General features: G+C 43.4%; 1 protein-coding gene across 1 annotated transcript; it reads right to left on the reverse strand.

The window, feature by feature from the left end:
- Positions 1-21,295: 21,295 nt before the first annotated feature.
- On the reverse strand, positions 21,296-92,468 carry NDRG3 (NDRG family member 3). The gene is made up of 16 exons (XM_063455803.1): positions 92,243-92,468; positions 83,299-83,409; positions 76,513-76,548; positions 49,916-50,021; positions 47,692-47,812; positions 45,967-46,029; positions 44,608-44,668; positions 42,937-43,023; positions 41,420-41,476; positions 40,467-40,570; positions 39,487-39,549; positions 37,417-37,468; positions 30,740-30,787; positions 27,530-27,565; positions 27,025-27,076; positions 21,296-21,986 (listed from the first exon to the last, which is right to left on the reverse strand). Exons 2-16 carry the CDS (start codon positions 83,353-83,355, stop codon positions 21,814-21,816), a joined length of 1,116 nt encoding a protein of 371 aa, XP_063311873.1. The 5' UTR covers positions 83,356-83,409; positions 92,243-92,468; the 3' UTR covers positions 21,296-21,813.
- Positions 92,469-144,179: the final 51,711 nt, after the last annotated feature.

Consider the following 144,179-nt stretch of genomic DNA (forward strand, 5'->3'; position numbering starts at 1 on the left):
TTATATTGTGAGAATCACAAGACCCAGACCTACATTTTGACGCATAGTATGTCTCTGAAATATTAACAATGAAGGCACAGTCGCAGTTTAGAAATTGCCCTTCAAATTTGAGCTGGCTAGAGTGGAGTTTCAATGAATGTCAATGGAAGGCATGAGTTGCAAACAAATGGTCATATTGTGAAAACTATCAGGACTATGGCTTAGCAGTGGCAGCAGGGATAGCTGAACGTTTTGATATAAGATTTGTGTAGGTGGGCTTGAAAATGAGGGAGTGGTGGCAGTTTAGAAATCATGTCCTGATTTTTCAGCTTTTGCCAGCTCCCACTCTAGCTTTGCCATTCATTCCTATGGGACCAATTTTGCCTCGAGAACGACGATATTCCGTGAACCATTCGGCGAAACGTTCCACAAAGTAATAGCACACCAATAGGGAACAATCTGCACGTTTTGGTATATTTTTGTCTATGTAGTGTAAAAACTGTGGGAGGAGTTAGGGTGGTAAAATTGGCTATAATAAGAATAATAATATATATGTGAGATAACAATAAGTGGTCTTGCTATGCAAGAACACTTAATAATATATATGTGAGATAACAATAAGTGGTCTTGCTATGCAAGAACACTTAATAATATATATGTGAGATAATAGTAAGTTGTCTTGCCATGCAAGAACACTTAACTAGTGAGAAGAGGGAAGAAAAATCAATCAGCAAGCCCCCAACATTTCGGCAAAAATGCCTTTATGAAGGGAGCCTGCTTTTCACACTGTCAGAGAGCACTGAGAGAGTGGCGACACTGTGCTATCCTGATTTTCAATTTTATTCTATCTATCCCAACATTTAACACATCCTCTGCACATCCCATTGGCGTCCTCCAAGGCTCTGCTCTTCGCCCTCTCTTGCCCCCTATTTACAGCACCTCTGTTAGTAACTTTACTAACAATGCCACCTAGCTGTCTCTCCTACCTGCCCCCCCCCCCCCAGAATGTGTTACTAATTGCCTCTCTTACATCACTAATTGGAGACCTTTCTGATTTCTAGAACTAACAGTTATTAACTAAAGTGAGACTTGTTGGGAATTTACTGTGAATTTCAAATTCAAGACTTAAACAGCTGAAATAGAAACGTAGCTGATTTAAATTATTTTTATTTCAGTTATTTTGAGCTATAATTTACGGTTAATGTAGATATTGCATTTGATGTTAACGTTATTTATTGAGGTGATAGCTGTCTAAAGTGATAAACATGTTACGTAACAGAAATAATCCTTGTCGGTAGCAAGGTACGTGTTTAGCATATTGACCCTAGTGATACATGTCGCCAAACATGGCTGTAGTATTGACTGAACGTGTAGTAGACTCAAGATAATTGTGCCAAGGCCACCATATTTTTGTGTATCTTGTTTACTTTTTGATATTATTTTTCTTTTATGTTTTAGTTTATCTTCTACTTAATTTTTTTCTGTTATATCCCTTTCGTTCCTTATTCTAATTTGGAGACAGACTGGATTTGGGGAATAATAGGAGACCTGAATTGAAAGTAATTCCAAGTTTATGATTTTGGGGGTAATGGGGTGTTGGGTTACAGTGACCCCATGTAAATGGAGGTGGAATATTTTAATAAGGAAAGTTAATTTAAGAAAATGTAGAATTTTTATTTTTTTAAATGAGAATTGTCTAAATTCAAAGTGATTTTCAAATTGTACTATAATCTGTTCTCTACCGTCTGTTCTCACTGTAACTGAAATTCGTAATATTGGTTATAGACATTTACTTAAATGTAACTTGATGCAATCTAATGAAACCAATACAAATTAATAGTACAAAATAAATAAAAATAAAAATGTTTTACGATTTTACCAAAAAAAAAAGGAAAAATAATGAGGAAGGATAAAGAGTTTATATATTTAAAAAAAAAATACACAAGTTCTGATTTTATTTTTTAAGTGACTAGACGTGCCTCCTCTCACTATGTATCACAATCATTTTTGCCCAACTCTGACTACACCTGGTTGCAAAACTTGCAATTTGTATCATACCCCCCACCTTCCATTATGTAATAATACACAATAATATGTTTTTATTTTTAAAAGATAAGGGAAAACATATTTGAGTAAGGACAACTTACAAAGGCAGATTACTTGTACATTTCCTTTTTCTCGTCTAGTTTTTAAATGGAACAGCTGTGGCTAGAAAAATATATATATATATATTTTTTAAATAAGAAAGGGGAAAAAAAGCTTACATTTGCCCCATGACGCAATATATGTGCTTGCCATTTACCGCCTACTGTAACTCAATACTTATATGCCTTCCAAGTACAAACATTGATCAGCGTAAATCTGTAACGAACGCTGCCGCCAGTTTTACCATCCCGATTCACCGCAACTTACGCCTCACTCCTTCGCCAGTTGTTACACTGTTTTAACATGCCCTTCAGAAACCAATTCAAACTGCTCACAGTTACTTCTCTGCAAATATCCCCATTCTATAATTGTAAGCATTAGGGGGAAACATTAACAGGATAGAAACACCATAAAAATGCTAATAATAATAGCCTAAAATAGTATCTTCTGCTACATTGTAGACCATTTGCAGATGGAGTGAAAAAAATAAATGGATTTTGTGCTCCCTCTAGTGGCAAAAATTTGGTCACGACTGCCATTAAAGACAAACCAAAATGATCGAAGATGTTTTTTCTATGGTTAAAGTGGCACTATCCCTTTTTAGTTTTTTGGGGAGAAAAAATAAAATTGTTGGAATTTCACTGTACCCAATCCAAAAAAGTTATGGCTAAACAAGGTCTACTTGCATTAAAGTGAATCTGTCACCACTTTTTTTTTAAATTATTATTTGTGAGTTACACATAAGAAAAATAGTCCCCTTTCTCCTTTTGTTTAGCCTTCAGGTTACCAATCCTCTGTGATGATATAAACGTGATCCCAAGAGTCAAAGTAAGTAAGCTGCACTGGTCATGCGGTCACTAAATGGTGTGCTGTTTGTGTTGGGGCGGGTAGGTGTTCATACTAGGCTGGGTGGGAGAGTTTAGTGACAGCGCTGCTTAATGTACATGCCATTGCCGCGCATGACCATTAGGTCTCCCCCGCGGAACGTGGGCGAAACTGAGCCAGCGCCGAGAGACATCACATCGGAGCTGGACCCAGGTAAGTGACTGAAATGGTATTAATCCTTTCAGCTCCGCGGGAGGGGGCCTTGACAGAGAGGGAAGCTATAGTGCCAGGAAAACGAGTTTGTTTTCCTAGTACTATAGGTTCCCTTTAATTGGAACTAGGGATGTGCATGGGCAAAAAATTTGGTTCGGTTCGGAAATTCGGGTAAGTAAAAAGATTTTGTCTGGTTCGGCAATTCGGACCAATGGCATTCGGTTTGGCACTTTCAGACCCTAACCCTAAACCCTAACCCCTAACCCTAGCCACTTGTTTTGCCACTTTTCAGAAATCCAAAGCACTTTGGAACTTCAGCAATTTGGAAATTCGCACATTCGTAAGCATCCAAAACTCCAAATTGCATGACATTAGTCCGAATGTACATTCAGAACGAAACGAATTACACATGTCTAATTGGAACCAAAAGATAGAACACAAAGGAGAACTTCAGATACATATCTAAACTTTTCCCCTCATTCTTCAGGCACTACCATGCAAGTGGACATGTCACCTATCCTTAGTGGGGAGTGAGGGGGGAGGGGATTGTCCCACAAGGGCTAATGCCACTTTATTACAACAAAGATAAACGTGACATTCTAAATTGTTCTTTAGTCCATAGAACTGCAATGATGGAGAGTGATCCTTCACTCTCATTGATAGGACAAGTTGTTAGGTGAACATAACTAATATAGAGAGATCCCTGGTGCAAATAGTTTATTGCTGAAAAGCATGGGTGGGTAAAAAGTAGATCCACAACTGCCACAATACTTTGCCTGCTTTGGATCTACCATGTGCCCATCCTTGCAGAGATCTATTTGTGAACAATGCCTCTGTGAGTATTTGCATGCAGATGTGCATTTGTGTATAGTATTGGTATTTGAATCAAAGGGTATGTTTGTGTGGAGTGGTTGGTATGCACAAAGTGTTTGCGTACTGTGTTAATGATTGAATGCAATGGTGTGCTATTTGCAGTGTTGGCATTTGAATGCAGTTGTGTTTGTGTGCAGTGTTTGTTTGTTTTTCCCAATTTGTGTTTGTACACAGAATACTAGACATGTGCAATTCATGTCGGTCCGAATATGAATTTGGACGAATTTCGGGCAATTTGGACATTCGGGTACTTCCGAATGTCCGAATTGCTGAAGTGCCGAATTGCCGAAGTGGCGAATTGCCGAGGTCCCGAAGTTCCGAAATTACCGAATTTCCGAAGTGCCGAAGTTCCGAAGTTGCCGAAGTTCCGAAGTGTCAAAGTTCCGAAGTGTCAAAGTCCCGAAGTGTCAAAGTCCCGAAGTGTCAAAGTCCCGAAGTGTCAAAGTCCCGAAGTGTCAAAGTCCCGAAGTGCCGAAGTTCCGAAGCACAGTATTGCCTAAGTACTAATATACTTACCCAGTGAAAGAAGAAAAATGTTACATTGTATACAATTTTAAATAAAAAGTATACAAACATAGCCAGGATTCACCTGTAAGCATTTGCAACACTTACAACAATCAAGTAACATACATTCATATAAAATGTAAGTTACTTGGCCAGTCAATGTAAAGACAGGAATTAATAAGTAGATAACTCCCTAATTCCCACGGTATTAGGGAGCTATCTACTAAAAGGCTGAAAGACCTAAATTGGTCTTTCAGCCAAATTTACTAGTACTAAGTAAGGATTACTTAGTATTAGTAAATTATGCCCCTACTCGCTATACCGCTAGTAGGGGCATGTCTATTAAACAGTGAGCAGCCTGTGGCACCCCTTCCCGAGCCCCCACCCCTGAGCGGTGGGTGGGGGCCCTAAATTATAATAAGTGGGGACCTAATGTCCTCCCCCTGGCCCCTACCCCTGAGCAGTGGGTGGGGGCCCTAAATTATAATAAGGGGGGACCTAATGTCCTCCCCCCTGGCCCCCACCCCTGAGTGGTGGGTGGGGGCCCTAAATACAAAAAAGGGGGGACGACCTAAGGCCCTCCCCCCTGGCCCCCAACCCTGAGTGGCTGGTGGGGGCCCTAAATACTAATAAGGGGGGGACCTAATGTCCTCCCCCCTCGCCCCCACCCCTGAGCGGTGGGTGGGAGCCCTAAATAGTAAAAGGGGGGGACCTAATGTCCTCCCCCCTGGCCCCCACCCCTGAGCGGCGGGTGGGGGCCCTAAAAAAAATGTCCCACCCAGGTGACTAGGGGTCCCCAAACCCCTAGTCACCCCCTCCCCCCCAAAAAAATGATCCCCCTACCTACCCCCCGCACCCTAAAAATAATGAAGGGAGGACCTTTAACCAAGAACCTGTAAAAAATAACTTACCATTTGATGCTTTCTTTCTTCTAAAATCTTCTTTTTTCAGCCCCAAAAAAGGGCAAATAAAAAACATAATAACCGACGCAAATAAAAAACAAAACAAAAAAAAAACGAGCGCAAAAAAAAATAATCCATCTTATCCCATGGAGGGCTCCGCGCAGACTGAGCTCTGCAGGGCGGGGGAAGGCTTATAAAGCCTTGCCCCGCCCTGCATTTAGGCCCAGAGCACTCTGATTGGTGGGTAGAGATGTCGCGAACATAAAATTTTCCGTTCGCAAACGAGAATTTCCGCAAATGTTCGCGAACGGGCGAACCGCCATAGACTTCAATAGGCAGGTGAATTTTAAAGCCCACAGGGACTCTTTCTGGCCACAATAGTGATGGAAAAGTTGTTTCAAGGGGACTAACACCTGGACTGTGGCATGCCGGAGGGGGATCCATGGCAAAACTCCCATGGAAAATTACATAGTTGATGCAGAGTCTGGTTTTAATCCATAAAGGGCATAAATCACCTTTCCTCACGTGCTTTAAAACATCAGGTATGATGTTGTATCGATCAGGTAGTGTAAGGGTTACGCCCGCTTCACAGTGACAGACCAAACTCCCCGTTTAACGCACCGCAAACAACCACAAACAGTCCATTTGCACAACTGCAAACTCCCCATTTGCACAAGGTTGGATACCAAGCTAGCCATGTCCCGTTCCTTGTCCTCACTGATGTCATTGAAGGTCTCTTCCTCCACCCAGCCACGTACAACACCAAGGGTCCCCGAAAGGTGACAACAAGCCCCCTGGGACGCCTGCTGTGTTTGGTCTTCCACCTCCTCAAAGCCACCTTCCTCCTCTGACTCCTCTTCTTCAGACTCCTCTCTCTGCGTTGCCTCTCTCTGCGTTATTATAAGGTGTGTTAAGTAGTACTATTCTTATCAGTTTAATCCCTGTTACGTCCCCTATCAGGGGACGTGTATATGGCATCGATTTTAGGAACCGGGAGATGGAAAAAGATGCTTGGTTGGTCCTCCTACTTCAAATTTGGGGCACTGCGCGTGCAATCTAATGTGCCACCAGATAGGAGTGGTGTGTTAAGTAGTACTATTCTTATCAGTTTAATCCCTGTTACGTCCCCCTCATCAGGCCTTTTTTAGTCAAATGTATCGCCAACTGTCAGTCCCTTCGGGATCCATCCCTCATTCATCTTAATAAAGGTGAGGTAATCTAGACTTTTTTGACCTAGGCGACTTCTCTTCTCAGTGACAATACCTCCTGCTGCACTGAAGGTCCTTTCTGACAGGACACTTGAAGCGGGGCAGGCCAGAAGTTCTATCGCAAATTGGGATAGCTCAGGCCACAGGTCAAGCCTGCACACCCAGTAGTCAAGGGGTTCATTGCTCCTCAGAGTGTCGATATCTGCAGTTAAGGCGAGGTAGTCTGCTACCTGTCGGTCGAGTCATTCTCTGAGGGTGGACCCCGAAGGGCTGTGGCGATGCGTAGGACTTAAAAAGTTCCGCATGTCCTCCATCAACAACACGTCTGTAAAGCGTCCTGTCCTTGCCGGCGTGGTCGTGGGAGGAGGAGGATTACTTTCACCTCTTCCCCTGTTAGATTCCCATGGTGCTGTGACATCACCCTTATACGCTGTGTAAAGCATACTTTTTAATTTATTTTGGAACTGCTGCATCCTTTCCGACTTGCGGTAATTCGGTAACATTTCAGGCACTTTCTGCTTATACCGGGGGTCTAGTAGCGTGGACACCCAGTACAGGTCGTTCTCCTTCAGCCTTTTTATACAAGGGTCCCTCAACAGGCACGACAGCATGAAAGACCCCATTTGCACAAGGTTGGATGCCGAGCTACTCATGTCCCGTTCCTCATCCTCAGTGATCTCACTGAAGGTATGTTCTTCCCCCCAGCCACGTACAACACCATGGGTACCAGATAGGTGACAACGAGCACCCTGGGATGCCTGTTGTGGTTGGTCTTCCTCCTCCTCCTCAAAGCCACATTCCTCCTCTGACTCCTCTTCCTCACAATCCTCTTCCAGCGTTGCCGCAGGTCCAGCAAGCGATGCTGATAAGGCTGTTTCTGGTGGTGATGGTGACCACAACTCTTCCTCTTCACGCTCATCTACGGCCTGATCCAGCACTCTTCACAGGGCACGCTCCAGGAAGAAAACAAATGGTATGATGTCGCTGATGATGCCTTCGGTGCAACTGACTAGGTTTGTCACCTCCTTAAAAAGTACGCATGAGCCTACAGGCATTGCGCATGAGCATCCAGTAACGTGGCAAAAAAATTCCCACCTCCGCAGAGGCTGTCCTAGCACCCCGGTCATACAAATAGTCGTTAACGGCTTTTCTTGTTGGAGTAGGCGGTCGAACATTAGGAGTGTTGAATTCCAACGTGTCGGGCTGTCGCAAATCAAGCGCCTCACTGGCATGTTGTTTCACCGCTGGATATCTGAAAAGTGTGCCATGGCCATGTAGGAACACCTGAAATGGCCACACACCTTCCTGGCCTGCTTCAGGATGTCCTGTAAGCCTGGGCACTTATGCCCAAAGCGTTGTACGATCAGATTAAACATATGTGCCATGCACGGCACATGTGTCAACTTGCCCAAATTCAATGCCGCCAACAAATTTCTTCAGTTCAAAACCACTCGATCAAATCAAACCACTTTGCCGATCTCCAGTTGGTGCGGAGTCAGCCACTGATCCACCTGTGCGTTCAGGGTGGACAGGAGTGCTGGTCCGGTGTGACTCTCTGCTTTCAGGCAAGTCAAACCCAAGACGGCGTGACACTGCCATATCCGGGATGTGGAATAGTACCTGGGAGCTGGGGGGGTGCCGTTGATGTGGAGCAAGACGCAGCAGCAGAAGAGGACTCAGCCGAGAAGGTTATGGAAGAGGATGGAGAAGGAGGAGTAGAGGAGGTGGCAGCAGGCCTGCCTGCAAGTCGTGGCGGTGTCACCAACTCCTCTGCAGAGCCACGCATTCCATGCTTGGCAGCCGTCAGCAGGATTACCCAATGCGCAGTGTAGGTGATATACCTGCCCTGACCATGCTTTGCAGACCAGGTATCAGTGGTCAGATGGACCCTTGCCCCAACACTGTGTGCCAGACATGCCATTACTTCCTTTTGCACAATCGAGTACAGGTTGGGGATTGCGTTTTGTGCAAAGAAATTTCGGCCGGGTACCTTCCACTGCGGTGTCCCAATAGCTACAAATTTTTGGAACGCCATAGACTCCACCAGCTTGTATGGTAAAAGCTGGTGGGCTAAGAGTTCAGACAAGCCAGCTGTCAGATGCCGGGCAAGGGGGTGACTTTTTGACATTGGCTTCTTATGCTCAATCATGTACTTGACAGACACCTGACTGTGGGCAGATGAGCAGGAACTGCTCAAGGCGAGAGACGGAGTGGTGGATGGTTGAGAGGGGGCCAGGAGGACATCAGTGGTTGACGTGGCTGAAGATGCTGGACCAGGAGGAGGATGGCGGCTTTGAGTTTGTGTGCTGCTTGTACTCATGTGTTGATCCCATAGGTGTTTGTGATGTGCGATCGCAAAGCAGTTGTACCTAGGTGGGTGTTGGACTTCCCACGACTCAGTTTCTTTTGGCACAGGTTGCAAATGGCATCGCTGTTGTGAGAGGCAGACACACCAACAAAATGCCACACTGCTGAGCTCTGCAATGACGGCATTCTGGTGGTGGCAACAGCATGCGTTGATTGGCGTGCTGTCTGGCTGACCCCGGGTGCCGATGCATGCTGTCTGACTTGCCACTAGCTCCTTGCAACGATCTCCCCCTGCTTCCAACTCGTCTCCTCCTCCTCCTCTCTGTCTCCCAATCTGAACATTCCCCCTGTTCTTCTTCTCTTCTAGCGGGCACCCACGTGACATCCACGGACGCATCGTCATCATCAACCGCTTCACTTGTATCTGACAACTCAGCAAAGGAAGCAGCAGCGGGTACAACATCATCATCATCACACCGTGCGTCCATGTGTGTAATGCTGCCTGACATATCCCTGTTATCTACATCCTCTGGCAATAATGGTTGCGCATCACTCATTTCTTCCAACTGATGTGTAAATAACTCCTCTGACAGATCAAGTGAAGCGGCTGTGGTGCTAGTGTTGGTGGTGGCGGCAGGCGGGCGAGTGGTAACTTGAGAGGTGCCCAAAGCTAAGCTGGAGGAGGATGGTGCGTCAAGGTTCCGAGCGGAAGCTGTAGAAGATTGGGTTTCCTGTGCTAGCCAGTCAACTATGTCCTCAGTACGTGGCCTCTGAACACTGGGCAGTATTCAAGGGCCAAAGGGAATCACAGCACCATGACCACGACGGCCCCTGCGGAGTGGCCTGCCTCTGCCTGTAATTTTTTTTTCGATTAGTGGCACTATGCGTGCAAGCTACTGTGACAACAGATATGAGTGGCACTGTGCACTGGCAGAAGTTGGCAGAGTAGACGCTGTAGGCCTTACACACACGCTTGCAGACAACTAACTGCTATTTAATCTATTACAGTCAAAATTGTATTTTTTTTTTAAATGTACACTACAGATACACCAGATATGAGTTGCACTGGTGTGACACTGTGCCTTGGCAGGCCCTGAAACGCACACGTGTGAAGGAAACTGACTGCTATTATTTCACAGTCAAATTTATAGATTTTTTGTTTAATGTACACTACTGTTACGCCAGATATGAGTTGCACTGGTGTGACACTGTGCCCTGGCAGGCTCTGAAACGCACATGTGTGAAGGAAACTGACTGCTATTATATTACAGTCAAAAAAGTTTTTTGTTTTTTTTTTAAATGCAAGCTATTGTGACACCAGATATGAGTGGTGGCACTGGGCAAGTGGGCACAGTATACGCTGTGAGCCTGACACACACGCTGGCAGACAGGCAACTGCAATTAGATTACACAGGAAAAAAAAAAGCAGACTGATGTTCTAGCCCTAAAAAGGGCTTTTTGGGGTGCTGTCCTTACAGCAGAGATCAGATGAGTCCTTCAGGACTGTAGTGGACACTGAATACACTAGCCTAGCTATCGATTTCCCTATTAAATCAGCAGCAGCTACACTGTCCCTCCTCTCACTGAGAATGCAGCTTCCGGGGGGCGGGGCCTAGCTGTCATGGAGGAAAGACGCACTTCGTGTGAGCTCCCTCAATATCTCACTTTAAGCAGCTATCAACAAGCGAATTTCACCCCAGAAGGGGATGACCCAGCAATGTTGCTCCTACCTGACCGACCCGACATGCTTAAAAGCGGTCAGCAACTCGACAGTCTTACTTACCTCCGCGTGGCAAGTGTGGCCTGGTGCTCACCGGGCGGGAGAGGCGTCCGATCTCCCGATCCTGCAATGCCCAGGAGCAGCTACTTCCCGGCAGGAGCTCCGTTACCCCCCCCCCCCCCCTCGGACCGATGGGGGTTATCCCGGTCCACCCCTGAGAGGCTGCCTGGAGCTAATGGACACAGAGCAAAGCCGCCCAGGCTGACATACTCATCTGCGACTCTCTCAATATGGCGGCAAGCCGCGTGTCCTCCTGGTACCAGCAAAGCATGGCAGGATATTGAGTCTAAGCTTTAATAAATTTTGGAAGCAAATAACAAGCAGGAAGCCCCAACAAGTTCCACCACAGCTAAGCAAAGCACATTAGGCCCCCCTTTATTAGTATTTAGGGCCCCCACCCACCGCTCAGGTGTGGGGGCCAGGGGTGAGGACATTAGGTCCTCCCCCCTTTATTAGTATTTAGGGCCCCCCGCCTCCTGAACATAAGCCCCGCCGTTAAGCAGCAGACCTTGCTGCTGCTGGAAAGGCCAGAATATGGCTGTCTGACCCCCAGGAACAGGCTCCAGTGACCGGTAGGCTTGATATGCTCAGGTGTGTGTGTATGGACTCAGCAGTCTGTGTGTGTGTGTGTCTGTGTATGGACTCAGCAGTCTGTGTGTGTGTGTATGTGTGTCTGTGTATGGACTCAGCAGTCTGTGTGTGTGTGTGTCTGTGTATGGACTCAGCAGTCTGTGTGTGTGTGTGTGTGTGTGTGTGTGTATGTGTATGGACTCAGCAGTCTGTGTGTGTGTATGGACTCAGCAGTCTTTGTGTGTGTATGGACTCAGCAGTCTGTGTGTGTGTGTGTGTGTGTGTGTGTGTGTATGGACTCAGCAGTCTGTGTGTGTGTGTGTGTGTGTGTGTGGACTCAGCAGTCTGTGTGTGTGTGTGTGTGTGTATGGACTCAGCAGTCTGTGTGTGTGTGTATGGACTCAGCAGTCTGTCTGTGTGTATGGACTCAGCAGTCTATGTGTCTGTGTTTGTATGGACTCAGCAGTCTGTCTGTGTGTGTGTGTATGGACTCAGCAGTCTGTGTGTGTGTGTGTGTGTGTGTGTGTGTATGTATGGACTCAGCAGTCTGTGTGTGTGTGTGTGTGTGTGTGTATGGACTCAGCAGTCTGTGTGGACTTAGCAGTCTGTGTGTGTGTGTGTGTGTGTGTGTGGACTCAACAGTCTGTGTGTGTGTGTGTGTGTGTGTGTGTGTGTGTATGGACTCCGACGTCTGTGTGTGTGTGTGTATGGACTCAGCAGTCTGTGTGTGTGTGTATGGACGCAGCAGTCTGTGTTTGTGTCTGTGTGCGTGTATGAACACAGCAGTCTGTGTGTGTGTGTGTGTCTGTATGGACTCAGCAGTCTGTGTGTGTGTGTGGACTCAGCAGTCTGTGTGGACTTAGCAGTCTGTGTGTGTGTGTATGAACTCAGCAGTCTGTGTGTGTGTGTGTGTGTGTGTGTGTGTATGGACTCAACAGTCTGTGTGTGTGTGTGTGTGTATGGACACAGCAGTCTGTGTGTGTGTGTGTGTGTGTGTGTGTGTGTGAGTATGGACTCAGCAGTCTGTGTGTGTGTGTGTGTGTGTGTGTGTGTGTATGGACGCAGCAGTCTGTGTTTGTGTCTGTGTGTGTGTATGGACACAGCAGTCTGTGTTTGTGTCTGTGTGTGTGTATGGACACAGCAGTCTGTCTGTGTGTGTGTGTCTGTATGGACTCAGCAGTCTGTGTGTGTGTGTATGGACTCAGCAGTGTGTGTGTGTGTGTGTGTGTGTGTGTGTGTATGGACTCAGGAGTCTGTGTCTATGGACTCAGCAGTGTGTGTGTGTGTGTGTGTGGACTCAGCAGTATGTGTGTGTGTGTGTATGGACTCAGCAGTCTGTGTGTGCGTGTGTGTATGGACTCAGCAGTCTGTGTGTGTGTGTGTGTGTGTGTGCATGGACTCAGCAGTCTGTGTGCGTGTGTGTGTGTGGACTCAGCAGTCTGTGTGTGTGTGTGTGTGTGTGTGTGTATGGACACAGCAGTCTGTGTGTGTGTGTGTGTGTGTGTGTATGGACTCAGCAGTCTGTGTGTGTGTGTATGGACACAGCAGTCTGTGTTTGTGTCTGTGTGTGTGTGTATGGACTCAGCAGTGTGTGTGTGTGTGTGTGTGTGGACTCGGCAGTCTGTGTTTGTGTCTGTTTGTATGGACTCAGCAGTCTGTGTGTATGGTCAGCAGTCTGTGTGTCTGTGTGTGTATGGACTCAGCAGTCTCTGTGTGTGTAAGTCATGCCGGTGATGGGGTCGGGTGATCTCTGCCTGGAGACTGGGGAGCCCCTCCATCTGCCAACATGCAGCCAATCGTGTTTGCTTCTCTTACTCTGATGGGTTTTGTGTTTTTGAGGGCCCAGGGGTCTTCCTCACTATGGCATGCCTTTTCTTATAGTAACGTCCTTACTAATATTTTATGCCGAATGCGATACTGTTACACTTGCTCAAATCTGTCTACCTTACTTTAAAGAAAAAATTTAAATGCATCATTTAAGACATATGTTATCGATTTCGATCATATCCAAGCTACTGTCTCACAAACCCTGTATTCGTATCAATGCGCTACAAAAAAAAAAAAAGAATAAAAAAAGTAAGTATGCATCAAACTGGTGTATGAAGCAGCAAACACAAATATTGAACATATGAAAAGGATTGTGGTTGTACCAGAGCACATCACAGTTCTGCCCATCACAACCTGTGAGTGGGAGTGAGTTACACGTGCCAACAGCCTAATGGTGAGTATTGGCTTCCAAGTAGGGGTCACTGAGGATGGGCAGCGCCCTCTGGTACATCAGCAGATGGCTGTGGGTGACACTCTCTAGAGCTGCCTTCTGTGTGGATTTTCCATTGACTGGAACTTTTACAAGTGGTGAGGCCAACAGGCCAAGTCTCTAAAGGAACATCTCAAGGTTGCTAGAGGATGTCAGTGTAAGCATCGCCTCTCTATGAAGAACCGCAATAGAGCCCTCTACTCCCCACCATCAATACTTGACTGAATGGTCCTTCAAGCTCCTGGCGATCGGAGCTAGCTGCCTCTTTTCTGGCAGTAGTAGAAGCCTTAGCAGATAGAAGAAAGGTCCAGGCACTCCAAGGTACAAAAAGGCAAATTTATTGAACCCACTGCCACTCTTAAGTGAGTGGCAGTGGGTTCAATAAATTTGCCTTTTTGTACCTTGGAGTGCCTGGACCTTTCTTCTATCTGCTACTGAGTACTTGGTCCCTGGGACTGGCTTGGTTGCACCCAGCTACATAACACTTGGGACAGAGTGCAGTTCCACATTTCTACTATAACTACCTCTGAGTAGTAGAAGCCTTGGCAGGAGCTGCAGTGGACTCAGGGACGGCACCCCTTGATACCCATAGAGTCAATCAGCCACTGGCCAAACAAAAGCACCTCTCCTCCCACCTTTTCTGGAATTCCTCGGAGTCGGATGGTCCGGCTTCTCTTTTGGGATTCCAGTGACACCACAGCGCGGTTCAGTTGTTGGGCCTGCTGTGCAAGACCGATCGGGCTCTTTTATTCCTGCAGTTGGCTCTCTCTTCCAGCCTCCCACACAGGAGGATGCTGTGAAACTTTTGTCCAGAGACTGGATTTTTTTTTTTACAGCCAGAGTCACTTTATTTCAAGGTGTCATGAAGCTTTACAGAGGACTGGTTGGGCTCTGATGTCCACACCCTACTTATGTGCAGTGGATGAGTAATGATGGAATATAACTAAGAGTATGTTTACATAAAGGCATACACTTATAAAGATTACCACACCGATGCATACAGATCCACTCCAAGAGTTAGACACACTCCCTCCTGCTGTGCACTCAAAACAAGCATCTGTGCAGCCCTGTATCCCACTATTTTGTGGTGGAAGTTATCAGCAGTGCTGGTGTGTGCCCCATGGCGTCTTGTCATTCCACCTGGCATTGGAAGGCTGCCTGACAATGGTGACCTGGTGCAGCTGTACAGCACAGCTAGTAGTTCTTTGCTTTAGGTGAACATTAACAATACCCTGCTGTGATGTTATTTACCCCTAGCACACTGTTCATACAAAAAGGTAGCGAGCCGGCCCGTCCAGAGACCGCTGTGGAGCCACGGTTCAAGACAGCACACTGACAGGGGTGGACTATTGCCGCCCGTCATCAGCTAAAATAGGAATTCCCAACCGCATGGGTTGGGAACCTGTGTGAAGGTCCATGCCCTTAGGGGCTCCTGATGGACATGTGCAAGGAGTGTGTGCGTGCGCAAGTATCCAGCAGTTTAGTTATCTAGCAATTAGATTAACATGGCAAACAAGAGGTAGAAAACCTGTGGGAAATCCCATGTGGCATCTCATTTTATTTTCACTTTTTTATTTTGGTGGGAAAAATTCTCAGCGTCTGCATGGCACAATTTCAAACACAAGAAGTGTTTTGAATGCACCTTGGTAAACATAATGCATTTATTTAATAAAATCAGTGTTATGAACTGTAGGGACCATGACATCTGTCAGATAGCTGAAACGAGTTATACAGAGATAGTTAATGTGACGGAATGCAGACACTGAGTACCATGCCCACATGGTCCCTCAAAAAGCTACAGCCATACATTTATGAACAGTTTAATTCTACTCACCAATCACCTGTGGGTATGGCTTAAGCAGGTCGCTGGAGACAATGCCAGGTTACGGAGGTGAAGCCTGACCCTACAACCAACCATACGACTTTTCCATTCATTATAGACCCGGTAAGCAAAATGGGAATGCCGAAGGGTTATCACGACAGACAGGACTCGAAAAATGATCTGTGAGTACTTCCCTAGACATCCCCAAGCTGATCCGTTGGGATCTGAATGTATGCCGGCTTGTGGTTAAGGGGGAGTAAGGTGGCAGAACTACTACTCATTTGTAGGTTTTTATTCCCTTTGTTTGAAAATCATGCTTGGGCATGATTAGAAGATTGTGCTGGTCCCATTCGGAATGTAAAAGAAATGAGGCTTAGTTAATAATCTGTGGTTAAGGGTTAGTGCCTCTTTTGGATAAGATACTGGAGCACAGGTTTTCTTGAGGGCTGATGACTATTCATATCAAAGCACACCGTATCTAAGAGGAAAACAGGACATATGGCAAGTGAGAGTTAGTTCATACTGAAGCCAGACTTCCAGGCCACTTGTGTGTGACTTTGCACACCTTGCAGAGTGGATAAATTGGGGTCCCAGCTTTAACCCCTTAAGGACAGGTGACTGATATATTCCGTCATGATTCCCTTTTAGTCCATAAGTTGTGTCATTAAGGGGTTAAAGCGGAATTTGGATTGTAAGCTCTGACCTCCCATGCAATCAAAGTAGGTACTTTTGAAAATGTATTGGAGTGTTTTAGAATATTGTATATTTTTCTGTAGAGGATCCTGGGAGGAAAAGTCCTGTATTTTTGTATGGGAGACCCCAAGTAGGGGTCTGTGCATAAAAGCAGTGTGTGTTTCAATAAACCTCAGTTGACTCCCAGGACTATATTTCATCTGGTTACTGGGAGAATGGGTATTTACTTGTGCTGAGGGTTCTAAAGTGGCTGAAGGAAGGTAATAGCAGAGGGTTACCTGTGGTCCGCTACAGTTAGCAAGCAGACTTAATGTTTGTGCTATTTTTATACAAACCAAAGAGATTAGCTACCACACTGGCCCTTTTTGTCAATAGGAACTTTAATGTCTATAGCAACATTGAAGGTCACCTCTTGCAGCAATACAAATGTGTGCAGAAAACAGAACATACCAAATGCAAAAAATTATGGACATACATACATGTGCAAGAAAATTTATGTGTACCCTTGATCTGATCATCTAAGTCACAACAATAGACAATCACAGTCTGCTTAAACTAATAACACACAAAGAATGAAATGTTGCCATGTTTTTATTAAAAACACACCATGTAAACATTCACAGTGCAGGTGGAAAAAGTATTTGAACCCTTGGATTTAATAACTGGTTCAACCTCCTTTGGCAGCAATAACTTCAACCAAACGTTTCCTGTAGTTGCAGATCAGACGTGCACAACGGTCAGGAGTAATTCAGGACCATTCCTCTTTACAGAACTGTTTCAGTTCAGCAATATTCTTGAGATGTCTGGTGTGAATCGCTTTCTTGAGGTCATGCCACAGCATCTCAATCGGGCTGAGGTCAGGACTGACTGGGCCACTTCAGAAGGCATATTTTCTTATTTTTAAGCCATTCTGTTGTTGATTTACTTCTATGCTTTGGGTCATTGTCCTGTTGCAACACCCATCTTCTGTTGAGCTTCAGCTGGTAGACAGCCTTAAGTTCTCCTGCAAAAGGTCTTGATAAACTTGGGAATCATTTTTCCTTCAATGATGGCAATCTGTCCATGCCCTGACGCAGCAAAGACGTCCCAAACCATGATGCCCCCACCATCTTCACAGTTGGGATGAGGTTTTGATGTTGGTGTGCTGTGCCTCTTTTTCGCCACACAGTGTTGTGTTTCTTCCAAACAACTCAACTTTGGTTTCATCTGTCCACAGAATATTTTGCCAGTACTGCTGTGGAACATCCAGGTGCTCTTGTGCAAACTGTAAACGTGCAGCAAGGTTTTGTTTGGACAGCAGTGGCTTCCTCTGTGGTATCCTCCCATGAAATCCATTCTTCTTTAGTGTTTTACATATTGTAGATTCGTTAACAGGGATGTTAGCATTTGCCAGTGACATTTGTAAGTCTTTAGCTGACACTCTAGGATTCTTCACCTCATTGAGCAGTCTGCGCAGTGCTCTTGCAGTCATCTTTACAGGACAGCCACTCCTAGGGAGAGTAGCAGCAGAGCCGAACTTTCTCCATTTATAGACAATTTGTCTTACCGCGTGGACTGATGAACAGCAAGGCTTTTGGAGATACTTTTATAACCCTTTCCAGCTTTATGCAAGTCAACAATTCTTAATCGTAGGTCTTCTGAGAGCTCTTTTGTGCGAGGCATCATTCAAATCAGGCAATGCTTCTTGTGAAAAGCAAACCCAGAACTTGTGTGTACTTTTTTATAGGGCAGGGCAGCTGTAACCGACACCTCCAATCTCATCTCATTGATTGGACTCCAGTTGGCTGACATCTCACTCCAATTAGCTCTTGGAGATGTCATTAGTCTAGGGGTTCACATACTTTTTCCACCTGCTCTGTGAAGGTTTACATGGTGTGTTCAATAAAAACATGGCAACATTTCATTCTGTGTGTGTTATTAGTTTAAGCAGACTGATGGTCTATTGTTGTGACTTAGATGATGATCAGATCACATTTTATGACCAATTTGTGCAGAAATCCATATCATTCCAAAGGGTTTACACACACACACACACACACACACACACGAATATTAATGGCAGCTGCTTTGGGCAAACCATTTGACATAGAATGGCACATCAATAAGGTCCACAACCTCACCATTTTAAAATTTGACATACTGAAAGTACCATCTTTGGTATGTGCCTATGCAAATTTGCTGGTCCAGATTAAAAATAAAAATTACATACATCCCTCACGCCATTCTTATCCAATTAAATATTTTAAGCCACTCTTATTTTTTTAATCCAATACAAGTAACGAAAGCACTTCAATACTTTTCCAGATACACTTACATTTACCGTATATACTCGAGTATAAGCCGACCCGAATATAAGCCGAGGCCCCTAATTTTATCCAAAAAAACTGGGAAAACTTATTGACTCGAGTATAAGACTAGGGTGGGAAATGCAGCAGCTACTGGTAAATTTCTAAATAAAATTAGATCCTAAAAAAAATATATTAATTGAATATTTATTTACAGTGTGTGTATAATGAATGCAGTGTGTGCGTATGTGTGTGTGTATGAGTGCAGCGTGTGTGTATGAGTGCAGCGTGTGTGTATGAGTGCAGCGTGTGTGTATGAGTGCAGCGTGTGTGTATGAGTGCAGCGTGTGTGTATGAGTGCAGCGTGTGTGTATATGAATGCAGTGTGTGTGTGCATGAATGCAGTGTGTGTGTATGAATGCAGTGTGTGCAGGGCCGGTGCAAGGATATTTGCCGCCGTAGGCAAAAAACATTTTGCCGCCCCCTCCCCCCCCCATATGTCCTGACTTCCCCTCCTTCTCCCTCAGTGGTCCTTACCTCCCCACCCCCGTGTTCCTTCACCCCCCCCCCCCAGTGGTCCTGACTCACCCCTCCCCTAGTGGTCCTTACCCTCCCCTCCCCTAGTGGTCCTTACCCTCCCCTCCCCTAGTGGTCCTTACCCTCCCCTCCCCTAGTGGTCCTTACCCTCCCCTCCCCTAGTGGTCCTTACCCTCCCCTCCCCTAGTGGTCCTTACTTCCCCCTCCCCTCCCATAGTGGTCCTTACTTCCCCCTCCCCTCCCTCTCATAGTGGCCCTTATCCCCCTTCTCCCTCCCATAATGTTCCTTATCCCCCCCATACCTCCCATAGTGGTCCATATACCCCCCCCCCCTCCCTCCCATAGTGGTCCTTATACCCCCCTCCCTCCCATAGTGGTCCTTATACCCCCCTCCCTCCCATAGTGGTCCTTATCCCACTCCCTCCCATAGTGGTCCTTATACCCCCCCTCCCTCCCATAGTGGTCCTTATACCCCCCCTCCCTCCCATAGTGGTCCTTATACCCCCCCTCCCTCCCATAGTGGTCCTTATACCCCCCTCCCTCCCATAGTGGTCCTTATACCCCCCTCCCTCCAATAGTGGTCCTTATACCCCCCCCCCCCTCCCTCCCATAGTGGTCCTTATACCCCCCCCTCCCTCCCATAGTGGTCCTTATCCCCCTTTTTTTTGTTATTATTTTTTTTTATTATTATTATTTTATTTTATTTATATATTTATTTTTTTTCGTCCCCCCTCCCTGCTTGATATATGGCAGGGAGGGGGGCTCCTTCCCTGGTGGTCCAGTGGCAGTTCAGTGGGGGGGAGAGGGGGGCTGGCAGAGCTGTAACTTACCTGTTCTGCAGCTCCTGTCAGCTCTCTCCTCCTCTGCGCCGTCCGTGCAGCTCCTTCTATCAGCTCACACTGTAAGTCTCGCGAGAGCCGCGGCTCTCGCGAGACTTACACTGGGAGCTGACCGAGGTGCTGAACGGACGGCGCAGAGGAGGAGAGAGCTGACAGGAGCTGCAGAACAGGTAAGTTACAGCTCTGCCAGCCCCCCTCTCCCCCGGTCTGTATTATGGCAATGCAAATTGCCATAATACAGACTCTGACTCGAGTATAAGCCGAGTTGGGGTTTTTCAGCCCAAAAAATGGGCTGAAAAACTCGGCTTATACTCGAGTATATACGGTAATCTTTGTTAACCAGGGCACCTGTTGAAGTGATTAAAGTTAAAACATTCTATAATTAGATTTGCAAATTGACACCCTTCAAAAACTTGGTAAATACAGATGAAACAGACTAGTATTTTGCATAGGTTCATACTTCAGGTGGCTCTTTCACTATGAAAATGAAATAAAAAAAAAAAAAAAAAAAAAATGAAGTGCCTCACTTTCATATGTAATGACCCACCAGACTTGTTAAAATCTATCATAGAAATATTCCACTTGTTCAGAGGTCCTAGAATAGTATTACTACTATATTACTATTAAGTAGTTTTTTTTTGTTTTGTTTTTTTAAATAAGATTACAAGATTAATTGAAGACTGATACTTTTTAAATCTGGTACTTAACTAAACCACTTTTCACAAAAGCGGTAGCTAATTCAAGGAGATTAGTAAGTAATCTTTTCAATTAAACGATTAGCTCACAAGAATTTGAATATTTGTGATCTAAGGTATGTATTACATCCATCACACTATTCTTTGCAGTTTACAAAAAAAAAGTTAAAAAATCTTTAACAGTTTTAAGCCTTTATTTGTAAGAACATGACAGCAGAAAACCGTATTACCAAGTCAAAACAATTTTTACCCAATTGAGAAATAAAACAAACAAAAAAAAATACATAACTAATGATAATCTATAAATTCAGAACACAAACCTATTATGGTTCAAGCTCACTATGTTTAAGAACTTTGTCTTAATTCCTACTAACTTTTACACAGGTGACCAATAGTTCACATCAGGACTCATATGTAGATTAACAAGTTTGTAACACAAAGTGTAAAGATCATATTTAGGCAACAAGGATGAAAAAGACAAACCATGTAACCATCACATTAAATATTTTTTGTATTAATAGTATAACCAGTTCTCAAAAATCACTTCCTTATTTAATCTTTATATACGTATTCACAAGAAAATTATGAGCAGCACCTGCCCTTAAAAGCGAGAATGCCCAGCCATCAACTCCCCTTTTTCGCAAAAGCCTTCTAAACCAGAGGGTGCCTACCTGCCATGCACACAGTTCTATGAATTGTTGGCCCAACTATAAACATATTGCTTTCTTACGTGGAAGGCAGTGAACCAGTTAGAGATGTTCTATTTGTTGCTTACGTTTTGAATCCAATAAAAGTCAGAAAGTTTAGCTCAAGCGTACAAATTGAGAAACAAACAAATATTTCATAGAAGCTACGCACCACTATAACAGCTTTATTAAAGTTTAGATTATATATGTATGAATTCATGAGATCTTTAAAATGGTAAATGGCTCAGATTAGTTCTAGTCTGTCCTGGCAGTGAGCATTCATTATAGTACATACAACTTAGGATGGGGGTGGGAAGTATAATATATATTTCAATGAAAAATTTCAGCTCATAATCCACACACACAAAAGAACTAGTTAGTACATTTTCAACTGGGTTTTTCGAGAGTAAAGATTTAGGGAGGAAAACGAGAAAAATGCACATCTGGAAATTGTATCTACTGTACCAAACAGCCGAATGGACATTAGTTTTATTATTTTACATTAGGAATGCTACAAACATGTTAGCTCTTTACAGAAAAATAAGTGCTATGAAACCTCTAGACTAACCAATAAATATATAGCGTGGTCATGCACAAGTTACATGTTCATAAATTTCACGGAATGAACAGGATATTTTCAAAGTTATGAAACTTTAATAACTGGATGGGTCCGTTATTCAAACAAAACGCTGCTTAACAGGATAATTCCACGGTTTGAGGAGTGTCGGCATTCAAAGCAGTGCCAGGGGTGGTTTCAAGTTGGGAATTGCTGGTTTGAGAGCGGCTACGTGGAATCTCTGTTGAGCCGCAACTGGAGGCTGAAGCTGTGCGAGAACGTGCAAGTCTTGTCAAAGCAACGGTGGGCACTGAGAAAGAAATTATGTTTAAATGTTAAATACAACACTGCTAATTGAGCATGAACCTACATCAGGGGTGTCCAAAAGGTAGACCACCATTTTTTTTTTAAACTACAACTTCCATGATGCTTTGTCATTCTAAAGGCAAGCAAAGCATTCAGCGAGTTATAGTTCTACAACATTTGGGGGATCTGCCTTTTGGGTACCCTCGACCTACATCATACAGAGATGAGAAGAGAAAAAAAAAGTGCTTGCTATAAGGTTGCATTATTGGGCACAACTCATACTAGCTGGTATGAGGGGTCTGAAAGCCAATAATGCTTAATTACAAGGAGAATACAGGCAGGGTGAATAAAAAAAAAAAAAAAAACCAAGATCAACTTCACCTAGCAAGGGTAACACCATGATAGCCTACTGAACCAGCAATCTAAAATTAATTCTATTAATCTATTTTTCCATTTAAACTGTCTATGAGCACAATGTGAGAACAAGTAAAAACAGTATGTGAGTTATGGTGATTAAAATAACTACTGTATTTTCCTGGTAATTAGCCAGTATGAGGAGTCTGATATATGGGCTCTTGGAGGTAGTGAAGGGGAGTAGAGGTCACCTCTTTGTGTGTGTTTTAGTGCTGATGTTTAGTTGGCAATCGCCCTCTCCCAGTAAAAAAAAAAACAAAAAAAACGCATTTTCTATTCTCACTAATTTAGAAGTTTCATTTATACATTGACCCCATAGGCATCTTCACAATAAAGCTTAAAGGACCACTCTAGGCACCCAGACCACTTCAGCTTAATGAAGTGGTCTGGATGCCTGGTCCCTCTAGGATTAACCTTTTTTTTTTATTATTAACATAGCAGTTTCAGAGAAACTGCTATGTTTATAATCGGGTTAATCCAGCCTCCAAATCCTCTAGTGGCTGTCTCACTGACAGCCGCTAGAGGCGCTTGCGGGATTCTCACTGTGAAAATCAGTGAGAGCACGCAAGCGTCCATAGGAAAGCATTGTAAATGCTTTCCTATGTGACCGGCTGAATGCGCGCGCAGCTTTTGCCGCGCATGCGCATTCAGCCGAAAGGGAGGATCGGAGGCGGAGAAGAAAGAGGAGAGCTCCCCGCCCGGTGCTGGAATAAAGGTAAGTTTTAACCCTTTACTCTCCCCAGAGCGCGGCGGGAGGGGGTCCCTGAGGGTGGGGGCACCCTCAGGGCACTATAGTGCCAGGAAAACTAGTATGTTTTACTGGCACTATAGTGGTCCTTTAAGCGGGGTGTTCTCACCAAGTAGGGGATTCTGTGACCTTTGTTAATGTTGCTAGTGAGATTTGTATTAAGACAGAATAATTTATCACTTTGGGTGTTGGAGGTCATTCGTACAGGGTTTCATATTTCATTACTTTTGTTTTCTACAAGGGGAAATTTTACCAGTTAGGATTAGCCATTTTATTAGTGGCTATCTTTTTCTTTATATGAAAAGGGTAGAGAGGGGGCAGAGCTAGCGCCCAACAGGATCAGTCACATGCTCGCGGCTCTCCCGGCTTTGGAGCATTAAACGGCAATAAAAACTATTTTTATTGCCGTTTAGACTATAAAGACTATACCAAGCTTCTCACAAACCAACAGACTGTTGGCAAAAGCACCCTCAACGATGGGGAGGAAAACAAAGCAGTCGCGACTGGACCAGCCGCCGTTCACAGCAGACCTGCTGCTGAGACCACATGGCGCGGTGGGACCCAACACAGAGGTAGACTTCCATGACTTCACGGACAGCTTGGAAGACACCCCACTGCACAACCTAGGGTAAAAGGAGGCCACCGGAAGTATGTCAAAGACCTGACTGCTGCCCACATTACTCCAAGCCACCAACTAGCAGCTATGAAGGACAAGAGGTAATGGAAGCATGTGAAAATCAGAAGCCTCTCAAGGAATAGACCCAGCTGTGCCTCACCTCATCCGCAGGCTATTTGTGGCCATCCTAACCCCGAGGCAAGCTAAGGGAATACAACTTGACGGAATGTTCCGCCTGCCCAAGCCAGCAATGCCCTCAGGTACAGCTACCAGTGACCTCTTGGTAAAGTTCCAGAATGGGTAGGATAAAGCAGCCTTCATGAGTGTCACGAAAGAAAAGAATCCATATCGGTTTGAAGACATGGACCTCTCTCGAACGACCCTGCTTTGGAGGGAATCCCTTTGACCACTAACAGCAACACTAACAGCCAAGGGAGGGAAGTATCGCTGGGGACCGTTGCACGTACTCTTCATTCAACATCAAGACACCGAACACAGTGACAGACATCGCTGAGATGGATACTGTCCTAGTGGCCTTGGGCCTCGCAGCCCTACCTACCTCCACAACCTGGGACCCAGCTAAAGTAGTCCCATTCACCCCTGCTGCCCTAAGTGTACCTGGGAAGGAGACCACCTGACACCTGCTAATACAGTATGTTACTAGTATTTTTCAATATGTTAGGATTAGCCCTCCGTTAAACTTAAAATGTTCCATGCATAACAAAAACCGGTTTGGATGCCCCTCATACGGACAAGAATCACTAAACTCAAGGCCAAACAAGGCAGAGACCGGGAAGATCCCAGGCATGCTGGCTCCATTTTTTGTAACAACCAACCACCCCCCAGCTCCCATCATGTACACTCATACTAGGCATGTTATCTTTGAGCGTGTTATTTTTCACTTCAGGTTGCGCATCAGATTATTCTGTTCAATGGTAACACTCACTGTAGAAGTCAGTCACTAAGTACTCACCCCCGCAAAAAAGCTATCCACAGTATCTTCCAACATGAGTTAACATACTGAGGTTACCATAATAGTGCTCTGGGCCCCGCTCCACCGCAATGGTCTATCGACCAACTAGTTCTTGCGCTTTTTTTAGGTATACTCTATAGTATACAACATTGGGCCTAGGAGCCAACTTTACACAAGCCTGTTTTTGCATTTTCTCTCATTTTATAAAAAGTGCAGTTAATTCGAATGACATGACAGTCTAACGATACAATGCTTGTTACTGCTATTGTGGCCGCACAGGCTTGATTGTACCTTTATGCACAACAAAAAAAAGAATTATAAAAAAAAAATTTAAAAGAAGAAAGGGTCTAATGGGGACACTATAGGCACAAGAACACCTACAGCTTAAAGGACCACTTCAGCTTAATGAAGTTGTCTGGGTGCCAGGTCCATCTAGGGTTAACCCTGCTATGTTTACATATGGGTTAATCCAGCCTCTATTGGCCGTCTCATTGACAGCCGCTAGAGGCGCTTCTCACTGATTTTCAGTGAGAAGACGCCAGCGTCCATAGGAAAGCATTGAGAATGCTTTCCTATGTACTGACTGATTGCGCACACGGCTCTTGCCGCGCATTCAGCCGATGACGTCGGAAGGAGGAGGAGAGACCGCCGAAGAAAGGCAAGATTTTAACCCCTTCCTCCCCATTCAGCTCGGCAGGGGGGGGGGGGGGAACCGAATAACACAATATAAAACTAGTTTGTTTTCCTGGCACTATAGTGGTCCTTTAATGAATTTCTGGTGACTACAGCTCGTCACTGCAGGCTTTTTAATGTACACATTGCCTTTTCAGAGAAAAGAGTGTTCACATTACTGCCTAGGAACACCTTTAGTGGCAGTCACTCAAATGCCACAATGTGCATGGAGATGCTGAACTTTCTTCATAGAGATGCATTGAATCTTATAGGACTTTGTTCATACTTTCATAAGCACATGCCTTATCTTTCTCTAACTTACGGAGTTTTAGAAACACATTTGCTACAAAAAAAAAAAAAAGTTTAAAATAAACACCAATTTTAAATAAAAACAGAATTCATGCTGTAACCATGCATATATTTCATGCCCAATCACTGTTCAAGTCTGCTACCATGCAAAATAAAATCAAGACACTACACACAATCCTCACAGTCTTCGGTTTAATGAGAAACTAAATACTTATATAGTTAAATACAATTCATAGTTCAAACTAGACTAGAGGTACCTGATTCAGCACTAAGGTGACTCAGCTGAACATACGGGACTGTGAGCACATTTGAAGGGGAAAAGCACACATATATAAAAACACTGGTTAGCAGGTAAAGAGGAAGGGTTACGGTCAGTCTCCATTCACAAAGATCTTCATTCACAACAGTTAATAAATTCCTTCTTGACAAATGACATGCCAGGATTATCAAAGGCTTCTGACTAACCCCTTTTTCTGAACTAGTTAAAAGTAGACAACTATTGTGGAACACCTCAGAGGAGCATTTACATATGCAAGGACATTAAACAAAAAAAAACACCCCACTACAAATACGTCTTTTTATCATGACACATCACATGAAGGGGATAAGTGGCAGCTTATGTACATCTTAAAATTGAAATAGCTGAAATTACATTTTTATAATGGGTAACTGCCTGGACAGGGGATCTAACAAGTTTCCATCAAAAAGGTTGTCATTGCAACCAAGGTGCATTTTAAGTGTATTATACAAAATTACTTTATACATTCATAGGTCTTCAACATAAACACAATACTATAGAGTAGAGGTGCAGTTGAGCCAGTTGTTTTGATCTTTGTACTATGGTAATGAACGAACTTCAAAACTACAACTTAAAGTGATGCCATAAGAACACCAGTAAAAGTTAGGAGATTCCCTATTCATTTGGATGTTAACTCCCATTGTAAACCAATTCAGGTACAGTTTAGCATCGAAAGGCTAATTTACTCTAAATTTTCTGCTACAGATTTTCATTAGGCATCTGAAGAAAAAAACCTTTACCCTAGCCTTTACTCCAATTCTTCTTGAAAATGATTTTTTCTATGCAACAATATTAAAACATCTTTGTTTGAAACAATGAAGGGAGTCAACCCCTTTATTTCCACAAGATTCTAGAGATCAGTCCATGCACAATTTTTTTTAAAATTACATTTCAACACTGACAACTGTGCAAATGCCATCTCTACTGCTTTCAGTTCAGAATAAATCAATATCAGAAAGATCATTACAATGCAACAAGGGAAGTGAATATAATGTTCTCAGTAAATACTTACTATATCCCAGGCCTTGAATAAAGTACTTGAGTGCTTCGGCCAGCTTTGCAGGCTACAAATATATAAAAATCATAATTTCACTAGGATGTTTACAGCCCAGAATTTTATATTTTCCACATTTCCCCATACTATCCAATAAAGTCATATTACAGGTCACAAAAAGGGTTTTTACTTCAGTTCTTTAATTACTTTTGTTGTGAAGTCACCCTCTTTTGATCAGAGTAAATTTAGTACTAAATAGGAATGTTATATTAAAGGTAATGCTGACATGGGTTATGGCAGGAAACATAGGTTTGAATAAAAGGAGCATCATTTAAATATATACATATTGAACCTACGTCCAGACTGGAAATGTGAAAACTGATCTGATCTAACATGCAATGCAGCGAGTGCTTTAAACATTCTAGATTTACCACACTATATCTGTCATAAAATGAACAAACAGTGCTTCGGAATGAAAGTACTTTACAGTTAAACATTTTATATATAAATTCTATATGTATACCTGGACTGCTTGTGGCAATCCACCGCAATCTGCCATCTGAAAAAAAAAAAAAAAAAAAAATATTTCAGCACAAATTAAAGCAATGTCCTTTTGAAGCTGCACCACAATAATGCTCAAAGTTACGCGCGCCCCCCTCCAAGAAATAAAACCACAACACTTTGTAATTAAATGAATGGAGAATATGCACAGTGCATTGTAGAGAAGGCCAAGTTTAGAGAGGACTAGACTGAGGCATTTATTTCCATTTTAAATACAACCTATGCACACTTAAAACGAGGCAACACAAATACCGGTGTAGAAGGAATTAAGTAATTGGGGATAGTGGTCCTTCATTATCGATCCAGTTTTTAACTGACTACTTTTGTAAACACTAGATGGCACTGTAACAACAATTCATCAATAGTATGGAATGATTCACACATCAATTAACCCTGTAAGGATGAAGGTCTGAACAAGACCTAGACCATGCGCTTGTTCCACGTTAATTCATAGTGTATATGGTTTAAAAAATTGGAGTGGGTAGTTTTTGATACATATAGATTATTAAATAAAAGTCCTTTCTATCTTTTGAACTACCAAAAATGTATTTAGATCAGGGGTGCCCAAAAGGTAGATCCCAGTGGTTTTAAAACGACAGCTTCCATGCTGCTTTGGCATTCTAGAGGCATGCAAAGCTTCATGGGAGTTTTAGTTCAACATCTGGGGATCTATCTTTTAGGAACCCCGAATTTAGATCCTAGACATTAGTCATAAGTCATTGAATGCTGGCCTTACACCAAAAATACCCCTAATCTTAAGCCTACACCAACTACAAATGTATACCTGCCGTAGTCTTACAACTAATCTTAGCAAAACACTATCCCAAACCCTAAAACTGCATAAACTCTCACCTAAAGCTATCCCTAGCACCAACTCCAACCCCAAGGAAACCCTCTGCTTATATCAATTCTGATATCAGAAGATGCATTTCCTAGTTAACCGTAGATTATGGTCTGTGACCGCCATCTGGCGGTTTTCATATAGTCACAATCAACGTAATTTTAGGACTGCTTCCCAGTAAGTTACGTTGTGATTTGTGCTGGGTAGTTGGCAAAGCCCAGGACTAAATTACAGTTGGCTGGGGACAGGCATGAAAAGCCTATCGGGGTCTATTCAGACTCTGGGAAGGAGGGTGGGGAGGGTATCTCCCTTAGCAAGCATGTGGTCCAGAAATACTGTGGCTGAGCAGGATTGCTCAGCTGCGGTGTTCTGAATTAATTTAAAGGGCCCCACCTGACAGGAGCCCCAGGTATTAATTGAAACCAGGGATTCCTGGAGTGAACAGAAATTTAACCCTGTTCCCAACACAATTTATAGACATGTAAATATCTATTTAAAGAGATGCTTGCCACCCTGACTCAGCACAGCATGCGGCTCATCAAGAAGTCTGGGGGCAAAATGTCCCAGCTGACAGAGGGGATTTAGCCCTGCTCACACACACACACACACACACACACAAGGTGACTGCTGGTGAAGAACAAATCAAAGATACACAGGAAAGATACACATACTTAACTGACCATTTAAACCTATATATCTCACCACTGACCTAATGAGCAGCACATAAGGCCATTGTTATATGGCTTCTTTGTAAAGAGAGGATCACATAGAAATAAAACACGCACTGCGAAAAGTAAGCCACCACTGAGACTGATCTCATATCGGCTAAATTAGCCAACTTGCAGGCCATACGACATTCACTTCGAGAAGCGTCTCTGGAGGAGGTGGTTTGCTCTGTTTTATGATTGAGAACCCATTATAGAACCAACCCCAAAGTGATCAGCTTACGCAGACAAGCTTAGAGACCAGCCTACCTCCATGCCCACACAGAGTTCAGGACAGCGTACTTAAATTAATCTATAGCAATGCCCTTAAACAGGGAGGCTGGGGACATGGCACTCATTGAATCTAAATGACATAACTCTCCCAAACGTCCTAGAGCTAATCATACGACACAGATATTTACACACTCTAAAGGCTCCTCTTAATTTCAAGCCCTTCCAGTAATCTTTACAAAAACAAACTGGCCCACCCCCAGGGAACCATTGACAAGTATCTGGCAGAGGTAACTTCCTAGGGTAGCCAGATGCATACTTTACAGACCTTGGGCCAAGGGCAGTATGAGCCTCCTACATCTATACAATTTGGCAGCACAAATTAGGAGGAGCATGATGCTCACTGCATGATGCGTGGGCTTCGAGCCACTCATGTGGTCAAAACTACCTCAGTTTTTCATTTAGTTACTAAGAACAAATAGAACAATTCTACGCACTAAATGGCCAGCCATACTTCATTCCATTCGAATATGGGATGCAGGGTCTACCAAATTGTTATGACAAAGTAGCCTGTTTATTAATTTGAAATAAGTCAGCCCTGGGAAGAGAGCCAGATGCTGAGGAACTTGCAAAACTGATGTCTTCTTTGAGGGAACCCGCAGCAGGAGTCACTTTAAACCCCTTTTCCCAATCCTTCCCCCTCCCATCCCGCTTTTTTATTCTCATTTTTATGTTCTTGGCACAATGCCCAACTTTCAAAATATGCGGAAGACTGAAACGGCTACTAATAAAAAAAATATATATATATATATATATATATATATATACACATTTTGTTCAATAAGTATTTTGATTGGTTTTTGGTCTTCTGCAACAAAATAAATAAAAAAAAAAAAAAAAAAAAAAAAAAAAAAATGAAAGCCCGCTCAGTGTAGGATGGCATGGAACATCTTAATATTGGAAAGGGCTAAAATAGGATTGTAAAACCAAGAGTTAAAATACATATTTTTACTGCGTGGACGACAGCCAAACAACCTAAAAGTTATTTAAAAAGGGGAGGGGCTAGGAACCATTTCATTTGCATACCTTAAATTCATTGTATTGATGAATTGACAAAATTTATCATATTATCTAAGACATAATGAAGCAGGGTTTATGGTTACAGGAGAGGCAGGAATATCAAGTCAGCCTGCACTGTTCTAATGGCTAATAAACCGTGAAGAGTTTGTTTTTTTAACAAAAGTTTAAAATAATAATAGTTATGCCATTTGCCATTAGAAAACTAAAAAAATATACAAATCCTACCAGTATGACCACTGGTTAAATTAAAAAACAAACAAAAAAAAACACAGACAAGATACACACCAACCCAAAACATTGTATTGTTTGAGAGTACCTTAAGCAGTGTTGCCTTTGTTGGATCTAGTCTGGAATTGCATTCAACCTACAAACCGTAAGAAAATAAAAAATTAAGCACTTACAAAGAAAAAAAAAAAAAAAAAAAAACACATAGGTGCTCAAAATGGCAATAATAATAAAAGCATTATTAACCCCTTAACCCCTTAACACCGCAGCCAAATGTACAAGTTGTGAACGAAACAAAACGTAAACAAAACCTGGCATTTGCGCTATATGTCTGTCCAACCGTAATTCACCTCTTTCATATTAAATGCACCCCCCCTTATTATATATCATTTTATTCAGGGGAAACAGGGCTTTCATTTAATATCAAATATTTAGCTATGAAACATAATTTAATATGAAAAAAATGGGAGAAAATAAGATTTTTTTTGATTTTTTTCGTTCTACATGACATTTTAACTGTTAATGTCATAATACTGTTTGCTTTTACTGCAATAAAATACACATATTTGTATTCAGCAAAGTCTCACGTGTAAAACAGTACCCCCTATGTACAGGTTTTATGGTGTTTTGGGAAGTTACAGGGTCAAATATAGCGTGTTACATTTGAATTTGAAATTCGCCAGATTGGTTACGTTGCCTTTGAGACTGTATAGTAGCCCAGGAAATAAATTTACACCCATAATGGCATACCATTTGCAATAGTAGACGACCCAAGGTATTGCAAATAAGCGATGTCCAGTCTTTTTTAGTAGCCATTTGGTCACAAACACTGGCCAAAGTTAGCGTTCGTATTTGTTTGTGTGTGAAAAATGCAAAAAACGCCAATTTTGGCCAGTGTTTGTGACTAAGTGGCTACTAAAAAAGACTGGACATACCCCATTTGCAATACCTTTGGTTGTCTACTATTGCAAATGGTATGCCATCATAGGGGTAATTTTCATTCTTGGGCTACCATAGGGTCATAAAGGCAACGTAAGCAATCTGGCGAATTTTAATGTGAAAAAAATTAAACACAAGCATTATATTTGACGCTGTAATTTTTGAAAACACCATAAAACCTGTACATGAGGGGTACTGTTGTACTCAGGAGACTTCGCTGAACACAAATATTTGTGTTTCAAAACAGTAAAAAGTATTGCAGCAATAATATCGTCCCTGTAAGTGCTGTTTGTGCGTGAAAAATGCAAAAAACGTCACTTTTACTGGCGATATCATGGTTGTAATACATTTTACTGTTTTGAAACACTAATATTTGTGTTCAGCGAAGTCTCCCGAGTAAAACAGTACCCCCCATGTACAGGTTTTATGGTGTCTTGGAAAGTTATAGGGTTAAATATAGTGCTAGCAAATTAAATTCCCTATACTTTCGGCATGGGTGGTCAGGCAGGTCCCGCTAATTGTAATTAATTAGGATACCTAATTATGTAAAATTATTACATAAATATATGTGTAGAATTAATATATGTATATATATACATATGTGTATATATACGTATATATATATATATTTTTTTTTTAATATTTTTATTTATATATAGGTATATATATAGTGATATATACGTATATATTTATGTATATAGATATATATATTATTTCGTTCTACGTGTATTTTGATATAAATATATATATTAATATCACAATACAGTTAGAACGAAATAAAACACATCTATATATTTTTTAATATTTTATTTTTAATTATTTATTTTATTTTATTTTATTACGTATTTACATATTTATTTTTTTTATATTATTTATAAATATATATATAACAATAATTATATATATATTTAATCAGTATCAGTCTACGTGTAATTTGATATTAATATATATATATATATATATATATATATATATATTAATATTTAAATACACGTCGTGTATGTGTAAATGTGTGTGTATGTGTATATATATATATATATATATATACTTAGATCATATATATATAATATATATGATCTAAGTATATTTTATTTGTAACTGTCATTTTTTTTATTTCTTTTTTTAACTAATATTTTATTTTTTTTACAGGACAGGGGGCAGAGACAGTGTCAGCCAGTGATGTCACATCACTGGCTGACACACAGGATCAGTGATCACAGTGACTGTCTGTCACTGTGATCACCTCCTGCAGATTGGGTAATTGACCACAGGGGGGAGTGCCTGGGTGGTACAAGCACTCCCCCCTTCCAATCTGCAGGGGGATCACTGTGCCAGTTACATGTGTCAGCCAATAGGCTGACACATGTAACACTGATCGCAGTGACAGGCTGTCACTGCGATCAGAGCGCTCTGAGATCGCAGTGACAGCCTGTCACTGCGATCTCAGACCTAGCAGATCGCGGTCACTGACCCCAGGGGGACTGCCTGGGGGGCCAGGTAAGTCCCCCGACCGCGATCTGCAGAAGGGGAAAGCCGCCGGCCGCATGTGTCAGCCGATTTGAAATCGGCTGACACATGCTTAATACTGGTCGCAGTGACAGCCTGTCACTGCGATCAGAGACTGCAGATCGCGGTCACCGGCCACAGGGGGGGTTGCCTGGGGGGCCAGGCATCCCCCCCGACCGCGATCTGCAGCGGGCGATTAGCGCCGGCCACGTGGGCGGCCATTATGGCGAGGACGTACTATTACGCCCGCCGGCGTTTAGAGCCGGTTCCTGCAGGGCGTAATAGTACGTCCTCCGGATTTAAGGGGTTAAGGAGTGAGCCAAATGTACACGTTGTGAACAAAAAACGTAAACAAAACCTGGCATTTGCGCTATATGACCATAATCCAACCGTAATTCACCTCTTTCATATTAAATGCACCCCCTTATTATATATCATTTTATTCAGGGGAAACAGGGCTTTCATTTAATTTCAAATATTTAGCTATGAAACATAATTTACTATGAAAAAAATGGGCGAAAATAAGAAATTGTTATTTTTTTAGTTCTACATGACATTTTAACTGTCAATGTCATAATACTGTTTGCTTTTACTGCAATAAAATACACATATTTGTATTCAGCAAAGTCTCACGTGTAAAACAGTACCCCCTATGTACAGGTTTTATGGTGTTTTGGGAAGTTACAGGATCAAATATAGCATGTTACATTTGAAATTTAAATTTGCCAGATTGGTTACGTTGCCTTTGGGACTGTATAGTACCCCAGGAATAAAATTTACACCCATAATGGCATACCATTTGCAATAGTAGACAACCCAAGGTATTGCAAATGGGGTATGTCCAGTCTTTTTTAGTAGCCATTTGGTCACAAACAGGACATGCCCTGTGAGTCCCCCCAACGCGATCACCAGCGACCGGGTAAGTAATAAAAGACCGGAGGGTGTACTATTACGCCCGGTGGCATTTAGAGACGCTTAAAATAGGGCGTAATAGTACGCCCTCCGGTCTTAAAGGGTTAATTATACACCCTTAAAGTACCTATTAGGATGTCCACAGCTGTAAAACTACTATTAAATAGATCATTGTTTCCTCTTGCATTATATAATTTTTTAGAGAATTTAGATGCAATGTTTGCACTATAGATAGCACAGAAAACTGACTGGATGCAAAAGTACACTATCTGCAATATGGACAAACAAATCTTTATTACCTTTTCTCACTTCAGTCAAGCAGTGTTTGGGGCTGCCTTGAGTGGGACTTTAACCCCTTAGTGACCAGACCATTTTTCAGTTTTTCAGTTTTCTTACCGTTAAGGACCAGGGCTGTTTTTACATTTCTGCAGTGTTTGTGTTTAGCCGTTTCCGCTTACTCATTTACTGTACCCACACATATTATATACCACTTTTTGCACCATTAAATGGTCTTTCTAAAGATACCATTATATTCATATCATAATTTACTATTAAAAACACAAATTAATATGATTAATAAAAAAACAAAAAACAAAAAAAAAAAACTCCCTTTTACCCCCAAAATCTGTTACGCATCTACAACCGCCAAAAAACACCTATGCTAAATGGTTTCTACATTTTGTCCTGAGTTTAGAAATACCTATTGTTAACGTGTTCTTAGCTTTTTTGGGAAGTTATAGGGCAATAAGTACGAGTAGCACGTTGCCATTTCCAATCTTTTTTTTCTCTAAATGAATGCAAATTGCATAGTAACACTGATCTGTCAGGAATCCCTGAATAACCCTTTACATGTATATATTTTTTAAAAGAAGACAACCTAAGGCAGGGGTAGGCAACCTTTTAGAAGCACGGTGCCGAAATAAGATTGTGATGTTCCATAGCGCGCCGGCCCTATTTATTTCTTTTTTTTAAATTGAGTTGTGCATGTTGCCATATTCTGCTTGTGTTCTTTATACTGCTGTTGCTTTGCATCATTATATTTGTGCATATGAGCCATTATATTGTATATGTTTTAGGGATCGACCGATTATCGGTCTGGCCGATATTCTGTATTTTCAGCAATATCGGTATCGGCCAATAAAGATGCAGATAATGTAGGTCAGGGCCGCAATCAGGGTCCTGGAGGGCCCAGCACACTCTTACTTACCTTTCTAACGGCTCCCTTGTCTAACTCTCGCGAGTCCCGCAGCTGTAAGAGCGTTGCCACGGGTTACGCGAGAGTTAAGACAGGGTTGCTGCTGGGAAGGGAAGAAAATGTGTTGGGCCCTCCGGGAATCCCATATCCCCCCCTCTCTGGCCAGGTAAGATGCAGGGAGTAGGGACTAAAACAAAATGTAAATATTTTAAAAAGAAAATAAGTTACAAAAATAAAAATCCCCTCCTCCCATTTTACACATTAATTACAGGTCTACACACACACACACACACACACACACACACACTACAAAAAAAATACACTTGTGACGAGACCAATCTCGCCACTGTGCATTGGAGGAGCCTGGTTGCCCGCATGCTGCCTTTAGACTATGGTCCCATGTTGAGACGCTTTATTTTCCCATGCAAAGACACGAAAGCCGGGTCATTCGTTACTTGCCCTATTTGAACAGTGATACCCCAGATAGCAATGCCATGGAGCCCATTTGTATAGCGAAAGACTATGTGAAACTTTGGCTCCATGGAAATTGAACTGTATGTATGTCATCTGAGCGCCATTCAGTAATAAGGTGCGCACAGATCTAAGCTATCTGGGGATATGTTGAATGTACCTGTTTTATGCAATAGCTGCACAGTTATGTATTTTATTGTCTTTTGCTACCATGTGTTCAATGGTGTTTTGCCTCTGTCCTTGGAGATAATTGGATTACTTCCCAATTATCTCCAGGATAGAAGACTCTGTGGAACTGGTTTTGGGCAGAAAAGCCATGCTTCATTTGGTCACAAAGGACTACGATCTATCTTTTGAACCACTGGACCAATTTGTATGATTTTGACGTATGTTTGTATTTGGAGTATGCTGATTCTGAAAATGTAAGTTTTATGTGAATGTGCATACTTTTAAAGTTATGAATAATGTGGAAAAACTATTTCTCTGCCTGTGATAATTACATTAACCCATTGTGAAAGGTAATTGTATCACAGGCAGAGGGGAGGATTTTGTGTGGGAGTGTCTTCTGAGTGTATTGTACGTGTTTATTGGTTGTTTTACAAAACCCTGTGGGTGGTACTAATGTGTATACAAGAACAATAAACTCACAGCTCTGCCTGTTCCTGTTTTGACCCTCAACACTGAGCCTTGTCTCGTTCTTGGGGGGACTTATTGCATGCTGTTCCAGTTCGACTCCTAGGAGTGTAAACCTTTTGTATGGTTTTTCCTATTCAACTGTTTACAGCATTCGTATGTTTGTGAGCATTCATATGCTTCTCCGGTTCAGTGGATTGGTGTCTACAGTAGCTGTGCCTGTGTCTCGGGAAGGGGAAGAACCACTAAACGGCGGTTTAACCCTTTTATGCCTGGGGGTGCCATTACAACACTGATTGTGTAATAAAATACTCTCACTGCATCCTCTACACACATTCTTGAAAACAAAACTCTGGCATGTATATTTTGTGCATTTACCTAAATAAAAAAAAATTAAAAAACTTGCCAAAAAATTAAACATGTTCAGTTAACAGTAGATTTGTGTAGAAATAGTTTATTTTTTTCAAAATGGTAAATGTACAGAATATCGGTAAGTTATCGGCCTGAAAGTTCAGATTATCGGTAGTAAAAAAAATTAATGGGTAACAATTCCCGATCCATTACACAATATATGCAGCAGAAAAACTCTGGACAAAAGTCAGAACATTACAGTCATTGCAAGGTCAGCATTCTTACATTTGATTAATTTGTTGGAATTCAAATTCAATCCTCCTACCCCTGGGCAGCTATCCAAATTAAAGAGTGTTTATAAGGTGCTCTGTAATTGCAGGAGCTATGCGTGTGCATACACAATGTGTTCTCTGACCAGCTCAGAGCATGGTGCTCATGTTGGCTCTGAGCAGTTTGCCATAGTTTCCTAAAAGGATCATAGTTTGATAGGTGAACACATCCAATATTTCTTACGCCAACAGTTGTCTAAAGCAATACATGCAAAGAGTCTCTTAATGAATAATTCATGGGAGAATTAGCATCCATAGAACCGAATACCCATTTGTTTAACTGTAAAAAAAAGTCAAGTTTCATTAGTGTAGAAACAGATTCACACACAGAATACACTAGCTCTTTTTTGATGTCTGTGATAAAACCAAAAATGGGTCAGAAAGAGGGGGAAGGGAGAGTTGCCATGTTTAAGATTTTTAAAGAATACTTACCACAGCATCAACTGCAGGACTATAATCACCAACCACCAATAACACAGGACACCTGCAAAAATATATGCATGTCTATAAATAAAACCAAATATGCAAACCATTTAACGCAACACCAAGTGCAATGTAGTGTTTAGTGAGCAAACCAAAGCTGAAAACAGAGTTACAAAAATTCAGGCTAAAATAGCCAAGAAGTTACAAGCAGAGCTGGGGAGTTTTACCTATATTTTGCAATTATTTCAGTTTAATACAATTTGGTTTAGGGAATAAATACAGTTGAATGCATTTACCAAGGAATTTGAGAACTAAGGAAAATCATTCACTTTAAGACCAATTAAAAAAAAAAAAAAAAGCACACGTGATACTCAAAATTAGACTATCGGGCAAAACGTCATTTATTTCAGTAACGCAATGTAAAAGGGGAAACTAATATAGGAGATAGACGCATTACATGCAAAGCAAGATGGTTCAAGCTGTGATTTGTCATAAGTGCGATGATTATGGCTTACAGCTCATGAAAACACCAAATCCACAATCTCAGTAAATTAGAATATTGTGAAAGGGTGCAATATTCTAGGCTCACAGTGTCCCACTCTAATCAGCTAAGTAAGCCATAACACCTGCAGAGGGTTTCTGAGCCTTTAAATGGTCTCTCAGTCTGGTTCAGTAGGAATCACAATCATGGGGAAGACTGTTGACCTGACAGTTGTGCAGAAAACCCATCATGGACACCCTCCATAAGGAGGGAAAGCCTCAAAAGGTAATTGCAAAGGAAGTTGGATGTTCCCGAAGTGCTGTATCAAAGCACATTAATAGAAAGTTATGTGGAAGGGAAAAGTGTGGAAGAAAAAGGTGCACAAGCAGCAGGGATGATCCAGCCTGGACAGGATTGTTAGGAAAAAGCCATTCAAAAGTGTTGGGGACTTTCACAAGGAGTGGACTGAGGCTGGAGTCAGTGCATCAAGAGCCACCACACACAGACGGATCCTGGACATGGGCTTCAGATGTCGTATTCCTCTTGTCAAGCCGCTCCTGAACAACAATGTCAGAAGCGTCTTACCTGGGCTTAAGAAAAAACAGACCTGCTCAGTGGTCCAAAGTCCTCTTTTCTGATGAGAGCAACTTTTGCATCTCATTTGGAAACCAAGGACCCAGAGTCCGGAGGAAGAATGGAGAGGCACACACTGCAAGATGCTTGAAGTCCAGTGTGAAATTTCCAGTCTGTGTTGATTTGGGGAGCCATGTCATCTGCTGGTGTTGGTCCACTGTGCTTCATTAAGTCCAGGGTCAACGCAGCCGTCTACCAGGAGATTTTGGAGCACCTCATGCCTTCTTCCGCAGACGAGCTTTATGGGGATGCTGACTTCATTTTCCAGCAGGACTTGGCCCACACTGCCAAAAGCACCAAAGCCTGGTTCAATGACGTGGGATTACTGTGCTTGATTGGCCAGCAAACTCGCCTGACCTGAACCCCATAGAGAATCTATGGGGCATTGCCAAGAGAAAGATGAGGGACATGAGACCGAACAATGCAGAAGAGCTGAAGGCTGCTATTGAAGCATCCTTGTCTTCCATAACACAGGCTGATAGCTTCCATGCCACGCCACATTGAGGCAGTAATTGCTGAAAAGGGGGCCCAAACCAAGTACTGAGTCCATATGCATGCTTATACTTTTCAGAGGTCTGGTATTGCTCTATGTACACTCCTTGTTTTATTGATTGCATGTAATATTCTAATTTACGGAGATTGTGGATTTGGGGTTTTCATGAGCTTAAGCCATAATCATCGCACTTATGACAAATCACGGCTTGAACTATCTTGCTTTGCATGTAATGCGTCTATCTCCTATATATTAGTTTTCCCTTTTACATTGCATTACTGCAATAAATTGAGTTTTGCACGATATTCAACATTTTTTGAGTATCGAGTGTGTGTATTTTATATGTAATACACACACACAAAGATACTCAAAAAATTAGAATATTGTGCAAAACCTTAATTTATTTCAGTATATATAATCTCTGCACCAATGTGAAGGTTTGCCAAAAAAATATATATATAATTTCACATACTTTAGTGTTGTTCCTGCATCAGTGGAACCAAAAACTGGTCTCTCAATTTCCAAGTCTTTGCGGCTGTAGAAAAAGGAAACAAATACAAATAAAGCTTATTTAAAATACAATATAATCCTCACATTGCACTTTTACCACATATTAGACCAGAATAGCAGTACACACAGTGTCATTTTGGTCTAATAAGTAGAAGCATGGCAACGAATACACTATAGTGCAAAAGATTAATTGGAAAGAGCAGATAATATACTGTACACGGTATAGTATACTTGCTAAAGTCAAGGTTGGTCTTTGCAAGTTTTCATTTCATGAATTTGTCATGATTATTGTAGAGGCTGTGACCTTTGCGCTTTATTTACTATACAAAACTGAAAAGTCAAACTTAAAAAAACCAAAAACAAAAAAGTATAAAATGAATTTTGCCACCAACAACAAAATCCACTGAGTAGAGGAGTCTATTAAAATGGTCAGTACCTTCTACTGCCATCTGAAATTGGACACACTTCCAAAACCCTCTTACAAGACCCCTTTCTCCACCCAAGCACACAGATACAAATAAGATCCAAATACAGAAGAAAAACTAACAAAATGCATATTTTAGCCACCCTCCCATTAGCAGACTGAACAGTATACAGCCTCCAATCTCTCCTGCATGCTCTGGGAGGAAGGTATATTTAAAAAAAAAAAAAAAGACTATCCCAGCTCCAGAACAGCCACCCAAGGCTGCTTTGCTCTGGTCAAGAGCACAGTCCCAATGCAGCTGGTAAAAGCAGTCCATTTTGTAATTATTTTTCCTATTTCCCTAACTAGATCACAGCACTCCACCAGGCTTCTAGTCAGGGTGCGACCTTTAATGTCCTCAGCATGCTTCCCAATAGACTGTCCTTGCAGTATAGCTATATTAGGGATGGCAAGGTCTTCTTGAAAATCCATAAAAAAGCAAATGTAAAAGTTATATAGTAAAATTTAGTCTTTCATACCCATTATAGGAATTCAAAAATAGCTGCAGGTTCTCTTGGTTAATGTCTTGAGCAATATGCATTCTGTAGGTTTGGATTAAATCCAGGTTGGACTGAAGTTCATCCTAAAATAAAAAGAGAGAATAGGTATTCATAACTAGAGGTTTAAAAAGTTTGGTGTGGAAGTCTAGGTAAGCTCTAAAATGGGACAATCACTACAATGTAAAGCACCAGGTGATTACACACAAACCCAAAAAGGAAGCCTGTAGACCCCACAAGCACTTTAGAAGATTGAAGTTATTCGTGATGTGGGAGCTGGTGTCCATGGACTCAAGGACCATGAATGGTTTACTCACTGTTTAGGAGAGATTCTCGATTACTGGCAGCCTGAAGTACAATATATTGGAGGTAGGCTATGCTCTGCTTTACTGATACTCTCCAACAATTCCTGTCCCAATCAGTGGTATAAACTTGTATGGTAAGAGGCAGAAGCCTCATCACTATTAGACACCAGGTTTCAGGTGCCTAGGGATCGCAATTTATTAAATGGTGATGCGTGACCCAGCATCATAACCACTTCAATCTGTTAAACAGGTTATAGTGCCAACAGTATTCCTTTAACCATTCGTTTCATATGTTCTCTTCAAGTGCAGCTTAACCCCTTAAGGACACATGACATGTCATGATTCCCTTTTATTCCAGAAGTTTGGTCCTTAAGGGGTTAAACAGGTTGTGGAAGCACCATGACTGCTACATCCTGTTGTAGTGGTGATGGTGCAAGTAGGATACAGGAACTCCACGGTTCTAGGTCAAAATTAGTTGACTTGTTGGACTAAAGCTGGGAATACCCAATACACCCATGTCCTGGCTCATGCTCACATGGTTTTCATGGTTGCGCTCCCAGAACGCCACTCAAATGAGAGAAACAAAAATAAAAATTGATTAAAAAATAAAAATAAATAAAAAATACTTGCCGGACCGAAAATGTGAGAAAGGACAATATCCACTACATTTGAGGTCCATCCAGAAAGCTGAAAAACAAAATCAAAATAAATTGTAGCTTTACAATTTAACAGTTAAGAAGGAAAAGTAAAACATTTTGCCTTTATTGGTATGAAATGGTTGTAAAAAATAGAAATAAATCCGTGCACTTAATATACAAAATCTATCCTCACACCAATTCTAGTTGTTCATTTGTGCACTCCTTTATGGGGTTCATGATGTTTGGCACCAGATGCAATAGGCTGATGAAAACTACATAGAGATTATACATAAACTGTGCCAATGGGTTAAAGTGTAAAAAGCAGCATGATATCTAGTGGAGTCATTAAAGTGACTTGAAAACCCAACAAGGTCTTCTCAATTTGACTAAAAACTAATGGGTGGAGCCATGAGGTATTCCTTTAAAGGGACACTATAGTTACCCAGACCACTTCAGCTCAATGAAGTGGTCTGTGTGCCAGGTCCCCCAGGGTTTAACCTGTGTGCCAGGTCCCCCAGGGTTTAACCCAGGGTTTAACCTTTCAGGGAAACTGCTATGTGTACAATGCAGGGTTAATCCAACCTCTAGTGGCTGTTTTCTTGTCTTCAGCGTGCAGAACGAGTATAGGAAAGCATTGATAAATTCTTTCCTATGGACTGTTTGAATGCGCGCGACTTTTGCCACGCATTCTGCTCCTCGGGAGCTGCCGTCGGCGGGGGAGGAGAGGTCACCAGCGCCGAGGGAGCACGGCACTGGATAAAGTTAAGTGGCTGAGGGTTTTTTTTAACCCCTTCAGCCCAGCAGGATTGGGACCCTAAGCGTCAGGAAAGTATGTAGTGTCAGTAAAGTATTTATTTTCCTGACACTATAGTTATCCTTTAAAATGATTTGTATTAACAATTACTTAAAGGACAGTGCCGCTTAGTTTTCTTTGCCAAGCATCCAATCCTGTTGGTGTACCAACTGGTCATAACTTTCTGGAGGAAGGATGGCAACTTGAATAGGACTTGCAAAAGATCTTTTGGCAAACTAGGCATGTATTCACAATCAAGATGTTTGCAACAGTTAATTTTGGCTGGGACAAAACCAGTAGGGACACTCAAGTAGTATAGGGGGATAAGAACTAGCTGGGCATTAAATTAAAGGTTTATGTGGTGCAATAAGATCTTCTATATACAGTTTGAAAAAAGGACTACTCGAAAATAAAATGCGACTCTTGAAGGAGTTCCATAATTCAATTCCTCTTATCCCAATGTCATGTAGGTGTTACTACGGTGGCAGTTACTGAAATTCCACTTGATATCAGAAAATTTCAGAATGACTAAGACATATTAGTCTATGAAGTGGCATACCTCTGCTTGTAGTTTAAATTCTATAATGCAGATTTTCAACAAGGAACCTCGTGTCCTAGTGGTCAGGTGATAACTTGTAATGCTAATAAACAATTACCAATAAATATTGTTAGCGCACCATAAATATGAACTCAGATTGCTTCTGTTCAATACCTACCTTGGAAGCAGCCCAGTCAATCCATCCCTTTGAGCATGGGTCAATGTTAACTAGTACAAGACCCTCAACCAAGTTTGGAAAATTCAGCTAGAAAAGAAAAAAAAAAAAAAAATAGAATTATTTCTGAAATAGACTGCCTAAACCCCACAACTTCTAAAAATCTTATTTAGGCAAGAGACTATTTGCATGCTTAAACCCTTCACTACCAAAAATTTTAATTGGAAAAAAAAAGAGTCACATAACATTTTGTTTAAAGCAAGGGGTCATAGCCGTTATATAAACAGCAGTGTTGTGTATAGATTTTTTTTGCAGACATTTAATAATGTGTAAATATACCCCATTTATTTTTCACTTCTGCATCCATCTTTTAAAAAGGGACACTATTCATCAACAACTTCTTAATGGAATGGTTTTGGTGCATAGTTCATGCCCCTGCCGTATCATTGCTCAATTCTCTATGATTTAGGATCTAAATCATTGTTTAAGCAGCCTCGTCACACCTCCCTGCACACGTCTCACACAGCCTCCCTACATATTTCCTCTAAAGTGAGATCTAATGTTTAAACTTCCTTTACTGCACAGACAGTTTCATTTAGAATTTCTAAACTCCTGCTCAGTTAATAGCCTGCTAGAGTCTGCAGGAGCCCCCTGTGAGGTATTAAAGTTCAGTTTACAAAGCAGGAGATAAAGTCTTCTAAAGTAAATTAACAGATTGGAAAGTAAACCATTTCTTTCATGCAGGCTGTCAGTCACAGCAGGGGAGGTGTGATTAGGGCTGCATGGACATATAAAAAATAAAAGTGTTTAAACTCCAAAAACGGCAGAGAATTGAGCAATATGTCTGCAGAGGCATGATCGATGCACAAACACTGCTTCTTTAATCTAAACTTGTTTTGGCGACTATTAAAGCCTTTCGCGACTCATACTTGGTTTAGTGAATGAGATTATGTGTATGTAATTATCAGCACACTTTTTATTTTATTATATGTGTAGTGTAGTATTTGGTTTCCTCTAGTCAGACACCTGCTTCAACAAAGCATCATGGATTCTTCACTGGCATTAAAATGGATCTGTTACTTTCGAAGGTATTTGCAGATTTTTAAGTTGTTCCTTGCAGCCGCCAGGTTTGCTGTGCATATGCTCTTCAGTTCCTGGCTTCATTTGTCAGGAGCCATGTCGGTGCCACACTCTCGCACATGGGCAAAATTATATAATTGAGTTCTATGGAAGATTCTGCAACAGCTGTCATAGATTGAGGTCTGATTTTTGTGATGGCTGCTGGGAGTGGACAGAAGCCGACGACAGATCTCCACCTTTTGTCAACTTTAGATTTAATACAAGAGATTTTGGTTCCTACTTTGTATTACAGTATCTTTGGATTGCGTTGGAATTTTGTTAAAGTTGCAACAGTCAGGATTGGTATGTCATAAAGATTGTATATTTGAAAATATATATATATATATATATATATATATATATATATATATATATAACTGAAAAATAATAGAGCTGCTCTAAGGAGTCAAGTTGGCCATCTCTGGCCAAGAGGCTTCTGGAGAGGGCAATAAAAATATATATTCCCAGCTGTTGGGGAACCTCAACGTTTTACTGGTGTAAAAACATAAAAATCAAATTAAACACACCAGAAACAAAGAAGTACTTTGTACTTACACCAAACTTGGCTAGTACATAGGCACCTGCTCCAACTCCAATTCCAATAATGCTTTTAAACCTGAAAAATAAAACCGCCACATGTAATAGAAGATAAGCTAGAGAAAAATAGACATTCTGACACTTCCTAAATCTTTAGAGCAAAGAAAGCATTACGCCAACCATGACCACTTCTGTTTTTAGACGTGATCATGGTGGTAGGAATCAGTCTGTTCAGTGTTTCGGCTGGAGACTCTGCACTGCCAGATTGGAAGTTTTGTGCCAGTGGCAGTTGCACCCCCAGCACAGGTGACACTGTTCTGGGCTGCACAATGTCAATTATGTGCATAAAATATGTCCATTACACAACAAAAACAAAACAAATATACACCAAAAAAATAAATGATCTATATTAAAAAAAAAAAAAAAGTAGATCTGTTCAAGCTACATTGCGGTAGATTTTGATAGTGATTTTCTTTTTTAAATAAACTTCATAATTTTCCTTTCCAATAAAAATGTAACAGACACTCATGGAACAGATCAGTTGTGCAATGCCAGTTTTACAGCAAAAGAAAAGAAAGGCTGGGAGGGGATGTAGAGGAGGGAAATGCAAAGTCCAAATTTTATAAAAACACTGCAGAGGTAAGTATAATAGTCAGCTTATCCATAAGCATACTACCCTTAATTTCAAGGATAATTTTAGCCATAGTGGGAGGGTACATGACGGTTTAATAAGTTGTTTTTTTTTGGTAAGTTTCCAAATTTGTATCCTCCATCATTGGAGTGCATAAACCATATTTCATCACGGAGAGGGTAAGCCATAACCGGCTTAAGTCACGTGAAGCTTTATAGGGCTTTTTTCTTTTTTTTTTTTTTTTAAGAAAAAAACGAATTTACAAAAGTTAAACTATAACAATTTCCATAGATTAAAGTAATTCAGTATTAGGCGTTCGGCTTTTCATGTTTTCGGGCCAAGCTTTATCCTAACTTTTAAACTCTTCATACTACAGTTTTTAGATGGTATGTAGAGGGAAAGTGGGACACTAACAGTTTACACAAAGGCAAAGTTTATTTTTCCCCAACAGAGAAATCCTATCAATTCGATTTAATGTAAAATTTGTAAATACAAATAAGTTGCAGCAAAAACACAAAAAAACCCCACAAAGCTTTAAGAAGTTGCAAAGTCAAGATAAGGAGTTCTGTAAACAGACTGCCTTGGGCAGAACTAACCATGTAGAAGAAATTAATTAAGGTTTGATTTACAGCCAACCTTGAATAGCACTAACAGAAGGATACACTAATTTTGAAGTTTATCAGATACATGCAAACAGGGCACAAAACTACCATCGCATGGAAAACATAATAAACATTTGAACTTACTGTAAGTGTGTTAAAACTGCAGATACCATTTCAGCCAATTCATCCATTGTAGGGTACTGGTACCTGGAAAATACATATGACAAATAGAGAAATAAAAATGATATTGAGACCAGTCAAGCTAAGCCAAAATAAAATTATTTTGTGGTAGTTTTAGAGCAAAAGGGACAATATAGGCACCCAGATCACTTCATCACATTTCATGACTGCCAAGGAGCAGGGACAGAGCAATGCAAGTTTCAGAAAAATTGCAATTTTTACAATGCAGAGTTATGGCGGTTTTTAACTCTGCATTGACGCAGGAAGTCCTCACACTTTGCATACTTATAAGTATAGATTCAATGCTTTCCTATGGGGAAAGCCTTGTGTGTATGGTGCATGCATATTAGGATGCTCCCACTGTCAATGTCGAAGGAGGCAGAGAGGGATGTCAATATTGGTAAGCGGTAAGTGGTAAGAGTGGTTAATCTTTTAATCACTGGGTGAGAGGCGACGGCAATATTTTTAGGGTCGAGGGACATAGCGTTTGGCATAGAGATTTTCATTCCTAACACTATATATAGTGTTCCATTAACTTATTACACTTTCACAATTTCATAAATGACATTGTTTGCATTATTTAGCAACTCCTAAAATCCAGAGCAGGGCCCTAAGGGTTGTAGATCCTCCAACGTTGTAGAACTTTACCTTTCTTAAACCTGGTAAAGAATCATGGGAGTTGAAGAATTAGGGCCCTATGCTTTTAGAAAACCTGTGAAAAATCTTATCAATTATCTCCTACAAAATGGGGGAAAGAAAATACAGATAAAGGAAGAAAAAAAAAAAAAAAAAATTACCTCCTTTTTTAAACCTCAAAACAAAGACAACAAGGCTGAATCCCTGAAGGACAGAGGCAAATGTCACCGTTTTGAACCAAAACAATGCCTGGGATTGGATATATAACTTGGTTTTCCTATAATTTAATTGTTTTCTTCAATAGCCCCCCCCCCAGCGTCAGATTTTGCGACTGTGCATTAGGTCTCTCCGGCTGATGTCGGCAGGGAGGAGCCTGAACCAGGGCTGAGGGACATCAGCGCTGGATTAAAGGTAAGTGACAAAAGGTTTTAACCCCTTCACCACGTGGGGGGTAAGAGGAAGGGGTGGAGTGCAGGATTCCATAGTGACGGAAAAACACCAGCATTTTCCTGCCACTATAGAATCCCTTTAACTCATTAAGGACACATGACATGTGTGATATGTCATGATTCCCTTTATTCCAGAAGTTTGGTCCTTAAGGGGTTAAACACATCTACCCACTCCTGGAGACTGCACATACAAAAATGCAGTCACAGGAGAGCTCCAGCAACCCAGAGCCAGCTGCCATGAACAGTGTTTAATAGTTCAGCCTGCTCCGGTTGCCACGAGTGGCTGCAAAGTTTGCAAAGAATTATGGAGTATTATAATAAATAACTAAAGTTTCTAACTTTTAGGCACTTCTGATCTGAAGGGTATGGCAAGTATCCTTGGTTTTTTTTTATGCTATGCAAACAGCTAACAAACCATGTGTGTAAATCTATCAAGCGATTAATTGTATTTGATGCAACAGAAAGCTGGGGTTGCATGCACCGCAGTACTTGTCACCCAACTAGCACTGAAAATTACAGCTGACATTTTAGTTTCAGGCTTTATATGCTACACTGTAGCAAACGTAATATCTGTTCTCAAAAAAAAAAAAGTTTAGACACTTACCCAGTTGGAAAAGCTGGAGCACCTTCCTGCTGACCAGGTGCATCAATGTGGCAGACGGCAAAATGTTGTGTGATATCACTCATATCTTCGAAGTTAAAAAATGAATTGAAGCAGGATTTGTCTGCATGTTGGGGAAGAAAAGTCACCATTTATCAGCAGATTTATAAAAAAAAAAAAAAAAAAAAAAAACTTTAAATTGCATTCTAGAGATTTCGTTATAACCTATACAAAATCTCTGCACACTTGTTCTACAAAGCTCCCCTTTATAAAAATATCAAAATAGAACCATCATGCTCTCCTTCATAACACTATTCTGCATGCTTATGACACCCAGCTAAAACTCTCCTCCCCTGATCTTTATCCTGCTGTACTAAGTCGCATCACTGGTTGCCTCTTCCATCTCAGTTCTAGATAGGTGGATGACATCCAAACAGAGGTTCATTCCTTTTATCTACAGAATACTAATCCTCCGCTTTCACTCTCTGCAAGGTGAGGGTATGCACTTCAGACCGCCCTTGCAAGCTCATTGCCTTGGCTTTAGCTTCGATTCTGGACACAGCTTTACACCTCACATCCACTCCGTTGCCAAATCCTGCCAGTTCCACCATAAAAACCCATTGCCTGCATCTGTCACATTCTTACGCAAAAGTCTAAGGAGCTTGTTCATGCTTTTGTAAATTTTGCACATTATTGCAATTCTCTAATTGGTCTTCCCAGAAACCGTACTGCACCGCTATAGACTAATTCTGCCGCCAGGCAGATTTTTCTCCCCTGTTGCATCTCATTGGCCTACGATACCCTATAGGATTCCATTCAAAATATTAACGTACCTATAAAGCTATGAACCGCTCTTCCCTTGCTACATTTGTACAGTAATTCAGATTCTCCCCTAGCCATTTATGTTATCCTTCAAAATCCATCTCTAAAGAATAGCCTATGGCCACCCGGAGTAATTTATATCACAAACCACACTCCACTCACCTTACAATTCTGCCGCTTTCCCACCAGTCACTTGGTTGCTATCCCCAAGCTGCCCTTCTTATTGTGGTTTTATCTCCTAGATTTATCCCCTCAACCTAGTGTTCCTGTGACAATTTGCAATAGTCTTATTTGTGGTTAAAAATGTGCCCCTTCATAATATTGTAAAGCGCTGCGGAATTTGATGGCACTATATAAAATGAAAACTAGTTTTCACAGCATTATTACATTAAAATCTACTAGCCTAGAACCTTTTAATACTTGGGGCACTATAGACTACGATTATGATGCAAATCCTACCCTGTACCCACTAAACCTGAGAGAGGCTTATAACTACAGTAATGCTCAGATATTTTTACTCCTTAGGGATTATTCCTGATATCTGGCCTAGAGCACATGCAGGCCAATTGGATGCGTCTTATTGTGAAGCAATATCCCAACTCTTCGCTAGGAAGATGCCGAACATGAAGTTTATATTTGAAGTGAGACACTAGAGATGCGTTACAGTTTCTAAGAAACTTACCAGGCCACAGGGTTTTTGCACCAAAACCACCACATTAAGATAATGGTGTTGGTGCTTACAGGTTATTCAGAAAAATGAGAATCCAAAGTAAAATAATCTCAAAATTTAAGGTCAGAGTAGCCGAACTTAAAGAAAACTGCTGGCAAATGTCTTCAGTTTGGCTATTGTGACGTTAAATTTAAAGGACCACTATAGTGCCAGGAAAACACTTGTTTTCCTGGCACTATAGTGCCCTGAGGGTGCCCCCACCCGCCGGGCTCTGGTGTGAGGAAGGGGTTAAACTTACCTCTTTCTCCAGCGCCGGGCGGGGAGCTCTCCTCCTCTCCGCCTCCGATCCTCCCTTTCAGCTGAATGCGCGGCAAGAGTTGCGTGCGCATTCAGCCGGTCTCATAGGAAAGCATTTACAATGCTTTCCTATGGACGCTTGCGTGCTCTCACTGTGATTTTCACAGTGAGAATCACGCAAGCGCCTCTAGCGGCTGTCGGTGAGACAGCCACTAGAGGATTTGGAGGCTGGATTAACCCTATTATAAACATAGCAGTTTCTCTGAAACTGCTATGTTTATAATAAAAAGGCTTAATCCTAGGAGGGACCTGGCACCCAGACCACTTCATTAAGCAAACTTCTATGTAGCTCACAAGAATGGCATATTTTGTAGAACATTTTACATTCAAGACAAGACAAAAAAAAAAAAAAAAAAAAAAAAAAAACAGACTACTTACGATTCAAGCCAATGTCATGGTATGTCACAATAACGGGTCTCTTTGGTTTATGGCTGCCACGCATAGTAACATGTAAGACACCATGTGCAGTTTCAATGTCATGTTCCTGAGAAGTCAAAAGCAATAAAGTTGGATATTAACCAATGCCACTGTATGATGCAGCCTTATAAGACCTATACTAAAATAAAGCTTGTGCATATACACTGAGAATAGATGTACATAAGGTTTGCTATACATCTGGTGATTAAGGTTCTAATTAGGAAGCACAGGCATATTTAGGAAGCTTTTAAAATGAAAAACATCTTGCAGCCGCTGCTCTGTGCTCCCTCTGCAGAGCCAGGGGAGGTGTGACAAGGGCTGCATAAACAAAGTGATTTCCCTCATAAATGGCAGAGAATTGAGCAGTAAAACCCAAGCAGCATGATCTACACACAAAAACTCTAAAGTTTAGGTGACTACAGTGTTCCTTTAAAGCACTGGACCAATTCAGTTTAGTGCTTTTATTATTAACTACTCAATGGTCCTTAAAACTCCACATCACTATAATTTCCAGGTGGTGACCGTTAATTTGCTAAATAAGAACTGTAGAGACTTCAAGGTGCATTAACAAATTTAAAGTCAATGTAAACTTCGAGAAGGATTTACAGTTTGGCTATTTTGGTCTTTAACCGCTTAAGCACCAAGCTTCATTTGTTTTCCCCACTTAAGGACCAAAGCAATGCTTTCTCTGTGTATTCAACCGCAATTTCCACCAACACACATATACACTGTTTTTAAAAGACAAAAAGGGCTTTAACCCCTTAAGGACCAAATGTCTGGAATAAAAGGGAATCATGACATGTCACGTGTCCTTAAGGGGTTAAGATAACTTTTTCCATTATAGAGTATCATCCTGTATACTGCAGTAATATAAATTATGACCAAAACAAGGGTTTTAGATTTAAGGATAAAACTTCATATTGACAACTGCCATCATATTAGTGTACAACCACCGAGGCAGCGGTATTAGCACAGATCAGCCACGAAGAAAAAAAAAAGTAGCACAAGACAATAGAAAAAACATTCAATGTTAACAGTGCAGAGGATGATTAGCAACTTTGTTTTCCTGGCACTAGTTTGCCTTTATTGAAGCCCAGAACCAGATGCATATGGGGGGGGAGGGGGGAACATGGCCGTTAGGACAGATTCCCAGAAGGCTGGTTTACATTTATAGACTAGATCGGCTGCCTCCCACACTGGCAACCTACCCGTTATCTCGAGACTCCACAAAAGATGGGCCCAATCCCGGGGGGGGGGGGGGGGGGGGAACGGTATAGAAAACAGCACCAGTCCTGTCTGTAGTAAAAGATCCAAGCTAAACAAGTAGTTTCAAGCTCTTCTGTAGCTATATCGAGCTTAAGAGACAGGGGAATATACAATAATATATATATATATATATATATATATATATATATATATAAACTATAATGCTGTACTTTTATATAAAACAAATTCTCATATAATCACAAATTTGGTATGCATAATTAGTGCAGCTTAACAAGTGCAATAAAAAAAAAATTCATGTCCTGATTTACAGAGCACATCATAACGAAAACAGTCACACTAGTATACGTGCGCTCTAAACACCTGTAACTGTATGTATGTCCACAATCAGAGTTGATACACCAGTGAGACACTCCAGGGGTGTCTCTGGGCTTAACACCAAATAGAAAGAAAACAGGCCAGACTGTTCTCACAAAATAGTGAAAACAAGGCACCCTGGATAGAAAACGGTATCCTACATAGAAAATTGTAGATGGCTACAGTATGAACAAGTGTAAAATGGTTACAGTAGAAATAATATTGCCAAATGATAAAACAGTGAACAAAGTAGCTATATGTATCAATCTCTAAGCCTCATAAGGCTATTCCTATACCATTCACTACAAATCAACCAGGAGATCAAAACAATGTGCATACAACTGGCTTTAATATATTTAATGGCCAATGTGAGCATATATGTATGATACAAGGGGTAAGGGATAAATCATGTAGTGACCAGTTAGATAAATATCAAAGTAGGGACAAAGCTCCTAGTACAGGAGACGCATAGTCAGGATAGCATAAGGTGCCAATGTTATAGCTCCATCTCCTTGTTAGTAGCACTTAGGAGGAATAAGTAACCAAAAATGGACCCTTTGATACATAAAGGCATCAAAATACTGTTACTTAATACAGATAAGATGTCTTAATATGCTAGACAGAGACCGTGATTTAAGAAAAAAAAAAAAAAGAAAAGAAGAAACCGAGCAAGCCTCTTTTGAATCTAGCTAGATAGGCAATAGGAAATTAAAATGAAAAAAGAAAAATTAGCCTATGATCATATTGTTAAAAATGTTCGGAAAACAAACTTATTGTATAGAATTTAGGCAATGTGGGTTGCCATATGCATTAAATGTTCACTTTTTAATAATATGCGCCCCCCCCCCCCTCCCCCTCCCCCTCCATGTGCTGTTAAAGAGTGTTACGGTTACTCCCAGGCTAGCTGGAAGCCGGACCGCTTGGATAGTCTGGATCCCAGTTAAGACAGAGAGAGAAGCCGCTTAGCTCAATATCCAAGCTCAATATCCAATATCCAGAAGGATCCTTTAAGTTTAGACCAATCCCACTAGCTATTTTACAGCTAGGATACTCTTTCCCCACAAAACAAGTCGAGGCTGCGATTTGAAGGTCAAACAAGAACTGATTTTAATGGCACACAGGGATCGGTATTTATGCAAAATCTCAGGTCCAGGGACAGCCCCCTCTGGACATGATGGGATACAGGGATAACACAAGGGATCAACCAATGAGAATACAATGTATAATTTGAATTTGCTACCGCCCAGCTTGGAAATAACGAATCCAACGGTTTCAGTAATACAATTATCGCCAAGCGCCCAAAACCCACGTTTATTTTACACACAGAAAACAGATTAAAAATACATAACTAGCAGTTTAATAGATACTTCGGAGCTACAAAATGAGTGGTGAAAGTACCAGTCTGTGTGCACTAGTTCACTGAATAGCGACTAAAACTCACGAACCCGCTGCTGTATTTCGTCGTGAGAAAGTCTGCTCGTGTATTTGGTCGCAGGCTGAAAATGGCTGCCATGTTTTTAGGTGCAACAATAGGCAGCAGGACCTCTGCGCCAACTCGTGGAACTAATAACGGCCAGAGTTGTGCCCGAAGCCCCGCTCTCTGGCTGGATGTTGTCGCTGTTCGGTATGCGAAGTTAGCCCTCCGTGAAGGGGCACTTAACCTGCGGTTAACCGCAACGTTCTACATTCTAATTGAGGCCACACGCCAGATTGAAGGTGGTCCCCGTTCGTGACTCTTTTGGTAGTTTAACCATCGGTAGATAAGGCACGAACGGATATATACTGGGGCCGTCAATTAGCCTGCGGTTAACCGCAACTCCCTGGGTGATTAATTGGTGGCACACGCTCTCAGCCGGGTGGTCGACCGTTCAGTAGTTTGAGAGGTGACCGGGGTTAAGTGGCGGCACACGCCAGGAGCCGGGTGGTCGGTTGTTCGTTTAACGAACCGGTGTATATATAATCCATTCGGGAGTGGGTGCAGCATTCAAGTACCGAAGCCATAGTATCACAAAATAGTCAACATAATCCGGGTTTGTAACAAACAGTTTAATGCAGTATGGCACTTTGTCTCCCCTCCGCCACGGTCAGCATGTACACCTTGTGCTTGTACCGGAGTCAGCAATTCTTTTTGACAGAGTAGCTGATTTGTCCCTTTTGTGCTAGTTCATTTGGGAAACCAGTTTCAAAACTAGGGAGCATCTTTAACAGTGATATACAGTGGTCTTATTAAACACCTGTACATTGAAAAAGGTTATAAGGTCCCATACAATTTTCCCACTTGCCCCTATGATTCATGGGTAACCTGGAGGTCATAGCGTTTACACCCCCCCACCCCCCTCACATATGCAATACTATACGTGTACCCACTACCATGTTTGCAGAGTATACAGTTTAACACTAACTAGATCTTTAGATACCTTCTTGAATCCCAGTTCTCCCTTGAACTTCATTATGAACTCTTCAAAACAGTTTTTTGGTCACAGGTTTTCACACTTCTGATTTAAGTGGAATATGATGGAGCAAAAAAACAGCAATTTTACTTACCGTAAATTCCTTTTTTCTTTGTATAGTGGCAGTACTCACAGTTGGGATGTTCCTTCCAATCTGGGACAAGAAGCTCCCCCTTCTTCTGGTTTTTATGGCTGTGCTCCGCCTGCTGCCTCCATAAATCCTGTATGCCCTGTACACACGCCAGTAATAAAAAAAGAACCCAAACGGAGACCGAATCATGCAAAATTCATTTAATCTATACAAAAAGCGGAGGGAAAGGGGGGCGGAGCCTGACCTTCAAGCTGGCAAGACGTGCAGAGCCTGAGCTCCTCCGACATCGGCAGATTTTGGGGCATAACTCCCAGCTGTTGTACTCCAACACTACCCAACAAGCTCTATCTGGGTCAGGGTCCTCCGGGCGAGCAGACTGATACCTCACTCGACGATTTTTGTAGCAGAATGCCCGGTCGGACTTACTGCGGCCTACTGGGAGTGGAGCTGGGGAGAGGCGGCCGATCTCCTCGCTCTGCAACTCACAGAGGGGCCCCACAGTACTCTCCCCCCCCCCCCCCCTTTGGACCGGCGGGGGTCATCCCGGTCCCCACTGGGTAAGCCTGTCTCCACAGCACATACCTTCAGCGGCAAGCATGAAACTCAGCGACGTACCCAAAATGGCCGCCGCAGCGGTGCCCCCACATTCACAAGCAAAGCTGGAGAGCCAGGAATGGAGCACACTCTTCAGGGCTAGATTTGATGCGATCTGCGACCAATTCTGGAACAAAATAGCTAGCCGACCTGCACGGCCTCCGACACCAGCGGCCCCCACACCAACAGTGTCAAGAGCCCGTCTGCCCATTAAGACGACTGTTAGGGGCCCAGCTCCTAAGCATTGCCTGCGCAGATGGAGACCACGCTGCCTCCTACAACGGCAGTCAGGCAAGACACCCCATTACCCCCCAAAGGGGAAAACCCAAAGCCCTATGGCTAATAGCACCCAGGAGCAGCCCATAGTATACACTAGGAGCCGGAGGGCTGCCTTACCTCGCTCTGCCAACAGCAGAAACACCATAAATGCCCGCTGCTCAGTGATCCGACGGCAGAAACGAGTGAAGCGCCTGAGCGGGGCGAAGCACTGGAGCCATCTCTCACCCCGCTCAGCCTCCCCAACCATGAAAGGACCTGTCCAGGGGCCAGTTCATCCCCACAAGCTGCCACCCATACGGAGCACTGACTTGCTGAAACTCCAGGACAAGCTATGGCAATCCCCAACAGCACCTTCTACAACATGGAAGGAATGGGCCTTGAGAGAGGGCATTGGCTGAGTGACTTGCCTTTTTCCCATACCTCACTCGGACAGCATTTTTTTTGGGACTACCACCCCTAGTATCCCCAACCAACAACCTACCGATGGACTCCCCTACCCTGTGAAGAGGTTTTATAACTAGCGCACAGCTCCAGATTGAATGCCTTCTTAGCATACGTTTCATTATGGCTTGTGTTTTTTCATGTCTTTTCTTTTACCTTGTAAGCATCTGATATGCGCCGCGCAGTCCCAGTCCTCAAACAGAAATCCCCATGCACAATAACGATGCTCATATTGCCTCAGCCTCCCACCCCCAGACATTGCCTAGGCAATCCTGGGAATAACCCACGGTTCTCTTGCAACAAGGTGGGCTGTATTTACCATATAGCGTAGCAATAATTTTTGGGGAAGTACTGCGCAGTGGAGACTATCTCCTTATCTCTGCTTGTGAGATTTGAGAGCCCCAGTGGTTACTGTTTTTTTGTTTTTTTTGTGAATCTTGTTTAATCATCTTGATTTCTAACTAAAAGAAGAATCTGCATAGTTGTAAACATGTCTAAATTGTTAACGTTTGCCATCCTCAGACCTGCAATGCCATAGACATAACTTAACAATTAATATAAACTTAACCGTAACTAGACAATTCATAGGCTTGTATAGCATAGTGTGTCTACATCTATCTACTATAGTCATAATGCCAGATATTTGCATGTTTGTTTTATAAAAAAAAAAGTGCGGTTTAAAAAAAAAAAAAAGCGGAGGGAAAGCCAGTACTGCCACTATACAAAGAAAAAAGGAATTTACGGTAAGTAAAATTGCTGTTTTTCCCTTCGTATAGTGGCAGTACTCACAGTTGGGATATAGCAAGATCCCTGTAAAAAATAAAGGGTGGGGTCTCAGCAGGCCACAGCTTGCAACACCTTACGCCCAAAATCAGCCTCAGATGATGAGAATATGTCCAGCCTATAATGCTTGATAAAGGTATGCAATGAAGACCAAGTAGCCGCCTTGCAGATGTCTTCAGGTGAAGTCGCAGCTCTTTCAGCCCATGAGGTAGCCATAGCCCTAGTTGAATGAGCCCTTAATGGGAATCTAAGGGGAATTCCTTTGGAGCGATAAGCCAACCCTATGGTATTTGTCAGCCATCTAGCTAATGAGGGTCCAGAGACAGCATTACCCGCACATTTGCCTTGAAAGTAGATTAAAAGATGATCTGAGGATCTAAACTCCTGAGTTTTCCGAAGGTAGATTTTTAGGGATCTCCTAACATCTAGGAGATGCCATTTTCTTTCTAGCTCTGATGTGGGTGATTGACAAAAGGCTGGCAGAACAATAGGCTGGTTGATCGTAGCACTCGAAATAACCTTAGGCAAAAAAGAAGGTCTGGGATGTAGTACCACTTTTTCTTGATGAAAAATGGTGAACTCCGGAGAAGATGATAGAGCTCGGATTTAACCTATTCTCCTTGCGGAGGTAACCGCCACCAGGAAGGCCGTCTTGAAGGTAAGGAATTTGATGGAGACTTGAAACAAAGGTTCAAATGGTGGTTCACAAAGGGCCTGAAGAACCAGAGACAAATCCCAAGTAGGAAAAGAAACCAGCCTGGGAGGCCTCTTCAACCGCACGGACTTAATAAACCTTCGAACAAGAGGGTTAGATGCAATATCCTGAACCAGGAAGTGACTAAGAGCAGAAATCTGGCCCTTGAGTGTAGAAACCCCTAGGCCGGCTTCAAACCCATCTTGCAAAAAAGAAAGAATTTCCGGAACCGAGGCTTTGGCCGGATCAGAATTCCAGAGAGAACACCAGGTTCTGAACTTCATCCAAACCCTGAAGTAGATTTTTGAAGTGGACGAGCGGACAGATGACAGCAAAACGTCACATAGACGGTCAGAAAGACCCTGACCCTGGAGTATCATCCTTGCAGCAACCATGCAGTCAGGTGAAACATTGCTAGGGTTTCTTCGGGAAGCTTCACGTTCTCTAAAATGTGAGAAGAGACCGGGAGGTGCCAACGAGAGATGGCCATGTTTTCCACTTCTGAAAACCAACTTCTGTTCGGCCAGAAGGGCAGGACTGCCAGAATTCTTGCCTTCTCCCATCTTATTTTCTGAACAATTCGTGGTATAAGGGCTATAGGAGGGAAAACATAAGCCATATCGAAATACCAAGGGATCGATAGACCGTCTAGGACATCTGGGTAATCTTTTGAATGAAGTGACGCAAATCTCTGCACCTTTGTTTCTCCTTGTTGCCAACAAGTCCATCTCTGGCCTACCGAAGCGTGCAACCAGCTCCAGAAAAACTTCGTTTGATAGAGCCCAGTCTGCTTGAGACCAATGGCTTCTGCTGAGGTCGTCTGCAATAATGTTTAGAGATCCTTTGATATGGGTAGCTGATAATGCGAGAAGATTCGCTTGGGCCCAAGCCATTGTGTGGTAGCAAAGATCTTGAAGAGCTTTTACCTTTGTGCCCCCTTGGCGATTCAAGTAGGCCACCGTAGTGGCGTTGTCCGACTGAATCCTCACCGACTGATTGGCGATGAGCGAACCGAAGGAAATCAGAGCTTCCCAAACCGCTTTTAATTCCCTGAAATTCAAGGAAGCGCATGCCTCTTTGTTCCAAATACCTTGATGGAAATGAGAGCCTAGATGAGCGCCCCAACCCGTCTGGGAGGCATCTGTGGTTATCGTAATCCACCGTTTCAGTGCGAACGACAGGCCCTTTGAGATGTTGTCTTTTACTTTCCACCAGTTCAGTTGTCTTTTCACCGCCTCGGATAGGCGGAAGGCAGAGTCCAGATCTTCCTGTTTCCGCGTCCACTGGGACAGAATGTCCCACTGTAACGGTTTGGATTCCGCTTTTGCCCAGGCGACGGCCGGTATTGTAGCCGTTAGGAGGTCTAGCAATCTCATAGCATCTCTGATTGAGCTTAAGTTTCTTTGCAGCTTTGATACTGCCCTGAAAATCCCCACTTGTTTCTTTTTTGGAAGAAAAAGAGATAGGGACTGCGAATCTATCCGAAGCCCCAAGAATACTAAACTCCGAGACGGAGTTAATTCGGATTTTTCCAGGTTCAGGATCCAACCGTGATCTTTGAAAACCTTCCTTGCAATCTTGATATGAAGTTCTAGCAGTTGTCCTGACTGGGCTTTCAGGAACCAATCGTCCAGGTATGGAACAATCGCGATACCTTTCAGACGTAAAACTGCTGCTACGGGTGCCAGAATTTTTGTAAAAACTCGAGGAGCTGAAGATAGGCCAAAGGGAAGAGCCTTGAACTGCAAATGGAGAATCCTTCGCCTTCTTGTTAGAACTGCAAATCTGAGAAACTTCCGGGAAGATTCTGCCACTGGTACCTGCAGATAGGCATCTTTTAAGTCCAACTTTGCCATGAAATCTCCCTTTTGTAATATGTGTGTTACAGACAGAATGCTCTCCATACGGAACTTTTGGTATGGTATGTAGGTGTTGACCTGCTTCAGGTCTAGGATCGGTCGAAAGGATCCATCTGGTTTTTGTACCAGAAAAAGGCGTGAGTAGACTCCTTGAAATTCCCAACCTTTGGGTACCTTCTCCACCACATTTTTTCCTAAAAGGATGAGTGCTTCCGTAAGTAGAGCCTCTGTTTTTACCTTTGAAGGATAGCTTGACAGAAGGAAGGATGGCTGAGGACTTGATGAAAACTTTATCCTGTAACCTTCTGAAACGGTTCTTAAAATCCACCCATTTGAAGTACTCTTTCTCCATTCGTGGGTGAAGAACCGAAGGCGTCCTCCCACTCTTGGCGTCAAAACTTCCTCTTTTTGTCTTGTCTGTTGGATTCATGCCTAGACCACTGGCTGTTGCCACCCCGTTTATGAAACCTGCGAAACCGCCCTTGGTAACGAAAGGACCGCTGGCCCTTGTATTGGAATCTCTTATATCCCTGGGCTCTTAGATACAAAGAAAGCCCTTCCGCTGGAACCGACATTTGTTTAATAATGTCTTCCAACGGAGTACCAAACAGCTTGTTCCTCTCGAAGGGTAATTCACATAAAGCTGCTTTCGATGCTGAATCAGCTGTCCATGTTCGAAGCCAAATAGCCCTCCTGGCTACTGATGATAACCCCATAATTCTTGCTGATAAACGAAGAAACTCCTCAGAAGCATCCGAAAGGAATTCATTGGATAGCTTCAGCAGGAACATGAGATGGGAAGGGTCTGTATCGGATTTTCCCATAAGGGAATCTTCCAGTGCTTGAAGCCAAACACTGAGCTCTGAGCACTGCTGAACCCGCAACTTCAGCTCTGCACTGAAATCCTGCGGCCTGGTATATTCTTCTACATGAAGTTTCAGCTCTTTTGTCCATAGGATCTTTAAGGCCTGAGACTTCGCCAATGGGTATAGTGGTTTTCTTAGATAGTTGGGCAATCTGAATATCGACTTTAGGAAGATCTTCCCACTTTTCTTCAGACTGTAGTTTGAACAGCAGTTTAAAATGTTTTGAAATAAACGCCCGTCTTTCAGGATTCTTCCATTCTCTGTGAAGGAGATCCAATATTTTTGGAGACATAGGGAAACCTTTAACCTTCACATTGGTAGGTTCAGTTTCTTGAAAAGCCGCACTCACTTCTTTAATGAATCTTTTCAATTCTTCTGGTGGAAAACCCTCACCACACTTGAAGCCAGGCTGGAAATATCCGAAGGAGAAGAAAGGGAACATTCTCCAGAAGAGACGTCAGACTCAGAAGGGGATCTATTCCTCCTACGTTTTTTAAAAGACTCAAAAGTCTGGGACAAATTTTCCTGAAACCAGCCCAGGAAGGATGCCATATCCGACTGTTTTGTTTTTTCAAGTAATTCAGAAGCGCACTGGTTACATGTCTTTTTTCGACATCCGTCAGGTAGAGGAACAGCACATTCCAGACAACTTAAGTGCTTGGACTTGCTTGTGGCTTTTTTGGGCACAGAAGTAGACATCTTGTCCTTATCTGCCTTGTCCGGAGCTATAGGGCTGGACATATCTGTGAACCAGAATAAGGAAGCAATTATTTAAAGAAAATTAACGCATGCATTATAATAGGTGATAAAGAGGAGAGTTTAAATAGTTAAACCTCACCTTTATCCACCTGAGGTCCGTGTAGGAGGGCTGGTGACACGGAGAAACCGAACTGTACACCCACCCTTGGGGTCAGAAGGGTTCAGCACAGCTTATATACCATTTTTGAAATTTCGCGCCAAAACTCCGGATCGCGCATGCGCAGTAGCGCGATACCGGGTTTGGTGGAACGCAACGCCACCCGGGCGTGCGTTCCACTGCTGTGCGCATGCGTAAAGTCCCACGAGGAGGACCGCCCGGGAACTCCTGAGGAAAACCACATAAATTGCCCTACCTGGTCGCGTTCCGTAACGCCAGACCGGAAACACTCTGCCACTCAGCTCCCGCCCGGGGAGCTATCGGGCGCACACCTCCCCGATCAGCAGCCTGTGCTGATCGCACCTTCTCCACCAGACTGGGGAACCTGTCCGTCCCGTTTGCCAGGACAAGAAGAACTGGCGTGTGTACAGGGCATACAGGATTTATGGAGGCAGCAGGCGGAGCACAGCCATAAAAACCGGAAGAAGGGGGAGCTTCTTGTCCCAGATTGGAAGGAACATCCCAACTGTGAGTACTGCCACTATACGAAGGGGAAAAAAAAAGTTTGTATACTGCAGATTACTCTGTAGGCACTATTTTCCTTAAAATGCATGAACTGAAGTAATTTTTCATATCGATGTCTTCACAGCAGGTATCAGGGGCACAGCAGATATATTTGACAAAGAATCATAAACGAATAATTAGCATCTTTATTATTCCCGTTAACATTGTGAGTGCATAGCATGGTTTTAATTCAGAGACACTGGCGGGGTACCATGGTGCTTTCTGGGCAGTAAATGATGCAGGGATTGGCAAGATATTGCTCAGGATATAGATTGTTTTGAGCTAAAGACTCCCATAAAATAGTATCCCAAAACAACTGCATAAACTAGGCCATAACTGAACAGCCTGTAAGCCTGGAGGAAGAAAGGTCAGGGGTAAATAAGTCAAAATCTAGGTTTAAACCATTTGGGGCAAGTGTCTGTAGGTTAAATGCTCATTCTATTTCAGATTTGCTGAGGATATTTTTTATGTTTGTACACATCTCCCACCCATGTATTAACACACTCCTTTATCTAATTTCCCCATCTCTACCCTAATTTCAGCTCAGCGAAACACTTACCGAAAATGCAAATAACCACCTTCTAAACTACATCCATCAGACCTAGCAGCTAGAAAACACAGTCGTGCATGTGACTAGTCACGTGCTTCGGCTTTAAACAGCCATAACTAGCTGAAAAATGCTAGTTTTTAAAATTAAATATGCTGGCAATGGTCCCCCCCTCACTAATGAGTCACACTATTTATTGAATTTGTATTGCTCTTAATTTTGATGTTTTCTGATTGGTGGACAGCCAATAATGTAATTTTGGCGCCACTTAACTACCCTGTAACGGATCGACAGGCACCCCGACTGGGAACCTCCGTTGAAGGATGCTCCTAGCGCTTCCTGAGGACTCCAAGCACTGCAGCAGACTTCACAACCACCGAACCGGAGACGCATACGAATGCTGTAAACAGCTGAACAGGAAAAGCATAAAATCCAATTCCCCCAATAACGAGACGACACTTCGTTTTGAGGTCAAGCAGAACTGACTGTACTGGCACATACAGCCTCTTTTATTCCCAATCCACAAACATAGTACTGCCCACAGGGTTTTGAAATACAACCAATCAATCCGTACAATACACACACACACAGACACTCCCACACAAAATCCTCCCCTCTGCCTGTGATATGATTACTGAACACAATGGGTAATATAATCAAAGGCAGAGAAAATATTTACACAGTATTAATAACTTCCAAAATATACGTCATTTACATAAAACATACATTTTCAGAATCAGCATGCTTGAAATATACACATTCAAAAATCAGGGCAATCGGTTCAGGGGTTAAAAAGTTAAGGGAAAGTCCTATTTGACCAAATGAAGCATGGCTTTTCTGCCCAAAACCAGTTCCACAGAGTCTTCTATCCTGGAGATAATTGGGAAGTAATCCAATTATCTCCACGGACAGAGGAAAAACTACATTAGCCCCATGGTTGCAAAATACAATAAAATACATAAAAATATATAACTGTGCAGCTATTGCATAAAACAGGTACATTCAACATATCCCCAGATAGCTTAGATCTGTGCTCACATTATTACTGAATGGCGCTCAGATCACATACATACAGTTCAATTGCCACAGAGCCAAAGTCTTTCACATAGTCTTTCGTTATACAAATGGGCTCCATGGCATAGCTATCTGGGGAAACACTGCTCACATAGGGAAAGTACAGAATGACCCGGCTTTCGGTTCTTTGCAGGGGAAAATCAAGCATTTCAAAATGGGGCCATAGTCATAGGGCAGGAGGCTGGCAATCAGTCTTCTCCAAAGCCCAGTGGCGAGGCTGGTTCCGCCACATACCCTCTCTCCTATATAAGCCCTATCTGCAAGGTTGTCTGTTATTTATCCATTTAAGAAAGCCTACACAGTGAAACGCGTTATGGACATTACTTTTTAACCCCTTAAGGACACATGATGTGTCTGACACGTCACGATTCCCTTTTATTCCAGAAGTTTGGTCCTTAAGGGGTTAAACAAATATTTATACTGAATAAAGGATTTTGGTTTTATTACAACCTACTACCTCCTTAATTCAAATACAGATTTTTTTCCTGGCATGTTCTCTATTTTTATCCAAAGACTGTTACCATCTCTACTCAAGAACATCCTAGGTGGGGATCATACCACTAACGCCGTCTCCATAGAGCAGCGAGTCTGCTCCACGCTTGTGAGTAATATTCTGCTTTTTTTAATATTACTGAGAGCACTATCTGTGGCTATTTCTTCCCCGAGTACCTAGATAACCATCTGCTGTGAAAGACCACCACCACCATTTCCCATAAGTGGGTATTATACCACTATATGCGATATATACTAGAGCTGGTCATAGCTCTGTTTCATGTGAGTGCAATATTTATACTTATGTGTTCCGTCAATACCAGACATATTGCACTATTAGGCCGCTCTGTCTTTTCTCTTTCCACATACGGAGATTTTAGAGACCCAGACCTTCCACAGCTGCATTTATTTTTAAAGAAACATTTTACATGTAAATATATCTTGCACTACTGTGACAAGATCTTAAGTATTTTCTTCTGTGGCGCAGCCCTTCTCTGTATTCCTTTTGTATATACCAGCTATACAATTAAATATCAAATTTCATGGTAGATCTAAACCTAGAAATTTGCAACAAACCGAGACACAATACACCTTCTCCCTGACTCCTATACCTTAAACGCCCACCCACGCTTGGGGAATGCTGTGAGACATTGTTCCTGCGAGAACACTCGAGGTACCGAAGAGCACCTAACCCCACAAGCACCCTGGGTATACCACACGGGCTAAACCACTTGCAACCAAGTAAGACCCAGCACGACCAAGGGTCCAACATCAGGTGCTTGTTCCTAGGATATTAATGTTTCTACTTTCCTTTGACATGTATCCCCCCGTTAATGTAAATTCAAATCTATAAATAAAGAATACAAAAAAAATAAAACCTAGAAATTTGGATTTATAAAAATAAAATTTTATATATAATTATATATATATAAAAATGAAAACACAATAAGAGGAAATATTTTAAAATCTTTCGACCTACTCCAAGACGAATATTGCTTACCATCCACGGAATGGCTCAATTATACAAGATTAATCTATTTTCAAAAAAAAGATTTAATATTCAACTTCGCCCCCAGTTAAGACTTTGAATGACTTGCTTGACTATACCCATCTAGTCAATAAATGTCAAAAACTAATTTATAAAACACAGGTAAAGCCATCTCCCCTGGCAATTACAAAATAAAACCATGATCGGAATATAAATATTAGTATGAAAGAATGGAACAATTCTTTTACGACTTTGTATAAAGCTACTCATAAATATGAATAAGATATTAGACTGTAAAGAACCCCTCAGAAAATTGCAAAAATATATCCCACAGCTTGCTCGGCATGTTTGAGATGCCCAGAACGAATAGCAGATTTTAAACATGGTGGGATTACCCGATAATCCAATATCTTTGGGAAGTAACGAGTCAGTATTTGCTTTATTACAAACAAAAAAAAAAAAGCCAAGACTGACTCTGAATATGAAGGCAATTGATAGAAGCCTCAGACCGGTTGCCCTCCATATATTAATGGCTGTCAAATTATCAATAGCCAGGAAGTGGAAGTCACCTTTGGTGGACAGATGGCCCAAGATTCATTCACAAATTATGCAATGTAAGATGGAACGAGCTATTACTAGACTATCCCATTTGTTGTTCCATTAATATATAGTTACTGGAATAGATTGATTAAAATATTGACAGCTTAATTCTAGGTATCGTTATTAGTCCCTAGCTATAAAATAAGCCATTATTAATATTTAATATGCCTTTGTTCCACCCGTTCATGCCCCGAGTCCTTATATAGCCATATTGGTCATTTTTTTTCATAGCTTAAATTTGTTTTAAAGAATGTGTTTCTCTTCTCAAACAATTACAGCTTAATGTAGTGCTGGTTGCGTACAGTATGTCACTGCATGCTTTGTAATGTAAACACTGCCTTTTCAGAGAAGACTGGATGCTCCTCAGATGCCTAGACTCATTGTATCTATGAGATGCCGATTGGCACAGTGCAGCGTATTGCATGCCTGCGCAATAGCCTGCCAATGCTTTCCTATGGAAAACATTGGATATGCAGAGATGGTCAATTTTGATGATCTCAGCCAAGGAGATGGGTGAAGCCAGCTGCGACGAGACCCACACCGTGGCGCTTGAATAAATTGAACCCCTGAGGGCAAAGAGGAAAACTTTAAAAAGTTACATTTATTTATGCATCAGAAGCACAGAAAGTATCTGCACAATGAGGTGGAGGGAAGCAGATAAGATGTCCCAGCAGCACTGATCACAATAACGTAGTGATCATGTGTGCTCCTATATGGCCATTTGCTGATGTGCCTGATCAGTCACATGTTGAGCTGAGGAATTAGAAGTACCTGAACACCCTTTCCCCCACCTTCACAGTGCATATTTTAAGGATATTTCATTTGAAATAGTGTTAAACCTGTTGCAGCGGCACAGTTTTTACATTTAATTAACTTGTTGCACATGTTATTCTGAATTTTCAGCAACATGTCTATTCGTCTGAAAAAAGAATGGATGAATACACATTATTTTAGTTGTAAAGAACAAATGACTTGGACAAATTTTTGTATATTCAAGGGGTTCTTTCGTTCCTTCCAATTACCAGGGAGGGGACTACCAGCTTGTTATATTTAAAATAGAAGCCACTGGCTGCTCACTGTTTAGTAAACATGACCCAAACTCAGCATAGCAGGTAGGGTCAGGAGGAAGGATTTCACCTCCCTTATTCATCAATACAAAGTATTTTCATAATTTTAAAAAACTTTTCTAAATTTTGGTCCAACAGCTTCTCAGAAGATAGCTCCTTAATCATTCTTGGAATGCAATAAAGATACCAAAAAGCCATCTACTAAACAGGTTGTGGGATTGCCATTTGTAAGGTTACAAATACAGCGAGCGATCTACTTAACCACAGCTACATGCAGCCATGGCACAGATCAAAATTTAAAAAAAATAAAAAAATTCCGAAATGGAAATGGTCGTAACGAGGCCAGAAGTGAACGAACAAATTGACAAAGTTCTGTTTGGATGAAACTAAAGTTTCCTGAATGGGTTTGAACAAAATGAAAGTTTCGGTAGCACTCAAGTATTGGGCAGGTAAAAAAAAAATTAGATCATCATGCAAAAGTTAATTTATTTCAGTAATGCAACGTAAAAGGTGAAATATAGAGAGACGCATTACATGCAAAGCAAGATCGTTCAAGCCGTGATTTGTCATAAGTGCGAGGATTATGACTTACAGCTCATGAAAACACCAAATCCACAATCTCAGTAAATTATATACACACACACACACACACACACATTATATATATATATAGTGAAAAGGTGCAATATTCTAGGCTCACAGTGTCCCACTCTAATCAGCTAAGTAAGCCATAGCACCTGCAAAGGGTTTCTGAGCCTTTAAATGGTCTCTCAGTCAGGTTCAGTAGGAATCACAATCATGGGGAAGACTGTTGACCTGACAGTTGTGCAGAAAACCATAATTGACACCCTCCATAAGGAGGGAAAGCCTCAAAAGGTAATTGCGAAGGAAGTTGGATGTTCCCAAAGTGCTGTAATCAAAGCACATTAATAGAAAGTTATGTGGAAGGGAAAAGTGTGGAAGAAAAAGGTGCACAAGCAGCAGGGATGACCACAGCCTGGAAAGGATGGTCAGGAAAAGGTCATTCAAAAGTGTTGGGGACTTTCACAAGGAGTGGACAGAGGCTGGAGTCAGTGCATCAAGAGCCACCACACAGACTGATCCTGGACTTGGGCTTCAGATGTCGTATTCCTCTTTCAAGCCGCTCCTGAACAAACGTCAGAAGCGTCTTACCTGGGCTAAAGAAAAACAGACCTGGTCTGTTGCTCAGTGGTCCAAAGTCCTCTTTTCTGATGAGAGGAACTTTTGCATCTCATTTGGAAACCAAGGACCCAGAGTCTGGAGGAAGAATGGAGAGGCACACACTGCAAGATGCTTGAAGTCCAGTGTGAAATTTCCAGTCTGTGTTGATTTGACAGCCATGTCATCTTCTGGTGTTGGTCCACTGTGCTTAATTAAAATCCAGGGTCAACACAGCAGTTTACCGGGGGATTTTAGAGCACTTCATGCTTCCTTCTGCAGACGAGCTTTATGGGGATGCGGACTTCATTTTCCAGCAGGACTTGGCACCTGCCCACACTGCCAGAAGCACTAAAGTCTGGTTCAATGACCGCGGGATTACTGTGCTTGATTGGCCAGCAAACTCACCTGACCTGAACCCCATAGAGAATCTATGGGGCATTGCCAAAATATGAGAGACATGAGATCGAACAATGTAGAAGAGCTGAAGGCCACTATTGAAGCATCCTGGTCTTCCATAACACCTCAGCAGTGCCACAGTCTGATAGCTTCCATGCCACGCCGCACTGAGGCAGTAATTGCTGCAAAAGGGGGCCCAAACCAAGTACTGAGTCACTATGCATGCTTATACTTTTCAGAGGTCCGATATTGTTCTATGTACACTCCTTGTTTTATTGATTGCATGTAATATTCTAATTTACGGAGATTGTGGATTTGGGGTTTTCATGAGCTGCAAGTCATAATCCTCGCACTTATGACAAATCACAGCTTGAACTATCTTGCTTTGCATGTAATGCGTCTCATATTTTAGTTTCCCCTTTAACGTTACTGAAATAAACAAACTTTTGCACGATATTCTCATTTTTCGAGTATCACCTGTATAACTGAAGTGGCAAAAAAATAAAAACAGTACACTCACCCAGGATAAAGAAAGAGTAATGTGATCTAAATCCAAATGATCCATTAAGACATTAAAACAGAACTGTCACCTAGGAACAAACCTGGTTGAATAAACTAGATAGATCTGGCTTATGTGCTTGGTAATTGGATTTTATCATGTGACAGGCCATAGGAAATTAACACCGGATTAACCAGCATCAACACTTTAGTCCTATCCTTTATTTTTAAAAACCATTACCATGCATACTGTGCCCCAATCAATTTGTCCATAATGTGACAATGGTAAAAGGGCTACAGGAGTGTGGGTGCTGCCGTGGAATGCTTTGCATATGTGTATCTTAAACACAGTAACTTGCCTGCGTGCAACAATATTCCTGTTTGCTTTGGTTGGAGTAGGCAGAGATAGGAGCAGCGACAAGCAAGTGGACTTTGTGGATGTGAAGGGATAAGTAAACCTAAATATACTGCTTTTCTGCATTCCACAAAAATGGATGGCTGGATGTACACACAACTAATGCTGCTCCTGGTAGAGGAAGTGCTCACAAGTTGAAAAGTGAATTAGATAGCAGTGCCAAGGAGGGTGTGCATCAGGTAAAGGAAGACAAAAAAGAAAATTTGCAGGGCATTAATGCCCAGTGACAGCAGACTCATGCAGTAAAAGTACGAGCAGGGCTTTAATCCCTGCTGGTACCAAAGAGCCCCAGGTAGCTTTATATTTGGGGGATCCCCTCCACCAGCTGGGACAGAATTAGTGGCCATAGACTGACATATACTCTATTTGCAGAGCACAAAGTGAGCACTGCAATCATGGATTTAAACCCCCACTGTTTGAATGCAGCGTGAGCAAAGTTAAATCACTGCTCACACCTTTTAGACCCAGTTATCAAGAGATACTTGGGGCTCTCTGTCAGTTGGGGTCATTTTTAGTTACCCCAGACTTTTTGATGAGCTGTATGTAGGGCTTAAATGACCACTATAGGCACCAAGACCACTTCAGCTTAAAGGGATACTCCAGGCACCCAGACCACTTCTGCCCATTGGAGTGGTCTGGGTGCCAACTCCCACTACCCTTAACCCTGCAAGTGTAATTATTGCAGGTTTTTATAAACTAGACAGCCACTAGACGGCACTTCCTGACTCATAGCACAGATTATCTGTGCTAGAGCGTCGCTGGACGTCCTCACGCTGTGTGAGGACCTCCAGCGTCGCTCATTTCCTCATAGGAAAGCATTGAAAGTCTTTTTCAATGCTTTCCTATGGGGAGCGCTAATGTCGGCCGACAGACAGTGGGAGAAGCGGCGCGGAGGAGGAGACAGCGACAAATGAATGAATAGAAACATCAGACAAACAAACTAACACTGAGTATCAGTGTTAGTTTGTTCGTTCAGTTTATTTATTACAAGGAGGGAGCTACCGGCGTGCAGCTCCCTCCTTGTAATATGTAACTATAGAAGCGGCAGGGAGCAGTAATAAGGGGGGGTGGGGACCTACTGTCCTCCCCCCTGGCCTCCACCCCTGTGCGGTGGGTGGGGGCCCTAATAAAACAATAAGGTGGGACCTATTGTCCTCCCCCCCCCGGCCCCCACCCCTGCGCGGTGGGTGGGTGGGGGCCCTAATAAAACAATAAGGGGGGGGGACCTACTGTCCTCCACCCCCCCCCGGCCCCCACCCCTGAGCGGTGGGTGGGGGCCCTAATAAAACAAGAAGGGGGGGGGACCTATTGTCCTCCCCCCCGGCCCCCACCCCTGCGTGGTGGGTGGGTGCCCTAATAAAACAATAAGGGGGGGGGACCTACTGTCCTCCCCCCCGGCCCCCACGACCTGCGCGGTGGGTGGGGGCCCTAAATGACCCCCCATCAAGGTGACTAGGGGTCCCAAGCCCCTAGTCACCCCCCACCCAAAACATTCTATCCCCTACCTACCTCCCTCACCCTAAAAATGGTGAGGGGGGAATAAAATAACTAACCTGTATAAAAAAAAAAAAATTAAACTTACCATTTGACGTCTTCTTTTTACTACATTCTTCTTTCTTCAGCCCCCCAAAAGGCCAAATAAAAATCCATCATACCCGTCGCAGTTTAAAAAACAAAACAAAAAAAAAACGAGCGCAAACAAAAATTAATCCATGTTCACCCATGGAGGGCACGCCGCGTACTGAGCTCCGCAGGGCGGGTCAAGGCTTATAAAGCCTTGCCCCGCCCTGCAATTAGGCTTAGAACACACTGATTGGTTGGTTTAAGCCAATCAGAGTGCTCTGTGTCATTTTACAAGTGTGGGAAAATTCCAAAGAACTTTCCCACGCTTGTAAAATGACACAGAGCAGTGTGATTGGATGGATTTGGGGGGTGGGGGGGGGGGGAATTATTTATTTATTTATTTTTATTTATTTTTTTTACAGTGAGCAGCCGCAGGCTGCTCACTGCTTACTAGACATGCCCCTACTCGCGGTATAGCGAGTAGGGGCATATTATTTACTAATACTAAGTAATCTTTACTTAGTATTAGTAAAGTTGGCTGAAAGACCAATTTAGGAATTAGGGAGTTACCGTGGGAATTACGTGGGAATTAGGGAGTTATCTACTAAGCGGCTGCAAGATGCAGCCGCGGCAATGAATAGGATCAGAGTTTCTTTCATTAGAATGAAATTCCGATACGATCAAAGTACCGAATTGCATCCTAACACCAATGGAGAAACAATGCTCATTCTGTTAGGATGCAATTCGGAAGTTTTGCCGGCGTTCTGTCTAAGTGACAGGACGTTCGGCAATACTGACAGGAAGCATTGTGGGAACAGGGAGGAAAGCAAGGGATCATGGGAAAATTGCTCTGACCAGCGGAAATGAAGCACACTTTGCTCCTCCGCTGGTCTGAGCTGGTCAAGCGGAGGAATCCTCCATAAGACAAAGAGTCCCTACTTTGTCTTATGATTTTAAAGAAAACTAAAGAAGACAGGAAGAAAAGAAGAACAGATCCTGAGAGAGGGGGAGAAAAGGAAGAGATTGAGGAAAGGTAAGTTCGGCATGACAGTGCTGCTTTAACCCTGCCTGCTGTAAACATAGCAATTTCATAGAAACTGCTATGTTTACTTTAGGGTTAATTCAGCCTCTAGTGGCTGTCTCATTGACAGCCGCTAGAGGCGCTTCTCACTGATTTTCAGTGAGAAGATGCCAGCGTCTATAGGTTTTTTTTAATCTTTTAACTTTGTGAGACAGAAAGGCAGGTATGCGTCCATTTTTAGATGAGGATGAGGCAGGCTTTGGGCTGAATCAGAAGAGTTACTGTAAGAAAGTCTGATCGTAAGGCTGCAGAGCAATTCCAAGGTTTGTTATTATGCAACGACCCTCGATTCCCCAAGGCCTGGGCACTCACGAGGACCAAGATTTTCTGCCACTAGGGGTAACCCGAAGATCCATGCATCGGTTGCTGCTCTCGACAGGTTTCTCCCGACACAAGATCACTGCTTTGAAGTATGGTTACCAGCACATGGTCCAGACCGCTGAGTAGGTGGTTTCATTGTCTTGCTGCCTTGAGGGGGCTTTCCTGCCCTTTGTTTTTCACCTCTGAGCTCTCTCCTGGGGTGTGAGGGGAGTGGGCTCTACATGCTTTCGGAGTGTCATCCAGAAGTGTGATTATTTCCTCCAGCCGCATTAAGCAGAGATCTATGGTGCTCAACAGTTCGTGCCCAGGTCGATCGTGTCTGGAGGGCTAGGAAATGCCATCTTGGGTCATCCAGGTTAGTGTTCGTAGCGGCTGGAATAGGGAGAAAAGTACGATTAGAGCCGTGTATAGCTGCCCAGTGGGGTCCGTGATAATCCCGCCAGTCCAGAGGGTGCATGGGGATGTAGGATGTCAGCAGGGCCACTCTGAACTGTGGAGAGAGAAGAGCAGCAGTCCAGTAGGCCACAGTTTGGCTTTTCACGTTCCTGGAGGCTTTCAAGGTCTTAATTGAGTTCCCTGTATATCCCAGACGTGGGTAGTGCTCTTTGGTAGCTACATCAGCTCAGGAGTCCGGATAATTTCCCCAGGATTAGCCGAAAAGATGGTAGCTCGTGTTGCATGCATCTAGACCGCTCGTTCAGGCTCCAGCCCCTAAGTAGCCCTATATTAACCTGAAACTTTCCTAAACACCATAAAACCAGTACATGGGGTTACTGTTGTACTCTGACTTCGCTGAATACGCTTTTATTTTATTGCAGTAAAAGCCAGCACTATGACATTAGTGGTTCAAATGTCATGCAGAACTTTAAAATTATGTTTCATATATACATATTTGATGTGAAGTTAAAGCCCGGTTTCTCCTGAACAAAATATTTAATAAGTGTGGGTGCACTTAAAATGAAAAAGTGAAATATGGCTGAACAGACATAACGCAAATTCTTGGGTTTGTTTACATTATGTCTTGTTTAAACTTGTACAATTTCCTTTGTCCTTAAAGGACCACTCTAGGCACCCAGACCACTTCAGCTTAATGAAGTGGTCTGGGTGCCAGGTCCCTCCTAGGATTAAGCCTTTTTATTATAAACATAGCAGTATCAGAGAAACTGCTATGTTTATAATGGGGTTAATCCAGCCTCCAAATCCTCTAGTGGCTGTCTCACTGACAGCCGCTAGAGGCGCTTGCGTGATTCTCACTGAAAATCACAGTGAGAGCACGCAAGCGTCCATAGGAAAGCATTGTAAATGCTTTCCTATGAGACCGGCTGAATGCGCGCGCAGCTCTTGCCGCGTATGCGCATTCAGCCGAAAGGGAAGATCGGAGGCAGAGAGGAGGAGGAGAGCTCCCCGCCCGGCGGTGGAGAAAGATGTAAGTTTAACCCCTTCCTCACACCAGAGTCTGGCGGGAGGGGGACCCTGAGGGTGGGGGCACCCTCAGGGCACTATAGTGCCAGGAAAACAAGTATGTTTTCCTTGCACTATAGTGGTCCTTTAAGGGGTTAAGATGGTTACTGTGCAGAGGAATACATATGGGTATTGTACTCTGGAGTTGTTGCAGAGTATAGATCTGGAAAGCTCATTTGTAATATTTAGACTCCTCTGTGACCACTACAATAGACTGGAAAGACCTTATTTAACTCAGGAGGAGGAGCTGGGGGTGAGGTAACTGGACTGACATGGGAAAACACTGCCAAGGCTACTGAAAGTCATTACAGAAACAAGGGTTATAAAGGAATGTTTAGATTGTATGTCACCCCAGTAACATTGCCCCACACTGGATGAACACCTTCTGATCTATGCTAGCTTATATTTGGTCTTAGGTCGCTGCATGTGCACATATGGTGGATTTATCCAGTTATTGTCATTTTGGAGAGAGGTCCATCGCCTTTGCAGATCAGTTATCCAGCAGTCTACACTGAACTCTTGGCCCGGTCTCCTTTCCAAACCAATTGAAGCTCTAAAACCTCCATGAATAAGCTCATATTTAGAATGACTTGCCACTCACAGAACATTTCCAGTAACATTAACTGAAACTACAAATAGCATAGTACATTGCAAAAATTACTTCGGAATGTTTTTCCAATCTAGGCATTTTCCGTACACCATGACCCTTCCCCCATTGTGCGTGGTGACTGTTTTGGCAGGGCTTGGCTCAGGAGAGCTAATAGAGGCTTTGAAAGTGATTCTGGTTCTCTGGTTTAGCAGGTGGGGGTAGGGAGTGATGCCTGGTAAGCGCCAGGGGAAGAGTTAGCCATTCTATAATTGTTTGACTGTTTGCAGCTGGTGGAGGGAGAATCCTGGTACTGTGGCAATTGTGTTTTAATTAATAGGAGGTTCACATAATATAATTCGTTCAGCACCGGTAAATTGTGAAGTAACGAACAGAATTGAAAAAATAAAAATATTTTTTTATAAAAACAGACGCAGCAATAGTTTTTTCCTAGACTCCAGAGAATCTAAAATTAGAAAGCTAACAAATCCTCTATTTGTTAATAAGGAAGGCAGTCATCCATAATTTATTTTAGTACATTACTTGAAAACTAGATTTATTTTAGCAATGTTTACATCACATTTTGATTTTACATTAGCACATATGTGCTTTAACCCCTTAAGGACGCAGGACGGTTCAGGACCGTCATCGGCATTTTTCCATTGCCGACCGACGACAGTCCTAAATTTAAGATGTACTTACCCGATCGCCGTCGTTCCCCCGGCGGTGCTCCCGTTGTGGGGAGACTGCCTGCAGCCCAGACAGTCTCCCCATGGCGAATTAGGACCCCTGTGGCCATGTGATCGCCCAACAGGGCGACCACATGGTCACAATAGGTGTCCATGTGTCTGCCTGTGCTGACAGGCAGTCTCCCTGCTAGTATAAAGTGAATAATATATATATATATATATATATATATATATATATATATATATATATATATATACACACACACACACACACACACATATTATACCTGTATAATATATGTCTATATATCATGTATATATATATATATAATGTCATAAGTGTATTTATATATTAATATAAAAATACACTTATAATTAAATTAAACACATATATATATAATATATATAATAACTATATATATTGTATATATATATTATTATAAAATACAAATAAGTAATTTAAATTAAATTAAACATGTAAAAATAAATTTAAAAAAATTATATATCTATACGAAATGTTATTCTAACTGTATTTTGATATTAATATATATTTATATCAAAATACACTTAGAATGAAATTGTATATATATATCAATGTATATATAAATAAATAAATAAAAAGAATACGAACTATTCATATGTCCGTATACAAAATTACATAAATAATTATATAAATATACACGTAGACTTCAAATATATAAATATGCATATATATTTAAATTCTACGTGCGTATTTATGTAATATTTTTACATAATTAAGTTATTTTATTGATTGCAATTTAACCCCTTAAGGACCAAACTTCTGGAATAAAATGGAATTATGACGTGTCAGACATGTCATGTGTCCTTAAGGGGTTAAGGGACCTGCCTGCCAACCCAGGCCGAAAGTCCAGAGAATGTAATTTGCTATCACTGTATTTTACCCTGTAACGTTCTACGACACCCTAAAACCTGTACATGGGGGGTACTGTTTTACTCGGGAGACTTCGCTGAACACAAATATTAGTGATTCAAAACAGTAAAACATATCACAGCGATGATATTGTCAGTGAAAGTGACTTTTTTTGCATTTTTCACACACAAACAGCACTTTTACTGATCATATAATTGTTGTGATACATTTTCCAGTTTTGAAACACTAATATTTGTGTTCAGCAAAGTCTCCTGAGTATAACAGTACCCCCCATGTACAGGTTTTATAGCATTTTTGAAAGTTACAGGGTCAAATATATGGGTCAAATATTTTTACATTGAAAATGGCCAGGTTGGTTACGTTGCCTTTGAGAGCGTATGGTAGCCCAGGAATGAGAATTACCCCCATGATGGCATACCATTTGCAAAAGAAGACAACCCAAGGTATTGCAAATGGGTTATGTCCAGTCTTTTTTAGTAACCACTTAGTCACAAACACTGGCCAAAATTAGCGTTCAATTTAGTTTACTTTTTTCACGCACAAACAAATATGAACGCTAACTTTGGCCAGTGTTTGCGACTAAGTGGCTACTAAAAAAGTCTGGACATACCCCATATTGAATACCCTGGGTTGTCTACTTTAAAAAAAATATGTACATGTGGGGTGTTATTCAGCGATTTATGACAGATAATAGTGTTACAATGTCACTATTGATACATTTTAAAAATGTATGTTTTGAAACCGCAATATCCTACTTGTACTTATAGCCCTATAACATGCAAAAAAATAGCAAAAAGCATGTAAACACTGGGTATTTTTAAAATCAGAACAGTTTGAATCTATTTAGCAGTTTTTTTCCTTCGCTTTTGTAGATGAGTAAAAGATTTCACATACAAGTAAAAAAACGTATTTTTTTAAATTTTTCATCATATTTTTCATTTTTTAAAAATTAAATTACATGAGATTATATAAATAATGGTATGTAAAGAAAACCCCTTTTGTCCTGAAAAAAACAATATATAATTTGTATGGAAACAGTAAATGAGAGAGCGGAAAATTACAGCTAAACACAAACACCACAAAAGTGTAAAAAGATGCCTGGTCGCAAATGTACAACATCGCAAAAACAGTCCGGTCCTTAAGGGGTTAAAGGGGGATACAAATTATGCAATCTTTGATTACTTGTATACTTTTGCCATCTACCCATTCTAATAAATAGTCCTGTTTAAGATAAAAAAAAAAACACAACGTGAAATCCTAGACATTATATAATCATATCAGGACAAGTAAGCGGTTTTAGTTATGTACACACTATTGCAGAAACTGGCGTGGAGGGATGCCCTCCCACCCCCATTTTTCCCCGCCTCAAATAACAAATGAGAATGTATATTTGTAAATGTGTCATATCAAATGAATGCCTTTTTGTCCTTTATAAATAGGTGTTGGTGAATTTGCAGTTGAACAAACTGAGCACAAATTACTATAGTCTTTAGGTGGAAAAACAAAAAGTTAAAGTTTACACACAAAATAAAAACCAAAAAAAAAAAAAAAAAACATTTTTATACACATCTTGCACAGATAATGCCAAATTTACAGGTCTGGAATTTTTCTATATGCAAATCTTTACCTGGCCATCAAAGTCTTCAAAGCTTCGTCCGGCATTCTGGAGATAGGAGAAGGAAAAAAAAATAATTTATTTAAACCTTTTTAATAATGTAATATTTTAGAAAATCAATATTAATAGTAACAAAGTATATTCATTTAAAATGGCTAATGCAACATATTTCTGCAGGGACTTTAACGCTTGAATTACACTGAATATTTGAAGCAGCTTCATCCACTCAAGGGGTATTTTTACACTTCTCACAAATGTTCAGCCTAGACACTTTCTTGGAACCTGTTCTCATCTGGGACGCCTCTTACACCAACCATGAAACAGATCCAAGTGATAACGTATTCAACACTGTACTCACGCTGAAATCTTCACCACTTAGAGGGACACCATCTTTTTGTAAAGTAAAGCAGAGACAGATATGCATACACACATCATGCCACATGGTTAATCTTTTGCTGTCTTTCTTTAGCTATTGGCACAATGCAAGTAAAATACTAACAATTAAAGTTTGCTAGCAAAAAAAACAAAACCATGATAATTTGCAAATCTGCATCCATCAGATTGGATTTTGGTCCAATTTTATTTTAAAAATAAAACTGCTTAGTAAATTACCAAATTCTAAAGTTCCATAGAACTGATCTGAACAGCATGGATTTTAAATCTGACACTGCACGCATCCAAATGGTGCAGATTTGTTCAGAGTAACTATATTCAAACTCAAATTTACTTTGGCCAACTTTCACAGAATTTTGTCAATCAGGTATTCATAAATTGATCAGATTAGAATGCAATGCTTGGTCAGGGATGTTCCTGGCAGAAGAGCAGAGTTTGTGGAGTGACTAGGCTGGAAATCAGAATGGATAGTTGGGAGAACAGCATGAGAGGAATTTGTACACATCCTAGTCCAAAAGCCTGGAGGAAAAAATAAAAATCTACACAGCAAAATGGGGAGAAAATAGAAAAGTAGAAGGTGAGAACTGGAGTGACGATCGTCATATTGAAGTTTTGTGAAAGGTCAGTAGAGAGTAAACACTTAAGATAATGCAATTTTGGTACTCAAACTTCCAGGAGCAACACGTACTGTGACAGCAGGGGTCCAGGCTGACCCTCCAAGAGACCATGTGAAGGCACAGCCTACTGAGAGATGCCTGGCTAGTCATGGAGCTGAGATCGTGTAAGGAGAAAGCTGCTAGGAAAGGCATATGCCCGCAGAACTGCAGCCTGTCACTCTTCATCCCCAAGCACTGCTCACATGCTCCAAAGGCCAACTCATCCAGATGGAAAGCATTCTAGCAGTGGTTTTCAAGCAAAGGTCCATATTGCAGTCACTAATTGGACCAGTGAATTCGCTGTGCAAGAGTCTGGGGCTGGTGGGGTGCTGTGCTAAGGGACTCTAGTTTCTACTCCCTCCAGGGCAGTTATTGTGGGCATGGGCTCAATCAGCAAAGTCTCACCCATTATCTGCGGTACGAAGGGTATCGTTTGAGCCACTTTCTCATTACTTCCCTCCACATATTTAGTCAATGCCTCTCTAGTTGACTGACTATTTTGCCTTCTGCTACATTCCTACCTGCTACCATTTTCCTCTCCGGTATTGTGCCCTGAGAGGGTGTCTGTGCTGATAGTGACAATCCAGCAGTGCTTCACTCATGTAAAGCTTTACAATTCTAATTTGACGCGTTTCTTCTTCATTCTCATGCTAACCTAATAGAATTGTGATCAAGATTACTTCTTATATTTTGTTTTCACATTGCCTGTTTATTACTGGTTTGATAAAAAATGTTCGTTTTAAAAAAAAAAAAAAAAAAAAAAAAATTCTCATCTTGACAAGACAATCTTGTAACCATGTATCTCATACATGTGCAACGAGAAACTACAACAAGCTTACAGACTAACAGCATGGCAAACAACCATACAGATCACAACCAACCACATCCACAAACGCCAACAAAAATACCCTGCCCCCACTACAACCACCTCCCACCCTTAGACATACACACCGAATCATCAACTGGGGTTAAAGAAAAGCAACATACTCATGGCATGATGATCTCCGATGGGCCTGTGAGTCCACCACACAATATACAGAAAGAGCAACTGTTATCTACACTCCTGGTGGCCTGCAAGCCCCGATGTTTGAAGTGTTCAACGGTTCTATGTTAATACTACCGACACACGTAACAAAATAAATCACACTTACGTAAAAATAAACCACGTAACAATATGATATATAAACACACTGACTGAAACCAACCACATCTACACAAATTAGGGACACTACACCTCCCCTTAAAGCCGCTTCATACTCACACCTTACCTGCAAGTCCAATGCATACTATAAAATATATCAATTGTTTCTACCACTCTAAGAGGCCTGCGCGCCTCGCTGTTCGAATTTTTCAACCGTTATGTATTACTACTGTCATGAAAAACACAAAAAAAAAGCAATAAAAATCATATTTATCATATCCATGTGCAAAACTGTCACTTGCCAATGCCCGTCAAAAATAAAAAAAATTATTTTTATCTTTTTGGCAGAATGAGTGTTAACAAGGAGACACAAAAAAGTATGACCAGGGTTGTGGAGTAAGGTGGTTACCAAGAAATATTTTATGATAGGTAAGCAGATGCCACCAGATTCTAGTTAAGGATGAGAATGTAAATCCAATCATACTACTACTCCCCCCGCCCCCACACACAGCACCCCTACTCCCCCCCCCCCCACACACACACCCCCCCCCCCCTACTCCCCCCCCCCCCCCACACACACACACACACACACACACACACCCCTACTCCCCCCCCCCACACACACACACACAGCACCCCTACTCCCCCCCACACACACACACAGCACCCCTACTCCCCCCCCCGCACACACACACACAGCACCCCTACTCCCCCCCCCACACACACACACACAGCACCCCTACTCCCCCCCACACACACAGCACCCCTACTCCCCCCCCACACACACACACAGCACCCCTACTCCCCCCCCCCACACACACACACACAGCACCCCTACTCCCCCCCCACACACACACACACACACAGCACCCCTACTCCCCCCCCACACACACACACAGCACCCCTACTCCCCCCCCACACACACACACAGCACCCCTACTCCCCCCCCACACACACAGCACCCCTACTCCCCCCCCCACACACACACACAGCACCCCTACTCCCCCCCCACACACACACACAGCACCCCTACTCCCCCCCCCACACACACACACACACACACACAGCACCCCTACTCCCCCCCACACACACAGCACCCCTACTCCCCCCCCACACACACAGCACCCCTACTCCCCCCCACACACACAGCACCCAAACTCCCCCCCACACACACAGCACCCCTACTCCCCCCCCCACACACACACAGCACCCCTACTCCCCCCACACACAGCACCCCTACTCCCCCCACACACACACACACCCCTACTCCCCCCCCACACACACAGCACTACTCCCCCCCACAGTACCCTTTCTCCCCCCCCCACACACACACACACCACCCCTACTCCCCCCCCACACACACACCCCTCCTACTCCCCCCCCCCCCACACACACCACCCCTACTCCCCCCCCACACACACACACCCCTCCTACTCCCCCCCCCCCCACACACACACACACACACCACCCCTGCTCCCCCCCACACACACCACCCCTACTCCCCCCCCCACACACACACACACACACCACCCCTACTCCCCCCCCACACACACACCACCCCTACTCCCCCCCCCCCACACACACACACACCACCCCTACTCCCCCCCCCCACACACACACACACCACCCCTACTCCCCCCCCCCACACACACACACACACACACACCACCCCTACTCCCCCCCCACACACACACACACACACCACCCCTACTCCCCCCCCACACACACACACACACACCACCCCTACTCCCCCCCCCCCACACACACACACACACCACCCCTACTCCCCCCCCCACACACACACACACACACCACCCCTACTCCCCCCCCACACACACACACACACACCACCCCTACTCCCCCCCCACACACACACACCACCCCCACACACACACACCACCCCTACTACACACACACACACACCACCTCCCCCCCCACACACACACCACCCCTACTCCCACCCCCTCACACACACACCCCCACACCACCCCTACTCCCCCCCCCACACACACACCCCCCCTACTCCCACCCCCTCACACACACACCCCCACACCACCCCTACTCCCCCCCCCCACACACACACCCCCACACCACCCCTACTCCCCCCCCCCCACACACACCCCCACACCACCCCTACTCCCCCCCCCCCACACACACACACCACCCCTACTCCCCCCCCCCCCACACACACACCCCCACACCACCCCTACTCCCCCCCCCCCCCACACACACACACACACCACCCCTACTCCCCCCCCACACACACACCCCCACACACACACACACACACAGCACCCCTACTCCCCCCCCACACACACAGCACCCCTACTCCCCCCCCCCACACACAGCACCCCTACTCCCCCCCCACACCCTACTCCCCCCCCACACACAGCACCCCTACTCCCCCCCCACACCCTACTCCCCCCCCACACACTACTCCCCCCCCACACACTACTCCCCCCCCCACACCTACTCCCCCCCCACACACTACTCCCCCCCCACACACAGCACCCCTACTCCCCCCCCCACACACTACTCCCCCCCCACACCACTCCCCCCCCCACACACAGCACCCCTACTCCCCCCCCACACACTACCCCCCCCCACACACTACTCCCCCCCCACACACAGCACCCCTACTCCCCCCCCACACACTACTCCCCCCCCACACACAGCACCCCTACTCCCCCCCCACACCCTACTCCCCCCCCACACACAGCACCCCTACTCCCCCCCCACACCCTACTCCCCCCCCACACACAGCACCCCTACTCCCCCCCCACACCCTACTCCCCCCCCACACACAGCACCCCTACTCCCCCCCCACACCCTACTCCCCCCCCACACACAGCACCCCTACTCCCCCCCCACACCCTACTCCCCCCCCACACACAGCACCCCTACTCCCCCCCCACACCCTACTCCCCCCCCCCACACACAGCACCCCTACTCCCCCCCCACACCCTACTCCCCCCCCACACACAGCACCCCTACTCCCCCCCCACACCCTACTCCCCCCCCACACACAGCACCCCTACTCCCCCCCACACCCTACTCCCCCCCCACACACAGCACCCCTACTCCCCCCCACACCCTACTCCCCCCCACACACAGCACCCCTACTCCCCCCCACACCCTACTCCCCCCCACACACACAGCACCCCTACTCCCCCCCACACCCTACTCCCCCCCCACACACAGCACCCCTACTCCCCCCCACACCCTACTCCCCCCCCCACACACACAGCACCCCACACACACAGCACCCCACACACACAGCACCCCTCAATGCAGTCTGCATGCTTGTACTCAGCAGTCTGCATGCTTGTACTCAGCAGTCTGCATGCTTGTACTCAGCAGTCTGCATGCTTGTACTCAGCAGTCTGCATGCTTGTACTCAGCAGTCTGCATGCTTGTACTCAGCAGTCTGCATGCTTGTACTCAGCAGTCTGCATGCTTGTACTCAGCAGTCTGCATGCTTGTACTCAGCAGTCTGCATGCTTGTACTCAGCAGTCTGTGTGTATATGTATTACATTTGTTGGAGATACTAATAAATATAAGCTTAATTTTATCTATTTATATCATTATTTAAAATTTGTATCATTGAACTCTGTTGTGTTCTTTTAAAACAAAAGTTGTTTCTAAACTTAAACCTCAATATTCAGGTTTATTTGCTGTGTTGGCACTTAAAGGAAAATCATTTGGCATGTATTGCGGTTTGGGCACTCGGGCTCAAAAAGGTTCGCCATCACTGTCATCAAGTCAATCAAGTCAATAGCAGCAGATGCGTTTTAATTCTGCAAGTTCCTCCATGGATCAGTTTTGTTGTTACAGCACATCACACAGATTCTCAAATCAGATTAAGATCTAGGGAATTTGGAGGCCAAGGCAACACCTTGAGCACTTTGCCATGTTCTTCAAAGCAATCCTGAACAATGTTTTGCAGTGTGCATATCCTGCTGAAAGAGGTCCCTGCCATCAGGGAAGACTATTGCCACTAAGGGGTGTAAGTGTGCTCCAACAATCTCTAGGTAGGTGGTATGTGTCAAAAAACATCCACATGAATGCCAGGACCGAAGGTTTACAAGTTTCCACGATTTAAGCCACAGTAGCGCTGTGTGATTGGACCACAAGGGTTAGCCTTTGGAGGGCTTGATCCCAACACTGGTCCTCTTATAATTTCTTGCATCACCTGCATACAGAGAACACCCACAAGACTTGCCATTTTGGAGATGCTCTGACCCAGTCATCTAGCCATCACTTGTCAAAAATCACTGATCTTTTGCTTGTCCATTTTACCTGCTTCCAACACATGAAATTCGAGAACTGACTGCTCACTTGCTGCCCAATATATGCAACCTCTGGGCAGGTTCCATTGGAACAATATAATCAATGTTCCATATACAAAATAAAATATTACACACGTTTAACCCCTTTAGGACACATGACATGTGTGACATGTCACGATTCCCTTTTATTCCAGAGGTTTGGTCCTTAAGGGGTTAAAGAAGTAGAGATTTTACACCAAATACTATGCATTACAATCTTCTTTGCCGCCTGCCTGAAATACTCCACAAAATATTATAATAAGACTTTCCCCACATTACCTTGTCTGTGAGAAGAGGCTTTATCTCTGTAAGCTGGACGTCTTGCAGTTCATCCATTTTTAGATTTTTTTTTTTTTTTTAAATGCAGAAAATCAAGAAGCTTCTGTAAATCTGTACAATTATAAGGAGAGAATTTAGAGTTAAGAGCAATGCAACATTTTCTAAAGACAGAGCATGAAGTGCACAAAGAAGGGTGAAAAATAAATACAAAAGCCAAAAAAATACAAAGATACAAAGATGCAAAGTTACTTTATTATCCCACTCTTTTTTTTGGGGGGGGGGGGGGAATAAAAATAAAAACAAGGAAGAAGAGCATAACTTTGAAATTAACTACCAGCTGAAATAAATTATATAAAAAAAAATTATATATATATATTTTTTTTAAATTTTTTTTTTTTTTTTAAGTTTCCCATGGCTGCTGAGGTCTGTGGAGCCCAAGTGTAAATTATGTGGCCATATTAATTTGTTTAATGGACAACTACAGTAATGCTACCAATTTGTACTGGAGAGCACTTAAGTCATAAATCTGCCACTCCTCACCCACCCATGTACAAGGACAATTAATGTCACCTCCATCACAAACTAAAGGATATTCTTAGCAAGGTGCAAGACAATTCAATTAATCCAGAGGTTTCAGTAAGAATTTTAAAAAAGGGAGGGGGGAAAATTAAAAAGTTGCAGCTATCCCGAACCCAAACCCAGGACGAAAGAATAATAGATGCCGACAAGATTGTAGAAAATATTTACTTGCTATGTATGTAGAAACTACCGACAAACAACTGCATATGCATCTGGAAAGTTAGACTACTATGAAAAGCAGATTAATGTTATGCAAACCTGTACCACAAACTCTAACTCCCTGTTTTCTTTTCTGTAACCCCACCCCAAAAAACAAAAATCATTCAAAATAAAATAAAAAAAAAAATAATAAAAAGTTGCAGCTATAAGCTTGCATCTGGATTTGAGACCAGAGAAAGTTCACTCTGTTTTGGAACCCAATACAGGTCCAATGTCAAGCATCATTCCCCACTTCTTCCATCTTAGAGACAGAAGAAGCTTCCCAAAAATCTGTTTGTGATTAGGTTGGTAAACAGGTTTGCCATGGCTTCCAGCTTTACTCATCTTATGTCACGAGGGTTGATCTGATCCCATATTCTCTTACTGGACATGTACATGGAATTTGGAACAAGAAACACCCCACAGGTCTGAAAAACAAATTATTGGGAAGTACATCTTGCTGGTATGGGAGGGACTGCCTGCTAGATCATGGTTGATAAAGTACAGAAACTAATTGCAGATTCAATGCATTATCTAATGCATAAAAAAAAAAAAAAATCATAATGTGAGCATTATCAAATAAACAAGGAATAGAATTATTTGCAAATGTGCATCTTCAAGGAGGAAATAATAATAAATAAAAACAGCCAGACTGTTTAGTGCATGGTCTAGTTAAAGTGTGCATCACTCAAAAGAACAGCTATAATAGCTTTTTAAAAATAAAATAAATAAAACCCTACACAAACAAATTGTAGTGTTATGTCATTATTACATCCAACAAAGCTGATCTGGTTACATTATTGAGCTGCATTGTGTTTTAAAGGAAAACAAGTAGACTTTAGGTAGAAATACAAAACGTTTTAACGTCAATTAGGTTTAACTACAAGAATTTAGGATCAGAGATAAAAGAGGAGGTACCACTTTAAATTAAAATTGCAGACGTGGTCATATCACAATAAACATTTTTAATAAAATAAAACAAAACATTTCATAATTTTCACAAATTATTTAAAAATTTATTGTGCCAGCTATCCCTACATGTTCTGGTGACTAATAGTGCCCCTTTAAGGATTAATTCCTTCCTACATTACAACTTCTGAACTAATAACTGAATAAGTAAGCAATAACCACACAGTGATCATGAATAAGTGAAAAGCTCAGTATAGCGAAACAGACAAGCACCAATTAGCATCTCCCTCAGTTCTAGCAATTACTCCACAGGATATGCTTTAAATGCTTTTCTCTGGAACTGGAATCTGATTATTTACTGAAGGTTAGCAGATAAATAATCCAAAATAACCACAAAAAAAAAAAAAATCCAAAATCTGTCCAAGTATTATATACATCTCTTCTCACAGACAGGCTTGTGCCATATCTCCCCAGGCCTTTTCTACCAGGGTCCGAATAGCCTTGCCCGAAAAAGGCAAAGTCATTTGTGCTATCCCCCTCCCACCCCACTGGGCGGCAGCAATGACTATAGAAAACATCAGCCCCTAAAACAAAAAAAACAAAAACAAAAAAAAAACTTTCACTCTATCCCGAGTCTCTATGCACATTTACATGTTTTTTGTATATAGTGGCTATTAAAGTCTAAGCTCACCCTACCACGTGAAGGCACTTAGGCGAGTCCTACACCAACAAGTCACGTTGCTGCAGTTATTTAAATGTGCAGAGATTTGGGATAACTTTTTTGATTTTTATTGTATGTATACTATAGTCATTGCTGCCGCCCAGGATTATCTATAGATATTACTGGTAAATATTAGAGTGGGTTTAAAGTATCATGATATTCAACACTACAATTATTTGTTTAAACATTTGCAGTGCAAGAACCATTTGATTATTCTTTGAATTGCACACTACATACCGCGAGAGTTTGAGCGCAGGGCCTAATTTTGTATATTTCTATTCGCTTTTGTATTACACAGGCATGTTACAGTGCTGCTGCCCTCCCCATGTGTTCATGATTATGGATGAGTAGTGCTCCTTTGCACCATTTTTCTCAGAGCATGACACTTTGATAAATTTCCCTCTAATTTTGCATCTTGTACTAACTAGCAATGATTAACGAGCAACAACAAAGCTGCCTCTTTACAGATTCTGCTATGTGAAGAGCAACAGTCACAAAGCATCACGTGAAAGGTGCAGGTTCAGTTTGGAGTGAACTGGATTTGTCTTGTTGGTAATAAACATGGTAAGCAGTTGAGCAACTGGAATTCTAAACTTAATACACAGGTTACACAGCAACCCTATTCCCGATACATTTGCATATATTTTAGTTCAGTGACACTTAGAAATAAAACTGTCTTGTAATTAGAGTGTATAATAGGAGCTGCAATTGTAATTTTTACAGCTCTACTCAACATTTCTCTCTAATCAAAAACTAGTGTGGTTTAGAAATCAATGATAATAGTGAAAAATAATGTTCCTTTACAGTTAAATTTCCTACAGACTGGCTCAATTTAAAGTGGGAGATATAAAGGTCATTCTAACAAAGGGTTTGTTTTTTTAACATAATGCTCACTAGCTATTGAAGAGTGTAAATTAAACTCTGGAGCGTAGAAATCCAGCCCTTGTGAGTTTTCGATGTATCATCGAGGGGGGAGTAATTTTCACCTGGTCTTGAAAAGCAGAACTGGAAAGCCTTCACACACACCTTTGTGATGGCTAGAGGCCATTCGTGCTTGCAAGTCATCTGTGATTTTATTGATCTTTTTCAGGGTGCACAGATTGTACCTGCTGTACTTACCCCCAAGGTTACCATCTAGTAGCACTCACTACTCACCGACACATTATTGTCATACTTTACATGCAGTCATACATAAAAACGATATAAAGCTATAGTGCTTTAGCTATTTATTTCTTCTTTGTTTTCCCAACTTCATGGTATGTCTGAATAAATAGTTGTAGATGTAGGCATCATGCTTTGTATTACATGAACCTATGACCTATTTTTTCCCTCCCCATTTTTCCTTTTTTGCTTGGTAATTTCCCAGCCGTTTGCAGATTTGTTTGATTTTATGTAGATGTTATAAGGTGTATTGATAACAGGCCAAAGAAGGAATTTGTCTTGCTGTACAAAGTGTACAAGTGTTTTTTTTGTTTTTTTTAAACAGAGGATAATTTATAGATATCATTGGTAAATATTAGAATGGGTTTAAAGAGTAATGATGTTGAGCACTACAATTTTTAGTGTACTACAAAGATTTCTGTGTCTGGGTCCCTGTGCTGTATCCACACGATACACACTGTGTATTCCCCTGTGTCTGGATACCTGTGCTGAATATACACGATACACACTGTGTATTCCCCTGTGTCTGGGTACCTGTGCTGTATATACACACATGATACACACTGTGTATTCCCCTGTGTCTGGGTACCTGTGCTGTATATACACACATGATACACACTGTGTATTCCCCTGTGTCTGGGTACCTGTGCTGTATATACACACACATGATACACACTGTGTATTCCCCTGTGTCTGGGTACCTGTGCTGTATATACACACACATGATACACACTGTGTATTCCCCTGTGTCTGGGTACCTGTGCTGTATATACACACACATGATACACACTGTGTTTTCCCCTGTGTCTGGGTACCTGTGCTGTATATACACACACGATACATACTGTGTATTCCCCTGTGTCTGGGTACCTGTGCTGTATATACACACACATGATACACACTGTGTATTCCCCTGTGTCTGGGTACCTGTGCTGTATATACACACACATGATACACACTGTGTATTCCCCTGTGTCTGGGTACCTGTGCTGTATATACACACATGATACACACTGTGTATTCCCCTGTGTCTGGGTACCTGTGCTGTATATACACATGATACACACTGTGTATTCCCCTGTGTATGGGTACCTGTGCTGTATATACACACATGATACACACTGTGTATTCCCCTGTGTCTGGGTACCTGTGCTGTATATACACACACGATACACACTGTGTATTCCCCTGTGTCTGGGTACCTGTGCTGTATATACACACACATGATACACACTGTGTATTCCCCTGTGTCTGGGTACCTGTGCTGTATATACACACACATGATACACACTGTGTATTCCCCTGTGTCTGGGTACCTGTGCTGTATATACACACACATGATACACACTGTGTATTCCCCTGTGTCTGGGTACCTGTGCTGTATATACACACATGATACACACTGTATTCCCCTGTGTCTGGGTACCTGTGCTGTATATACACACATGATACACACTGTGTATTCCCCTGTGTCTGGGTACCTGTGCTGTATATACACACATGATACACACTGTGTATTCCCCTGTGTCTGGGTACCTGTGCTGTATATACACACATGATACACACTGTGTATTCCCCTGTGTCTGGGTACCTGTGCTGTATATACACACATGATACACACTGTATTCCCCTGTGTCTGGGTACCTGTGCTGTATATACACACACACATGATACACACTGTGTATTCCCCTGTGTCTGGGTACCTGTGCTGTATATACACACACATGATACACACTGTGTATTCCCCTGTGTCTGGGTACCTGTGCTGTATATACACACACATGATACACACTGTGTATTCCCCTGTGTCTGGGTACCTGTGCTGTATATACACACACATGATACACACTGTGTATTCCCCTGTGTCTGGGTACCTGTGCTGTATATACACACACATGATACACACTGTGTATTCCCCTGTGTCTGGGTACCTGTGCTGTATATACACACACATGATACACACTGTGTATTCCCCTGTGTCTGGGTACCTGTGCTGTATATACACACACATGATACACACTGTGTATTCCCCTGTGTCTGGGTACCTGTGCTGTATATACACACACATGATACACACTGTGTATTCCCCTGTGTCTGGGTACCTGTGCTGTATATACACACACACATGATACACACTGTGTATTCCCCTGTGTCTGGGTACCTGTGCTGTATATACACACACACATGATACACACTGTGTATTCCCCTGTGTCTGGGTACCTGTGCTGTATATACACACACATGATACACACTGTGTATTCCCCTGTGTCTGGGTACCTGTGCTGTATATACACACACATGATACACACTGTGTATTCCCCTGTGTCTGGGTACCTGTGCTGTATATACACACACATGATACACACTGTGTATTCCCCTGTGTCTGGGTACCTGTGCTGTATATACACACACATGATACACACTGTGTATTCCCCTGTGTCTGGGTACCTGTGCTGTATATACACACACATGATACACACTGTATTCCCCTGTGTCTGGGTACCTGTGCTGTATATACACACACATGATACACACTGTGTATTCCCCTGTGTCTGGGTACCTGTGCTGTATATACACACACATGATACACACTGTGTATTCCCCTGTGTCTGGGTACCTGTGCTGTATATACACACACATGATACACACTGTGTATTCCCCTGTGTCTGGGTACCTGTGCTGTATATACACACACATGATACACACTGTGTATTCCCCTGTGTCTGGGTACCTGTGCTGTATATACACACACATGATACACACTGTGTATTCCCCTGTGTCTGGGTACCTGTGCTGTATATACACACACACATGATACACACTGTGTATTCCCCTGTGTCTGGGTACCTGTGCTGTATATACACACACATGATACACACTGTGTATTCCCCTGTGTCTGGGTACCTGTGCTGTATATACACACACACATGATACACACTGTGTATTCCCCTGTGTCTGGGTACCTGTGCTGTATATACACACACACATGATACACACTGTGTATTCCCCTGTGTCTGGGTACCTGTGCTGTATATACACACACATGATACACACTGTGTATTCCCCTGTGTCTGGGTACCTGTGCTGTATATACACACACATGATACACACTGTGTATTCCCCTGTGTCTGGGTACCTGTGCTGTATATACACACACATGATACACACTGTGTATTCCCCTGTGTCTGGGTACCTGTGCTGTATATAAACACACATGATACACACTGTGTATTCCCCTGTGTCTGGGTACCTGTGCTGTATATACACACACATGATACACACTGTGTATTCCCCTGTGTCTGGGTACCTGTGCTGTATATACACACACATGATACACACTGTATTCCCCTGTGTCTGGGTACCTGTGCTGTATATACACACACATGATACACACTGTGTATTCCCCTGTGTCTGGGTACCTGTGCTGTATATACACACACATGATACACACTGTGTATTCCCCTGTGTCTGGGTACCTGTGCTGTATATACACACATGATACACACTGTGTATTCCCCTGTGTCTGGGTACCTGTGCTGTATATACACACATGATACACACTGTGTATTCCCCTGTGTCTGGGTACCTGTGCTGTATATACACACATGATACACACTGTGTATTCCCCTGTGTCTGGGTACCTGTGCTGTATATACACACACATGATACACACTGTGTATTCCCCTGTGTCTGGGTACCTGTGCTGTATATACACACACATGATACACACTGTGTATTCCCCTGTGTCTGGGTACCTGTGCTGTATATACACACATGATACACACTGTGTATTCCCCTGTGTCTGGGTACCTGTGCTGTATATACACACATGATACACACTGTGTATTCCCCTGTGTCTGGGTACCTGTGCTGTATATACACACATGATACACACTGTGTATTCCCCTGTGTCTGGGTACCTGTGCTGTATATACACACACATGATACACACTGTGTATTCCCCTGTGTCTGGGTACCTGTGCTGTATATACACACACATGATACACACTGTGTATTCCCCTGTGTCTGGGTACCTGTGCTGTATATACACACATGATACACACTGTGTATTCCCCTGTGTCTGGGTACCTGTGCTGTATATACACACATGATACACACTGTGTATTCCCCTGTGTCTGGGTACCTGTGCTGTATATACACACATGATACACACTGTGTATTCCCCTGTGTCTGGGTACCTGTGCTGTATATACACACATGATACACACTGTGTATTCCCCTGTGTCTGGGTACCTGTGCTGTATATACACACATGATACACACTGTGTATTCCCCTGTGTCTGGGTACCTGTGCTGTATATACACACATGATACACACTGTGTATTCCCCTGTGTCTGGGTACCTGTGCTGTATTCATGATACACACTGTGTATTCCCCTATGTCTGGGTACCTGTGCTGTATTCATGATACACACTGTGTATTCCCCTGTGTCTGGGTACCTGTGCTGTATACATGATACACACTGTGTATTCCCCTGTGTCTGGGTACCTGTGCTGTATACATGATACACACTGTGTATTCCCCTGTGTCTGGGTACCTGTGCTGTATACATGATACACACTGTGTATTCCCCTGTGTCTGGGTACCTGTGCTGTATACATGATACACACTGTGTATTCCCCTGTGTCTGGGTACCTGTGCTGTATACATGATACACACTGTGTATTCCCCTGTGTCTGGGTACCTGTGCTGTATACATGATACACACTGTGTATTCCCCTGTGTCTGGGTACCTGTGCTGTATACATGATACACACTGTGTATTCCCCTGTGTCTGGGTACCTGTGCTGTATACATGATACACACTGTGTATTCCCCTGTGTCTGGGTACCTGTGCTGTATACATGATACACACTGTGTATTCCCCTGTGTCTGGGTACCTGTGCTGTATACATGATACACACTGTGTATTCCCCTGTGTCTGGGTACCTGTGCTGTATACATGATACACACTGTGTATTCCCCTGTGTCTGGGTACCTGTGCTGTATTCATGATACACACTGTGTATTCCCCTGTGTCTGGGTACCTGTGCTGTATTCATGATACACACTGTGTATTCCCCTGTGTCTGGGTACCTGTGCTGTATACATGATACACACTGTGTATTCCCCTGTGTCTGGGTACCTGTGCTGTATACATGATACACACTGTGTATTCCCCTGTGTCTGGGTACCTGTGCTGTATACATGATACACACTGTGTATTCCCCTGTGTCTGGGTACCTGTGCTGTATACATGATACACACTGTGTATTCCCCTCCCTGCCACTCCCACCCCGGCCGCCTCTGGCTCCACCCGTGACAGCAGCAGCACTGAGGGGCCCCCCGGGTATCACAGCATCCAGCCACCCACCTGTGCTCGCTCCCAGGAGCCCGCAGAGTGCCCGGACACAACGTGAGATGCCCGCCCGCCTCGCAGCGCTGGCCGACAGACAGAACGCTCCTGGTCAATGGAGAACAGACAGCGAGAGATAGAGCGATATCACCTTACTGAGCCCGCGACCCGCAGCGACTCCCTCTGGGCTCTCTTATATGAACATGGAACGCGCTCCGCGATTGGGCGGCCGTGACAGCTTAGCGGCTCTGAGCAAGGAGGGCGCTGATTGGTCGCTGGGACTCTGTAGTCATTTCAATGTGCTGCTACTTTCATACTGTAAAAACAGGAGCGGGCGGGCAGGAGGGAGGGAGAGAGGGGGGGGGATGCTGCAAGGTGTGGAGTTGGAGCCTCACCATACAGCATGGATGGGGAATGTGTCACTCTCACAGAAAGGGACTACTGGCTGTGGGCCTGAGGCCTTCCTGTAGCTCAGCTCAATAACACAAGATGTCACCTACATTTTTATATAATAAATGTTTTATAAAAACACAGTAATAGGGATAGCTTTTCTTATTGTGCCCAAAAAATATGTATTGTTATTATTGTAAAATTTGTATCTTGTAATACCTTTTATATTAGAATAACAGAATTTTGGTAGATCAAGCTTTCGGGTGAACCTTCCTTTCTCAAGTCTAATGCGTGTCTGTGCCAAAATATGTATTATTATTATTATTGTAAAATAACAAAATTCGTATCTTGTAGTGACCTTTTTTTATTGGAATAACAGAATTTTTTAAATGACAATCTTTCCGGTGAACCTTCCTTTCTCAAGTCTAATGTGTGTCTGTGTCGAAATGTTTAGAAATGCTTTAGACGTGAGAGATGGAGGTTCTCCCGAAAGCTTGTCCTACCAAAATTCTATTATTCCAAAAAAAAAAAAAAGGTTATTACCGGATACAAATTTTATCCGTCATTTTACATCTGCATCACTGGTCTAATACGGCTGCAACTTCTACTATATTATTATTAGTATTGGTATTTATATAGCGCCAACTTATTCCGCAGCGCTTTATAATATTATATAAAGGGGGAAATTTAACAAAAATTTGACAATTACAAAATGTTAGCGGAACAATAGGTTGATGATGGCCCTGCTCAAATGAGCTTTTAATTAAGAGGGCCTGTGGTTTGTGGAAGGTACTTGAGGAGGCATATGCAGCATTTTTATTAATATTAATATTATTGTTATTATTATTATTATTATTAAAGAAATCCAGAGGGACATCTACAATTCACCAAATAATTCTTAGTGGCATTACTGTAATTTTAAAACAAATAATCGTCCAGTGAACCACATATGCAACCACTTGAAAAGGTATATATATCTACCACTAAAAGCAATACGTTTCAGCTGAAACTTATGCATATTTGGCTATATGTGTATGGCTTCAATAATGTTTGTTACTGTTTTATGTATTTTCTGATTGATATATTGCCAGTGCACCTCTGAATTGTTTGTGGCCTGTTGGGAAAATATGCCATTTTAGGGCTGATCACTGCTAAATCAGATAGGGCTTTCTTAGAAGTATGCAACATGCCATTGAGGCGGAACTTCCGTACTCCAACCAAGTACCTGCGCCCAGTTCTCTTCATAGCTGCTTTCAGGGACTCTAGAATGCTACAGCCCCAGTCGCCGAAGCTTGACTGGGGTCTCTCCGGAGATCTTCCACCTGACCGGGAAGTTGGCCTCCCTCCCCAGCGGCTGTTCCCAACTAAGTCAGCGGAGGTACTCCGATGGAAACCCAGCAAGCGGAGGTACAGGCAGTTGGCCTCTCTCCCCAGCGGCAGAGGCGTGGATACATGCCTGGAAGGAGAGTTGCAGCAGAATAGGCAGAGGGGATAATAACTGACTTAAAAATAAAAATATTTGTGACTATCATATGTATTTACAACCCTTTATTATGTTTATTTTAACAAATGCTTCTGCATAGAATGTGGTTTTACAAGCTATAACTTGCAATTTGCCTATGCCTTGCAGAGCAGGATTAAGATCCCTCGGGCCCTAGTGAGGTATCCAGTTTGGGGTCCACTCCTTCATTCTTTACATAGTGATGGTTAGGGGCTTCATGGTTCCGGGGGCCCCTGTCTAACCCTGGGCCATAGGCAGCCATCTAGGCTCCCCTAATGATTAATCCTGCTCTGATGCCTTGCTCCTGACGTTTCCTCAGTCAATCCCGATTTCCATCTTGACTGAAAGAGTCTGTCAATGGAAAGGCAATATTGCTTTTGTTTAAAATATAAAATATTTTGTTGTTTTGTTAAATATTAGTGTGAACCTTGACCATAAAACATAGTTGAAAGTTGTGCAAGTTTTATAAAAACTAGGGAAAAAGAAAAGCAGAGGGTCTGTGCATTGCACACATTAGTACCTGATGTATAAAACAAGTAATATTACTTATTTATGTCTTATTATTTATTAAACATCATGTAGTTCTATAATTGATCACTTCCTTCTTATCTTCACCGTTCACCTTTACATTTTAACTATTTGATGCCTAACACTACTCTGTGTAAAGTAAACCTACATTTTTTTGTTTTTGTATTCTTTATTTATATCATTCCACATGTGTATATCACAATAAGTAAGACAGTGCAAAAATTATGCAAAATAGCGTCCACATACTTGGTAAACAATCTTAAAACACGTGGAATTAGTTTTTTTGGAGGGTAAATAACTTGTAAAGTAATCTGCAATGCATAGAATCAATATAGTGGTCTCCCTAGAACACATGTGAGCTATTCCTACTACAAATATGCTCGCTTGGGCTTATATGTACAACAGATTTCACCCTTTCTGGTGACTTTGGGAGTGCACATATCTAGAATATTAGTCTAGTTCTAGTACCAGAAGGGGGGTGGTATGGGAGCTAATACACATTTGTGCAGCTTGGTTGGGTAAACATTATTCAAACGAAAAAACAAAATGTGCATAAAAGAGCTTCTTAAAACTTCAGCGTATGTTTGCAGTTTCGTTTGCAGAGTCAACAGTGCGGGATGTGGGTTGTCCTCAGGCCCGGACTGGCCTTCTGGCAAATGCCCGGTGGGCCGCGATGGCCATGGGCCGAGGCTGACAGGAAAGATCAAGGGATCTCCCCGACAGGCCCCTTTAGGGCTGGTGCTGCCTGACCTCCGACCCATAGAGGTGAGCTTTGTGCGGTGGGAAGATCAAAGATCTCCCTCACCAGCCTGCCTACTGATGCACAGTGCAGGCCATGTGCACATGTTCTACACCTGTCAAGGGGTGTAGAACAGATACTAATTCCACTGGACCACCAGGGAAAGAATTACTCCCCAGCATCATATCCTACGAAGAATCAAGGTAAGGAAGAGGAATGGGGGAGTACACTGTACATTTTTTTTAAATAATGAATCTAAAATATAAGCTGTTTTTTTTGCCCCATGTCCCCCTCTCACCGAACATGCCCTGTCCCTCCCTCTCACAATGCAGCTCCTGCCCTTCTCTCACTCTGTAGCCCCATGCTCCATCCCCCCCTCACCAAGCAGCCCCTGTCTTCCCCTCTCACCCTCCAGCCCCATGTCCCCTCTCATACCCTGCAGCCTCTGTCTCCCCCTCTCACCCAGCAGCCCCATGTTCCCCTTCTCACCCAGCAGCCCCATGTTCCCCTTCTCACCCAGCAGCCCCATATCCCCCTTCTCACCCAGCAGTCCCATGTCCCATCTCATACCCTGAATCCCCTGTCTCCCCCTCTCAACCAGCAGCCTGTGCCCCCCACCAAGCAGCCCCATGTCCCCTCTCATACCCTGAATCGCCTGTCTCCCCAGCAGCCTCTGCCCCCCAACCCAGCATCCCCTGTGTGTGTCCCCAGCAGCCCTTGTCTCACCCTTTCACGCAGCAGCCTGTCTCACCCAGCAGCCTCTGCCCTCTAACCCAGCAGCCCCTGTCTCCCCCTCTCACCCAGCAGCCTCTGTCTCCCCCCCGCATCCCCTGTGTTCCCCCAGCAGCCCCTGTCTCCCCCTCTCAAATCCTGCAGCCCCATGTCCCCCTTTCCACACCCTGCAGCCCCCTGTCCCTTTCCCACACCCTGCAGTCCCATGTCCCCCTTCCACACTCTAGATCTCTTATTCCGCTCTCACACGACATCCCCTATCCTCTCCCCCTCACACACACATCGCATATCACCCCACGCTACAAGTGGACTGCCCTGAGGGGTATTAAACAAATATGCCCACTTTGGAGAGGCACAAATGTCATTGGTGATGACATAATATGAACCATCTTGGGCCATGCCCCTCCTAGGGCTGCTCTGCCTTTAAATGCCCGGGCTGAATTTTTGTCCCAGTCTGGCCCTGGGTGTCCTCACAGAGCTCTCAGGTAGTTACTCTCCTGAGTGAGGTGCGTTAGCTCGGTCTGGGTACGAAGTCCACCACTGTAGATGGGTCCAGGTGGTTAAGGCCTGTCCCTTTATTCTGCTACAGCATCTTCAGACAAAGGTTATTCCAACTTTTGTGGGTTCTGGGCTCTATAAGTTGCCCCCAAATGTGAGAACAGGTGGAGTCTAGGTACCCCACAGTGGTAGGGGATATCTCCAGAACGTAGATGTTGCAATTGTGGTTGGAGTGATTTTTGTCAGGCCAGAGTGTCCCTTGTTAAATTCTGGAACAACATCAGATTGATGCCTTCAAAGGTGAGTGGGGTTTTCCCCCAGGCAGCCGCCAGTAATTGCGCTTTCTCCTGCACTGACTGAAACCTGATGATCAGAGCTGCTGTAGCTGTGGCAGGTGCAATCGCCGATTTTGGCAGTCTGAATAGCCCATCCTGCTATCCAACGAATCTTCATGTTGTATTTCCTCCTCTGCTGCTCCAAAGCCTTGATCTTCTGAATTGCGCAGTGTTGCTGACTTTGGAGATTGACCACTTTTTGTTCCTCCAAAGTAAGGCAGGTGCCTTGGGTATTATAAGAGGCCCCTAATAGGGGGTGTCTCGCGTTGGTGTCTTCTATGCCGTCCTTGAAGTAGGCCATATGCACAGTTATGCTTTGGCGGAGTTCAGCCAGCATCCGTTTTAGCAAATCTGCTGTGACTGGTTCCCCTGCCTGTGTAGCTTTGGCTTTGGGTGCAGGTGTTGGGCCTAGGGAAGAACCAAATAATGTCAAAGCGCTTAAAAATATATGCAGTGACACTACGTGACACAAAATAACAATAGATACCAAAAAACGTAGCGCACTAACAACTGCAATGGATACGATATCTTCTATATATAATCTGAAAAAAATATTAACAATATATAGTGCAGACTATCTGATAACACAGAAGAAGAAATACAGGAGTGTGTCTGGGAGTAAACTCACATGTTCCAGAGCCCTATCACCCCTGGCTCTGGGTTTGAATTGCTCCACTTGAGAGGGATATTTTTCTCCTGACTCATATATTGTCCCTTGGGGATGTTATTCAGGCAGGGACCATAGTGACAGCTATCAAAAAAAAAAAAAAGCTATTGACATCTACCTTCCTAAGGAGGGTTTTAGTCTGGATACTGTTGGCTGATATAAAAATATGTAGGTCCAAAAAATGTACTTCACTGTCGCTATGGTCCATGGTGAGCCTCACTCCCCAGGTGCTTGAGTTGAGATATTCAACAAAGAGCAGGAGCTCTTCTATAGAGCCCCTCCAGTCTCCAGAAGTCATCAATGAAACAGCGATAGGTGACCAGATTTTTGCCCCCAGCCATATCCGGTATCAAAGGAGTTGTCCTTGAAACAGTACGAGGAGACTTTATCTCCTAACGCCATTTTCTCCCACACGACCCTCTGCTAGCTCTGCAAGAGATCGCTGATGTTCAGACTAGTTGGGCCCTTCTCAGCTCTTGATTTTTTTATTTTCCGGCCCATTTCGGTTTCTCGGCATATAAGTCCAATTTTCACTCAGGTGAGTACCCAATTTCCGCCATAAAACTGGGTAAATCGTGTGTAATAGCACGGGGCAACAAGATGGGCGTCTGCTCCGGTCTGCAGCAAACTCCGCGCCCAACTGAACCAACTTTTGAAGAATCTATTTACCTGTTTATTAAATGTATTTTAACTATTCTAATCCTTATACTTCCAAAAAGACAGATATTTTCCAGTGTACAAGTTTACAAACAATTCCCATTATAGTGAATAAGATAAAAATGGTTCTACTCATGTGCTTTTTTTTTTTCAATCTGTTTTTATTGAGTAGTATAGCTGACAATCCTACAGTTCAAAGAGCAAAGGTAACATCATACATATCTACTTACAGTGTATATAGAAATCATAACTACATTTTGTTATAATAAGGAATTCGTCAGAGGCATGCTTAAGGACCTAGCATGTCTTATTATAATCTGCAGAAAGCATCATTAAAATATATCAAGGTTGAGAACGAAAATAAGAAAACATAAACAGTTGCACCATATAAGTGCCTGTAGTTATAGGGGCAAGATGTGCAGGAATAGTCCTCAAAGAGTAATCCCATAACTCCCAAGTGTCCCTATATAGGAAGGACAGCCCTCTTTTGGGCCCAAATCCCTCTGTATACTAATGTCCCTCTTTTATAAGAGCTCCATATTGTTGGTGTGTTCGAGTGTGGTTAACAGAGTTTCACCGCAATAAAACTCCCAGTAAAGTATCTCTAACCCTTTTTTTTCTGCATACATTTTCTTTAATGATTCGTACTCTATTTGGGATTCTTCTTTAGGTCAACCCCCCATAACTATGAACAAAGGAAAGGATTTACTTACGTGCAATCCAGCGCTGGACGACGGACCCAGCGCAGCTTTCGAAACCCCTTCATGACGTCACGGAAGCAGTGTGATGTCCAATCAAAGGCTTCTCATATAGAAGCCTTTGATGGGACCATATCGTCGCCTCAGACCACATGCGAGCGCTCTGAGGGGGAGATGAAATGGGGAAGGAGGGAAGTGGAGAGAAATATCGGTGCTGCTTTGGTAGACGGGGAGGGCTGCATGAAAGAAGGGAGGGAGGTTACATACAGGCTACCCCTTGCAGGCTAAAACCAGAAGTGGTTATGGTGGTTGGAGTAACCCTTTAAACTACAATAAAAGTTTTTAGATATCAGTCTGTGTAAATAAGATACATTGTTCTTGTTCTAAATTTCATTGTAGTTGGCCAAATTGTTATTAGTAAGTCACCTAACATTTCAAACCCCTGAAAATTCAAGTGTCGCCATTTGTCCATTTGAAATGTTGGGAGATATGTCATACTCAGCTTATTAACCAGTTCCTACCTCGTAAGCATGGCTGCCTGAAAATGGAATGTAAGTCCAGATACCCCATTGCTAGGAGGCTCATACACAATTCTAATATATGATGTATATATTTTGTTTTTTAGGTACTGTAGCAATACATAACAGAAATTAGGAATGAACCAAGAAATAGAAATGATCAATATGCATGAATTCCTACCCTTAACACAGCTAAAATGAATGCAGACAAGCAGAGAAAAGAACAAGGCAGTTGAAGTCTGACATAAAGGTAAAATATATATATTACACATATTGAGACTAAAGTATTTAAGTTGGAAAAACAGTTGAAATGAAAAATTTTAATAATGCAGTTATTTTGACCAATATTTTGCTTTTTTTTTTTTTAATTCACCACAAACCAAATGACTCTTTGGTGCAATAAAATACCTTGATGTGTGGTCAGACCCTTCGTAATGACTTTTGTCTGTAAGTCATTTGGTCTTTGGTGGTCATTTAACTGGACTTTGCAATATACATAGCAAAACGATGGCTTTATAGTGACATTACAGGAAGCATAGTTAGCAAACTGAACTAAGCCGAATTTGATTTGCAATACACTAATAAAGAATTTGATTAGAATACTGCCAGCCAACAGGACAAAACAATGTTAAACCTTCCTCAAACGACCTCCCGTGGCATTTTGTATTGTATTGGACGGGATACACTGGACTGGCTGTATTGGGCTTGGCTAGACATGGGTTAAACATTATCTAAGTAATGATTAGCAAGCCTGTACAAAGTTCAAAACAGACTAGGAATAAGGAGTACGGTACTCCTTGGTAGTGCACGGCAGAGCAGTTAGATAGACTAGATAGGAATTGGGTAATAAGACTGGCAGTGCCAGAAGCCTTAGGTAGGAGTGGAACTAAACAGAACAAATGGTGCATTGGAATGTTCAGAGTACAGCTATCACAGGGAAGGGTGTTGTTTCTCAAAAGTGGTGTCAGAAAAGTAGATACCCAGATGTTGTAAAACAACAACACCCATAATGATTTTAGAATGGCAAAACTTTATAGAAGTTATATTTCTAAAACATCTCGGGATGTACCTTCTAAACACATCTGTGTAAAAGCACAGCACATACATGCATGTGTAGATAGATTTATATAAAAAAATAGATAAATAGTAAAACTGACAGATACACACAAATATATTTTTGTTTGGACGACAGCTTGCACAGTGCGTATGCATCAGGTTGATCAGGGGGATGGTCTATTGGTACAGGTATTATTATTATATTTATATTTCGACAACAAATTCCGTAGCGCTTTACAATGGGTCGGCTTACAAACATGTAATTGTAACCAGACAAGTTTGACGCACAAAAACAGAGGGGTTGAGGGCCCTGCTTAATGAGCTTACATGCTAGAGGGAGTGGGGTATAGTGACACAAAAGGTTAGGGAAGTGGATGGGTAGAATAGTATTCAATGAAGACTTAGTGAGGGTTTTCAGGAGCCATTAGTAGTTTAATTGATATGTTTTTGTGAAAAAATTAAATTTTAATGATTTTTTGAAGGAGTGGAGACTGGGTGAGCATCTAAAAGAAAAGGGAAGGGAGCATCAGAGGTGGGGGTACGAACAAAGGATAGACGCAGGTCTTCAGCAGAGTGTAGGGGCCTAGACGGGACATATTTGTATATTAGGGATGATAGACAAGTGGGAGTAGCATTATGCAGAGATTTGAAAGCAAGAACCGTCATTTTATATTGAGCCCTATATCTTACGGGAAGCCAATGCAGGGACTGACGTGGTGAGGCATGGGAGGTGCGAGTGGACAGGAAGATGAGCCTGGCTACCATATTCATTATTGACTGCAATGAGGCAAGTTGGGAGCACGTAAGACCACTGAGAAGGGGATTGCAGTAGTGAAGGCGAGAGAGGACAGTGGCATGGACCAGCACCATAGCTGCATCTGGCGTTAAGTAGGGGCGGATGCGCAAAATGTTTTTAAGATGGAAGCGGCAGGATTTGGTGATCGACTGGACATGAGGGGTGAAGGAGAGGTCAGAGTCAAAGAGAACAACTAGGCAGGGCCGCCATCAGGCGGTGACAACCATGATGGTTGTCACAGGCCCTGTGGCCCCGGCCCCCACGTGTAGCAGCAGAGTTGCCGCCGGTGCAGTTACACCGGGGCCTGCACGCTGATGGGGCCCATCGGGTGGCCCATGCACTTAGGGCCACCCGATGGGCCCTATATCTTCAGGGACCCGGTCAGCGCTGTGGCCGTGTAATAGCGCGACTGGGCCCCTTTAAAAAAAAAACGCAGCTGCAGCAAGTGCTGCTGGGAGGAAGTGGTCACTTCCTTCCATCTCAGTCCACGCGGGAGGAGAGCCAGGGTGGAGGCCAATGAAGAGGGAGAGCCAGCCGACTCCTATCAGCCCCAGCCACCCTCCTGCAAAGAAAAGGTAAGAGACAGGAGGGTGGCTGAAAAATGAGTTTTGTGTGTATGTGTCTGTATGCATTTATGTCATTATGTATGTATCAATGTACGTCTGTATGTCAGTATGTATGTATATGTATGTATGTCTGTCAGTATGTATATATGTATGCATGTATGTCTGTTTGAATGTATGTCATTATGTATGTATGTATGTATGTATGTATGCCAGTATCAATGTATGTCTGTATGAATCTCTGTATGTATGTATGTATGTATGTATGTATGCCTGTGTGTCTGTATAGGTGTGAATGTCTCAGTATGTGTGTGTCAGTATGTATGCCTATATGCATGTGTGTCTGTTAGTATGTATCTGTGTTCTTTTGTATCAGTGTGTGTGTTTGTGTCTGTGTGTGTGTGTATTCCTGTGGGCGGAATTTGGAGGTGGACTCTGTGGGCAGGATTAGAGGGGGGCCCCAGGGGGCCCAGACCCCGAGCTGAGTTAGGGGCCCCAAAATTTCTGGTGGCGGCCCTGCACCTAGGCAGCCAGCCTGCTTGTTGGAGCTGATGGTAGCAGCATTAATGTGGAGTGAGACAGAAATGGGAGTAACAACACTTGAGTTAGGAAAGACCAGAAGTTCTGTTTTGGACAAGTTGAGCTTAAGGAAGTGGGCAGCCATCCAATTAGAAATAGCAGAGAGGCAGTCAGACACTAATCAAGAGGGGCGGGGAGATATCAGGGGAGGACAGATAGATTTGCATGTCATTTGCATAGAAGTGATATTGGAAGCCAAAGAAGCTGAAGAAGAGAGGCGGTATAGTTCGAGAACAGTAGGAGACCAAGGACTGATCCTTGGGGGACACCAACAGAGAGAGGTTGGGAGGAAGGGGCAGAGCCAGAGAAAGAAACACTAAAAGAGCATTGGGTGAGGTAGTCGTAGCACCAGGAGAGAGCAATATCTCATAGACCAAGATTACGGAGGATGAGAAGAAGCTGTTGATGATCAACAGTATCAAAAGAAGTGGAAAGGTCAAGGAGAATTAGGATAGAGTAGTGACCATGAGATTTTGCAGCCAGTAGGTTGTTTGATACTTTGGTCAGAGCTGTTTCCACAGAGTGCTGAGTGCAGAAACCAGACTGAAGTGGGTTGAGCAAAGAATTGGACTCGAGGAAATCTGTCAATCTCACATACACAAGTCTTTCAAGGATCTTGGACGCAAAAGGCAGTAGCGAGATAGGGCAGTTGCTGTATGGGGAGTTAGGGTCAAGGTTGGGATTCATGGCAGCTCCTATACTTTTTTTTTTTATTCTTTATTTTTCACACGATAGGTATAGCAAGTACAGTACAAATATCAGGCTTACGCAGAAGCCGAGATTTAAGAGAGCATCCTTAGATATACAACATGTATCATGAGCACGCATGACAAGCCCCCTTTAGATCCCTTTGTGCCTTGCCTCCCATCGATGGTTTTGTGTTTAGTCCAGGCAATGTATCTCAATAAGGAGCCCCAACTCTAAGCTAACCATATTCGTCTTTAGGCATCCTCGTTTCTCCAGCTGCGTTATCGTGCCTGGTTATTGAAAATTAAAAATGAGAAAAGAGGAGAGAAGAAGAAAAAAAAAAGAAACAATAAAGAAGAAGAACCTTACCCCTATACCATGGGGTGAGAGCAGGCCTAAACAAAGAGGGTTAAGGAGAAGTGAGATAAGAAGAAGCTAGACAAGAGAAGAGGAGAAAAGTTAAAAAGAAGAGGAAGAAGTAGGGGAGAGAAGAGAATTAGACAAAATATATATAAACAAATTAGGTGAGAGCAAAATCAGTGGTACATACACCAGATATGTATAATAAAAACATGCGATATTACCATGTATCTGGATGACCTAAAATGGTAAAATACAAGACATAGTATAGCCTGTATGTAAAGGTAAAACTAAGTGAAGAATAAAATATCCCACTCACGTATTCCTGAGCCTTTATAAGTGGCTCAGACTAAAGGCGTATAAACAGGAGACCAAATCGCTGAAAATGTGATGGAAGATTCACTGCACACTTTCACTTTCCCCCAGGACGTGTGAATCTTCCATCACCTTTTCAGCGATTTGGTCTCCTGTTTATACGCCTTTAGTCTGAGCCACTTATAAAGGCTCAGGAATACGTGAGTGGGATATTTTATTCTTCACTTAGTTTTACCTTTACATACAGGCTATACTATGTCTTGTATTTTACCATTTTAGGTCATCCAGATACATGGTAATATCGCATGTTTTTATTATACATATCTGGTGTATGTACCACTGATTTTGCTCTCACCTAATTTGTTTATATATATTTTGTCTATTTTATAGTGTGGATTGGAGTGAGACACACTTGGTGATTTTTGAGCATCCTTATATCTATTTCTTCTCCCCTTTATTTCTATTTTTCGAGAGAAGAGAATTAGTCTGAGAGAGTGGGGGGGGGTGCGGGTGGGTTAGCGAGGCCATCAGGGTTTAGGTCGCCACGGGGTCACTGCATTGTTTGTCCCCAGCTTTTACAACTCACCGATCCCTTTCAGTCACCGCTAGAACCCACTAAACTATTGTCCCATGGTTAACATATCCTTTGGAAAGTCACGGTCGTCCCCTTTAATCTAGCAGTCAGGTCGTTCATGATCCTGCATTCTTTTATCCTGGATACCACCCCTCGGAATTCCGGTCCCCCAGGTGAGAGCCAAGCCGTTGCTATTGCTCTGCGTGCGCTTAAAGTTATCGTGCGCACCAGTTTCTGCTCTTTTTTCGTCCATCCCTCAATAGATCTGTTTGGCAGGTAGATCCATGGGTCCATGACCACAGGCTTGCCAAACGTCTGTTTCAGTAGATCCTCTACTGATTTCCAAAAACAGTGTATTTTCGGGCATTCCCACCACATATAGATGTACGTGCCACGTTGTCTGCAGCCCCTCCAGCAATCGTCTGTGTCTATCTTTCGCATTTTGTGCAAAGTCACTGGTGTGGTATACCACCTGAGCATGGTTTTCCATGCCTGCTCCTGTAACGTGACGCAAATGTAAGTGGTCTTATTCGCTTCCCATATCTTCTGCCACTCGATTCCTTCCAGTTCTTCCCCCAGATCCGCTTCACATTGATCAGTGTACTTCAAGCTACCCCATTCTTTAGTTTCAGTGCTAAGATGGGCATATAGAAGCGTAATCATGCCTTTGGGGGCGGTGCCCTCCATACATAATCTCTCGTAAAAAGATAGCTTTCCCTGGGCTGCTACTTTAATATGGGGTCTCCTAGCGAAGTCTCGTATCTGGACATATCTAAAAAAATCTGCCGGAGTTAAATGGATACCTTGTTGGAGTTCTTCGAATGAAATTACTTCGCCATTTCTATACAGTTGGTGGATACGTTGTAGCCCAGTTTTTTCTATGTTTCCGAAGTTTCGAGGGGCCATTCCAGGTGGGAACTCTCTGTTTCTGAGTATCGGAGCCATTGGGGAGGGGGAAGAAGTAAGCCCATATTTGACACTGTTTGCATCCCATAATCGAAGTGAGTTGAGAATAGCCGGGCACGTCGCTCTTATCATAGGTCTATGTTCCTTTGAGACCCACATCGTGAACTGGGGGACGTCAAGTCCTACCATCATGGATTCAATTTCCACCCACCTCCGTTCCCCCATTGGGGAGTGCCACATGGCCACCTGAGACAGTTGGGCCGCCAGGTAGTAGTAATATTGTCACGACTAGTAATGTGGTCCAGCACGCAGAAACTATGTAAACATATACATAAGTCAGAAAAGGAAAAATAACAGGACAGAGCGTAAACCGGACCTTAGAATGGCCGGACTAATACGCTAGAGACAGAGAATGGTCAAAGGGAAAGCCGAGGTCAAGGAAGCCAGAGAATACTCAATACCGATAAGACAAGCCAAGTCAGGGAAACCAGAGATCAGAATAACCAGGGAAACGCCAAGGATCAGGATACCAGGAAATCAGAAACACGAAACTAGCACTTTCAGGAAACCAGGAAACTGAAACCACGACATGGCAAAGTACTAGGGTGATTTAGGGGTTTAAATACCCCTCTCTAAGCTATGATTGGTCAGAGGGCGACCTCTGACCCCAGAACGTGCGTGTGCGTTGACGTCGTGACGTCACGCACACGTTAGTATAATTCTCGGGGGTGGGGCTATCCATAGACGCGACCACGTGGTCGGCGCCATATTGGATTCGGGCGTGATGCCCGGAAGAACTACATGCGCGGTTCCCGGCTCTCCGACGAGCAGGTAAGCTCGTGTAGTTGGAGCGGTCGTGCCGGTCGGGCACGACCGTGAGGCTCGGCGGGCCGGTGACCGCAACAAATATAGGTTAGGTAGTCCCAAACCCCCTCGATCTTTACGCCTATACAAGACTTGTCTGGCTATTCTATGTCTCTTATTTTGCCAAACAAAGTCCCCTATCGCTCTTTGCAACGGCACCAGTTGAGATTTTGTGACGCGGACCGGTAGGGCCTGAAATAAAAATAGGATGCGGGGGAGGATGTTAATTTTTACCGAGTTGATGCGCCCTATCCAAGAGATAGGTTTGTCCGTCCACTTTTCCAAATCTCCTATCAGGGCCCTTATCATGGGATCGTAGTTACTAGAGTATAATCCTCCTGGATCTGCCGTTAAATGGACACCTAAGTATTTCAAAGAATTCGGTACCATACGGATTTGAAATGTTTCCTTTATTAGTGCTGTATCGTCCGCCGTTAAGCCTATTGACAAAGCGTTTGATTTCAGGATATTCGCTTTGTATCCAGACAGTTCCCCGTATTCTTGTATTACGTCCTGTAGTGCAGACATCGACTCAATCGGGTTCGTGACGGTCAGGAGGACGTTGTCCGCATAGGTGGAAACTGTAAACTCTTCATCGCCTACTTTAACTCCTCTGATATTGGGATGTCTACGTATCGCCTGTAACAAGGGCACCATTGCCAACACGAAGAGGAGGGGGGAGAGAGGGCACCCCTGTCTGGTTCCATTGTATAATCTAAATGGCTTCAGTTGCGCCCCCGTTATCTGGATCTGGGCCTGGACGTCGTGATACATTGCTCTTGTAACTCGCATGTATTCTTCTGGAAAACCAAGATGTTTCAGGACCGAGAACAGGAATTGCCACCTGACCCTATCGAAGGCCTTCTCTGCATCTATGGAAATCACTAGAGAAGGTGTTCCGGTGGCCAATTGTTTCCAGATGAGGTCAACGTTCCGTCTGGTGTTCTCGAATAGTTGCCTACCCGGTACGAACCCGACTTGGTCAGCGTGAATGAGCGAATTCAAGATCGGGTTCAACCTATCCGCTTGTATTCTCGCTAAGATCTTTAAGTCGTGGTTAATCAATGATGTGGGCCTGTAGTTTTCAGGTTGGAGCGGGTCCTTATCTGGTTTGGGTAGTAAAACTATAGTGGCTAGGGCCATCTCGGGGCCTAGATGACCACCTTGCCTCAGGTGGTTGAAGAGCGTCACCAACTGGGGTGTGAGCTCCTCTCTGAAGGTCTTGTAATATGTCCCATCGAATCCATCCGGTCTCGGCGCTTTGTTACCTGATAGACTCGATATAGCCCTGTCAACCTCCTCTTCGCTGATTTCCTCTCCTAGGTTATTCGCGGCCTCACCTGTCAGTTTGGTCATACCCAGGCCTTCCAAGTAACGTAAGATGTTATCCTCCTCCTGTCCCTCTCGGGAGTTCACGTCCGGTGTGGGATTGTACAGTTGTTCGTAGAATTCCTCAAAGATCTTCCCAATGTCCACTGGTTTAGTTTTTGTCGAGCCGTCCGAATGTCTGATGGCCGTAATGTGGGTCCTGTTTTGCCTAGGCCGTAACGTCCTGGCCAGGAGCGTATCCATTTTATTGGCCTTATCAAAATATGTCCGTTTCGACCATGTCATGGACCTGGCTGTGTCATCCAACAGAAGGGTACGAATGTTCCTTCTAACTGCTTCTAGCTTCCCGTAGGTTTTGTCGTCCGAGACAGATTGATGTTTCTGTTCAAGGTTCCTCAGTTGTCTCAGTAAATTTTCAAGCTGGTGGTGCTTCATCCTCTTCTTCCTCGTGGCCAGTTTGATCAGGTTCCCCCTTATCACTGCCTTATGTGCCGCCCACACTGTGCTGATACTCACGTCCGGTGTAGTGTTTGTGGTAAAGTATTCTGTTATTTCTTTATGAATTTGTTCAACTATCGACGGGTCCCATAGCAGTGATGTGTTTAGGCGCCAGGTCCATGGACTTGCCACGCAGAGGTTACCCAGTTTGATAGAAACGTCCGCGTGATCCGACCATGAGATATTTCCAACCACAGATCCCACTATCCTGGACATGCCCGTTGTGTTGACCAAGAATAAATCTATCCTGGAGTAGGTTCCGTGAGGGGCCGAGTAGAACGTGTAGTCTCGATCTCCTGGGTGCTGTGCCCGCCATACGTCTATTAACCCAGTACCTTCCATGAAGTCTTTGAGCATTTGGTCTTGACCTCCACTCCCCTGTGATCTCGGGCCACCGTCTCTCGAGCTCCTGTCTATTGCCGGACACGGGGCCGCAGTAAAATCTCCCCCCATGAGGATCATGCCATGCAGTAGCGCTGCGACTTTATCTCGTACCAAATTCCAAAAATCAGCGTCTGGTTGATTCGGGGCGTATATATTTATCAGGTGAATGGTGTGGGAATGCAAGGTGCCCGATACAAAAATGTATCGGCCCTCGGGGTCTGCATCCTGGGCTGTCATCTGGAGGCACCTCCTATACTTAAACGCAGCAAGCGCCCCCCAACTACAACCTTGGCACACCAAGCTCACTCGAGGTATTACAGAAAACCAGGGGATCTTAGCACCAATACAACTTTATTGCATTTGATAGATCTTGATGTAATTATTATGCTGTATTTTTGTTCTTTATAGGTTTTGCAAAAAAATAATATTTTGCAGAATGCTGTACCATAAGCCTGCCTCCTTAGCCACGTCCGCTTATCTGAGAAGAAAGAATACCTTTTCAAATACATGTTTTCATGTAAAACAAAAAGCTTGGGGCAGCAGGGAGAGACGATATGTCATGTCTCACACTGCTTTCAGCTGCACATTATTTAATTAAGGCTGAACAGAGATCTTATATCGAACAAGTAGCCCTGGCAGCTGCATCCCGCCCGAACCTGAAAACAGACCTATGGCGTAGGGTTGCCATCTGGCTGGTATTTTACTGGAGCAGCTGGCGATTAAGGCTGTCTGGCCCGGTCCGGCAATGCAAAAATACAGGCCATGTAATGGCTGGTATTTTTCTCTAAGCAGACTCTGGGAGAGTGGAGAGAGAGAAATGGAGCCAGAATTTCCACGTTTATTATACGTCAGGTACACACATTGCTATAAACACGGACTGCCACACACTATACACAATATTCACATACTGACACACACATTCAAACACAGTATGAGCACACTGTTATACACACAGACAAAATATACACACACTGACACATATACTCAGACAACAGAATGCACGCACCGTTATACACACACTTTGACTATGACACGCTGCTAAACACACAATACTATAGACACACTCATTCAGACAGTATACACACACTTCAATATGTACACAATGCTACCTGCGCAGTCAGACGTTATACACACATTGTAAGTGAAACATCTCGGTGGGCGCCACCACAAGGCTGGCGCCCTAAGCAAAAGCCTAGTTCGCCTAACGGTTGCGCCGGCCCTGGAAGTGACGTAACATCAGGTGGCATTGTGTCCGGTGATGTCATGCATCATTATGCAAATCAGCGTGGCCGGAATTTTTTCCAACAAAGGTGGCAACAGACAAATAGACAGCCATGCCTGGCCAGTGGCCTCCTGTGAATCATATGACAATTGATTGTTAATTTTACCATCCTGGCATTACAGCAAGCTGCAAATTTACCTGAGGGTCATAAGTGGTCTGTATAATAGTGGATCCTGGTGCAGTGTTAGATTTAATTTATTCCTCAGTCAAAATACGTCATCACTCTGTACATACGCAGCAAGCTCTTATATAGGTCACAGAGTCCCAAGAGGTGAGACAAGCTTGTTTACCAGTTTCCGTTACACAATGCTATGACTTAATAAGCTTCGCTTCCCACAGAGACTCCATATTGTGGGTTTCGTGTTTGATCTTTAAGGGACAGAAGAAAAAATACCCATCACAGAGGATCTTTAAGGGACAAAATGCACATCACAGCATTTTAGGATTTCCTTACTTACAATGTAAATTAAGCAATGATACCAATCAATATGTTAGGGATTATCTTGAAAACATGGTGTATTTGCAACCACCAGGGACATGGTGTCGTAGTTTATCTCTGCTCTAAAGCTTAACCCTTTATCCTATGGGTAAGACCAATGTGGTGCTTTATAGGGAGGATATACTTTGTTCCATTGATAAGCAGCTAAGAGTAAGAATGGACATAATAAAAGAGAACAGGGAGGAGGGAGGGAGATAGTTGTTGTGCAAGCATAATAAAAAATTTTTACAAAAATTAAAACACCGTTTTTTCTAGCTCTTTCCCAGAATGCCTTTTGGATGATACCTCGGATATGAAAATAACAGGGATCGATAGAATCTCAACCCATCTTCCCACGGGTGTGAAAAAAAAGGCTTCCGTATAATTCTACAGCATCTTTTTTTAAATGGATACATTGACACCTAGTGGATTAAATGAGGTATTAGATTTAGTGCATTGGTACAGTGAATAATAAATAATAGATAGTAAGATAATCGATAGATAAAAATAGTAATAAAAAAAAAAGAAGGCCGACGTATATATTAGGGGCTACATAGGAGCATAGAAGTAACATATGCCCCAGAGCTTTATAACATGAAACATACAAACTGATGAGCAGTAAGAGTAAATGATAGGACTATTCAGACTAGTTTAGAGTCCAAGGCAGTGGTTCTCAACCCAGTCATCAAAGCACACCAAATCATCTAGGTTTTCTCAGTGTTCCCTTTTTGTCTATCTTTTCGGGTCATCCTGCCACTTTGGGTGTTGCCAGTAATGCAAGCAACATCTCAATCTTGCCTAGTCTCTCCCACTACCATCCAGATGTCATACCTCCCAATGTTCGGAAGTATGGATGCATAATGTGGCTTATATTAACTTGCTTACTAGCTGTATTTACGTTTGCTCCATGGATGGATCTACATGTGTACAATGGCACTACAGGTTCCTTAGAAAGCTTTATAGAAAGCTATGACACAGTCTGCACATGTTATTTAGGACTTAAAATTCTTTATTTTCAACTTAGATAGTATACATGTCATATCACATAGTCGACAAGACATAGATAAAGGTCTAGCTGACTGCCTCAATGAATATTTTTTTTTTTTGACAATCTTTATTTATGGTTTTATACCGAACTGTAATACAGCAACATGTAATGTGTAACATGTATCATGGGATATGCATAGTGTTTCATTTAAAGCAACTTCAGCGAAGCAGTGACATCATGAGGTTCTTTGCCTCTAGCCGTCTCTATGTCGTAGTTAGCGCTGTGGTGTTGGCTAAGTTAAAAGCCCTTTCCTTGACATTAGGATAGGCTCATGTAGTCTCATGTAGCTTACATTATCTTGTTGTCCCCTACTCTCAGGGTTAGTGTCATCTGCCATGTTGCTGTCTCTAGAGGCTAGTGTTAGCTGAGTGAGCCCATGCTCTGCCACTCTCAGTGGTCTATCTGCCAGCATTTGGTTAGCCGTGTCTATGCCCACCCGCCCGTGGCCCTAAAAGTTTCTTGGCTTGAGGCGGTGTGTGGGGCCACTCATGGGTGACCCGTCTCGTCGGGCATCTCGGGTTACACCAGCCCGCACGAAGCAACTGCACCCATTGGTTAGGTAGCTGGCATACCGGGCCTGTCTCCGCCCTCGTCGCTTCGGCGATGCAGGTACGATCCCAAGAAGGCCGGCCCTCTCCGTCAGTCAGAACCTGCGTGGCATAGGGTCAGGTGTGCTCGGGTACTCTACGGGCACTTGCCTCCTCTAGTGTTGCTAATTATCTATTTGCTCCTCTTCTTTGGTGCGTTACCAAGGGTCCTTCCCTTTGGGTTTTCTTGGAGCTAGCCTATCTGGTCCCCAGGTCCACCCTCTTTTTCCCTTACACATGTCGGGGTTCCAGCTCCCCCCCGCCCCCAGCTCCCCCCTGGTGTGGGTATTCATGGCTATGCATCTCCTGCGTCGCCCCCCATCCCACCGAATATTTTTGTTTAGTATTTACAGATGAAAATTAAGGAAAGGGACCTTAGTTAGTGTTGTGGTTTAAATTCAGCAGACAGCAATGTTTTCTCTCAGGTATGAAGACAAGGAATGGACACAGCAGAAATACAAGCTTGGAGGGCAGTACTCCATCACACAAGTGTATGACAAAATACCGCTCCTAAATTTAATGGAGAAAACACAGATCTTATAACAATTCTGTACACATCCAAAAGGGGTTGTCTTTACATAATACAGTCATGTCCTGTCAATTGCATATTCAAAGAACTTAAAGCACATTTGGCATTAGCTGGTCAAAAGGTGTTACTTGATTACACAAACACTTCCCAATAGTCACAAAGACAAGGTGTTAACAGGATATGCAGTGCAGGGGGGGGAAACAAGAAGATTTATACAAATCAGGATCAAAGGCCAGCTGTTATAATAGAGCATCCTGACATTACTTAATCAATTGTGTAGTGTGACACAGGATAAGGGGAAAGGTGCTCATTATTCCATATCATTCCAATCTTTTATTCTGAAAGAATAACATATCAGTAAATTAATTAAATGTCTATTATAGCACTCAGGGAAGAAAAAAAACTTCAGAACCGTTATTTCTGAAGAAAATCTCCGGGGAGCCATGGCTATAATAAGACCGTCCCTCCCTCCTGGACGAATTAAGGTTTATTAAACAATTAGTTACATTTTAGCGCTTGGTATAAATTCTTTGCAGATCCAATAAAATGATTGTCTGTTTCCCATGATGAAGAAGATAAAGCCTGCTTAGAGTGAAATATATTAATAACATATTTTACTATCACTGTTCTTTGGGATCAAATAATATTAATCAGCGCATAACCAAGTCCCATGGAAAGAAGAATAATTAGGGTGCACCGAGCACTATTGTTCATTCTGGATCAGTCTGAGGTTGATTATTCTTTGCTTGGAATATCCAGAGTGCTTGATGGGACATCTTTCTAATCAGCTTTCACGAATCCACATCTGGTTCTCCTCGGTCAGAACAGTTCTTCTGGTGATGGCAACAATGGTTGTTGAAGGACTGTATGGTGGATCAAAGGTTCCGGATTTGAAGAGGGATTTCACCAAGACTTGGTCTCCAGGCCTGAAAGGATGTGTGGTTGTACCTGAAGGATGAGGAAGAGATAGAGACAAATCACCATAGATGCCATTCAATTCGTCTACAAGGTTCAATACATATAACACAACATTTAGGTCTCCGCTCACCATCGAAGCACCTTTGAACTTACACCATGAAGTTGGAAAAGGTCTCCCCATTAAAATTTCAAATGGTGAATAACCCGTAGATGAACTAGGGGTCATTCTGATTTCAGCTAAAACTGCTGGCAAATTGTCTGGCCAATTACGTGTGCTACCCAAGCCTCCTTTTGTCAATTTCTCCTTTATCGTTCTATTCATCATTTCTACTTGCCCTGATGACTGAGGGTGATGAGGTATATGAAATTTCCAATCTGTACTCGACATTTTACAAACCTGCTGTGTAACTGCTGAAGCGAAAGGAGTTCCTTTATCACTATTAATCCTAACTGGGCAGTCAAAATGTGTCTACAATGACAAGTAAATACTTTAGTCCACTTTTGCCGTTGTCATATGCGTGAAGTCAATTTGTAAATGTAACATTGGGCCTTCCACTGGAGGAAGGTGGTCATGTTTACTAAACTGTGGTTTGGTAGTATTAACTCTTGCACATGTTAAGCACCAGGATAAAATATTGGTAACTGTCTGATCTAACCTGTTAATTACAAATCGTTATTTTAGCATAGCCAATACTCCTCTTCGTCCGACATGTCCATAGCCATGGAACTGTCGGACGAGTAACACAGAAGAAGCTTGAGGGATCTAGCTAAGGATCTAGGTAACAGTATGGCCCTCAATAATCCATCAATTAATGCAAAATGAGAAACAGTTCAACCATCAGCTGCAACAAAACCTCTAGCCTGCCAAATGACACCAAAATCATGAACCACTCCAAAGGCACATCTCGAATCAATATAAATAGTCACATCTTGATTTTTAAAAGCAATACAAGGTTGTGTAAGAGCAATCAACTCCATCTGGGAACTAGTACACCATGACTCTTATAACCCTCATCCACCACTAAAACACTAACAACATGCTTATTCCCTGCAACAACATCCACAGACTTTTTAGTCACTTTCTCATCTTTCATACAAACATCAACACTTTCTGTAGTGCATCTCACCATTGCAGAAGGACTCACAACCATCTTACCAACATGTCTTTTCCTTCTACCAATTGCCATTAAAATTTCATCTGTATCAATATTCCAAAAAAACTTTTTTTTTTTTTTTTTTTAATTTTTAATCTAAACTGTGATATAATGGTACAACAGAAGGCACATAAGCAGGTGATGCTGCAGAAGCCTGAACATACTTTGCAGTCTGATCAGGAACAACCCATAACTGAGCACACTTTAACCATCCTGTAGCTGCATTATGCATATACTTCTTATCCCATTTTGGATCTCCACCTGGACCACACTTTTTAAAACCTTTAATACACATACCTTTTTCATTTGCAAATGAAATTCACTACAAGAACCCTCTCTTGGCCATGGATTACAAATCATAGTATCACCATTCTCTGACCATACAACTAAATTTGTACAAAATGGCTCAGCATAATAATCTCCAATAGTATCTTGAACAAACTGGCATGGAGTTTGGCCTAATCGAGGACCCTGAGACTTGACTTGAGGAGTACGCAGCACTATTAGGGACATCTTTTAGATGATTTACATTTTACAGAATTTTGTTGTGAATTTTTTACCATTACTGGAGCCCATTTCCAACTTCACACAGATAACACTTTACAATATATAACACTTTATATATGAACAATGCACACTTTTTAAACAATACAACTATACATGCAGCGCTGCAATAAACAAAATAAAATTTATTCTACTGTGTCCAAACCGTGCATCCAATATAGTGACTAACTCTGGTCACTCAGTGGGACTGCTATACCCACTATATACAACTTACCGGTAAGATGGGACTCTAACCCATAAAATATCAATTTTTTTTCTCTTATACAACTTTACATGGGACTTTAACCCAAACTTATTATGGGACTCTAACCCATAACATAAAGTATGCTGTAAAAAAACATAATATTTTGTAAAATATTATATTGCACAGCTACTTGGGGACTCAAACCCTTTTAACTCCTGAGAGTACAACAAAAACAAAAACAAAAAACATTACTTTTCTGCAACCACAGAAAAATTGTTCAGAGAATCCAAACAAGGCAAAGAACACAAAAATAAAACAGAAGATGTTCTTACCCGATTTGGATTCTCTCTCCACTTCTGACACCATATTGTTGTGGTTTAAATTCAGCAGACAGCAATGTTTTCTCTCAGGTATGAAGACAAGGAATGGACACAGCAGAAATACAAGCTTGGAGGGCAGTACTCCATCACACAAGTGTATGACAAAATACCGCTCCTAAATTTAATGGAGAAAACACAGATCTTATAACAATTCTGTACACATCCAAAAGGGGTTGTCTTTACATAATACAGTCATGTCCTGTCAATTGCATATTCAAAGAACTTAAAGCACATTTGGCATTAGCTGGTCAAAAGGTGTTACTTGATTACACAAACACTTCCCAATAGTCACAAAGACAAGGTGTTAACAGGATATGCAGTGCAGGGGGGGGGGAAACAAGAAGATTTATACAAATCAGGATCAAAGGCCAGCTGTTATAATAGAGCATCCTGACATTACTTAATCAATTGTGTAGTGTGACACAGGATAAGGGGAAAGGTGCTCATTATTCCATATCAGTTAGGAAAAAGGACAAATTAGTCATTTGTTACATGTGAGTTTACAGAGGAAGAGGTTCTATTTCAACTGTCAAAAGTAAAGACAAGTAAGTCAATGGGGCCTGATGGAATACACCCAAAGTTATTAAAAGAGCTTATTGGTGTACTCGCAAAACCATTAACAGATTTATTTAACCAATCATTGTTTACAGGAGTAGTCCCAGAAGACTGGAAGTTAGGGAGTGTTGTGCCCATTCACAAGAAAGGTAGTAGGGAGAAGTCAGCCAGTAAGCCTTACTTCAGTAGTGGGGAAAGTAATGAAAACCATGTTAAAGGATAGGATTGTTGAACATCTAATGGATTTCAAGATCAGAGACAACATGAGTTTACTTCAGGGAGATCATGCCAAACTAATCTTTTTGATTTTTTGTTTGGGTAACTAAAAAAATGAGTCAGTAACTGTACTAAACTCAATTTACCACAGGCACGGAAAACATACATTTTAACAACCTCCCGAAAGTACCCCTAAAACACATGGAAATCCCACAAAAGTCACATCCCCTGATAGCCCCGATCTGGGGGACCAACATATCCAAAAATTAGCTTAGATCGGTTCAGGGGTTCAGGGTTTCCATGGAGGTCATAATTTGACCGACCTCACACTAGGCACAAAAGAATTCCATGAAATCCGGCTGTGCGGTCGGTCTCTTTCGGGAGTTCACAATACAACAGAAATACGAATGCAACCAGTTCGTATCTACACTTAGTCTGTGTCTCTTGTTCGGGAGTGTTTCCACTGAACGCCAACCTTCTCAAGTGAATCCAGCTGAACGTACGAAGAGATGGAAGTCCCACCGGTGTTCGCGCCGTCGAGTGTCCGATTATAGTTCCGTGCACTCGACGACCAAACACTGCTGTATGTGTTCGTGGCTAAAGATGGCCACCACCATGTGTTCGCCCATACGAACAACGACCACACAGCTGATCCCCCATTAAGTTGCGGTTCTAGAGGTTTGAATAGTGGTAATGAGCTGCACACTCCACTTACGGGTGGTCCAACTGTTCGGTAACCGAACAGAATAAGTACAATCCGTTCGGCAAGCCCCATATACCGAACTAGATAAGAAAAAAGGCACAAAGAAAAGCCTTTCCACAGTCCTGAACCAAGGTTTAATACAGGGGCCATAGTCCTGGGGCAAGAGGCTGGCAAGCAGGCCCCTACAAGAACCAGTGGCGAGGTTACTTTCGCCACAGGGGATATGATAGAAACATTTAAATACATAAAGGGAATCAACATAGTAAAGGAGGAGACTATATTTAAAAGAAGAAAAACTACCACAAGAGGACATTAAATTAGAGGGGCAAAGGTTTAAAAATAATATCAGGAAGTATTACTTTACTGAGAGGGTAGTGGATGCATGGAATAGCCTTCAAGCTGAAGTGGTATAGGTTAACACAGTGAAGGAATTTAAGCATGTGTGGGATAGGCATAAGGCTATCCTAACTATAAGATAAGGCCAGGGACTAATGAAAGTATTAAGAAAATTGGGCAGGCTAGATGGGCCGAATGCTTCTTGTCTGCCATCATATTCTATGTTTCTATATATCAGGACATTACAGTGTTAGTTACCCAAGTAGTGTACAGTGTATAAAAATCATTGTCACCATGGTAGTAAAATACTGATGACACTGAGTATATCGGTAATCATAAACTTAACATATAAACTTAACTTATCTTAAAAGAAAAACTATGCACCAACTATTTTTATGTAGAGGGCAGTGAGATTGGTCTCACTCACCAAGAAATTTTTACTTTATGGAGAAAAGAGATATGATAGTAAGATAGAGAAAAGCAAAAATACTAGAGAAAAGTGTCAGGAAACAAAGATATAGTGTTTAGTGAGGGGAGGGGGTAGAGAAGATCGCCGGTCAGATAGAACAGGAAGGTGGGGGGGAGGGAGAGTGTTCCAGGAGAGTGTTGCTCTTCTCTGCCACCTATAGTTCATCTCATCTCAGAGTATTCCTCCCAGGGTTCCCATAACTTTGCAAAGGATTTGATGGTCCCCTTCACCTGAGCAGTCAGTTAATCCATTACGTACAGGGCCGGATTAACATAGGGGCTGATGGAGCTGCAGATCCAGGCCCATTGAATAGGCCCATTGATTTAAAAAAACAAAAAAAAAGGATTTTTTTTTTTTCAAACACTACTCTTAGGGATTCCACCTGGCTTTTATTTTATTGGCACCGCCAGTATTTGAGATTACTATGCAATACCAGCACTGGCCTACTGGCTGTGTGTGGAGATAGGCAGGGATAGGAAGTTCCAGCATATCCCTCCTTGCCTATCTATACTCACTGATCTGCAGGGGTGCAGCTACAGAGAGTCCAGACATCAACTCCCACCCTGCAGAGACAGCCTACAGCTCAGGGAAGTAAGAGATGGGGGAAAGGATATAAAGAGACATACACTGAGACATTGGGAGACATTATGGCAGACACTGAGACACTAAGGGACATTGGGAGACATTATGACACAAACACATGGGGACACAGTGTCCCCATGTCTCCCAGCCAGTGTCCCTGGTGTCTCAGTGTCCCCTAGTCTCCCAGTGCCCCCAGTCTGCAAGTGTCTCACTGTCCCCATGTCTCCTAGTTCCTCCATGTCTCCCAGTGCCTCAAGTGTCTCTATGTCCCCATGTCTCCAAGCTAGTGTCCCTAGTGTCTGTGGCCCTGGTGTCTCAGTGTCCCCATGTCTCCCAGTACCCCCATGGCTTAATGTCCCCATGTCCCCCAGCCAGTATCTGTGTCCCCATGTCTTCAAGTGTCCCCTATTTTCCCAGTGTCCCCATGTGTCCCAGCCAGTGTCCCCTAGTCTCCCAGTGTCACTGGTGTCTCCCCGTGTCCCCAGGTCTCCCCGTCTTCCTATTGCCTAGTGACATGGGGACTCTGGGATACATAGGGACATAGACACATGGGAATACTGGAGGACACAGGGAGACATGGGGCATTGAGACACTGTGATACATAGGGTCACTTGGAGACCTTGGGACACTAATACATAGGAACACTGAGACCTGGAGTAATCGACACATGGGGGCACTGAGTCATGCGGGCACTGGGAAACATGGGGGCACTGGGAGGAATCCATCTATACAGCAGAATCAAACTAAGTAGTTTTTTGGTGATTTTACAGCATTTTCTCTTATGTCACTCCTTGTGATTTACATCATGTAATGTCACCCATACATATTTAATTATGCAAATTAGTAAGGCCGGTATGTTTTTTTTCAAGAAAAGTGGCAACCCTAACTACTTTTCAAATACTCTTACTTAAGTATGGAAACTTAAGAGGGATGTATGGGAACAAAACTTGTGTGGACTAGCTGACGATGAATATAGTTAAAGGGACACTATAGTCACCAGAACAACTACAGCGTATTGAATTTGTTCTGGTGAGTAGAATCATTACCATCAGGCTTTTTGCTGTAAACACTGTCTTTTCAGAGAAAATGCAGTGTGTACATTACAGCCTAGTGATAACTTCACTGGCCACTCCTTAGATGGCTGTTAGAGATCCTTCCTGGGTCATGGCTGCCTAAAATGCATCCAAACATTCAGTGTCTCCTCCCTCTGCATGCAGACACTGAACTTTTCTCATAGAAATTCATTGATTCAATGCATCTCTATGAGGAGATGCTGATTGGCCAGGGCTGTGTTTGAATCATGCTGGCTTTGCCTGTGATCTGCCACTTTGTCAGTCTCAGCCAATCCTATGGGGAGGCACTGTAATTAGATCAGGCCACCACATCTAATGATGTCAGCAGACTGCTTGTTTTTCTGAGTCTAACAGCATGCAGAGTTACAGCTTCAGGCTTGAATACAGTAAGATTTTGCTATATTTATGAAGGCATGAGGGGCCCAGGGGGGCTAGATGGTGGTGTTAACACTATAGGGTCAGGATTTCATGTTTGTGTTCCTGACCCTATAGTGATCCTTTAATGTAATGCTGACTTTGGTCTCTCTAACACTGTGGCATGTTCCCTTTCTTCTACACTCACTACATACAGCTTTTCTCTGACTATATACCAGGAGCTTCTGCCTGCTAGTAAGAAGGTAAGGAGACAAGTGGACCAGCGAGTGCTAGGGGACAGTCCTTAGAAAGCGTTGAGCGAGCGCATCATTAGATGCATTTATGCCAAGCTCAGGGTGCTGTCTGCATAGTATGCCCTTAGTTGGCCAGCTGCATGATTGGCAGGCAGCCTGACATCCATTCAGGCAAGTCTGGCCTTCTAATTCTTTGGGCAGACATGTCCTCTTTTGGGGAATGTTCGCCCCTTTTGGCAGGTTACGTGATTTGCGTCAGTGGCACACCCTTTTACCGCACCCATTGACTTCCTGCTTGACTGGACACTGCTGTTAGGGAGTATGGATTTACTTGAAAGATGAAAACATAAATTAGAGGGAGATTAGCATAGGGTATGTGTTTTCTTATAGCTGCTGTTTTCTTTCTCTCCAGCACCATCTCCATCAGATACATGACGCTTGCGAGGTATGACTGTTTTAGTGTTTTTGGTCGATATGATTCTGTAATTAGGCCCGTCATAATTGTCAGCACCAGGCCCACTAGGCTGTTAATCTGTCCCTGATTACGTAGTTGCCTTTCAGTTTGAGGAACATTGTGGATATAGAGAGTATAATTGGCTGAAGCCAGGTTTGGCTGCTAACATGATTTTAGTAGAGCCTGTTCTGCTCTAGTTCAATTGTCTATAGGTTTAGATAACAGAAAGGCCCAAGGGTCTAGTTCGATTGGCTTGTGCAAGTTCTGGGGGGCGATGTCTCTTACTTTTTCCCAAAATACTGTCACCTGTGGGCAGACCCACCACATATGAGAATACGTTCCCCTGCTCCCGCACAGTCTCCAACATAGATCAGTCTGAGTTTTTTGCATACGGAATAGTTTCACTGGCGTAGGTAAACTCACCTTTTTAACGGACCCAGTCACCTGAATGATTACTGACTGTAGCACTATAGCGTTAGAAATGATATCGTGTTCTTTTAATTATGTGGTTTTGGTGCATACATGCTGCCAAAATTTTATCTGACAATGTAAAACATTGCGGTTTTTAATAGATCACATCACATCAGTGACTTCCTTAATGAAGACCTCGGATTTTTGATGGTTTTGATGTTCGGTGTCATCACACACAGATTTATGACAGGAAACAAGTCCAATTTGTCTCACCGAGAAGCACTGGATTCAATGCTGCTCTACAATTAACATCTGGATGGAGGAGGGTGTCATTTGCAGCACATGCACACTATAAGAAGCATTGGGCTTGACATAAGTCATCATATCTAATGACTTTGCTGAAGGTAGAGTGACTGCAGTGAGGTAACTGTCCCGATGCTAGATTACAGGTAAGTTTTATGGTGAATTTTGTTTTACTTATTTTTTAAACAAGGGAGGTCCCAGCATTCTAAACACATTAAGGAACACTCTAACATGAAAGTGCAAGAGGAAAATAATACAATGCATTACTATGGGGATTTCAATGACGCTAGATGTCCTCATGCATAGCGTGAGGATGTCCAGCGTCAGTTAGGCGAACAAAAGTCACCTAACAGCCCATAAGTCCCTCTAGTGTCTTTATAGAAATAAAAAAAAACTGTGATAATTAGCTTTGCAGGGTTAAGGGACTTAGGAATATCCACCCAGACCATTTCAATGAGCTGAAGTGGTCTGGGTGCCTATAGTGTCCCTTTGAATAAGATTAAAACTGATACTGATACTGCATACATTGAAACTGGCTGTATGGATGTAACATATAAAATAAAATAAGACAAACTATTAAAAAATTTTTTACAGGAACAATTGCTTGATGAGTACAATCTGTTCAGTATTCCACTGTTCTGTATTCTTCTTCTTTACACAAGAATAAAGGTCAAAATAGTTGCAACATAATTTTAACAAGTCTGTGTTTTTTTAATCTATTTCCATAGGGAGAGGATGATTCAAAGGCAAGAGAGGGACAACACCTTAAATGTTAAGCATAAAATTAAATTTCTCGTCTTTTTTTTTTCTTTTTTACAAATGATCTGGAACCTTATTTTTATTTGAGTTAACGGTTTCGGATTGGTAAGAACTATACTTTCATTATTTATTACTTGGGATGGGAGACATGATGGGACAGGGTCTAAAACTGGAGATAACTCATGTTTGGGGTATGCGTTAAACTTCGCAATAGGGACATAGGCATCATAGATCCCCGAATTTAGAAACAGGGTGAATAGACCTAGTGACTAAGGTAACAGAGACATGAGGGACAACAACAAAAAAACATGGAACTGAGCTACATACAGAGTTACCTCAAAGTTTTATGAGGTTAAAGCGGCACTGTATCATGTGAGAAATTTGTAAAGACACCCAATGGTGACATTGCGGCTGGGGGTCTGGTCTGCCCATACCCCATTTATTGGATATCACACTGATATCCAGGCTGCTGGCTGCAATATGGGTCAAAAGACAAAGAAGCCCAAACCCGACAAGCCACTGCAAAACATGAATATCTGCGACCTGTGGAGACAAGCACACAGTGCCATAGGCCCAAACATGGCCGCCTTTACAGACGAATGCTCCGATATCTCGGATGACTTCACACCAGGCATAGAGATGGAGCATCCACCTGCCTCACAGGCCCCTCAGTCGACTCCTTCACAGCCGGATTACTCTTCAGTTCCCACGGCGATTATGAAAGAATTGCTGGCTGGGTTACTACTTACCATACATGGCTCAAATCCGCAAAGACCTACAAGACCTGACAGGCCGCATGAGTGCACTGGAGCAAAACTGCAGCCAAAATCTTAAGTATGCCCAGCGGTTTGCAGCTATAGAAGATCAGAGGTGAAACCTGAATATCAGGATCAGGAGGATCACTGAGGAGATACCTGAGGCCGAAATATCACACCTTGTGAGGCAACTTCTGATCGCCCTCCTATCTTCCAAGCATGCAAAACAAGTGATCCTGGAGGGGATGTTCTGTCTCCCAAGACCTGCCACACTGCCAAAGGATCTCCTGGTGCACTTCCTGAGTCACAGGGACAAAACAGCAGTGATGAACTCAACACGAAATCACTCACCTTATCTATTTGAAAACATTCTATACAGACCTGTCCGGGACCACATTGGCCTGGCAACGCTCACTCCAGCACTTCACATGCCTCCTCCGATCCCACAATATATCAAATATAGGTGGAAGGGACATCACACATTGCTGGTATATCATGGCGACTCCTCATTTACTGTCCATGACATACAGGGCGCGAGAGACCTGGGGCTTCAGCAAGACTTCCTGTCTCCGACAGGACTGCATATTACCTCTGCACCATCTAGTTCTGGGACTCTGCAACAGTCATCCCGTTTGTCCCACACCGGCCCCGACTAGAGAAGAAAATCAGCATTCATAACAGACTGTAGCGGGGCAATACGGCTTTTGGGAAGACCAATTAGGAGAGGGTTACAATAATCCATGCAGGAAATTACTTGAGCATGGACAAGCTCCTTGGTAGCATCTTGCGTAAGAAAGGGGCGGATGCAGGCTATGTTTTTAAGATGGAATTTACAGGATTTGGTAACATACTGGAGGTAATGCCAGAATCAAGTTTGACGCCAAGACAGCATGCTTGCAAGGATGGACTTATATGGGTACCACTAACTTGAAGGGAAAGCGAAAGAAGAGGATCAGTAGTAGGAGTAGGAAAGACAAGGAGCTCAGTTTTAGAGAGATTGAGTTTCAGAAAGTGGGAGGACATCCAGTCAGAGATGGAAGAAAGGCAAGCAGTGACACGTTGCAGGTCGGCAGGGGAGAGGTCCGGGGAGGAGAGATATATCTGGGTGTCATCAGCGTACAGGTGGTAGTGGAATCCAAATGAGGTAATACGTTTGCCAAGAGAGGCAGTATAAAGAGAAAATAGAAGGGGACCAAGGACAGAGCCTTGGGGGACTCCAACCAAGACAGGATGAGGGGAGGATGTATTTTTAGAAAAGGAGGCACTGAATGAGTGTTGGGAGAGATAAGAGGAAAACCACGAGAGGAGAGAGTCACAGAGAACAAGTGATTGAAGAGTTCGAAGAAGGAGAGCATGTTCAACGGTGTCAAAGGCAGCAGAGAGGTCAAGAAGAATTAGTATGGAGTAGTCTCCTTTGGATTTAGCTGCGATTAGGTCATTAGTAACTTTGATAAGAGCAGTCTCAGTAGAGTGGAGAGGGCGGAAGCCAGTTCGAAGAGGGTCTAGGAGAGAGTTGAACTTGAGGAAGTGAGACATACAGGTAAAGACAAGTCTTTCCAGAAGCTTTGACTAAAAAGGGAGCAGGGATATGGTACGATATTTAGAGGGGGAGGACAGATCAAGAGATGTTTTTTTCAGGATAGGTACTACAGTGGCATGTTTAATGTCAGCAGGGACAATGCCAGAAGAGAGAGAGCAATTGAAGATGTGTTAAGGAAGGCACAAGACAAGAGGAGAGAGATCTGATAAGGTGAGATGGGACAGGATTGAGCGGGCAAGTGGTGGGGCGAGAGGAAAGGAGAAGCGCAGCCACCTCTTGTTTAGTAGCCGAGGAGAAAGTCTGAAGGGTAGGAAAGGCATGATCTATGTGTGGTTGAGAAAGAGAATGGCAAGGTGGGGAGAATTATTTCCTTAGCTGTTCAGTCTTGTCGGTAAAGTAGCATGCAAAGCTATCGGCTGTAAGGTTAGTTGGCCACAGCAGGGCGAAGAAGAGAGTTAAAGGTGTCAAAGAGACTCCTTGGATTGCAGGAGCATGAACTAATGAGAGAGGAAAAGTATGGCTGTTTGGCGAGGGCAAGGGCTGCGCTGTATGAATCTATAATGGAGATAGTCTGCCTGGGTGCGAGACTTCCTCCAGGAGAGTTCAGCACAACGGGAGCATCTTTGCAGGTAGTGTGTTGATTTAGTATGCCACGGTTGGGGGCGTGTCCTCTTTGAGGTGCATGTTTGGAGTGGGCTGCAGTGTTCAAGGCAGAGGTGAGGGTAGTGTTATATGTGGAGATGACCAGTGAGGGACAGGAGAGGGAAGGGATGGATAGCAGTTGTGAATCAATATCAGCTGACAGCTGCTGGAGGTCAATAGAAATAAGGTTCCTCCTGAGTTGAGGGAGGTTGGGCTGAGGTTGTTGGGAGCAAATGATAAAAGGATGGCGATCAGAGAGAGGAAATGGAGTGTTGCAGATATAAGATACTGTACATGCATAAGAGAAAATTATGTTGAGGGTATTGCAAGCTACGTGGGTGGGAGAATTAGCCCACTGTGATAGCCCAAGGGAGAAAGTAATTGAAAGTAGTTTAGATGCTGCTGAGGTCAAAGGTGGGTTAATGGGAATATTGAAGTCCCCGAGAATTAGGGATGGAATATTAGAAGAGAGGAACTAGGGTAGCCAGGCAGCAAAGTGGTCAAGGAAGAGGAGAGGGGAACCAGGGGGGTGATAAATAACAGCAATGTTAGCAGAGAAGAGTTTAAAAAGGCAAATCAAATTAATTTCAAATGATGTGAAAGAGAGGGAAGGGGGCGGGGGGGATGGTAGAGGTTTGAAGGAGCAGTGAGATGAGAGGAGAAACCCTACACCACCACCTTCACATTCAAAGTGTCTTGGGTTGTGGGTAAGTTAAATACCACCAAAGGATAAAGATGCAGGGTCAGAGGGGAAGAGCCATGTTTCTGTTAAGGCTAGTAAATCTAGGGAACGAGAGATGAAGAGGTTGTGGATAGCAGTGGATTTTGTAATATTGCAAACAGAGCGTGCATTCCAGAGGGCAGTATTGAACGAGGATTTAGAGGAAGAGTAACATGAGATGGATATGAGATTGGTGTGGTTCCTTGAGTTAGTACGTGGTGGGTTTGCTGAGATGGGACTGGGAAGTGACTTGGTTGGGGTGTTTTGAAAACAAGCTGATCTGCACTATCTATAAGTATGGTAATGACCAAGCAGTGGGGTGGTGCGGAGAGGGGAGGGTGCTTAGGCTTTTCTGCAGTGCTTGGTTGCTTGTGAGTACTAGGTGTTGCTAATCAATGCTGTTATTTGGGGCCCAGTCTGAAATATAAGGTCTGGGGTTAGAAAAAGAAACAAAACACCATTATGGGTGGGGAGACATGGAGATATTGAGGTAATTAGAGATGAAAAACCAGCCTAATTATTTTACTGAGAGAGATGTTGGTGACAAGAGAGGGTTTTATGAATCCTTGTGTATTGCCCAGCTTCACAGTCCCTTGCGCAATGCAGATAGCCAGACAATCCTCACAGACAAGGTATCCATCTGGAATATTTCCAGTCTCTCTTCAGCACCAACCACATGGTACAAGTTTCCCCTCCTCATTACATCCCACAACAGCCAAACAAACATGAGATTCCCATTCTTGAAGAGACTGTTAAGGCTATTAAGCAGCTGCAAAGTGGCAAGGCAGCAGGAGTTGATGGATATCCACCCGAAGTCTGGAAGTATGAGGTCCCAGCATTATACACTAAATCTCATGATTTCATGTTATCCCCGTGTAAGGAAACCTAGTATATCCAATACGCATTTGGTACTTTCCTTCCAACTCTCTATACGGCAGATAAAATAAACGATTCCTATACGAATGCAATAGCTTTACCAGACGATTCCCTTAGTAAAGCATACGAATACCCAAACATCAGCCGGAGTCTAGAAGAAGGGTGCAACAGAACTGAGCTTTAATTATGCCACACTGGCTTTTATGCAAGTCCCCGTGCAAGGGGACATCCCACAGGGAGGGACATGGTACATCCAATCATTAACAAGGAAAACATAAAACACTCCCAGCAAAAACATACAATTCCCTCCCCTAGACCTGGAGATAATCAAGTCTGATAAAGTAATAACTTAATTATCTCCAGGCAGAAAAAATACAGTTTTACCCAATATTTAGAACACCCCTTTATACATATTGTATCCCCACAAATAATAATGATAGCCCCGATCTGGGTGACCAACATATTCAAATTTCACCAAATTGGTTCAGGGTTTCTCAAAAAGTATGGAAGTCTTTCCTAACCGCGAGGTTGCTGCCCAAAACAGTTCCACTAGTTTGGGTGGTTTTACCGGTCTAGTTCGCAAAGTTGCAAAAAACAAATAATTCCATGAACGGTTCCCCCTGGCTCTTAGCAGCGATTGTTCCCCTCATACAAATGAACAAAAGCACCGAACAGCGCTCCTCAAGCTGTTCGGGAAATAAAGATCCAGCATTCGTATGATGGGACCGGTGTTCGGGAAGTCGAGTGTCCAATTTTAGTTCCAGACACTCGACGACCAAGTCCCGCTGCCTTTGTTCGCACAGAAAAAGATGCACAGGAAGAGGGTTCATTTGAGGCATGCTTTGAAGTTAACGAGCTAGGGGGGTGGTCTCTGTTCGGTAGTTACATCTATCGAATGAAAAGGGGATAAATACCGAACACAAAGAGGGATTTCTTCACACCCTGCTATAATCATCACCCTGTATGAAAATAATGAGAAAAGCCTGATCGATCAAACTATCAAGGGATAGCACTGCTTTCAATTGCAGGAAAAATCCTTGCAAGGGTACTTTTAGTAGACTGGTACCCACCATTGCAGAAGAACTCTTTCCAGAAAGTCAGTGTGGCTTCAGCAGGAGCAGGAGCACCACCGTCATAGTATTTGTTCTGAGACAGCTCCAAGAAAAATGTCAGGAACAGAACAAGGCATTCTGCATGATGTTTGTTCACCTCACCAAAGAGTTCGGTGCAGAAAAGGTATGTGTCATATTTTGCCCCTAAGTTACTCAATATGATCATTCAGTTACACAAAGATCAATGTGGTCAAATCAGACACAGCAACAGCCTCTTTAAATCCTTCCCTATAGGCAATGGTGTAAAACAAAGCTTTGTTCTTTTAAAAAAAGATATTTATTTATAACCCGCATCCAAGGAGTACAGTGCCAAAACACATTTCTGCATTTCTGCACAAATTAACAAGGCTGTGTTCTTGCACCACTTCTCTGCACAATCTTTTTCAGCTTGATGCTTCAAAGGGCCACTGTAGACCTTGATAAAGAGGACGGTCTACATCCATTATCGCATTGATAGCTGATTATTTAACCTGAGGTGACCAAGGGCCCACACCAAGACAGTGGCCTAACTCATCAGAGAGCTGACAATGCTGGCCTTGTATTCCACACAGTGACAGCCCTGCAGCGAATAAGGTCCTGCTTCGCAGAGGCTGCTGAGCCCTTTGGATTAGTTTTCAGCTTGATGAAGACAGAAGTCCCCGACCAGCCTACACTTCATGAAGTTTACCATCACATCCGCATCATTGGCAAATCAGAGCTGAACACAGACCATAAGTTCGTCTACCTTGGGTGCATCATCTCTTCAGATGTCAAGACCGACAAAGAGATAGATAACAGACTTGCAAAGTCAAATAGAGCATTCGTCACAAAGATTAGTGTGTATAAAGTTATCATACTGACCACTATCCTGTATGTATCTGAGTCACAGGTTACCTATCGTCACCACCTGTGACTCCTTGAGCGCTTTCACCAATGCTGTCTCCGCACAATCCATAATATTTATTGGAATTACTTTGTCACTAATGTAACGGACCGTTTCAGCAGACAAGGGGTTAAATCCGTTTAGGCGATAATCCCCTTTTCTAGAGACAGGCACAGCTACTGCAGAACATCAAACTCCTGATCTGGATACGAAATACCACTCCGAACTGGAACAGCTGAACAAGAAAAGCATACAATCCGCTTACACTCTTGGCAGTCAGCTTACAATCCAATTCCCCCCAAGAACGAGACGACACTTCATTTTGAGGGTTAAACAGGAACTCTGGACTGGCTCATCCAGCCTGGCTTTTATTTCCAACTCACACATACAGGCCACACCCAGGGGGAGGCATAAAAGAACCAATGACATAGATGTTACCTCCCACACATCCCCTCCCCTTAGTGTGACACATAATCCCATTATGCATGCAGTGTAAAATATACTTTTACACAACTTTCATAACTTTAAAACCATACATCACATTCACATAAAAATACATATCCACAATCAATCCATTCAGGGGAACAACATATTAAAAAATGGCATGAATCCGACCAGGGGTTCAAAAGTTACTAAAAGTATCTTTTGTCCCTCCTGTCTGGCAGAAAAACATCCCCACAATGCACCCTGGTTTCCTCCCTTCTGCCCTGGAGTTAATTGGAGAAGTAATCCAATTATCCAGGACTAGAGGCAGACTCCATTAACCACATGGTTGCAAAACGACATAAAACACTTTAAAATACATAAAGTCACATTTACACATAACACACAGACATTTCACCTATCCCCAGATAGCTGGGATCTGCGCGCACAAAACTACCGAATAGCGCGCAGATCCTACTCACACAGTACAATTGCCATGGAGCTAAAGTCTTTCCCATAGTCTTTCATTATATGAATAGGCTCCATGGTATGGCTATCTGGGGTATCACATTCCCATAAAGTCTGGTCCATAGTCCAAAGGCAAGAGGCGGGCAATCAGCCCCCTCCAAGGACACGTGGGGAGGTCGGTTTCGCCACACTTCTCCCCTTTACCCCCCAGACTAACAGGGTACTTGACCTCCTGCCGGTCAGTGCCCTTGTTAGTCCAGCAGCCCACCCACAAGACAGAAACAGCAGTACAGCCCACCCACAATAAACCATTACTACACCTGGGTGAGGGAGGATCTTGTCCGGGTTCAGGTGCCTCACCACGGCTGTGTGGGGGGCTGGTAGGCTGCCTTGGTGGGTTGCTGAGGGGGCAGAGACCAGCGGTACTCTGTCCTGTTGCCAGCACTACCACGGGAGTAGTTTGGTTGGAGCCTGGTTGCTGGAGACCGACTGTCTCCCCTTTGGATATATCGCTCTGTGGCTGGGGGACAGGACCGACTGTCCCTACCCCTGGTGCTGTAAGTGCAGAGACTACGGTCCCATCTGCACCGATGTGGGGCTTAACATCTCCCCTTGGTGGGTTAGGCTGCCGCTGGAGAGAGGGGGACCAGCTGTCTCCCCTTTCATTCTCTTGTCCGGCTGCTGGGGTGCGAGACTGACTGTCTCTGCTCCCTGCAGGACACACTGCCGCTGGGGAGGATGTACGACACCATCAGCTCCCTGGGGTACACACTGCCGCTGGGGAGGGAGGACGCTGCTCTCCTCTCCCTTCACTTCACACTGCCTTCTGGGCATATCACTTTGCTGTTGGGGGGCAGGAACAACTACCTCTGCCCCCTGTAACTCAGCCTGCCGCTGGGGAGGAAGGACTGCACCTTCGGCTCCCTGGGACACACACGGCCGCTGGGGAGGATGTACGACACCATCAGCTCCCTGGGGTACACACTGCCGCTGGGGAGGGAGGACGCTGCTCTCCTCTCCCTTCACTTCACACTGCCTTCTTGGCATATCACTTTGCTGCTGGGGGGCAGGAACAACTACCTCTGCCCCCTGTAACTCAGCCTGCCGCTGGGGAGGAAGGACTGCACCTTCGGCTCCCTGGGACACACACGGCTGCTGGGGAGGATGTACGACACCATCAGCTCCCTGGGGTACACACTGCCGCTGGGGAGGGAGGACGCTGCTCTCCTCTCCCTTCACTTCACACTGCCTTCTTGGCATATCACTTTGCTGCTGGGGGGCAGGAACAACTACCTCTGCCCCCTGTAACTCAGCCTGCCGCTGGGGAGGATGGACGACACCATCAGCTCCCTGGGGTACACACTGCCGCTGGGGAGGAAGGACAGCACCTTCTGCTCCCTGGGACACACACTGCCGCTGGGGAGGATGGACGACACCATCAGCTCCCTGGGGTACTGCTGGATGCTGTTGTGAAGGAGGACCGGTTGTCTCTTCCCAGGCTTCAATGATGAGTCGCAGGTAATCCCCCTCCAGGTTCCATTCCTTGGCAACCAAATACTGTAGGTCTGCCTCGAGGTCAATAGCGCTAGGGAGACCCAGCATGTCCGCTCGGTCGTAGTACAGGTCCCAAAAACGAGAGTCGGTCATTTTCCCAAAGTCCTCATCGTCATTATTATCCCAAAATCGGCCACAGCCAGTGTACTCTCCGCCTTCTGGGAACTCATACTCCGCCATCTCGGGGACACACTGAGCTGCGTACCATTGTATCGCCTGGTATGCGTCGTCTAGCGCCCGTTCTGCATATACTAGAATCTCGAGTCTAGTCACCCACTTTTCCTCGGCCTGTGTTCTCAGGAGGGGCCTCCGCTCTGCCATTCGAGCCAGGATTCGCTGCCTTCTGCTGCGGCGCTGACCCCCTCGCGAATACTGTACTTCCTCTAGGGCTTCGTTCCACAACCCGGCTCTGACCACCTCTCTGTACATCAACATGTACTCCTCTGAGACTGCTCCAGACTCCGGGACGTAAAAGTTCAATCTAACTTGAAACTCCTCCTCCATTTTCTGAGTTCCTTTGTAGATAGGGTCGCTGTACGGGTACTAGCGTTGCCCTCAATTTGTAATCCCGGAATGGTGTTGTCTGTAGCTGTCCCTCTGGTTGTAGGAACGATCCCGCCGCTTGCCACCAATTGTAACGGACCGTTTCAGCATACAAGAGGATAAAACCCAGTTTAGGCGATAATCCCCTTTCCTCAGAAAGGCACAGCTACTGCAGAACATCAGAACTCACGAACTGGATATAGGTGAATAAGGTAGCACTCCAGCTGGAACCTCACAAATAGCTGCTAGCAGATGAATAGGAAAAGCAGACATCAGCTTACACTCCTAGCAGTCAAATCTCCAACAGCATACAGTGAATCCCCCCAAGAACGAGACAAGGCTCCGTGTTGAAGGTCAAGCAGTGGTCTGAGGTGCTGGGCACCCAGCCTGGTTTTTATTACATGAGTACACATACAGGCCACACCCAGGGGGAGGCATAAAATAACCAATAACATAGATGTTACCTCCCACACATCCCCTCCCCTTAGTGTGACACTTAATCCCATTATGTGTACAGTTCAAAATATACTTTTACACAACTTTCATAACTTTAAAACCATACATCACATTCACATAAAAATACATATCCACAATCAATCCATTCAGGGGAACAACATATTAAAAAATGGCATGAATCCGACCAGGGGTTAAAAAGTTACTAAAAGTATCTTTTGTTCCTTCTGGCTCAAACAGTAAAAGTAAAACATCCCCACAATGCATCCTGGCTTCCTCCCTTCTGCCCTGGAGATAATTGGAGAGGAAATCTAATTATCCAGGACTAGAGGCAGACTCCATTAACCACATGGTTGCAAAACAACATAAAACTCTTTAAAATACATAAAGTCACTTTTTATACATTAAACACAGACATTTAACATATCCCCAGATAGCTCAGGTCTGCGTGCACATTATTAGGTGAATGGCACGCAGACCACACAAATACAGTTTAATTGCCATGGAGCCAAAGTCTTTCCCATAGTCTTTCATTATATGAATAGGCTCCATGGCATAGCTATCTGGGGGGTATCACTGCTCACACAGGGCAAGTACCGAATGGCCCCACTGTATTTAAAGGGCCAGAATGAGTGACATGCACTCTGTTAGGGCCGAATACTGTTTGTAAAGGGCCCAATCTCCCAGGGCCATAGTCCAAAGGCAGTGTAACGAGTATATACCCCTACACGCAGGATCCAGCCTAACAGAAGACAGTACAGAGGAGAGATACGTCTACCGGACCTTAGAGTGGCCGGACTCGACGTAATAGGATAAGACAGAGTCAGGAACGATCCGAGGTCAAGGGCACAAAGAGACAGCGTAAACGAAAACTAGCCGGGGACTGGTACACAGGAATCAGCAAGCCGGCAAACAGTACAGAATAGGATAAAGCGAAAACGAAGTCAGAATACAAAGCCAAGGTCAAATACGGAGAAACACAACTGAACACAACAAGCACTAAAGGGAACTGTAGCAGAAACCACGATAGGGCAAGGAACAAAGGGAAAAGGGTAAGTATAAGTAGCCTTCAAACTAATGTGATTGGCTCCTGTCACTTCCACTCCCCCAACAGGTAAGTGTATGGGGTGATTGGCATGACAGGAGCCAATGGGAGCCTTTTTGCAATTTAGGCTCCCACTGTCTCTTTAAGAGCGCGCCCGAGATTCGCGGCGCGCTCTTAGCTGCAGGCGGGACACGTGACCGCTTCTCGCGGTCACTGCCCGCCTTCCTGTCTGAACAGTCGGACGAGCCGCGCGCGGCTCGTGCAGCCGCAGGACCGCGCGCGGCTTGAAGAGAGGACCGCGTCCGGCCCCCGGATAAGGTAAGTACCGCTACAGTACCCCCCCCTGAGGACACGCCCTCCGGGCGGGCAGGACCAGGCCTGGCAAGAAAAACGCGAATGGAAAGAACGTACAAGGCGGGGAGCATGAACAGCATCCGCAGAAATCCAACTGCGCTCCTCAGGCCCATAACCCTTCCAATGTACCAAGTACTGAAGCCGACCCCTAAGAAAACGAGAGTCAATAACAGCAGATACTTCGAACTCCTCATGACCCTCCACAGAGACAGGAGGGGGAGGGGGAGTATGCCGGGTATAGCGGTTGCGTACGTAAGGCTTCAACAAAGAGGTGTGAAATACATTGGGTATACGCAGATTCTTAGGCAGACCCAAGGCATAAGAAACGGGATTAACCTTATGTATAATGCGATAAGGACCAATGAAGCGGGGAGCCAATTTCATAGAAGGCACCCGGAGGCGAATATTCCGTGTGGAAAGCAAAACCCTGTCCCCCACAACATAGGAAGGAGCCGCTCTGCGATGCTTGTCAGCCTGAGCCTTCTGGCGGGCAGCAGAGTCCACCAAAGAACGCTGAACCTGCTCCCAAGTATTACGCAAACCAGCCAAATGCTCATCCAGAACTGGCATGCCCTGAGAGGAGAATGCAGCCGGAAGAACAACGGGATGCTGGCCATAGACAACGTAAAAAGGGCTTTTGCCGGAAGAATCATGAGTGGCATTATTCCGAGCAAATTCAGCCCAAGGAAGCAGGTCAGACCAATTGTCCTGATGGTGAGACACAAAACAACGGAGGTACTGCTCAAGAGACTGGTTGGCACGTTCAGCAGCTCCATTAGACTGGGGATGGTAAGCGGAAGAAAATGAGAGGGAAATACCCATCTCCGAACAAAAGGCTTTCCAGAACCTGGAAATAAATTGGCTACCCCTATCGGATACAATAGATAAGGGAATACCATGTAATCGAAACACTTCTCTAGCGAAGATAAGAGCCAATTCCTTGGAAGTGGGCAACTTGCGAAGAGACACAAAGTGAGCCATTTTGGAAAACCGATCTACTATCATTAGGATGACTGTGTTACCATTCGAAGGGGGTAATTCAACAATAAAATCCATTGATAGATTAGACCAAGGTCTCTCGGGAACGGGCAACGGATGCAACAGCCCACAAGGAACTCTACGAGAGGTTTTCATACATGCACAAGTAGTACAAGCACTTATATAGTCAGTAACATCCTTACGTAAGGTATCCCACCAGAAATACCGAGAAACGGCTGACACTGTTTTGGAAATACCAGGATGTCCAGCAGTCTTAGTATCGTGATAAAGTGACAGAATATCCCGTCTCTCGGGAATGTCAACGAACAATTTATCATTAGGCCTCTCGCTGGGTGCCATGCCTTGTTTTGCTTGTATGGCCTGCAAGAGGGACGAGGAAATAGACAATATAGTAGTTGCTATTATCCTGTCTGGGGGAATGACAGGAGTGACATCAATCTCCTGTTTGTCAATAGTCTCGAATTGTCTGGACAGAGCGTCCGCTTTGGTGTTCCGGTCACCTGGCCTATAGGTGATTATATAATTAAAATGAGACAAGAACAGTGACCACCTAGCCTGCCTTGAAGACAATCTTTTAGCTTCGCTAAGGTAGGATAGGTTCTTATGATCTGTAAATATGAGAATAGGATCCTTAGTTCCTTCTAGCAAATGTCTCCATTCTTTGAGTGCTAAAATGATAGCAAGGAGTTCGCGATTACCCACATCATAATTCCTCTCTGCCTTGGACATTTGTTTAGAAAAGAAGCCACAAGGATGCAATGGCTTGTCAGGAGACTCTCTTTGGGATAAGACAGCACCTACCCCTATATCGGAAGCATCAACCTCAAGTATATATGGCAATGAGGGGACAGGATGCTGTAAAATAGGGGCAGAGGCGAACGTAGTTTTAAGAAAGTCAAAAGCCTGAAGTGCCTCAGTAGACCAGACACGTGTATTGCCATCCTTTTTAGTCATACGAGTAATAGGCGCTACTATAGACGAAAAACCTTTGATAAAACGTCTATAATAATTAGAGAAACCCAGAAAACGCTGGATGGCTTTCAGACCTTGCGGCAGAGGCCATTCTATGACTGCAGCGAGCTTCTGGGGATCCATCCGAAAACCCTCGGCGGAAATCAAATACCCTAAAAACTGGACCTCGGACTGGTCGAATAGACATTTTTCTAATTTGCAATAAAGACCATTAGCAAGAAGGGTCTTCAGAACTGTTGTAACATGTCTGTGATGAGCGTGAATGTCAGTAGAATATATTAAAATGTCATCCAAGTACACAATAACAAATGAGTGAATAAAGTCCCTTAAGACATCATTAATAAATTCTTGGAACACTGCTGGGGCATTGCAAAGCCCAAATGGCATGACGGTATACTCATAATGACCTGACCGAGTGTTAAAGGCTGTCTTCCATTCGTGGTCCTTTTTAATACGTATCAAATTGTATGCTCCTCTAAGATCTAATTTGGTGAATACCGTAGCATGTTTGAGCCTGTCAAACAATTCTGTTATTAGAGGTATAGGGTAAGCATTTTTGATGGTGATCTTGTTAAGACCTCTATAATCAATGCAAGGTCTTAAATCACCTTCTTTCTTTGATACAAAGAAGAACCCCGCTCCAGCCGGAGAAGAGGATCTTCTAATAAATCCCTTGTCTAATGACTCTTTAATGTACTCCTCCATGACACGGTTTTCTTGAACCGATAGGGGGTACACCCTGCCCTTAGGAGGTATAGTACCAGGCAACAAATCAATAGCACAATCGTAGGGTCTGTGAGGCGGTAATTTGTCAGCCTCTCTTTTATCAAAGACAGTCTTTAAAGTTAAATACTGAGAGGGTATTGTCGTAGATAAAGGAGGAACAGTAGGAACGTTAATAGAATTCACAGGCGTGACTTCAATAGTACATGACTCATGGCAGGCTTCACTCCATGATTTTATCTGCCCTGTCTCCCAGTCAAAAATGGGATTGTGGGCACGTAACCATGGATACCCTAACACCAACTGTGAAGAGGGAGAGGTGATGACCTGGAACCGAATGGTTTCATAGTGTAGAACCCCTGTGTACATGTGTAGCGGTGCAGTCTCGTGAGTAACAACAGGAGATATCAATGGTCTACCATCTATGGCCTCAACGGCCAAGGGTATCTCCTTCTCTCTGATGGGAATATTGTTTCTCTTTACAAAACCAGAGTCTATAAAGTTCTCGGCTGCCCCAGAATCAACCAGGGCGTCTATGTTTTCAACTATACAACTCTCTCCCATATGTAAAGAAACAGGGAGAAGCAGTCGGTTAGGAGGCAATGTAGGAGACTTAGAAATCACACCCAAGGCCAGTCCCCTATAAGGTCTTAGGTGCGAGACTTTTCCGGGAGCAGAGGACACTCCTTTACCATATGGTCTCTCTTACCACAATATAGGCAGAGTCCCTCCCTTCTCCTATGTAATTTCTCAGTATCTGAGAGTTTGGCAACCCCTAATTGCATAGGTTCCTCTTCAGATACTTTAACACTCTCCGGTATATTAACTCTGGGTTGAATAGGTGTAACAAAACGTCTATTCCTGTTCTTAGTATAGAGCCTGTCACGAATCCTATTATCTATATCGATGAGGTAGTCAATAAGGTCCTCTAAGGCAATAGGAAGCTCCTTAGCTGCTACCTCATCCAATATAGAGTCTGATAAACCTTCCATGAAGGCCGTAGTTAACCCATTATTGGTCCAATCGACCTGTGAGGCAAGGGTACGAAACTGTATAGCGTAATCAGCCACAGACCTAGAACCCTGTTTAACCCTCATTAATGCTCTAGCGGCATTCTTAGACCTTTTCATAGTATCAAAAGTTCTGCGAAAAGCTGTTAGGAAACTGTGAAAGTTATGCACCATAGGTCCATTAGCCTCCCAAATAGGGTTTGCCCATTCAAGTGCTTTGTCGGTAAGTTGGTGCATAAAGAACCCAACTTTAGACCTCTCTGTGGGAAATGAACGTGGATACATTTCAAAATGAAACTCTATTTGGTTAATGAACCCTCTGCATGTCTTAGAATCCCCTCCATACCTAGGAGGAGGCGTTAAATGTGCTGTAGCGTTAGGCATAGTCGATACTTCAGGAAGCAGGGGTGCAGGAGGGTTAGGTGCGGTTGCTGGAATGGTTCTAGCTAAGAGCGTCTGGAGAGCCTGAGCTATTTGATCCATACGGTGATCCTGCTCTACAAATCTAGCCTCATGGGTCGCCATCTGTTGAGCTAAATCTGCGGGGTCCATGGCCCTATCGTAATGTAACGAGTATATACCCCTACACGCAGGATCCAGCCTAACAGAAGACAGTACAGAGGAGAGATACGTCTACCGGACCTTAGAGTGGCCGGACTCGACGTAATAGGATAAGACAGAGTCAGGAACGATCCGAGGTCAAGGGCACAAAGAGACAGCGTAAACGGAAACTAGCCGGGGACTGGTACACAGGAATCAGCAAGCCGGCAAACAGTACAGAATAGGATAAAGCGAAAACGAAGTCAGAATACAAAGCCAAGGTCAAATACGGAGAAACACAACTGAACACAAGAAGCACTAAAGGGAACTGTAGCAGAAACCACGATAGGGCAAGGAACAAAGGGAAAAGGGTAAGTATAAGTAGCCTTCAAACTAATGTGATTGGCTCCTGTCACTTCCACTCCCCCAACAGGTAAGTGTATGGGGTGGTTGGCATGACAGGAGCCAATGGGAGCCTTTTTGCAATTTAGGCTCCCACTGTCTCTTTAAGAGCGCGCCCGAGATTCGCGGCGCGCTCTTAGCTGCAGGCGGGACACGTGACCGCTTCTCGCGGTCACTGCCCGCCTTCCTGTCTGAACAGTCGGACGAGCCGCGCGCGGCTCGTGCAGCCGCAGGACCGCGCGCGGCTTGAAGAGAGGACCGCGTCCGGCCCCCGGATAAGGTAAGTACCGCTACAGGCAGCAGGCGGGCAACCAGGCTTCTCCAGTTCTCAGTGGCGAGGTTGGTTTCGTCACAACTAACATCAAAGTTCTCAAACAGGCGGAGACAACCAGCATCCAGGCTATGCTTTTGAAGTCACAGCTGTGCTGGGCAGGGCATGTCTCCAGGACGGAAGATCATGGCCTACCCAAGGTTGTGCAGTATCACAAACTCAAAACTGGGCACCACAACGGAAGAGAACGGAAGAGCACCAAAGATGAGGTACAAGGACTCTCTGAAGAAATCCTTTTGTGCCTGTCACATTGACTCATGGGTCTGCTCTAACCTTCAATCGCGAGACTTGGAGAAACACCATTCATCATTCAGTCTCTTCCTTTGAGATCACACGCAGGGCAGTTCTTTAGAATAGTAGAAGAAAACCCAAGCACACCTGACCCAAGAGCAGGAGACAATAGGACCCCAACATTTCGGCAACCCAGCCTTCCTCAGGGGTAATGTCTATCCTTATGGTCTCTGTTCCTACAAATATACCCTGAAAATAACTGGGGGATTATTTTTTTTTTATTATTATTATCTGTCAACTGTGAACAAGCAAACATGGCAGTCAAATGGTATAGCAGTGGGACACGCAGGTCTCCATTCAAGTGACATCAACAACAGACATGTTGGATGCGCAGATCCACAGTAGTTAGGCATACAGATGGACGTGGAGTTAAAGTGGCTCTATGTGGTCTGGGCGTGCTTATTGGTCTGGGCGTGCTATTTGGCCAGTTTGCCTTTGTACAAGTAATGAAACGGTAGAAAACAGCATAAGCGTTTACGAACAACGGGACGCGGAGGTCCCTTAAAGAGTAGGTCGAAGTGACCATAGTAAGTGAATCGTATCGATAGCATGTAACGTTTCAGTTTTATTTTCATTATCTAATCATTAGCTAAATATGTGTGTTTGTCGCCAGTGTAGTTAGCGTGGTCGACTTGGAGCTTTATATGGCGGTGTCGCCAGTTGTGATTGTCAGTGTGTGTGGTGTTGTGTCTGCAGAGCGTCTAGTCCTGTGGGGCATCACCGCCCTCGACCGGGTTCCCCTCACGTCTATGGTTCGAATTTGTCGGTTATCCCACTCCCTATGGGTCGGGGGGAGGGGGAGGGGAGGGCAAAACTCCTGCGTCTGCTTCGGTAAAGCTGGTGTTGGGCCTGTTATGTGAGAGTCAGGGTAGGGTCATGTCTGTCTCGGGTGTACTGTTGCCCACTCAGCCCCCAATGTCTTGTCAACGTCAGGTAGCTATGTGGTCGTTGGGGTAGTTGTTGGATGAGAGCTTTGCATGGCGATGCTAGGTGAATGCTCCGTGTGCTAGTGAGGTCCTCAGCGTTAGTCCCCTGCGGTTGACCTCGAGATTTGAGGTAGGGTCGTGGGAGTGTGAATGTGTGTGTGTATATACCACGATGGTCGCGTTAAGGATCCCTGTGTGCTTCCTGGGCTACGGTAGTCCAGTGGTAGTGGACAATGTCACTGCTAACCCCGTTTAGCCCCCACGTGAATTCAGTAGTTGCCTCTTGGTTCGGGGGTCATGGATGTATCTGCCTAGTTGGCGGCTAAAAATAGATTCCCCCATTCCCTTCCCTAGGGTCTTAGTGTTTCCCTGTTGCCCATTATTGGGGTCCTGTGTGATTCCTCATGTGCTATAGATTTGTTCCCCCCTGGGTCCCCAGTACGCCTCCATCGGTAGGTCCGCGAGGGGTTTTAGGGTGCGACCTGAGGAGCCACGTCCGGCGAGTCTGGGTATCCCATCACCTCCCTTCTAGCACTCTGTCCCCTTTCTGGGCGATGAATATGACCTAAGAGCAGTAGAGATACCATAGCTCCCATTGCTCTACGTGTTTTTCCTGCCTCCCCAGCAGACTGGCTATCGTGGATTCGGCTCTGTGTATGTCTTCGACCTTGAGTCGCCATTGAACCGGGGGATTATTGCCCTCATTGAGAACATGTGTGGGGAACGTAGTAATAAAGTTGAATTATCAACAAAGACCGAACCGAAAGCCTTCCGGGTTCGTCCAACGTCATCCTGTTCGCAGGACGTCAGACGCAGTCCTGCGCACGAGATCAACATGTAACATCAAGCTAAGTAACTTCCGAGTTCTTCCGACGAGATCGCGTTCGCGTGGCGTCAGATTCAATTAAACGTACAAGATCTTCTTGTAAACTCTATGGTGGCACTGTGAGACCAAAACACCCAATGCATAATATAAATAGGAACCCAAGACTTGCAACATATGGAGTGAATCATCTATTTAAATCCAAATATAATGCAAATTTGTGATAGCATCAGAATTAAATCGCCATACAATTATATTAAATGACAAGATGAACTGGGGGCGGGGCCTGACCGCCGAGCCGGACGGACATGGGGCACTTCGGCTCCACAATGAAACTCACAAATTCTGGCAAAAAATAACCTTTTCCCTTGAACTGAATTTCCAACAGCGATATGCCGGCAAAGGGAACTCGAGCACCCACTGGGGATGTCACTATCGGCACTCGAACCGCCGGCGCGGCTGACTGCTGGGCAGCTGGGATTGAGGCTTGCCGCGAGGCCCTGACGGGAGAAACGGACGATCTCCCGCGCTTGGTCCGGCAGGACCTCTCACACGCTCACTGAAGGCCCCGTTTCCCCCCCCCTGTGGGCCGGGGGGGTTATCCCGGACCCCACCGGAGGGGCAGCGACCACGTTCATCACCGGAGCGGCAACATGTTACATCTCGAACCGCATGGCGAAAGCCAAGATGGCCGCCGCGCCTAATACCAGACGGAGAAGGAGCTCCCATTGAAAGCTACAACTCCCAGCGCTACCAGCAAACCCAAGGGGACTTTATCTGCACTCTTACCCTGCCTATATAAAGAAGAGCAGCGAACACAGTAAGCAGGCTTCATTTTTGCACCCAAGGTTGATGCCTGCAGAAGAATAAAAGCGAACACCCCCCTGGCTAGCAAGTACTGAAGCACTTAAGCAACCAGCGGGAAATATAAGGGACTTGCCGACCGACCCGGCGTCACTGCAGGAGCAACAAAGCAGCAGAATAAACATATAAATATGTGTGTACTTAAAACCTCAGCAGAGCATTGAATATAATTTAGCCTAGCATACCCCTTGTATTACTATACTTGTTCCTTGATTTCTTAAACCTACATGGAAGCTAAACCTGGTGAGCTCAGTGACTCACTGCCCCCTGGTGGTCAATCATAAGCAGTGTGGAGAAATATGCACCCGACTGTTTCTAACACAAGCCTGTAAATTAATGATCGTACTAAGCTGGTATAACCTACCCTTTACTAACGTATGATCTCTAGCCTGTAATGTTTTAAGTCTTACTAAATAATCTATGGTTTAGCCTGTTTGTTTAAATGAAAAAAAAAGTGCAAATGTTTCATATGTCATGACACTGTATGCAGATGTTTGTCCATTATAAGCTTGCGGACGCTGTCGTGGCAATGCAAGCCTGTCTGTTATTCTCTTATTGCACACAAAAATAAAGAATTAAAAAAAAAAAAAAAATGACAAGATGAACTGCCCCTATATGTAAATAAAAGGGGCATCTTGCTAATTGAGAAAGGGAATATATTTGTCAAACACTTGTTGCAATCATTCTCTTTCAGCCCTAATAATCCATAGCTCCCATGATCCTGCTAATATACAGAACATCCAAACATAAGGTCACATAAGTATATGAAACATAATAATAGATACAGTAAAACTCTATATGAGAAACAGTATAATAAATGTTTGAATATAAGATAGGTACATACATATAAGGAATACATCAAATGTATACAGACATTGCAAAAGAGTAGCAAAAAATATAACAAATAGACAAACATATATGGTCATCAGTGTGTCTGCAGCAAACGTGGACAACCCGCTTCCTAAATCTTCGTTCACAAAGTCAAGCCCAGACGGGTTTGCATGCTCATAGGTTTTCTTGAGAAATGGGGGGAAATATACAGGGTTATATGGTGAGAATTAAATTTTCAGAGTAGCTGAATGGAATCATAGTTTACTTAATTTTTCCAGTTCTACTATTTTGGCCTTAAGGGGTTACTCCAACAATCATGATCATGACCAGTAATTTAACGTGGTCATGGTGGTAGGAGTCTGGATGCACTGTGTTTTTTTTGCTTAAAACACTGCCCATTCAGAGATATTTGCACCTGTGTGGTGGGGGCAAGTATTTCCCCCCTGGCATACGTGAGTTTGGCAGTCCAGACCTGTAGGCTGCCTAATGTCATTTCTGTACATATAATAGGTCTGTCGTCGTGCGTGCTGCAGATTAGCGACAGATGTAAGGGGAATATTGCTTCTGCCTCCCTTCCACTGTGTGCTCCCTCTCACCTCCATTAAATATATATATCTCCATATCTTCCTGCACCTCTCACTCCCGTTCTCCCCTCCCCGTGGCGAAATAGTTAAATCACAAATGCCTGTGATGAGAAGCTTGTGATTGGAGCATGGAAGTGCTACTATGACATCTGATGGGACGTGAAGTTTAAAATCTTTTCACAGGTTTGTGGACCTATTAGTTATGCCTCATAGGGCATAATAAATATGAACAAAATATAGTTTTCAAAAGGGTTAGAGTAACCCTTTAAATCTGAAATTTACTATGAATTCTCCTTGCATTCTCACTTTAGTGAATAACCATAAAGTTTTTTCTACCATTACTCCCACTCAGGGCCGCCACCAGAGATTTTGGGGCCCCTAACTCAGCTCAGGGTCTGGGCCCCCTGGGGCCCGCCTCCAATCCCGCCCACAGGGCCCGCCTCCAAATCCCGCCCACAGGAATACACACACAGACACAAAAACACACACTGATACAAAAGGACACAGACACACATACACACACACACACACAGAGATACAGACACACATACGGAAACAGACATACACGCATATAGGCATACGTACTGACACACACATACTGAGACATACACACATATACAGACTACAGACACACAGGCATACATAGTGACAGATAGACACATACTAACATGGCAATAGATGTGCAAATGATTGCTACTAAAAACTTGCAGAATAATTGTAATTGGTTAACTCAAGACAATGTGCTGCAGCAACTAAAGAAAGTTAATATAAACAAAGCTCCAGGGCCTGACGGTATCCATCCACGTGTACTTAAGGAACTAAGTGTAGAAATAAGTGAACCTCTGTTTTTAATCTTTCAAGATTCTTTTCTTTCAGGAAGTGTTCCGGAGGATTGGAGGAAGGCAGATGTGGTTCCTATATTCAAAAAGGGTTCAAAATCCTTGCCTGGAAATTATAGACCTGTGAGCTTAACTTCTGTGGCTGGTAAAATATTTGAAAGGTTATTAAGGGATAATATTCAAGAATTCCTTGAGAAGAATATGGTTATCAGCAAAAATCAGCACGGTTTTATGAAGCACAGGTCATGTCAAACTAACTTGATTGCGTTCTACGAAGAAGTAAGTAGAAGTATAGATCAGGGTGTTGCAGTGGATGTGATCTATTTGGATTTTGCCAAGGCATTTGATACAGTTCCACACAAAAGATTAGTGTTCAAACTCAAGGAAATCGGTCTCGATGAAAATGCTTGTTCTTGGGTAGAACATTGGCTTAAAAACAGAATACAAAGAGTTGTCGTTAATGGTAAATTTTCAAGCTGGACAGAGGTGGCAAGTGGTGTCCCTTAGGGGTCTGTTCTGGGACCCCTTCTATTTAACATTTTTATAAATGATCTTGAAGACAGCATTGAAAGTCATGTTTCAGTGTTTGCAAATGACACAAAACTTTGTAAAATAATACAATGTGAGCAAGATATTACTTTGCTGCAGAAGGATTTAGATAGACTGGAGGACTGGGCACTCAAATGGCAGATGAAATTTAATGTT

Source organism: Pelobates fuscus, chromosome 5 (genome assembly GCF_036172605.1).
Source record: "Pelobates fuscus isolate aPelFus1 chromosome 5, aPelFus1.pri, whole genome shotgun sequence".
NCBI lineage: Eukaryota > Metazoa > Chordata > Amphibia > Anura > Pelobatidae > Pelobates > Pelobates fuscus.

What these genes read in the sequence shown, in the direction of transcription:
- NDRG3 (XM_063455803.1), bottom strand. Translation starts at nt 83,355, where the DNA reads ATGGATGAACTGCAAGACGTCCAGCTTACAGAGATAAAGCCTCTTCTC. An exon ending in CCATGACATTGGCTTGAATC is followed by an intron (nt 47,813 to 49,915) that starts GTAAGTAGTCTG and finishes CCCAACATGCAG; the next exon opens with ACAAATCCTGCTTCAATTCA. An exon ending in TTGACTGGGCTGCTTCCAAG is followed by an intron (nt 41,477 to 42,936) that starts GTAGGTATTGAA and finishes TTTGTTTTTCAG; the next exon opens with CTTTCTGGATGGACCTCAAA.